Source organism: Bos indicus, chromosome X (genome assembly GCF_029378745.1).
Source record: "Bos indicus isolate NIAB-ARS_2022 breed Sahiwal x Tharparkar chromosome X, NIAB-ARS_B.indTharparkar_mat_pri_1.0, whole genome shotgun sequence".
In the NCBI taxonomy this organism is placed as follows: Eukaryota; Metazoa; Chordata; class Mammalia; order Artiodactyla; family Bovidae; genus Bos; species Bos indicus.
The window spans coordinates 3,669,978-3,814,156 of record NC_091789.1 but is presented as its reverse complement, the minus strand read 5'-3'; the positions used below and the strand labels follow the sequence as shown (position 1 = coordinate 3,814,156).

Sequence of the window (144,179 nt, the reverse complement as noted above, 5' to 3'; positions counted from 1 at the left end):
CCCTCTGCTTGAAATCCCATTTTTCTATCAGGACTGCTGACATCACCTCACGAAGCCTTCCATAACTGCCTCAGACAGATTTGGTGCTGCCACCTCTGTGTTCCTGTCAGCCTGTTCACTTTCCTCCATCTAAGAACTTACCTCTGTGGTTATAATTTTCCTCACTAAACTTAAATTCTTTTAAGAATTCAATTAGTCAGTATTTATTGCAGTACTGTGCTCAGCTCTGGGAATAGAGTGTGAGACAGACAGGCATGGTCTCTGCTGATCTCTGATCTCATGGATCTTACAGTCTAGTGGGACGACAAAAAACTAAAGTAATTATGATTATGGAAAGTCATACGAATGAAACAAAGGGCTCATCCAGGATCACATGAGAACCTCTTCAAAAAGGTGTTCAGGGAAGGCTGTTATAACTAGGTGGTATTTGAACTGACACCAAAAAAGATGAGAATGCAACAGGTGAGAAGTGCATTCCAGGCAGAGAGAAGAGTGAGTGTGAAAGATCAGACATGGGAAAGCACTTGTTTATTCCAAGAACAGAGGAAGGCTGGTGTGGAGAGGTCACAGTGAGCGGGGAGGAAAGTAGGAGATGCGGCCGGGCCGGATTCTCTGCCCAGCCAGTGCCTAGAAGGCCACGGTGAGGAGTTTGTGTTTTGTTCTAGCTGTCCTGGGAAGCCACTCTTGACTCTCTTTGGAGAATGATTAAGAATGAGATAGTAATGGAAGCAGGTTCTAGAATAAGTGCTCAGAATTTTTATTTTTATGAACTTAGAGTGGTGAAGTCCTAACGAAGTATCATATACACGATTGATTTGATCACACAAAAGTCTAAAATTTCCACGTGGGGGGAAAAGTCAAAGACAGATGTCCAGCTGGAGAAGAAATATTTGCAAGAACCCTTAACATTTGCAAGTTTCCTTAATATAAAATAAAGAGATGGACTTCCCTGGTGGTCCAGTGGTTAAGACTCCACGGTTCCACTGTAGGGGGCGCAGGTTTGATCCCTGGTGGGGAAATAAAATCCCACGTGCTGCACAGCTCCGTCAAAACACAACACAAAACAATAAGAATAAAATAGAATAAAATGACAACTCAGTAGGTCAAAAATAGACTGACTGTTCATCAAAAAAAAAAGAAAATACAAATGTCTATTAAATATATGAAAAGATGCCTAACTTCACTCTTTAAAAAAAAAAAGAAATGCAAATTTTGAGATCTCATATTTCACATGCCAGATTGGTCGTCATATATTTTAATAACATACTGTGTTGGTAAGACTGTAGGGAAACGGGAAGTCTCACGTTGGTGGTGGGGTATACAGTGGTTCAGCTTCTGTGCAGAGTAATTTGGCTGTTATCTATCAGAATCTGAAGTGGATACACTCGGAGGATTTACCCATCAGGTAAGACATTTTGGTTCATTCATACAAATAGATAGAATGGAGTCCTTATAAACAATGAGGCAATTCTTTTTCAACTGATTGGGAAGGATCACATATTTTTTTAACCAAGATACATTTTTAAGTGAACAGAGAGGCTGTTTCACTGTAAGTGAACAGGTGGGCTACATTTGTCTAAAAAGGAAGAGAAAACTTTGCTGTGTTATCAACTCTGGGAGGAAGGGAGGAACAGTATTTGCCAGTAACAGTATTTGCCTCTGGGGCTGGGGGAGGTAACCGGGCGCGTGGAAGATGAGTGGAGAGGATATTTACCTTTCACTTTATACTCTTTTCTATACCATCTGCACATACTGCTAATCTAAAAAGTTGAAACAGGAAGGGGAAGGGAGGAGACTGGGGGGTAGCTGGGACAATAATCTGGGGAAGAGATACTAGTGGACTGGGCTGAGATGGTGGCAGGAGGGTGGAGAAAAGTAAGTTCAAGACCTTTTTTGGAGCTAAAATCCACAGGATTTGTGGATGAAGTAGATTGTGGGAGATGAGGGAAAGAGAAGACAAAGATGAGTCCCAGGTTTCTATGAAGCAACTGGATGAATGGAAGAGCCTTTACCTCCCAGTTGATTATCTAAGGCAATGTTGTGTGGGCTGTTGATCTTGACCACCTTAGTTCAACCTAGGGCTTGAGTTCAACCTATTCTACTTCCTAGCTCTGTGACCTTGGGCAAACTGTGTAACTGCTTTGTGCTTCTTCACCCTCATCTGTAGAATGGGAATGATAACGTGACCTACCTCATAGGGTGGTTGTAAGGATTAAAGAGTTTAATACACGTACACTTTAGAGCAGCTCCTGGTACATAATAAAAGCTATACAAGTGATTACCACTGTTGTTATTGTTGGTGTTATTGTTACTGTGAACCCAACTGCTTCTGTGACTGTAACTACTACCACACTGCCTCGTCTGTCAGGAGGGTGCCTGTGGATGGAAGAAGTGCTTTAAAATAAATACATGTGTAAATCAACAGCTGATCTAGGAAAGGAAAGCTTTTGAAAAGCCATTTTAACATTTGAGGAAATGGCAAGTGAGGTTGGTAGATTATGAGATTTGTTCGTATCTTTTTTAACTTCCATTTTCTGTGCAGACCTGAAGGCATTGAACGACAGTACAGGAAAAAATGTGCAAAGTAAGTATTAACAGTGTGGGTTTCCGCGAGCATAAGAAAGTGGAGGTAATGATGTGTTAGGAAAAGCATCATTTGGAGACAATTCTCTGTTATATCTTTATCCTTATAATTGTAACCTGCCTTCAGACTTCAGTTATGCAGGTAGGCTTCTTGAAGAGCTGCAGTTGGCCAAATTACATCTCTGACCAACTGGCTATAAAAAATGGGTTTTGAAACATAGTATTATTTTTTAATTGAGGTGTAACTTATATATAATAAAATTTGCCTTCTTAAGTGGACAGTTTGATGAGTATTGACAAAAGCATACAGCCACATAACATCACCCCTCCTGTGACATAGTACATTTCCAGGGCTCCTTTGCAGTCAGTCCCCCTTCCCCTGGCTAGCACTGGCCTACCTTCTGCTGCTGTGGTTTTACCTATTCTAAAATGTGACATAAACTCTGCAGTGTGTGTTCTGCTACATACAATGTGTATCTCTTTCATGTGGTTTCTTTCATGTAGCATGATCCTTTGGAGGTTCATCCAAGTTATGTGTAACGGTAATTTGTTCCTCTTTATCACTGAGTAGTATTCCATCGCACCACAGTTCATTTAACCATTGACCCATTGAAGGTCATTTGAGTTGTTAATGGCTTTGGCTATTACAAATAAAGCTGCTATGAACATTCCAGTATAAATCTTGTGGGAACATGTATTTTCTCTTGGAGTGGAGTTGCTCAGTCTAACATTGTGTAGTGTAATCCAAACCTGTCTATAAAGTCTATTACAGGACCACAGACCCAAGAACTTTAGAGAGTATTATTTAAAGATACATATGATTTCCAGCTTTAGGTTGTCAGCAGTGAGAATATTAAACTTTAACAAGTTTAATCTCGTTGATGTAATTACAGTTCACTCTTGGATCACCGACTCAATGGACATGGGTTTGGGTGAACTCCGGGAGTTGGTGATGGACAGGGAGGCCTGGTGTGCTGTGGTTCATGGGGTTGCAAAGAGTCGGACACGACTGAGTGACTGAACTGAACTGAACTTGGCTCTCAGAAGACTCAGACTAGGAGAATTAAAGCAGGGAACTGGCTAAGAGGACGTTTTAGTTTACAGCCACATTAGATTTGTTGGATGAATTTAATCATATCTTATGGGTGTGGGTCTACTTCATTTAGCTGAAAAAGTATAGTAGAAGTGAGCAAGCACAGAAAATATGCTGTGAACTTAGTTCTGATTGCTCAGAATTTAGTTGGTGGACCAGCCACAGTGGAGCCTTTGTGCTGCTTTTTGACCCTGCTAAAACAGAACAAGACAGAACCCACACTAGTTCCCCAGACTTCTGGGAAGAATGGCAGCAGTTTTGACTGGAAAGCAATCAGCAGCAAGAGCCAGTGTTTGCCACTAGTGTTTCTAATGATCAGAACTGCATGGGATGCTAAAAGACATTTGCGGGCCTCAGCCCCCAGAGTGGCTCAGTCAGGATCCCCTGGGGGCGGGACCTCGGAATGTGATTGGCAGTTGTAACAAGTGCCCTCTGTGATTCTTATCAAGTAGTTTTTGGGGGAACATCGGCAAGAGCTGATCATTAGTTGATGCCACAAACACATGTAGTTGCAGAGTCTGAGCCCACTTTACGAAGCAGTGTTTTGGGGGTTTGGATCCTGAGGCCTGCCTGAGATTCACTCTGCTATTTGTAGGTGTGGGCTGCCGCTCTTCTACCAGTCCCAGCCCAAGAATGCTCCTGTGACCTTCATTGTGGATGGAGCAGTGGTCAAGTTTGGCCAGGGTTTTGGGAAAACGAACATATACACTCAGAAACAAGAGCCTCCTAAGAAGGTAATTATCACTGAAGGAGACAGATGGGTTAATGGAGCTACAGATGCAGTCCTAAAACTGTAGATTATGGTGCATGAGTATGCTCTCTTTATTAAGAGGATGCCATTTTTGTATAAGCAGATGTTAGAAAATTTTAACACCTATCGTGTGTTCTTTTTTCTTTCCTACAGTCTGCTTTATGAGTAAAGTTGGAAATTGTATGGCTTTTATTCACATGTACTTCCTTTGAAATTTCTTCTTTTTCCAATGTGAGCAATTAGAGATGGAATGCAGAAAGTTAATCTTTAAGTATATTTTGAAAACCCTTGATGTCAAATATTAAAAAATGATAGGGCAGATTAAAAGATGGGCACTTTTAGATAGGCCAGCCTGTCCCAAAGAGGTGGATATTTCCCCAACAATCCCTCTCCTTCCCCCAACACCCAGGCTTGGGCACTTGCACACTCACACTCATACACACTCGAGCACACATGGCTCAGAGAGGTGAACTAGACTGGTTCCTCTTCCTGCACCTCCAGGTGATGATGACCAAGCGGACTAAAGACATGGGCAAGTTCAGCTCTGTGACTGTGTCTACTATTGATGAAGAAGAAGAAGAGATTGAGGCTGTAAGTGCTTTTGCCCTCAAGGGAGTTGGATGGGAGGGGATGAAGGGGGACTCTCAAACTAGATCATTGAATAGCAGAACAGTTAGAAACTTCCCTTGTAGATCTCGCTCTAGCTACTAAGGAACACTGTGACAGCAGCTAGTTACTGCTTCCCTGGATTTCAGGGAAATCTGCTTCAGGGACATCTGTAGGATGAGGCACAGGGAGTTGGACTAAATCAGTCATTTTCTTCATACTGTTTTTTGAGAGGCCTTAGGGGGCGCATCCCTCTTCAGTTGAAAAACTACTGGGCTCAGGGATTTCCAGTCCCTTTCAGTCCAGATCGGACAGTATGGGCATCTGTCCTTAGCAGGAGAAGCAATTCCCTTTATGGTACTTCAGTATAATGATGTTTACACAGAAATGTTATCTGTTATTTAAACATGGTTTCAGTTGAAACCTGACTCCCCGAGATTACTGAAAAGCTGAAGAGTGGAAAGGGAGCCGAATTCGGCCACTTCGGTAGTGATTTTGTAACCCGAGGAGTATAAACTTCTCCTGAGGTCTCTGTTACTCCTCTTGGGTGAGACTGCTGGCCTGAGGATGCTCCATTCTTCCCTCAGAGAGAAGTTGCTGACTCGTATGCACAGAATGCCAAGGTGATTGAAAAGCAGCTGGAGCGCAAAGGCATGAGCAAGAGGCGCCTGCAGGAGCTGGTGAGTGGCAGGGGGCAGGCACTGACCTGAACTGTTCAGTTCCTCCATCTGAAAGACCCTCGGGTGGGCGGGGGAACCCTTTAGGAAGTCTTTCAGGGATATGGTGGAGCTGGCTGCCAGGTGTCTAACCCTGCATGTGGCTATCCGTACATACCCTGCTCTGTGATAGTGAGCAGGATCCCAACCCCCAATAATAGTTCTGGTTAGCCAGCCCCAACCAGAGTGATCATTTAATCTGCTACTTGTGGCCCAAGGTCAGGAGTCCAAGATCAGGGTGCACGGGCACTCCCCCAGGATGGGAGGTGTACAGTGAGGCTACGCTTGGGGGCCAGGATTGGGACTTTTCACTGCTGCTTAAAGCACTGCTCCCACCACCACTGTCTGGGCTCTTTGTTGAGCACGCCCGTCTTTGTGTGATGGAGCCTACATTTCTGTTTTCCTGATGATAATATACGTCTGATGTTTTTTTTAAAATAAGACATCCTGGCGTTGATGTCTCTGTAGAGGATATTTTTGGTGACACAGGTAGTGGGTCTTGAGAGCCGCTTGGCCTTGCCATAGTGATCTAGAGAGAGCCATGCGTATAGATTTTCTGAAGTGAAGGGCCAGTGCATCTTCCTTTTAAAAAATTTGTCAAGAGCAGGTTTTTAATTTATAAAATGTCATAAAAAGGAATTTGCCTTAGTTCTTTTTATGAAATTATTTTATTACTCTGTCCAATTGCTATGCGGGTGTACATGCTAAGTCGCTTCAGTCATGTCTGACTCTCTGCGACCCTATGGACCTTAGCCTGCCAGGCTCCTCTATCTATGGGATTCTCCAGGCAACAATCCTGGAGTAGGTTGTCATGCCCTCCTGCAGGGGATCTTCATGACCCAGGGATCAAACCCGTGTCTCCTGCATTGGCAGGCAGATTCTTTACCACTAGCGCCACTTGGGAAGTCAAATTGCTACAAAAGTTTCTAAATGCTTACTGCCAATTATTGTTTGTATCTTTGTGGACTGATAATAAACAGTTTATGGACTTTGTAACTTTTAAGTAGCACTGTTATGGAACAGGGTTATTCCTCCTGTTCTGCTAAGAACAGGATACTGGTATGTCATAATACTGATTCCCCCAGCTCTTCAGGGATCCTGGAGCTGTGTAATGCTTACACTGATTGCCTTTGACCACAGCCCTGTGTGTTTACCCCATTTTACCATACAGATGTTATCATCATCTATGTGTATCATAACATCAGAAAGATTGGAAAACAGTTGCTATTCATCACATTTTTTTTTTATTTAAAAAAAATACTCATTTATTTGGCTGCACTGGGTCTTAGCTGTGGCATGTGGGATCTAGTTTTTTCCCCAATCAGGGATGGAACCCAGGCCCTCTGCATTGGGAGTGTGGAGTTTTAGCCACTGGACCTCCAGAGAAGTCCATCATGATTTTAGATACATGGTTCTAGTTTGTATACTAAATGAGCATGAGGGGATAGTGTTGGGGAAGTTAGAATAAGGCAGGAAAGTCAGAATTTCACGTCATGTATCCGGACATAAACTTTTTTCCTTTCCAGGCTGAACTGGAAGCCAAGAAAGCAAAAATGAAGGGAACCTTGATTGACAACCAGTTCAAATAATCAGGACGTTTCTGTGGACCCAGGCTGGAGGCAAGCATTTAAGATCAGGATGAAGAAGAGTGTTTTCTTGACTCCATGGACTTATGCTACCTTTATGCTCCAGCAGAAAGCTTTACGTGGCTTCCCAGTGATTATCCTACATTCAGTGAGGTCTTTGAGTCCATCTGACCTGATTTCTAGAGACAGATTTTTCTGTCTTTCTGTATTTATGTCTTCTGTTCTATTTTTTGTTCATTTGATGTAAACTTCTTCATCTGTGTAGAAGAAGCTCTATGAATAGATCAATGCTTGTGTGTCTCTAGTTTCTAAAGGAGCTGTTCTTATTCCTTCTTCAAAGTTAATAAAATGTTTAAAGATTTTTGAAAAAAAAATTGTGATGTGTCATAGAAAAAAGCTGCATGAGGTGTATTTAAAGTTACAGCAGGCCAGATCCTTTTACGTGGCTCTGTCTCTGTTCTTAGACTGGCAGGTATTGGCTAGGGTTTGAATCTCTCCACTGTCTGAGAAAATCCATAACAAGCCAGAATCTGCATTAAGTTCCCTTTACCTCAAATATTAAAACTACAGGCAAACCAACCCTCATCAGACATTGTACTAACAGAGGGAAAAGTCAGATTTCAGTAAGGGGGCAAGATACCTCTGATCTGAATGAAAATGGGATCTGGGTATGCAACCCAAGGGAGCTACCATCCTGTCAAGTAGCTGAGAATGTTGCTTCCTTGTGTGGACATGTGGGAGGGAGACGTGATAGAGTAAGAAATGATAACTGAGATAAATAAAAGTTATCTGTTGACTCTTTTATTTCACATTTGCTGTTTGTGAAGGAGCATTGTATACATAAATATTTAATGTCACGCTGCTTCAGTGACACCAGGATGTAGTGTTTGCATCATGTTTTTCTCTGTTCATCTGTATTGCAAGGTGTTGAGGCAAGAAGAGTATTTTCAGTTCAGTTCAGTCACTCGGTCGTGTCTGACTCTTTGTGACCCCATGAACTACAGCACACCAGGCCTCCCTGTCCATCACCAACCAAGAGTTTACCCAAACTCATGGCCTCCTTCTATTACTCACATGGCTTGTACTTAGCATAAGGCATGCAGTGAGAAGCCGATGGGAAATAGTAGGCATTTTTCTTTGCGATTTCCCTCCTGATTTCCGAATTTGGAAGGAGAAGTAGTTTAGAGTGAGGGTAGATGTGAGCTAGCGAGAACTGGGAGGAAAGAGGGGTGGGAGTCCTGGGAAAGCCTGGGATTGCGCTGTGTGACCAGGATCTCACACTGCATTTAGCTTTCACGTCTCTTCAGTCTCCTCTGATCTATGACAGTTTTTCAGTGGTATCTCCTACTTGTAATTTGCATTTCCCTAATGACAGATGATGGTGAACATATTTTTCTTTTTTTTATTGTGGTAAAAAACATGTAACATAAAATTTACTGTCTTAACCATTTTGAAATGCACAGTGTTGTGCAACAGATCTCTGGAACTTTTTCATGTTATAAATCTATGTGTATACCTGTTAATAACTCTCCCTTTCCCCTCTCCCTAGTTCCTCGAACCTCCATTCTACTTTCTATCTCTATGGATTTTACTACTTTAGAAACCTCATGAGTGGAATCATCCCAGTAGTTGTCTTTTTGTGACTGGCTTATATTTTGCATTGAATAATGTCCTCAAGTTTCATCCATATTGTACAATATGATAGAATTATGCATAGACCGTATTTTGTTTACACATTCATTCATCAATGGCCATTCACATCGCTTCCCCCTCTTGGCTGTTATGACTAGTGCTGCTGTAAAAACACTGGCTACAAATATCTCTTCAAGACCCTGCTTTCAGTTCGCTTGATTATATACCCAGAAGTGGGATTGCTGGGACATATGGTCGTTGTTGTTCAGTTGCTCAGTCATGTCCGACTCTTTGTGACCCCATGGACTGCAGCACGCCAGGCTTTCCTGTTTATCATCAACTCCCAGAGCTTGCTCAAACTCATGTCCACTGAGTTGGTGATGCCATGCAACCATCTCGTCCTCTGTTGTCCCTTTCTCCCCCTGCCTTCAATCTTTCCCAGTGTCAGGGTCTTTTCCAATGAGTCAGCTCTTCGCATCAGGTGGCCAAAGTATTGGAGCTTCAGCTTCAACATCAGTCCTTCCAATGAATATTCAGGGTTGATTTCCTTTAGGATGGACTGGTTTGATCTCCTTGCAGTCCAAGGGACTCTCAAGAGTCTTCTCTAATACCGTAGTTTGAAAGCATCAGTTCTTTGGCACTCAGCCTTTTTATCATCCAACTGTCACATCTGTACATGACTATTGGAAAAACCATAGCTTTGACTGTACAGACCTTTGTCAGCAAAGTAATGTCTCTGCTTTTTAATATGCTGTCTTATGTTGGTCATAGCTTTTCTTCCAAGGAATAAGAGTCTTAATTTCATGACTGTAGTCACAATGGAAACAGTGACAGACTTTATTTTCTTGGGCTCCAGAATCACTGTGGATGGTGACTGCAGCCATGAAATTAAAAGACACTTGGTCCTTGGATCATATGGTAATCCTGTTTACTTTTTTGAGAATCCTCCATACTATTTCCTGCAGTGACTGTACCATTTTTCATTCCCATCAATAATATACAGGGCTCCAATTTCTCCACATCCTCACCAACACTTATTTTCTATTTTTTTTTTTTTTTGTCTGTTTCTCTCAGCTTGTAGGATCTTAGTTCCCTGCCAGGGATTGAACCTGGGCCCTTGGAGGTGAAAGCATGGAGTTCTAACCACTGGACAGTCAGGAAATTGCCTTTTTTTTTGATAGCAGCCATCCTAACAGCAATGATATATCATGGTTTTGACTTGCATTTCTTCAGTGATTAATGATGTTGAGCAATTTTTCATGTGTTTTTTGGCCATTTGTATATTTGGAGAAATGTCTATTTGAGTCCTTTGCCCAGTTATTAAATTGGATTATTTGATTTTTTTTCATTGTGAGCATATTTTTACTTGCTAATTTTCCATCTATGTATCTTCTTTGGTGAAGCATATGCTCAGATCTTTTACTTATTCTTAAGCTGGGTTTGTTTTTGCATTGTTGAGTTTTAAGAGCTCTTTATATAGTCTGGATAGAAATCTTTGATCAGGTATGTGATTTGCAATATTTCCCAGTCCTTTTCTTTCTCTTAATAGTGTAGTGCCTTTCTGCATGACCCAGGATCATGCAGATTTTTTTTCTATATTCTAAAAGGTTTATATTTACATTTAGATCTATGATCCATTTTGAATTAATTGTTGTATAATGTATGAGGCATGTGTTAAGGTTTTTTTTCTTTCATAAACATGTCCAGTTATTCCAGCACCATTTGTTGAAAAGACGTTCCTTTCACCTTTCAGTACCCTTTGTGCCTTTGTCAAAAATCTGGGAATTCCTTGGTGGTCCAATGGTTAGAACTCAGAGCTTTCACTGCCATGGGCCTGGGTTTGATTCCCGGTTGGGGAACTAAGATCATGCAAGCCGTATGGCACAGCACAGCCAGAAAAAAAAAATATCAGTTGACTATATTTTTGGACTTTGTCTTCTGTCTATTGTCTGTCTATTCTTGCATCAATACCACACTATTTTGATTTGAGTATTACAGCTTTATATATATCTTGAAATTGGGTAGTATGATGCTTCTTTGTTCTTTTTTAGAATTGTTTTACTTACTCTAGGTATGATATGTCCAGGATTCTTGCTGGGGTTTTGATTGGAACTGTGTAAAATCTGAAGATCAGGTTGGAGGACTTCCCTGGTGGTCCAGTGGTTAAGACTGTGTCTTGCAGTGCAGGGAACGCAGATTTGGCCCCTGGTTAGGGAACTAAGATCGCACATGCCATGGAGAAAGTAAGCCTGCGAGCTGCAACTGCTGGGCCTGTGCTCCACAACTAGAGAGCCCAGGCGCCGCAATGAAAGATTGTGCATGATGCAATGAAGATCCCACGAGCTACAACTAAGACCTTAAGGTAAGGTAAGGTAAGGTAAGGTGAAGTCACTCAGTCGTGTCAGACTCTTTGCGACCCCATGGACTGTAGCCTACCAGGCTCTTCCATCCATGGGATTTTCCAGGCAAGAGTACTGGAGTGGGCTGCCATTGCCTTCTCCAGAGGATCTTCCCAACCCAGGGATCGAACCCAGGTCTCCCACATCGTAAGCAGACGGTTTACCGTCTGAGCCACCAGGGAAGTCTCTAACTAAGACCTTATGCAGCTAAATAAATAAATATGATCAAAAAAAAAAAAAAAGATCCAACTTGGGGAGAATTGACTTCTTAATAATATTGCATCTTCCAACCCATGAACATGGTCTATCTCTCCATTTATTTAGATCTTTGATTTCTTTTGTCAGTGTTTTATAGTTTTTCATGTATAGATACTGCCAATATTTGGTTCAAATGTATACCTTCATTTCTTCTGATGCTATTGTAAACCTTGTTGTTGTTGTTCAGTCACTAAGTCGTGTCTGACTCTTTGCGACCCCATGGACTGCAGCACGCCAGGCCTCCCTGTCCCTCACTATCTCCCAGAGTTTGCTCAAGTTCATGTCCATTGAGTTGGTGATACCATCCAACCATCTCATCCTCTGCTGCCCTCTTCTCCTTTTGCCTTCAATTGTAAACCTTACCTTCTTTCAAACAAGGGAAATCATCTCAGTATATATTTCCAAGCTCACTAGGCTTATTCTTACATAAACTCAGGCCATAATTTCCATTTATCTCCTGACCCCAGGCCCTGAGTCCTCAGTGTGACTTGTCTTATGGTGGTGTTCTGAGTCCCCAGAACCAGTGCCTGAGTATTGCCCTTTTCTAGTTGACAGTAACTCTGATCATTGCTTTTGGGGAAAGCCATACAAAAACTTCATATTACATACTTGTGGCAAGGTCAAGGGGGATGCTTCAACTCTTGGTTCAGAGGTCTCTGGGTCAACCAGTCTGGAATGGCAACAGGCCTGGGAAGTGGGCAGTAACATTTCATTATAGGTGTACACAGGCGAGACCTATAGTTCTTTATTTTTTCAAAAAAAAATTACAAAAATCTGTAGGGTAACAATCTTCTGCCCAAATATTTTAAGCCACTGCCAATGAGTCCTAATTATCAAACATTTTGGCTAAAGCTTTGAACTTGATTTCTATTATGGCAGCCATGCTTAGCTGAAAAAATAGATACATCTTACCTTCTTTGAATATTGTAACATCTACCCTGCAAGCTCCCAATTTAGAGTCAATCTTACAACCTGCTTTCTCTGATCTTTTACCCAAATAGATGAATGTTCACATCTTATAAATTAGTGGAGTTTGACATTGTAAATTTATGTTTCCCATATCAGATGGGTTCTCACCATAGCTGGTTAATCCTACTATATGTTTTGGGTCAGCCACTCTCCTGTTCCCCTCAGGGACAATTTAGAGCCTCCACCACTTTTCCCAAACTTCTCTGCCTATGCAGCTTCTCTCTCTGCAGATGATTTTCCTCCCCAAAGCACCAAGAACATAGGGGCACACTTGGTTGCATCTGCTCCCATCCTTTTCTCTCTTTAGTCTCAGAGGAAGAGGTGGCCCTCTTCCTGCTCAAGGCTCATCCACCTTTTATTCAATCAACTAATATATATATTAAGTATTTATTATTTGATAGATACTGCACTAGAAGCTGGGGATATAGTGGAGAACAAAGCAGTTCACATTCTGGGGGCAGGGGTGACCAACAAGTGAACAAGAAAATTCTCAGGGGCTTCCCTGGTGGCTCAGTGGTAAAAAAATCTGCCTGCCAATGCAGGAAGACACGGGTTCAGTCCCTAGTCTGGAAGATTCCACGTGCCATGGAGCAACTAAGCCGTGTGCCACAACTATTGAGCCTGTGCTTTAGAGCCTGGGAGCCACAAGTACTGAGCCCACATACCAGAACTGCTGAAGCCCAAGTGCCCTAGAGCCCGTGCTCCCCAACAAGGGAAGTCACTGCGATGAGAAGCCCACACGCTGCAACTAGAGGGTAGTCCCCACTCGCTGCAACTAGAGAAAGCCTGCTGCAGCAGTGAAGAGCCAGCACAGCCAAAACTAAGTAAAAATAGAGAAGGAGTTCACGAGCTGGTCAACTCAGGAGAAACATATCTTTTAAAATTGCCCTGAGACTCTGCTTTATTGTTATTAGTCACTCAGTCAGGTCTGACTCTTTGTCACCCCGTGGACTGTAGCCCACCAGGCTCCATGGTCCATGGAATTCTCCAGGCAAGAATACTGGAGTGGGTTGCTGTTTCCTTCTCCAGCGACTCTGCTTGGAATGAAATAAGCAATACATATATATTTAAAAAAGAGAAAATTATCAGTTAAAATAGCATGATGTGATAGAGAGTGACAGTGGTCAGGATGGACTCTAAGGAGAGGCCGTTTGAGCCATATAAGACCTGAAAGATGAGAATACAAAGTCAGCCAGGTAAGGACCAGGGAGAAAGCATTCCAGATGATGGCAATGGAAAATATAAAGGCCCTATGGAGAGAGACGGAGAAGGCGATGGCACCCCACTCCATTATTCTTGTCTGGAAAATCCCATGGGCGGAGGAGCCTGGTGGGCTGCAGTCCATGGGGTCGCTAAGAGTCGGACACAACTGAGCGACTTCACTTTCACTTTTCACTTTCATGCATTAGAGAAGGAAATGGAAGCCCACTCCAGTGTTCTTGGCTGGAGAATCCCAGGGACGGTGGGGCCTGGTGGGCTGCCATCTGTGGGGTCGCACAGAGTCAGACACGACTGAAGCGACTTAGCAGCAGCAGCAGCGTGGAGAGAGAAGCTTAGCATGTTGAAGGAACAGAAAGAAGGCCAATGTGACTAGATTGTAATGAGTAACAGAGAATGAACAAACAAGAGGTGAGGTCAGAGGAGTGCGCAGAAGCCAGGCCATGTGTGGCCTTACAGGCCCAAATAAGGATTTGGGGTCTCAAAAGTACAGGGGGAAATGACTAGACTCTCAAGCAGGGGAGTAACATGATTTATGTTTTAAAATCATTCTGGCTGCTACATGGAGAATGGTTTGTTGTTGGGAGGCAAGAGGAGAAGCAGGGAGACCAAGGAGGAGACTAGTGTAGTAGCCGAGGTGAGAGATGAGAGTGGTTGGACCAGGGTAGTAGAGAAAAATAAAAAGTGAATGGAGTGGTGTTCTGGAGGTTTTGTTCTCAGTACTAGCTGACAGACTGTGAGAAGTGAGGCGAAGAGGGAAATCAAGGACAACTTCTTGACTTGTGGTCAAATAACTTGGATGAATTGAAGTGCAATTTATTGAGATGAGGAGGAACCCCATTCAGAAGATAGCCATGTGCTCTGTTTTGGACATGTGTTGTTTGAAATGCCTATTGGCTATTGAAGTGGAGATGTCAGCTAGGCAGTTGAGTATGTAGTCAGGCGGGGAGGTCCAGCTAGAGATAGAAATTTGGGAGTTTTCAGCACATTGGTGTTATTTAAATACATGTTATCCATGAGATAGGCTGAGACTCCCAAAGATGTAAGTGTAAATAGCAAAGAAAATAGGTCCAGAGATTGAATCCTGGTGCACTCCATCTTTAAATGGTCAAGAGATGAGGAGAAATCAGCATGGAAGATTGAATAGAAATGGCTAGTCAAGTCGAAGAAAAACAGAAATATCCTGACAGCTAAGAGAAGTAGGTGTGTTATATCAGACAGGGGCCAGTTAGAAAACAGAAGCCACACTCAGAATTGTAAACAGGAAAATTTAACATGAGGAATTGCTTACTTAGGTGAGACCTATTCTTCCTGGGAAGAGCTGAGAAGCCAAGGAGGTAATGGTTAATTAACCCAGAAATTTAGCAACAGCAGAAAGCTGCTTCTCCTCTCAGTTCAGTTCCATTCAGTCGCTCAGTCATGTCCGACTCTTTGCAACCCCAGGGACTGCTCAGACTCATGTCCATTGAGTCAGTGATGCCATCCGACTTCACCTCTACTGGAGGTAAAAGTGATGTCGCTCAAGCCCAAGATCGGGGACCACACAGCAGAAGCAGGAAGGCTAGCCCTGAAGGAGTTTTGCCCCATGGGGGGAGGGCCTATCCAGGGGAACCACAGAGGATGTACAGTCACCGCTAGAGATGACACTCCAAACAGAGGGAAAGGAAGGGGAATACCCTCACCTGTCCACTTCTGCTCTTTCATCTTAAGCCATTGATTCTCACTGGCCAAATGTATCAGGAAGTCGGAGGGACAGGGTGGCTGGGAAATGTTGTCTTTTCTACGCAGCAGAGCAGGAGAAGAGGGAATGGCTCTGAGAGCAAACAGGCAAATGACCACCACATGTAAGTAAGATGACGATTTGGAAATGGCTATGGCCTTTAGCGATATGGAGATCGTTGGAGACCTTGAAGAGCAGTTCAGTGGAGTGGTATGAGCAAAAGCCTGGCGGAGTGAGTTCCAGAGAGAATAAAAGAGGAATTGGAAGCCATGAATACAGGCAACTGTTTTTAGTGTTGCTATAAAAGGAAAAGAAAGAATTGGGAATATATGAAGTGGGAAATAAGGTTGACAGTCGGTCTTTTTGAGATGGGAGAAATAACAGCATATTTGAATGGTGATGAGGAAAAAGCCAAGACAGAAATAAAAGTTGATAATGTAGGAAAGAGAAGAATTACTGGAGTGATATATTTGAGTAGGCAGGAGGGGATAAGATCCAGTGCAGAAGTGGCATAAAAATAGGATTTGGAGAAAGTCATTCATAAATTTAGAACAGGCCTTAAACATCACGTGCTCTAATGTCCCACAAACAGGGATTCAGACACATATTGGTCCAGGCTTTGCTTGAAAGTCTCCAGTGAGGGTAAACTTACAATTTCCCGAAGCAGCCATTACCATTTTAAGACAAATATAGTTGTTAGAAAAATATTCCCCTTTCAAAACAATCAGATTCAATTAATGCCTTGTTCTGAATTGGGTTTTGGTTTGGACAAACCAGCTATAAGGGTCATTTGGGGGGTCAATTGGGAGAATGTAAATATGTGGTATTAGATGAGATGAAAATTTATTAAAATGGTGGAGATTGTTGGCTGAAAAGAAGTTTGCAGAACAGTGTGGAGAGTGAACTTATTTGGTGTATTATATATTTATTCATGTGTACTCACATACATATGCACATAAACAGATCTGAAAGTGTATGTATGCACTAAGATATAAGTGGTGATCTTGGGTAATGAGTATATGTCACTGAGTTCCAGTAGAACATAAGTAAATAGATCTTACACCGTTTTAGGGAATATAAAAAGATAACTTTTCCCAATTTTTGATATGAAATAGGATAACTGATACCAAACCTGACAGTGATATAGGAGAAAGAAATATATGGACCAATCTCACCTGCAAACAGATATAAAAATCCTGAGTATGGTTCTAAAAGTTCTAAATAAAATATTAACAGATACGATCCAGGTGAAAATCTAGAGGCAATTTCATTAATGTCAGGAACAAGACTAGCATGCTTGCCATCACTGCTATTACTCAATATTATTCTGGAAGTTCTACCTCACTGAATAAAATCAGAAAATTGAGAGAGGGGCTTCCCTGGTGGCACAGTGGATAGGAATCTGCCTGCCAGCCAGGGGACATGGCTTCCATTTCTGGCCTGGAAAGATTCCACATGCCACAGAGCAACTAAACTCGTGTGCCACAACTACTGAGCCCAGGCACCTAGAGCCTGTGCTCCAAAACAAGAGAGAAGTCACTGCAATGAGAAGCCCTCATACTGAAAGGAAGAGAAGCCTCTGCTTGCTGCAACTAGAGAAAGCCCTTGTACATCAGTGAAGACCCACCACAGCCAAAATAAATAAATCTTAAAAATACAAACAAAACCCCCCCCAGAAAATTGAGAGATATAAATATTTAGAAGAAAGTGTCAAAATTATTATTGTTTTAATTAGGCTTTTTAGGGTGTTACAATTGATATTCAAATTATCATAAATGACAAGAATTTATTGTAAGGATATACATGAGAATAAGGAATCATGAATAGAAGATATTTCTTAGTTATGATAAAAGGTATCTGTAAAAAAAAATCTTACACCAAGTATCATACTTAAAATCTTGCCTCCTAAAAGGAAATGAGGGATTCCCCATATTACCATTGTGTTGGAAATCCTAGGCAGTGCAATAAGAGAAGTAAAAAAAAAAAAAAAAAAAAAACTTTAAAGACTTGGAAAGAAACAACACTGTAATTGTTAACAGAAACAGGATTGTGTACATAGAATATTCAAAAGATTGAAGGATAAGCATTTGAATTGATAAATGAATTTAGAAAGGTTACTGAACATGTGGACAACGATGAAAATCAATTGTATTTCTGTATATGATCAACAAACAGTTGGAAACTTCCAAAATATAATGTTAAGTCATTGCAATAGCACAAAAAGTACCCGGGGATAAATCTAGAAAAACACATGCAAGGCCTTGACATAGAAAACTACAACAGATTATTGAGAAAAAGGAAAACCTAAATCAATGGAGTGAGATACTGCGTTCACAAACTGGAAGATGCAATATGTTTAAGGTGTCAATTCTCTGCAAACTGATTTATAGATTCAATGAAACCCCATTCAGAAATCCCAGCATTTGTATATGAGTGTATAAGTGCGGGAGAACTGACAAGCTAATTTAAATTATATGGAAATAAAAAGGTCCAAGAATAGCCAGAGCACTCTTGAAGAACTAGTGGGAACACTTATTCTAGTAGATATTATCTTATTATATAGTGAAAATAATTAAAAGAGCAAATAGGCAGTGATAGGCAAATAGATCAATGAAACGGAATAGAATGTCCAGAAACACCTGGACATATCCTGCACAGATCTAACAGGTATATAACAAAGGTGCCACTGGGAAAGGATTAAAAACAACTTGGCTGGAACAACTGTCTATCCATATGGCAAAAATAAGAGTTGACCACCCCCTTATATCATCCACAGAAATCAATTCTAGGTAAATCATAGATCCAAGTATGAAGTAAAATATAAAACTTCTAGAAAATAATACAGCAAAATATTTTCATTGTCTTTGGGAAATGAAGGACCTTCTAAAACACAAAAATACTAATCATAAAAGAAAAGATGGTTACATTTGATGACATTAAAATTAAAAGAGTTTGTGTTATTAACAGTGAAAAAGCAAGCCACAGAATAGTGTTAGTCTCTCAGTTGTGTCTGACTGTTTGCGATCCCACAGACTGTAGCCCACCAGGCTCCTCTGTCCATGGGATTTTTCAGGCAAGAATAGTGGAGTGGATTGCCATTTCCTTCTCCAGGGGATCTTCCTGACCTAGGGATCGAACCAGGTCTCCTGCATTGTGGGCGGATTCTTTACCGTCTGAGCCAGTGGGAAGTAATACAGAAAAGTATATACAGAAGTAATACAAGAAGTGATACAGAAAAGTATATATAGAAACTCATAGCCAAAATATCTGTTGCTGCTGCTGCTAAGTCGCTTCAGTCGTGTCCGACTCTGTGTGACCCCATAGACGGCAGCCCACCAGGCTCCCCCGTCCCTGGGATTCTCCAGGCAAGAACACTGGAGTGGGTTGCCATTTCCTTCTCCAGTGCATGAAAGTGAAAAGTGAAAGTGAAGTTGCTCAGTCGTGTCCGACTCCCAGTGGCTCCATGGACTGCAGCCTACCAGGCTCCTCTGTCCATGGGATTTTTCAGGCAAGAGTACTGGAGTGGGGTGCCATTGCCTTCTCTAAGCCAAAATATCTAAAGAACTACAAATCATCTTTTAGATAATAGAGGGTTTTACTTTTGACTCTTTGGGCACCAGTGCAGTCCCCAGATCCCCAGAGGAAGGCAAAGCCACTTATTCTTTTTTTTTTTTTTTTTTTTTTGGCCTTGAGGCTTGCAGGTTCTTAGTTCCAGACCTGAGGTGGAACCTGTGCCCCCTGCAGTGTAAGCTCAGGGTCCTAGTCACTGGAGTACCAAGGAAGTCCCAAGGCCACTTATTCTTTTTGCCTCTGAAAGCAGAGCCAGAGTCAGGGAGAGAGGTGGGAAAGTGGGATTTTGAAAGAGAATGTGCTGTCTAAAGACCCTAATTGAAAAGATTTCTTTTCTCAGAAGGACTAGAGGGAATAGGTGTCCACATCCCATCATGCCCTTCATCATAGCATCTCAAGGGACAAGTGAGTGGAGTACTTTCTGAAGGTAGAAGGGTGGACTGCATCAACTCTAAAGGTCAATTCTTTTTTTAATATTTATTTTTGTTTATGTGGTTTTTTTTCCTTTGGTTGTACTGGGTCTTAGTTGCAGCATGCAGTCTCTCTCTCTCTCTTTTTTCTTGAGGAACCTCCATACTGTTTTCAATAGTGGCTGCACCAACTTATATTCCCACCAACAGTGTAGGAGGGTTTCCTTTTCTCCAGACCCTCTCCAGAATTTGTAGACTTTCTTTTCCACTTTATTTTTTAATTGAAGGATAATTGCTTTACAGAATTTTGTTCTTTTCTGTCAAACATTAACAAGAATCGGCTAGTTCTTGTTCAGATTCTTGTTCATGCGATCTATTAGTTGTGGCAGATGTTATCTAGGTCCCTGACCAGGGATCGAATCCAGGCCCCCTGCACTGGGAGTATGGAGTCTTAGCCACTGGGCCATCAGGGAAGTCCCTAAAGGTCAATTCTTTTTTGGGGGGGGTGATTTTATTTTATTTATTTATTTATTTTAATTGGAGGCTAATTCCTTTACAATATTGTGGTGGTTTTTGCCATACACTGACATGAATCAGCCACGGGTGTACGTGTGTCCCCTGGTCATGAACCCCCCCTCCCTCCTCCCTCCCCAACCCAAAGGTCAGTTCTTAATTTCAGCTTGCTCCTGCTGGCTCGGCCCTAATTCCAGACTGAGGAGGCGGAGGAGTTTCAAGGAAGCCCCCGTCTATCCTCCCAGGCCTCGAGGTTGGGGGTGGTGTGGGGAATCCAGGCCTGAGAATCCAGTGAGGCCTTTGGAATGGAGCTGGAGAGAGAGGGAGTTATTAATAGGCATTCCTGTGGGACCTCCCCTGCCTCCCCTGTGAATCCCAGCAGGGTTAGGAAGGCTGCCACTCCCGCAGCTGGTTTGGCTCTCCCACTCCTAGGCACAGGACACAATCTTCACTCCTTGTTCATTCGTTCTGACCTCAGCTCCTGCTATGGCCCCCCTCAGCTCACCCCCTTCAGCCCTGGTGGTCTTCTCCCTGACGCTCAGACATGTCAGACACATTCCTCCCTGAGACCTTTGCATTTGCCGTTCCCTGGCCTTGAACACTTTTCCTTCAGGTATCTGTATGGCCCATCCCCTGCCCTGTTTCAGGTCTTGACTTAGATGTCATTTTCTCAGAGAGGTCTTTGCTGCCCATTCTATCTAAAATTTCATTACCCGCCCCCCAATACTTCCTATCTTCCTTCCTTGATTTCCTTTTCCCTTAAGACTCTGTGTATTTTATTTACTTAATTTTTTATTTTTGGCTGTGCTGGGTCTTTGTTACTATGTGGGCTACTCTCCAGTTACAGTGTACGGGCTTCTCATTGCAATGGCTTCTCTTGTTGCCGAGCACAGGCTCTAGGGCCTGTGGGCTCAGTAGTTGTGGCACATGGGCTTGGTTGCTCCTTGGCAAGTGGGATCTTCCTGGACCAGGGATTGAATCCATTTCTCCTGCATTGGCAGGCAGGTTCTTCACCACTGAGCCACTGGGGAAGCCCTCCTGTGTACTTTTGTTGCTCATTTTGTTTACTGTCTGGCACTCCCACAGTGAGGACAGGGATGTTTTTTTGGGGGGTCACTGTTGTATCTCAGAGCCTAGTAGTTCCTGGTAATGTAGGAGATGTTCAATAAATACTGGTTGAATAAATGAATCAGCGCTTATTGAGTGCTGACTAGGTCCCCGCCTGTGCTGGGTGCTGAGGGTATGATTGAGAAAGATGCAGGCCTTGGCTCCTCAGGGAGTTTGCTGTCTCTTCAAGGAGAGAGCAACAAGGAAGCAGGTCTGTTGGGAGCCCCCACTATGAGACTCCAACACGAGGAAGAACCCTTGCTTGGTTCCTGTACTCCTGCAGTTCCTGATGGGAGCCCCACTCACAGTGGTTTGGTTTCCAGGCTTCAGAGTGGGGGCCGAACAGGAGACTGCACCACCAGAAATGGGTCCCTGACTTTTGTTTGGCTTCTTTGAAGCTGGGCCTGAGAAAGGAGTCCCTGTAACCTGTTGGCTGCTGCACTGGAGCCCCGCCACTGGGCCCTCTGAAGCACTGTCACAGCATCCCCACCCTGACTGAGGGACTCGTCACCATGTGCTGTAATCACCCATCGACCGCCCTGGGGCCACGCTAGAAGGTAAGCACAGGGCAGGGGCAGGGGCCGAGTCTGTACGGCTCTAACCTCTCTCGCCGTCTACTAGCCCAGGCCCTGGACTACACACGCCAAGGAGCATGGGCACTGTGGGCCAGAGTGCCCGAGTTTGAATCCCAGCTCTGCCACTTACTACCTGTATAATCTGGGGCAAGTCACTAAATATTGCTTGTGCTTCAGATTTTCCATCTGGAAAATGGAGACAATAGCAATACCCCTCTCGTGGGGTTATGAGAATGAAGTGGGTTAATATTGCAAAGTGCTTAGAACAGCACCTGGCACATGGTAAGTGCCTGATAAATAGACATGCTAAATACTAGCTATTGCTTGAATGACTGAACTGCAGTGATGGTCACCCCCACCTGTGCTGAGCTTAAATGTGAATCCCACGTGTCTCTAGCTCTGGGACAGCTCAAATCAACTGAATTTCTGGTAATGGTGTTAGGGAAATTTTTAAAAAAAAATAGTCTTGTTTAGGCTTCAGAGACAAAGCAGAGCAGGCTTCTGACCTTGCTTCTAACCTGCTTGGACACTGCCCTGATTGGGAGTGACTGCCTGCTTTGAGTACAAGACTCACAGCACTATAGATAAGATGGGGGAGACATCTTGAGATTGTTGAGCCCCTGGAGGGGGCCTGGCCAACCAAGCCCCAGGCTTAGCTGCATTCCAAGTTTTACAAAACAAAACAAACAGCATTAACAGGAAACCAGGCTTGCAATTTGGTCACAGATTGATGATGATATCAGTTTGCGTCTGTCCAGGGATTATAAGCAGGAACTCTGAACTGCGATTTTTGAAGTCTTACTCATTGAGCACACACGCTGCCTGGGACCCTTTCCCCAATCTGGACTCCAGATGTGCTGTGACATGGGACTTTAAGTATGGGTGTTGGTCAAAACCCAATTTGGTGATGTATTCTCTGCTCTTTCTATTTCTCTTTTCTTTTAATGTTAGTATGTTGAATGTAAGCTAGATAATTCTCTAATAAATATCTGTATTATTTATTTGTATATAACGAGTCACTTATTTTGTTAACAAATCCTTTGAACCTGAGACGCAAGTGAAAACTTTCGGCAAAACCACAGCACCCAGGCTGGCCACCCTCAGAGCAGGTTTCTGTCTGTGTCCTCTTGTATCCTTTCCTGGCTTGATCTCCATTTCCGCCCTGTAACAGTGCTTGTGGCACCCTTGGGGTCCCTAGTTTTCATCTGCTCTGCCAGGGAGCTTCATTTCCCTCCATCTCTGGTTTTGCATTGGGGGCATGGTGCCCTGATCCCTTTCTGAAAAAGCTTAGCACTTTCTTATTGTCTGCAGGCCAGGGCTGGGTTATCCCACCAGAAACCTCATCCTGGTGCAGGAGATAGCCCTGGGCATGGTAGCGGGGATATGTGAGGTTGCAAGGTCAGGTTACAGAGCCAGAGCATCCTGAACTTCAGCCATGAGAGAACCCTTGAAGTTTGGGACACGTGCACTCTCTCCCAGAGGAATCTGGGCGCCTGCTGAGCCAGGTGAGGGTCTGGGCCAAGTTGCTTCCTTGGAGTGGACTAGCCTACCGCAGAGGTTCTTAACCTGGGCTCCACAGAGTTCAGGCTGAACTTCAGAGAGTCCTTGAACCCTTTGAAAGAAATATGTTGTGTGTATATGTAAGCAGGTGGGCATTTTTCTGTGGAGAGAATTCATTAGTTTCACTAGGTTTTCAAAGAGGCCCAAGAAGACACAACAGTTAAAAATCACTGGTCTAGGGGGCTTCCCTGGTGGTCCAGTGGCTAAGACTCCACGCTCACAATGCAGGGGGCCCAGGTTCCATCTCTGGTCAGTGAACTAGGTTTCTCATGCTACTGAACCGGAGCAGGACCCTATGGTCCTTGCCCCACCCCCACCATGTCCTCTGCCTGCCTTTTGTCTTTGGAAAACTTTCGTCAAAAAATAAGTTTAATCAGAGAAGTGAGAAATGCTGAAACAAAGGAAAACAGTCAAAGGAGACTAAATAATAGTAATGTAGTCATTGAGCATATTCAACGACCTTTAGCTCTTTCTCAAAGGCTCTAGGGAGAAGGCAATGGCACCCCACTCCAGTACTCTTGCCTGGAAAATCCCATGGATGGAGGAGCCTGGTAGGCTGCAGTCCATGGGGTCACCAAGAGTCGGACACAACTGAGCGGCTTCACTTTCGCTTTTCACTTTCATGCACTGGAGCAGGAAATGGCAACCCACTCCAGTGTTCTTGCCTGGAGAATCCCAGGGACAGGGGAGCCTTGTGGGCTGCCATCTATGGGGCTGCACAGAGTTGGACACGACTGAAGTGACTTAGCAGCAGCAGCAGCAGCAAGGGTTATAGATAATATTCTGAGCCATATCCTGCAAGCTGTCTTATAGATATTGAAACACCAGGTGGGGAAGTTAAGTACATGATGACCAGACTGTACCCAGGACATGAGCTGCCACAATTCTGAAAACTGACCTCAAAGAAATAGGAACAAATGTATCCTGAAACTGAAGATTAACTGTACCTAAAACAACCAAGATGATGCTAATCAGACCACTGATGACCAATTTGAAGATGACTGTTAGAGATGATTACGCAGTTTCCGCATGTAGCCCCCCACTCTGTCTATAAAAGCTCTCACCCCCTGCTTGTCGGGAGTGGGGGCGGTGTTGGCTTTTGGATAGATGTCTGCCACCCTCTCTCCCCAGTGGCTGCCATCTGAAATAAAGCAAACTCCTTTTCACCAATTTGGCCTGTTTATTGCCTTTTGAACAGTGAGCAGCCAGAACCCATGTACATATCTTTCTGTAACACTATAAGAAAGATCAAAGACCCACGTGCTGCAACTAAGACCCAGTTCAGTTTGTTCACTCAGTTGTATCCAGCTCTTTGCAACCCCACGGACTTCAGCATGCCAGGCTTCCCTGTCCATCACCAACTCCCAGAACTTGCTCAAACTCATGTCCATCGAAACGGTGATGCCATCCAACCATCTCATCCTCTGTCGTCCCCTTCTCCTCCTGCCTTCAGTCTTTCCCAGCATCAGGGTCTTTTCCAATGCGTCAGCTCTTTGCATCAGGTGGCCAAAGTATTGGAGTTTCAGCTTCAGCAACAGTCCTTCCAATGAATATTCAGGACTGACTTCCTTTAGGATGGACTGGTTAGATCTCCTTGCAGTCCAAGGGACTCTCAAGAGTCTTCTTCAACACCACAGTTCAAAAGCATCAATTCTTTGGTGCTCAGCTTTCTTTATGGCCCAACTCTCACATCCATACATGACTACTGGAAAAACCATAGCTTTGACTAAATGAACCTTTGTTGGCAAAGTAATGTCTCTGCTTTTTAATATTCTGTCTATGTTGGTCATAGCTTTTCTTCCAAGGAGCAAGCGTCTTTTAATTTCATGGCTGCAATCACCATCTGCAGTGATTTTGGAGTCCAAGAAAATAAAATCTGTCACTTTTTTCTTTGTTTTCCCTTCTATTTGCCATGAACTGATAGGACCACATGCCATGATCTTAGTTTTTTGAATGTTGAGTTTTAAGCCAGCTTTTTCACTCTCCTCTTTCACTTTCATCAAGAGGCTCTTTAGTTTCTCTTCACTTTGTGCCATAAAGGTGGTGTCATCTGCATATCAGAGGTTATTGATATTTCTCCCGGCAATCTTGATTTCAGCTTGTGCTTCATCCAGCCCAGCATTTTGCATGATGTACTCTGCATATAAGTTAAATAAACAGGATGACAATATACAGCCTTGACATACTCCTTTCCCAATTTGGAACCAGTCCGTTGTTCCATGTCCGGTTCTAACTGTTGCTTCTTGAACTGTATACAGATTTCTTAGGAAGCAAGTCAGGTGGTCTGGTATTCCCATCTCTTGAAGAATTTTCCACAGTTTGTTGTGATCCACACAGTCAAAAGCTTTAATGTAGTCAATGAAGCAGAAGTTTTTCTGGAATTCTCTTGCTTTTTCTATGATCCAGTGGACATTAGCAATTTGAGTTCTGGTTCCTCTGCCTTTTCTATATCCAGCTTGAACATCTGGAAGTTCTTAGCTCACATACTATTGAAGCCTAGCTTGGAGAATTTTGAACATTACTTTGCTAACGTGTGAGAGGAGTACAATTGTGTGGTAGTCTGAACATTCTTTGGCATTGCCTTTTTTTGGAATTGGAATGAAAACTGACCTTTTCCAGTCCTGTGACCACTGCTGAGTTTTCCAAATTTGCTGGCATATTGAATGCAGCACTTTCACAGCATCATCTTTCAGGATTTGAAAAAGCTCAGCTGGAACTTCATCACCTCCACTAGCTTTGTTCGTGGTGATGCTTCCTAAGGCCCACTTGACTTCACATTCCAGGATGTCTGGCTCTAGGTGCATGATCACACGACTGTCATTATCTGGGTCATTAAGATCTTTTTTGTATAGTTCTTCTGTGTATTCTTGCCATCTCTTCTTAATATCTTCTGCTTCAGTTAGGCCATACCATTTCTGTCCTTTATCAAGCCCATCTTTGCATGAAATGTTCCCTTGGTAGCTCTAATTTTCTTGAGATCTCTAGTCTTTCCCATTCTATTGTTTTCCTCTCTTTCTTTGCATTGATCACTTAGGAAGGCTTTCTTATCTCTCCTTGCTATTCTTTGAAACTCTGCATTCAGATGCTTATATCTTTCCTTTTCTCCTTTGCCTTTCACTTCTCTGATGCTGGGAGGGATTGGGGGCAATTGGAGAAGGGGACGACAGAGGATGAGATGGCTGGATGGCATCACTGACTCGATGGACGTGAGTCTCAGTGAACTCCGGGAGTTGGTGATGGACAGGGAGGCCTGGCGTGCTGCGATTCATGGGGTTGCAAAGAGTCGGACACGACTGAGCGACTGATCTGATCTCTGATCTCTTCTTTTCTCACCTATTTGTAAAGCCTCCTCAGACAAACATTATGCCTTTTTGCATTTCTTTTTCTTGGGGATGGTTTTGATCACCATCTCCTGTAAAATGTCACAAACTTCTGTCCATAGTTCTACAGGCCCTCTGTCTATCAAATCTAATCCCTTAAATCTATTTGTCACTTCCACTGTATAATTGTAAGGGATTTGATTTAGGTCATACCTGAATGGTCTAGTGGTTTTCCCTACTTTCTTCAAGTCTGAATTTTGAAATAAAGAGTTCATGATCTGAGCCACAGTCAGCTCCCAGTCTTGTTTTTGGTGACTGTATAGAGGTTCTCTACCTTTGGCTGCAAAGAATGTAATCAATCTGATTTCGGTATTGACCATCTGGTGATACCCATGTGTAGAGTCCTCTCTTGTGTTATTGGAAGATGGTGTCTGCTATGACCAGTGCGTTCTCTTGGCAAAACTCTGTTAACCTTTGCTTTGCTTCATTTTGTACTCCAAGGCCAAACAAGGCCCAGTATCTCTTGACTTCCTACTTTTGCATTCCAATCCCCTATGATGAAAAGGACATTTTTTTGGTGTTAGTCCTAGAAAGTCTTGTAGGTCATCATAGAACTGTTCAGCTTCTTCGGCATTAGTGGTTGGGGCATAGACTTGGGTTACTGTGATATTGAATGGTTTGCCTTGGAAATGAACAGAAATTATTTTGTCATTTTTGAGATTGTGCCCAAGTACTGCATTTTATACTCTTTTGTTGACTATGAGGGCTACTCCACTTCTTCTAAGGGATTCTTGCCCATAGTAGTAGATATAATGGTCATCTGAATTAAATTTGCCCATTCCAGTCTATTTTAGTTCACTGATTCCTAAAATGTCAGGGTTCACTCTTGGCATCTCCTGCTTGACCACTTCCAATTTACCTCGATTCATGGACCTAACATTCCAGGTTCCTATGCAATATTGTTCTTTACAGCCTTGGACTTTACTTCCATCACCAGTCACATCCACAACTGGGTGTTGTTTTTGCTTTGGCTCCATCTCTTCATTCTTTCTGGAGCTATTTCTCCATTCTTCTCCAGTAGCATATTGGGCATCTACTGACCTGGGAAGTTCCTCTTTCAGTATCATATCTTTTTGCCTTTTCATACTGTTCATGGGTTCTCAAGGCAAGATTACTGAAGTGGTTTGCCATTCCCTTCTCCAGTGGACCATGCTTTGTCAGAACTCTCCACCATGACCCCTCCATCTCGGGTGGCCCTGCATGGCATGGCTCATAGTTTCACTGAGTTAGACAAGGCTGTGATCCATGTGATCAGTTTGGTTAGTTTTCTGTGATTGTGGTGGGTTGCCATTTTTTACTCCAGGGGATCTTCCTGACCCAGGGATTGAACTAAGACCCAGTGCAGTCAAATAAGTAGATTAGTTAATTAAAAAAAAAATCACTGGTGTAGTCCTCAGAATGTGAGAGGTATCATAGCCCTCCTGGGAAATGTAAAACCTTGCCATCAGATTGTTTGGGTGCTATCATGTACTGCCTGTGACCTTGAGTAAGTCCCTTTACCTCTTAATGTGTCAATGTCCTCATCTAGAAAGTGAAGATAATAGTACAGTCACACCTTGGAGATACTGTGGGTTTGGTTCCATACCACTGTGATAAAGCAAATATTGCAATGAAGTGAGCCATATGAATTTTTTAGTTTACAAGTGCATATAAAAGTTATTTTTACACTTATACTATAGTCCCTTAAGTGTGCAATAGCATTATGTCTAAAATAAAAAAAAATGTAAAAGACTTTTAAAAAATTAAAAAGACTTTATTTCTAAAAATACTAACCAGCATCTGAGCTTCCATCAAGTCATAATCTTTTTGCAGTAGTAACATCAAGATCACTGATGATGGATCACAGTGACACATATAATAATGAAAAATATGAAATATTTCAAGAATTATCAAAATGTGACACAGAAACATGAAGTGAGCAATTTGCTCTTAGAAAAATGGCCCCAATAGACTTGCTCAATGCATGCTCAGTGGCTCAGTCGTGTCCCACTATCTGAGATCCCATGGACTATAACCCACCAGTGTCCTCTGTCCATGGAATTTTCCAGGCAAGAATCCTGGAGTGGGTTGCCATTTCTTACTCCAGGGGATCTTCCTGACCCAGAGACTGAACTTGAGTCTCTTCCGTCTCCTGCATTGGCAGGTGGATTCTTTATGACTGAGCCACTGGGGAAGCCCTTGCTCAATGAAGGGTGGTCACAAACCTTCAACCTGCAAAAAAAACACGGTGTCTGCAGGATTTCCCTGGTGGTTCAGTCGTTAAGACTCCACACTTTCATTGCAGGGCCTATGGTTTCAATCCCTGGTTGGGGGACTAAGATCCTACATGCAGAGCCACCAAAAAAAAAAGAAAAAAACAAACAATAACCTCTCCACCTAGTATTTGCAAAGTGCAGTAAAGAGAAGCACAATAAAACAAGGTCTGGTTTTTTCCAGATATATGCCCCAGTGTTCATTGCAATACAAGGAAGCAACATAGATGTCCACTGGCAGAGGAATGGGTACAGAAGATGTGGTACATGCACACAACGGGGTATCGTTCAGCCAATGAAATAGTGCCGTTTGCAGCAACGTGGATGGACCTAGAGATGGTCATACTGAGTGAAGCACGTAAGGCAAAGAAAGACAAATACCATATGACATCACTTATATGTGGGATCTTAAAAAGGCTACCAATGAAGTTATCTACAAAACATACACAGAGTTACAAATGTAGAAAATAAACACAGTTACTAGGTGGTAGGGGAGAGGAGGGATAAATTAGAAGATTGGGACTGAGACATACACACTAGTATATATAAAATAGACAACTAATACGGACCAACTGTATACACAGGGAACTTGACTTTATAATGGCCTATATGGGAAAAGAATCTAAAAATGAGTGGGTGTATATATATATGTAACTGATTCACTTGGTATACATCTGAAACTAACACAACATTGTAAATCAACTATACCCCAATTTTTAACTGAAAAATTAAAAAAAAAGCAAAGTCTGCCTGTACCTGCTGTATAGAGTTCTTCAGAGAAAAAAAACATGGCATCATAAAGGCACACCCCTGGGGCTTCGCTGGTGGCTCAGTGGTAAAGAAGTTGCCTGCCAATGCAGGAGACACAGGTTTGCTCCCTAATCTGGGAAGATCCCACATACTGAGGGGCAACTCAGCCCATGCACCACAATTACTGAGCCTGTGCTCTAGAGCCTGGGAGTCACAACCACTGAGACCACGTGTCCCAGCTACTGAAGCCTGCAAGCCCTAGAGCCTGTGCTCCACAACCAGAGAAACCACTGCAATGAGAAGCCTGCGCACCAACTAGAGAGTAGCCCCTCACTGCAACCAGAGAAAAGCTTACACAGCAATGAAAACCCAGCACAGCCCAAAATAAACAAGTCATAGTTTTTTACAAAAGCAAAGCCCTTAATAGACTGTGTGGAGCATGATCAAGTAGGCGTTATCATTATACTCTGTGCGTGTGTGTTTCTGAGACTAGAGGCAGAAGGATGGCGGACGGTGGTTGGAGCTCTTGGAACTCTTGCCTAGATCTGACAGGCTGCTGGAAGGAGCTGTAGGAGCTATCCAGCACTGGAGGCTGTGGGCAGCCCCATCGTATTTCTAAGGTACAGTTGGAAGCGAGATCAACTCCCCTTGTATCTAGAATGGTTTTAGGGCGCAGCAAGGCAATGTTACTCTATTGGTCTGCCATTCTCTGTGTCCTAAAATTTCTACAATTAGAGTTGCTGATAGCTTGGGCAAAAAACTTGTGCTCAGTAGCAAGTCTGTGCGGGGAAGCAGGGTGAGGCCCCATCACAAATGTTGACTTTGTTCTGTATTTGGCTGTGTCGTTATTTCCTAGGAGTCATATTGCTACTGCCAGTTACACAAGTTGTTGCTACTCACTCGCAGTTACTCATGGATGACAAGCTGGTTTCCTGTGAGAGGCACAGTAGGCAGTGTAGCCCACACTCTCAGCTGAGTGAGTTCTCATTCTAACCACTCCCTATTGTGTGGGGACCCTCTCTTCTCTGAAAAGCAAAGCATCATTTTTTAATAACTCTCCACACACTTCCTGTATGGATTTTAAAAGCCCATTTAATTGAGCCGTGTACTTGTTTTTTCTCACTCTAGTACCCGACAAGCTACCTGTTCTGATTTCATCATCACAGCAATGGCTTTGCTCTTGTGACTTCCTAATTAATTTTCCTTTGAATTTTCCTACATTTTGGATTTGCCTACTAATTAGATTTAATCTTGACTCCTATAATTTTCATTCATCTGCTCATAGACGTGTTTATTTTCTTTATTGTCAACTCTGAAAGAGTTTTCTGATTGGTTTGCAATGTTTAATATCCACACTGTTTTATTTCCGGTTAGCCAGATTGTTGCCATTAGCATAATTAACTATTATCATAACAAAAATGAGTTAGATACCAGCATTCTTGAATTTAGGTCTTGTTTAGGTGGATTCTTTACCAGCTGAGCCACCAGGGAAGCCCAAGAATACTGGAGTTGGTAGCCTATCCCTTCTCCAGCGGATCTCCTCAACCCAGGAATGGAACTGGGGTCTTCTGCATTGCAGATGGATTCTTTACCAGCTGAGCTACTAGGGAAGCCCTTGTTTAGAAAATAGTTGAGGTAAAAAGTTTCTGAATTTAGGAACATGGTGCAACATAATATTCTTCTCTAAACGATACATAGACGTTTCCTGGTACAAACTAATTAAATCCAAGGGAGGACAGAGCCATATAGCTGAGGATGAGGGACCTTGAAACCTGAATGCTATTTGAGCCTGCCAAAATGATCCCTTCTCTAGTTTCACAGACCCCAACGCCACCTGGTGATCCAGCCCTATGTCCCTGGGCAGCTCCTCTTCCGGGTCCCGAAGCAGCCATCCCACCACCATTCATTCCACTTGCCTCCATCCCATAACCCCCGCCAGCATCCCCTTTCAGCAGAACGACCTGTTTCCATTTTCATGGAGCAAAATTCAGGCCAACAGTGGAAACTTCAGCCTCAACCTGACTGGCCCACAGATTCAACTCAAGTGCGATGGCGCCCCCTTCCTCTCTGTGGCGGGCATTGTATGTACTTCCCCGGACCGTCTTCATGATGGAAGGACTCAGTGCCTAAGCCCACAGCCCTCAGCTGTCAGACCCCTCTGGGGACTGCCTCCACGGAAGAGAGCTGCTTTGCCCAAAGGCCAGCCAACTTCCTGGGGCAGCCTGTATCCAGTGAATGACTGATGAGGGGGTGTAAAGGCCCAGCCCCTGGTTTCAGCTCCTAGCTTCAGAGCTTCCCAATGGGGTTGGCTGAGGCCTTTGTCCAACCTGCTTCTGCAGCCCAATCCTGCTTCCATTCCTTCCCATCCTCGGGTGGCGATCCCAGGAGAACTCCCTCATAGCCCTACGCTGAGCCCCTCGTCCTGCCCACAGCCTCTCCCTGGGCCCTGCTCCTTCACTTATGTCATCTCTCTTCCCTGTAGCTTTAAGCTCTCCCTCTCTCTCCATCTCTCCCCCTCAACATGGAGATTTGAATAAATACCTTCAACAAAAACCTCCTTTGACACAGAGCTCCCTTGCAGCTTCGGTCGTTTCTTGCCCTTCAGTCTCAGCTGCTGGATTCAGCCCTCTGCAGTGTGGCTTCTGCCTCCATCACTCTGCTGAAATGTCTCCTTGTGTCCCTGCTCTCTTTTCTGGTACATCTGGCTCTGACAGCTATTCTCTCCTCCCTTCATTGCTAGGACACTTGGCTCTCTCTCATTTCCTTTGTGTGTTTTAAGTGCATGTGCACTAGCTCTAGAGTTCCATCCTTAGCCCTCTTCTCTTCTTATTTATAATTCTATCCCTCATCTCATTCATGACTATGGCTTCAGCTCCCCTTACATACTTGTGCATGCATGCTAAGTTGCTTTGGTCATGTCTGACTCTGTGCGACCCCATGGACTGTAGCCCGCCAGGCTCCTCTGTCCATGGGATTCTCCAGGCAAGAATATTGAAGTGGGTTGCCATGTCCTCCTCCAGGGGATGTTCCCAACCCAGGGAACGAACCCACGTCTCTTATGTCTTATGCAGGCATTGGCACCACGTGGGAAGCCCTCTTTTGTCATGATCTCTCCCTTATCACCTACTTTTGTATACCCACCACATTCTGTTGATTCTGCTTATTTCAGGGCTCTTGAATCCCTCCTTTATACCCTCCCTGACAACGTCGTCATTCAGGCTTTGAACCCACAGAATCTAGACAACTGCAGCGGCCTCCTCAGCATGCCCTTCACAGCCTGCCCGTCTCTCTGCTTCCAGAACCATGTTGCTTAATAGTGCCTTGGATCACAGTGCTCCCCTATTCAGAATGCTCCAGTGATCCACCCCCATTGCCTTCAGAATGAAGTAAAAACTCCTATCAGGGGCTTCCATGGTGGCCCAGTGGTTAAGACTACACAATCCCAACGTAGGGGGCATGGGTTCAATCCCTGGTCGGGAAACTGAGATACCATGTGCTGCATGGTGTGGCCAAAATATTAAAAAATAAAATAAGAATAATAAAAATAAGTTTTAAAAAACTCCTTTCACTGGCATCTCTCTGATCTGGCTGCTGCCAGCCTGGCTTCATCACCCTACCCCCACTCCCACCTAGCACTTTATATTCTAGCACAACTGGACTCCTTGACGTGCTTTGAACATGCCTCACTCTCCCCATCTCAAAGCTTCCTTTGTACATGTCCTTCTCTCTGGAAAACTGCCTCATTACTCCCCAGTTACTCTTCCTTCCCCCATCCCCATTTATTCTTTGAGTGTCATTGCAAACTTTCCTGACTCCCTGAGGCTCTCTTAGGCCCTCCTGCACCTTCCCTCCTCTTTATAGACATTCCCTATTCAGTGCCCCTCTTTCCATGTCTTTCTTTCTACCTGGCTGAGTTGCTGGAAGCCAACAGTCCCAGCCTGTGGTCCCAGTACTTGACATGGTATTTGGCAGTTGGCTGCCCCTCATTAAGGACTTCAGGGATGAACGAGTCAGCAAGGCCTGAGTGTAGCAGGAAGAGGGAAGAGAAGAGCTTGTGGGGTGGCAGACAGCAGATGCCCTGGTCCCACGATTCTGCTCTGAGCAGATACCATGTCTTTGGTCTCTGCTCCACGCACATTATCCCCAGATGCAATCTGCATTGGCCCAGAGGTCTGTGGGGTGGCTGTGATCTTGTTGCCTCTGTGCCTCAGAAAAGGAGCCCAAGTAAAGCCAAGTCTACAGAGCTCTGCCTGGGGGCCAAGGCAGGCATAGAAGACCCTTTCCTGCTGCTCAGCGGCCATTCCCATCTGCACCTATGGTCACTGAAGGGCCACTCACCAAACCCTTGGCTGACTCTCTTCATGTGGAAAGAAGGGAATTCGAATCCTGACAAGGCTCACCACTGCTTTTGCGACAACTTTTGTATACAGCAGACGGCGCTTGCCACCCAGGTGCTGCAAAAGGATTCCAGCAATGCTGAGATGTTGGTGCTCTCAGCCTGGTTGGTGCTGGGCTGCTCTCAGTTGGTGCTGGGCGGAGCCTGAGACAGCTCTTTTCATCCAAGGGTGCTAGACAAAAGTTCTCTGTGTGCTGCGACATGAAAAAGGTTGCTTCGCATTGTTATTAATAAATCATATCTAATCCTTCTGGTCAAGTACCAAGAATTTCACGAGTGCCCCCCTGGGGCCTTGGCATCTTGAATTAACCCATCCATCTTCCCCCCAGTTAAAGTTTTGTCTCAGGTTTTCAGGTACCGTGGAGGGGACTTTGTTTATCCCTGTTTCACAGATGAAGAAACTGAGGCATAGCGAGGTTGAGACCTACCCACTGCAGTACTGGCATAGATGAATCAACCTGGTAGGGGTAGCTGGCTTCCCCACACCAGAAGATGTGAGAGCACAGCCTGGCTGAGAGCCAAGCCCTCTAAGGCTGCCCAGCCAGAGCAGTACCTTTACACTCTGCCCCCCAGAGGCCAGTAGGGTCTGTAGGAGCAGAGGGGGTACCTGAAGGCGGCTCCATGGCAGTGGCAGGTGGAGCTCTTCTCCATAATAACAGCCTTGGCCACATGGGAGCTCCCTAAAAGGAAATCCTGCTACACAGCATTTCCGGGATGTGCCCCCTCCCCAGACAGATCAGAGGTTGTGCCAGGCCAGGGGTGTGCCTCTCCTGGGAAGGCTGTGGAACTTTCCAGGGGCAGCCGCCTTCTTGTATGGCCAATCCTCAGGACATGATGAGCCAGTTGTGGCAGATAGTGCCTGTAGGTGTGGGCTTCCCAGATGGCTCAGAGGTAAAGAACCCACCTGCCAATGCAGGAGACGTGGGTTCTATCCCTGGGTCAGGAAGATCCTATGGAGAAGGACATGGCAACCCACTCCAGTATTCTTGCCTGGGAAATCCCATGGACAGAGAAGCCTGGTGGGCTACAGTCCATAGGGTTTCAGAGCCAGACACGACTGAGCCACTAAACAACTGCCTGTAGGTGCGGCACCTATCCTCCGTGCCCTGTGTCTGGAAGGCTGCAGTCATCTCCACAGGAATAACTGAAACCAAAAATGTCACAAGGTTGTGTCCGCTGGGCCAGAACCTTCCTGGGTGAGGGATGCTGAAGGTGGGGGAGACTTGAAGAGCCATCTATATAAACATCCCCAGGATTTAGAATCAGGACCTGGGTTTGAATCCTGACATGTTCTCTTATTAATCATGACTTTGGGCAAGTTCCTTCACCCCCCTAAGCCTCACTCTCATAATTAGTATCATGGGGAATAATAATACCTGCTTTTCAGGGTTGTCCTGACCACTTACTCATCCCCATTTGACAAATAGTGGAGGTCCTAGCAAGTCCTATCCTAGACTTGCTATCAGAATCAGGGCACATGATGCTTAGATTTAATACCCGGCACACTGTAAGTGCCGAATTAATGTTAACTTCTCTTTGAATGTCAGGCCATGAATTGGGACTCAAGGGAGCAGGCAGTTGGAGGCATCCTGAACAGAAGAGTAGCAGGAGAAAAACACTATTAGGGAAGGTTGCAGTGCAGAGGCAGGATTGAAAAAGGTCAGCCTTATCATTTCCACAGGGTTATTATGAACATCATAAAGCACAGGCAGAACAAGAGGCTAAGGGCTGGCTCATCAGGACTTGAGCCCAGACTGCAGTTGGGGACCGGAAGTAGCAAGAGGGAGGAGGGGCTGGGAGGAATCCTCCTCTCTGCACCCTGGAAGCTGCTGGGCTTCATTTTCAGATCACCTTGCCTGTCTTTGGGGCAGTGGTTTCAGGATGTGGGGAAAGGTGTGGGTATGTCTGTACTGCAGCAAGGACGTGAGCCAGGGTGTTTGAAGGACATGAGAACACAAGGGTATAAAAATGCCACCCTGTGGGTGAGACCCCATTCCTCTAACCCAGATGAGGGCATCATGGGATGCAAAGACCCCACCATGGTCCTTGAGTCCTTCAGTAAACTGTCAGCCATGAGTTTACCCAAGTCTTTCAGAAACTTGTCTTTTTCAGCCTCTCTCACCAACTGGGATGTTTTCCGCATGTTTGTTTCCTTCTAAAGAAATTCTTTTCTTAAAAACACACCTCTAAGGACTTCTCTTGTTGTCCTGTGGTTAAGACTCGATGCTCCCAATGCAGAGGGGTTCCATCCCCAGTTGGGGAATTAGGGTCCCACGTGCTGTGTGGCACGGCCATCCTCCCTTCCAAAAAACCAAAGCCAAACAAACAAAAAACCCACACCTCTCCCAAACTTCACATGGTGCCCTTTTTCTAGGGCATCAGCCTTCCCCTTTGCCCACCAGATTGCAGGTGTGTGTGTCAGCAGTACACAGCACGGCTGGAGGAAGCCAAGGAGATCTTCTAGAAGAGCCCCTTTAGATAATTTTCTAAAAGCTGGTTTAAAACTCAACATTCAAAAAACTAAGATCATGGCATCCAGTACCATCACTTCATGGCAAATAGATGGGGAAACAATGGAAACAGTGACAGACTTTATTTTCTTGGACTCCAAAATCACTGCAGATGGTGACTGCAGCCATGAAATTAAAAGACGCTTGCTCCTTGGAAGAAAAGCTATGACCAACCTAAACAGCATATTATAAAAAGCAGAGACATTACTTTGCCAACAAAGGTCCATTTAGTCAAAGCTATGGTTTCTCCAGTAGTCATGTATAGATGTGAGAGTTGGACCATAAAGAAAGCTGAGCACTGATGAATTGGTGCTTTTGAGCTGTGGTGTTGGAGAAGACTCTTGAGAGTCCCTTGGACTGCAAGGAGATCCAACCAGTCAATTGTAAAGGAACTCAGTCCTGAATATTCAGTGGAAGGACTGATGCTGAAGCTGAAGCTCCAATACTTTGGCCACCTGATGTGAAGAACTGATTCATTGGAAAATACCCTGATGCTGGGAAAGACTGAAGGCAGGAGGAGAAGGGGACGACAGAGGATGAGATGGTTGGATGGTATCACCGACTCTATGGACAGGAGTTTGAGCAAGCTCTGGGAGTTGATGATAAAGAGGAAAGCCTGGCGTGCTGCAGTCTATGGGGTCACAAAGAGTCGGACATGACTCTGCAGCTGAACTGAGACTGACAATCAGAGACGTGAAGTGACTTGTTTAAGGTATCACAGCTAATAAGCTAAGCTAAGCTAATCTAAGTCACTTCAGTCGTGTCTGACTCTGTGTGACCCCGTATATGGCAGCCCACCAGGCTCCCCCGTCCCTGGGATTCTCCAGGCAAGAACACTGGAGTGGGTTGCCATTTCCTTCTCCAATGCAGGAAAGTGAAAAGTGAAAGTGAAGTCACGACCCTATGGACTGCAGCCTACCAGGCTCCTCCATCCATGGGATTTTCCAGGTGGTAGGTAAAACCGGAAATTTCCATAGATGTCCAGTCGGAAAACTGACCTGTACTTTTCTTCCCAAGCCAAATGGTTTCCCATTTAGGTTGTATTTTTCTGGACTTCCCTCATTGCCTCTATTCTTTCCACCCCACCCCTCTTTTCATTCTGTCTACTTGTCGGGTGTAGGTGCCAAAGTAGCCTAGGCCAATCAGGAGAGCCAGCAGGCAGGAAGCAGAGCAATGGACCCTGGAGGAGGGCATAGCAACCCACTCCAGTATTCTTGCCAGGAGAATCCCATGGACAGAGGAGCCTGGTGGGCTATGTCAGACATGACGGAAGCGACTTAGCATGCATGCAGGTGTTCTGTAACCGGGAAGTTCAGATACCAATTGTTGTTCTTCCAACCTAGGAGAAAAGTCACCTCTGCCACCATCCCCTGCACCCCTCCCCAGCCCCCACTCCATCCCATGCCCTCCGAAGCCAGAAGAAGTGCTAACTTGGAGCCATCTGCTCGGGACATCAGCCTGAGAACATCCTGGGCAGCTGAGAACGTGGTGCTGCCCTCCTGTGGTATAGGGGATGGGAACCGGCAAGGGTGACGATGCAGACACAAGGGCTCAATAGACTCTGAAAGGGGAGGGTTCAAACAGATTTACAAAAGTCCCACTCCCGGCCGGGCCCCCATGTCCCACCCAAACTACCCCCACCCCAACACATCTTCCAGCCGGTGCCTTCTGACCACACCATTCATGGGGGTTTGGAAAAGAGGAGAGGCCTGCTGTGTAGTTTGCACAGAGGCATGACTCTCTGGACTCCCACGTCTCTGGGTCACTAGTACCATTGTCCTGATGGCTCCACACAACTATTAAGGAGACATTGTAAAACCATGCCTTCTTCTATCAGCAGGCCTTGGGCTGAATGACCTGGGGAGTGTACCAAGTTGGAAGTTCTGGTGTGTGTGTCTGGGTTAAAATATTAAAACTTTTTGTTTCCAGGCCAAACTTTGCTCCTGTGCTCCAGACCACACACTGTGGCCTCAATTCAAGCACCTCCTGGCCAGCCCCGCTTGGCTGTCCCAGAGGCAACTCAAATTTGACAGCCCCAACCACACTAAAATCCTTTCTCTTCCCCTCAGACCCACAGTCTGTCCCTCCCAATGAGCCCTCTCTTGATAAAGTCACTGATGCTCACTTATGTGGCTGAGCAGGAAACCTGGGCACTCCTCTCATCCCACTTGTCCACATGTCTGGGCACCAAGTCAGGCCTCTTCCATTCTGCATGTTTTCACTTCATCAACCTAGCCCTGCACACCCTGGCGAGACTTGAGGTCAGGCCACCATCACCTGGACGTGCAGTCTCGGCCTCTTGATGTGTTTTCCTGCCTCCAGGTCCCCCATCATCCCTACCCACCCACCTCTATTCTCCACCCTGTCCATAACCAGTACTGAATGATGCGCCCAAGGCAACAGGAAGAAGGCCCTGCCTGACTGAATTGGTTTTTATCTCGGAGTCTCAGGTACCCGAAGTTCCAGTCAATTCTGGAGACAGACGCTGACTTCACAGCTAGCTCACGCTTGACCACAACTCAGTTTATATGATTTATCCTACTGACATCAGATTTTCCTGGACAGTAAGGACAGAACATGAGTGGAAAGGAAGTTCTGACACCAGTGAGGAAGTCGGGAGCATACCCAGAATAGGGTGATGCACCTGTCCGCAGAACCAGAGGGCATTTCTGGGATTCGGGGAAGTGGCTTCCAGAAAAGGGGTGGCCTGGGTCCTGCAGGGACCACCGGGAAGGAAGACTACCCTGGCAACGGAGAGGTCTCAGGTGGGCAGCTCCCGCAGTGACTGGGGAGCTACAGGTCTTTCTGGGGTGGAGTCACTGAAGATTTCCCAGAGGGAAGGTGCTCAGATCTTCCAGAATGTGGTCTGGGGTTTCCTTTCAGAAGAGAGGGAAGAATCGGGGAGAGGAAATTGAGGGTGAGGCTGGAAAAGCAGTTCCCATTCTCCCCATGAGACTTCTGACCTGAGGAGGTGAGCCCCACGTTTCTGCTCTGGGTGGGTGGGGCCTGATTCTCAGAGTCTGAAGGAGGCGTCTCGCCTTTCTTTCCTGGCAAGTCTTCACAAAACACAAGGCTCTCTTCCCAACACCCATCCTCTAGGTCTGCGGGAGAGACAGCCCCCTACAGCAACAGCCCCGCCAGCCCCCTACTATAGTCCTGCAAGACCAGGTTGAAGCCCAAGCCCTCCTTGGCTGCTCAGACAGATCCAGGACACCACCCTGCCAGTCCTCCAGCAAGATGACACCACTGGACTTCTCGGGAAGGGACCAGCATGCTCATCTTTGTACCTCTAGGGTGAAGTGTCCCCTAAACACAACAGGCGCTAAGAAAATTAGCCCTATGCCTCCCTCTGCTCAGCCTACAGCATGCTGCTTTTTTCTCTCCATCCTCGAGCATCCTCTGAAGCCAAGCCCCTTCCCTGACCTCTGTTGAGATTATATATTTTTTTTAAAAAAAAAAGAAAAAAAATTTTTGGCTGCACTGCATGGCACATGGGATCCTAGTTCCCTGACTAGGGATCGAACCTGTGTCCCCCTGCAGTGGAAGCATGGAGACTTAACCAGTAGAGTACCGGGAAAGTCTCAAGAATATACCTTTTTACCTTCCCTCTCAGCCCTGTTATACAGTGTATGTGACAATGATTCCAAATCTGTAAACTACCAAAACCTACAAATTAGAAATCCAAACATGAATCAACATTGTGGTGCAAGGTCTTTTTTAAAAAGTATTTCTGTTGTGTGTATCTCATTGTCCTCCAGATAAAGCCCAGATTCCCACTGTGGCACTTAAGTCAGTTCAAGATTTGGCTGCTGCCAAATTGGGAGATGTTGGTCAAAGGGCATGAATTTCCAGGTATGAGTCAGTTCTGGGGATCTAATATACTGCCTGCTGACTATGGCTAATCATAGTGCATTATAAACTTGAAAATTGTTAGGAAAATAGATCTTAAATGTTCTCAGCACAAAAACGAAATGGTAATTATGTGACATGATGGAAGCGTTAGCTCTCACTAGTGATGGTAATCACTTTGCAATACGAAAGTGTACCAAACCATCATGTCCTATACCATGGCCCTCTGTCTGTGACACCTGATCATAATTGCTTTATTATTTGGAAATAATTTCAAATTTTAAAATGTTGTGCAAATAAAAATAGCACTAGGAACACTTGTATACCCTTTACCTAGATTCACCTATTGTTAAAATTTTATCCTGTTTCCATTATCATTTGGCTTTTCTCTCCACACACACACTCTGTATGTACAGTTGACCCTTGAAAAACATAGGGTTAGGGGCGCTGACCATCTGAGCAGTCAAAAAATCTGAAAATCCATGTATAACTTAGAGTATCTGTATAACTTATACATATATGTGTTTCCTCTGTGTCTGCAGTTCTACACCCAAGAATTGTGTAGTACAGTAGAATTTACTGTTGAAAAAAATCCCCATATAAATGAAACCATGCAGTTCAAACATATGTTGTTCATAGGCCAACTGTACATCTTCAAGGGCTGTCTCTGTTTCTGTCTCTATTTTTCTCTATCCATATATGCACACTTAATTATGTACATATAGTATATGGTCACACACCATACACATGTATACGTATTTGTATATCCATCTTTTACACACTCATACACACTTTTTCTGAGCCATTTGAGAGTAAGGAGTACACATCACGACCTTTACGCCTCCACTTCAGTTTGTATCTCCCAAGCCCAGAGGCATCCTCTGCCATAGCCATGGCCCAGCTCTCAGTTCAGGAAATGAACACGGTCATAATACTTGCCTCTACTGTCCATATTCTTCCTTTGTCAGGTGACACACTGATGTCCTTCAGGACATTCCTCCCTGTCTAGTACCAGAGTTACTCTAGGGTCAGGTATCGAAAGGAGTTGCTCCTTCTTTAGCTTTCATTAAACTGGCACATTCCACAGCATTTTGGGGGACTTTTATGACCTGGTGATTTCTGAAGACTACAGTTCCTTCTCCTGCGAGCACTTTTAACAGAATGAATGCTCCTTGTGTTGTTTCCTCATGAGTCAACCGGGGTCGTGCCTCTCTGCTGGCACGCTGCTGTGGAGCTAATACGCTTTCTAATGTGGAGGTACTCAGTGTACATCTGTCTCTCATTGGTGATGGTAATTTTGATCACCAGTTCAAGGTGGTGCCCGATTTCTCTACTCTATTGTTTAGTCGCTCAGTCACGTCCGACTCTTTGCGACCTCATGGACTGCAGCACACTGGGCTTCCCAGTCCATTACCAACTCCCGGAGTTTGCTCAAACTCATGTCCATTGAGTCAGTGACACTTGACTTTATAGCTACTCTTCAATCTCTCCCTTGCCCATAATAAGCAGCCTGTGGGGAGACACTTTAAGATTATGCAAATATCCTGTTTCTCATTAAAATCTCCACTAAATTTAGCACCTATGGATGGTTTTTGTCCAATCTAATCTTTATAACGATTGCCGTAAAATGATGCATTTCTAGCTTCCATACTCCCTCCATCCACATTTACCAGGGTCAACTGTATTTTAAAACGTGTGTGTGGAGAGAGAACCTAAATGATAAAGGAAATAGGACAAAATTTTAATTTTCAAATTTACCACTCTAGGGGACTTGACTGGCGGTCCAGTGGTTAAGACGCTGTGCTTCCACTCAGGGGGCACCAGTTCAATCCCTGATCAGGGAACTAAGATCCCCACCATGCCACAGTTTGGCAAAAAAATACAAAATAAATTAATTTAAAAATAAAATAAAATTTACCACCCTAACCATTTTGAACCACTTTTGGTTCACCATACCTGCTAAGGGCTTCCCTGATAGCTCAGTTGGTAACACATCCACCTGCAATGCAGGAGACCCAGGTTCGATTCCTGGGTTGGAAAGATCCCCTGGAGAAGGGATAGGCTACCCACTGCAGTATTCTGGCCTGGAGAATTCCATGGACTCTATAGTCTATGAGGGCACAAAGGGTCGGACACAACTGAGTGACTTTCACTTTCACATCTGCTAAGGGCTCTTGGCTAATTCCTATTCACCCTTCAGTCTGGGCTACCATAAATGGTGGTGTGCAACTCCAGGGGGCACCCTTTACATTGTAGCCATGCCCAGTGGCAGCCGTGGGTCTTGGTTTCTTGGAACTTCCTGTTGGAAGCTTTCCCAGATTCCCCAAGTGTCAGTTAGGCAATCCTGCTCTTTGCTTCCAATGCTCTGTCTGCTGACCCCATCAGCATGCTTGTCACGTTATATTATCATTGTCTTCTTCTCTGCTTCCCTCATTGGGATACGAACTTGTCAAGGGTAGAACTTTCTCTTTCTCCTTCTCTGCTGTGCCCTGCCCAGAACATATATCCAGCAAATGTCAAAGCAGTTAAAGAGTTGGGTCTCGTATTACAGCTAGTTACTTATATGGCTGGCTTCTCCGGTAGAGGACAAAGTCTTTAAGGGCAAGGACCACACTTAATTCATCTCTGTATCTTCTGCCCCTCCCCTTAGTACTTGGCACAAGGCCTCGTTTGTAACAGGCGCGGAAAGAACCTTTGCTGAATGAGTCCTCATGTGTATACTGGTTGTTAAGGAAACGTGTTTATTCCCTTTCCACAGAACTGCACTGAACTCTGTGGTCAACGCCTGTGAACCACATGCTGTGCCCTTTGTACCCCCGCTCTTCTAGCCCAGCTGGGCCCAGCCCTGCCTGGTTACAAGGCACAGGGAATGCAGGGGCCTGTGGTGGGGATCACCAGGGTTCTTGTTACTGAGTGCGACTCTGAGAGTGACCAAGGGCTGTCAGGGACCCATCCTGAGGCCTGAAGCCTTCCTAGATGACAGTCCCTGGCTCCTCCCAGGTACCCTTCCCAGGAGCTCCTGGCTGAACTATACACAGTTGGCAAGCTGATCTTGGATGCCTTTCTGGTGCTAGATCATTTGGAAGGCACGCTGCTCTGTGGTTGGGTTGATGCAGAAGCAGGAGAGACATGGCGAGACAGCCTAGGAGAAGCTGGGCTGACCACCCTACCATTTTGTCTGGAGCTTAGCCTGCCACTCGGGCAGAATGACCTCTGATGACTGCCCAGATCTGGACCTGGATTCCAGGCTTTCATCTTGCTTGGCAGCCCCTCAGAGTGGAGGCCCGTTGCCATAGCAGCACCTACATCTTTGGGGACGCTGAGCCATGCCCCCAGCTTGGCAACTAGAGCAACTCTTCCCAGAAGGCACTGGCTGGGGAAGCTCTGGAGAATGCTCAGCTCAGCCCCCTAGAGGCAGAAAGGAGCCTCAAGAGCAGCGCCAGGCAGGAGTCAGCGTAGTGAGACAACTCCACCTTTATGCTGAAATTTTAGCCTAGATACCGGCTGTTCTTTAGGTTTTCCTCTCTATGTAAGACAGCACTCAGTTTTTTCCCAGTAGGAAAAAAAATGCACCCAGGAGCCCAAGATCAGTTAAGTGAAACTCTTGAAACTTACAGCTAGGGAATGGCTAAATTCAGGAAAATAGATATAACACGGAACCGGTAACATTAAAAGTTTTATTTCAAAAGCACTTATATAGCATTTACAGTATGCCAGGGACTGTTTTAAATGCTTCACAATCTAATAACTCATTACATTCTCAAGACAATCTTTAAAAGTAAGTACAGTTATCATCCCCATTTTTATAGTTGAAGAAAACCGGGGCACAGAGAGGTTACATAACTTGCCTAAGGTCACAGAGCTGATCAATGGCACAGTCAGGACTCCAGCCCAGGTAGTATGACCCCAGACCCTGTTCTCTTTACCCTTCTGTCCTGCTGCCCCCCTGGGTTTGCAAACCTTGTGAGAACAGAACAGGACAAGGAGTGGGCCTTCTCCCTCAGCACTCTCCTTTCTTCCTTGGGCACTTTCATTATAGATCAAGTGGAGTCCAGCCTGTCCGCTAGTCACCTGAGGAGGAGTGAGCGAGAGAGCAAGAGTGTGTAAGAGAGAGGGAGAATGCGAATGAAGGCACTCTCTGAATGCTTGGATGCTTCTGGAAAAGCCAGCTCTAGCAGGGGCTGAGACATACCACCATGGTTCCGAAACTCCTGTATTTTATTTCCTGAGCCAAAATTCTGAGCTGAATGTGCTTAGAGACTCCCCAGAGATGAGCATGGCATCTCTTTAACCCTAGCTTCAGGCAACAACCACAACCAAAGAGCAGCCAGAGCTAAGCTTTGGCTTGACACTAAACAGCAGGGAAGAAAGTGAGTGCACCAGGATGGTGTTTCTGAGCTCGGATGTGAAAGGTGACCTGCTGTTTACAGTCAGCAAGACCCCAGTGACCTCTTCATAAAGCTCAGTCCTGAGAAAGCACAGTCAGAGCCCAAATGGGTAACATGTTGGTATGCCTGTGGGAACCTCAACTAGACAGAATGGACTCCCAGGGCATGGGTGAGGGCAACAAACTTCAGAGCAAACAATCCTACAGCCAACATACTTTTGTGGCAACCCTCTTCTGGGCACCGGGAATACAAACATGAGTAAGAATGCTACCATTTGTGCTGACCTCTTGCATGCTCATGTCTACAAAGATGATCCCTGGTGGGGGGGGGGGGGGTACCGGTGGGATCTGGGGACAGAGATCACTTGGGGGTAATTAGGGACCCGTGGTGGGAGGGCGACCATGTTGCCACTGCAAACCCTTTCTGCCTTGTGAGTTTTGTCTCAGAGGCACATGTTACCTGTATATGACCTCTGCAAAAAATAAATAACATAAGAGGGAGAGAGAAACATGAAGATGAGAAAATAGGAAAGTCAACAGCAGGATAAGGGTTCACAAGGACATGTTCAAAGAGCTGTGGGTTGTGGGTAATGGAAGAACCAGGACAGAAAGACTGAATTTACCAATTTGTCTTCCTCGCTTAGGACATAGGCCAGGCTTTAGCCATGCCAGTTATTTTCAAGAGGTTTTCTTATGATGTCCTCACTAGAGAAAAAAAAAAAGTGTGTTTTCTAGTCTTTTTCCCCCCCCACACAGTCCCATGAAGAAACTACTAACCTGACAAGAAAGCAGAGGCAGGTGAGGCCTGCCCAAGGCAGAGGGGATTTTGTCCTTCCACAGCTTCAGCCTCCTCCTCCCTGCTTCATGGACAAAGGTGACTGCATGGTAAGAACCATTCACCCAGCAAACACACACGGCTCCCCAGCCAGGCCTGCCCCAGGCACAGAGAAGTGTTTCTCAACAGGCTGGGTGTCTGGCTGGTCGTTGGCCAATGCTGCCTGCTCACGGAGCCTCACCGGGCTGAGGAGCTGGCCCAAGCCTGAGAACAAGGGTCAAGAAAGCAGGTTCTGGTGGTTTTCAGGATAACAAATGGACACCGTCAATTTTCTAGTGTGGAGTACGTCTTTTCTGGATTGTATGCTCATAGTCTTCAATTCTGGTCTGACTTTCCCTCACATGCCCCTCACTACCTGCCAGCTTCCTTTCTCACTATGCTCACTACCCTTACGGAATGCTTCTGTGGGCCAGGCTCAGGCTAAGTGCTTTACATGTATTGTATTTCACGCAGTCCTCACAAACAGCCAGTGAGGAAGGGACTGTGGCCCTCTTGGCTTTATAGATAAAGAGACTCAGACTCAGGGAGACAAACAGCTAGTAAGTGGTGGTGACCAGACAGGGGTTACAAGCCCATAACCAGTGCGCTAATTAAGGCTTTTAAGTACTCTGCGGTACTGCCTCTCATAAAGCTAATTTTAATATTAGCCTAATCCAACCCTATTTAGGAAGGGAAGTGTGCTGCCAAAAAATCACTTCTGATATCCTAAAGTTAAATATAAAAGTTTTTCTGTGATTTCTTGTTTGGGGCTATTTAGGCCAAGGCTTTCCTCCAAGGGCCTAGGTACCCAAGGGTTATACGGGCGCACACCATTTGGGTAGACAGGAAATGAGCCTAGCTCAGCTGGCCCTGAATCAGGGCCTGAAAAAAGATCTCTTTATAAGATCAGCATGGACACGAAAGCCTTTAGACCAGGCCCCAGGGACTAAAAAATGCCAAGAGCATCTTTCCAGTTTATTGCCCCTGGGGTGGGGTGGGGAGGGTTCTGCCTGGGGATGAGCATTTTGTAGCTGATAGCTGAAGCTTTCGTGGGGGAGAAGCCAACTTCTAGGTCCCATTGGGTCATCACCTTGGAATTATAGATGTGCATTTAGGATTCAGAACAAATAAACTTTCTGACTCCCTTATTCTGTATTCTTGGTTTAGTCCTACAGTCAGACAGTCCCTGGGACTCTTCTCCTTCTTAGCTTGTTGTCCTGGTGGTTAATTCTGTGTAGACTAGGCTGAGGGATAGCTAGTGAAACATTGTTTCTGGAAGTGTCTGTTTGGGTGTCTCTGAAAGAGATTAGCATTTGAATCAATTGTAGAAGTAAAGAAGGCAACCCTCCCCAGTGTAGGCGGGTATTATGCAATCTGTTGAAGGTATCCCACCCTCCCCCCAAAAAGGACAAAAGGCAGAAAAAAAAGTCAAATTTGCTCCCTTTGATTTGTCCATCTTCTACTGGGCTCAGACATGGGTACTCCTGGTTCTTGGGCTTTTACACTCGGACCTAGACTTATGCCATTGGCCACCTGGCTCTCAGGTCTTAAGACTCGAACTGAGTTATATCACCAGTTTGCAGATGGAAAGTCTTGGGACTTGTTTGCCTCCATAATCACATGAAGGTAAAAAAGTGTTAGTCGCTCAGTCGTGTCCAACTCTTGGTGACCTCATGGACTGTAGCACGCCAGGCTTCTCTCTGTATGGAATTCTCCAGGCAAGAATACTGGAGTGGGTAGCCATTCCTTCCTCCAGGGGAATCTTCCCTATTCAGGGATTGAACCTGGGTCTCCTGCATTGCAGGCAGATTCTTTACCATGTGAGTCACCAGGGATCACATGAGCCAATGTCTATTATAATATATACACACATTCTGTTTCTCTGGAGAACGCAGACTAATAGAATTACTCTCATGGATTTGCATTCATCTTCTAACATGCTGAGGCTGGACACCAAGAGACTTTTCTAGCAATAGTCACTGGAGACACTCTTTCCCTCATCTCTCTTCCCTGGCTGAGGTAAGGACTCAACTGCCTCCCTGGCCGGCCCAAGGGTCTTGCTGCACCAACCCCAGGGCAGCAGCCCTGCCCTTGCCAGCACAGACACAGTGGGCTGATCTGTGAACTCACCCATGAAGTCTGAGGACGTTCACTCTCTCCCTCTTCCTGGAATGCCCTCCCCACTCTGCTCTCCCCACTCCTGCCTCTTCACCTTCAATGACTCAGGGTAAAACCTACCTCGTACGCACCTGCCATTGTATCTTCCAAGTTTTTTCTGTATTCAATATGTAGCCCATTGCTTTATGATTACTATTAACAATAACAAGGTCTTCAGGGGAATTCCCTAGTGGTCCAGTGGTTAAGAATCCATACTTCTACTGCAGGGGACATGGGTTTGATCCCTGGTCCAAGAACTAAGATTTCACATGCTATGTGATGCAGTCAAAAAGAACCAACCAGACAAAAACAAAAGAAAACAACACAAAAATCCCAAGGACTTCAGCTAACATTCATTGAGCGCTGTTGTTAGACTTTCTCTCACTTACACATTATCTCATTGAAATCCCACAGCCACACTATAAGACAGGTGCAATAACAATTACTCTCCCCATTTTCCAGATGAGGAAACTAAGACTCAGGGAAATTAAATGTCTTGTCCTAGGACATAGAGCTAATAAGTGGTAGAGCTGGATCTGAACCTAGGTCTCTCTGATCCCAGAGGCATTCTTTGAACTAATGTGAGTTTACCTATTTTCTTCCAGTAGATTCAGTTCGTTAAGGGAGTCTTTTGTTTCTTCTGGATTTTTCCTCCAAACACCCAGTCCTGGGCTCTGCTTGGAGTAGGCAGTTGCCCGATTGATCTCAGTTTGCAGGAGCTCTGCTCTCACCATCACACCCCACTGGGCATCAGACTCTGCTTCTATTCAGCTAAGAGAGGGAGATGCAAACAGCAAGGCAGCCAGGAGCTCGAAGCAGGAGGCAGCGTCAAGTGTGAGCAATGACCAATGACCCCCCTGAAGTCAGGCAATGGCTCTGTGGCTTCCTGCTGTTCACCGCGTGGCCATATCACACTTGCACACCTCTGGCAGTGCAGCTAATGAGGCAGGGAAAATAAATGACACCGACATCCTGTTCGTGCTTGTGCTTGTTTGGACAGCTGGGGTATCTATGCGGGAAGATCACCTTTTAATATCACTACATTTCAACAGCAACCAGACTCTGGCAGACATCATCTGCCCCCTTGTGGACTGTGCTTCTCTGACACTTGCGGAGAAGAAGAGAGGAAAATAGACGCAGTCTCTAAAATTCCTGGAAAAATACCATTGTCTGAAAATCTTGCAGGGTCTGAGAACTGGTGATTTTCATTGACCAGGGACAACAGAAGCCCTTGTGAGCCTTCTGGGTTCTTCTACTCTGATTGGGGTTCCCGACAGCACCTGGCTCCTTGCACTTTGCAGTTAAACCCACTTAGCAGGTCTCTGCATCTTTCTGAGCTCATACCTGTCTACCCTTTTAGTCTGCAGCCAGCTCTCAGCAGTCTCCTTTCAAAAATAAGAAGTCCCCTTCCTGCTTCTTTTCCCATCATCCATTTCCTTTCATCTCCACTGCCCCCGCCCTAGCTTGTCCTAATCCCCAGCCAGTTAGAGCAGCCTCCAAGCCTGCACCTCCTTCCCTCCCGCCCTGCAACCCTCGCCTCACCCCACTTTGCATAGGAGATTCACGCTGCCCACAGGGTTCAAGTTCAAAATCCCCAACCTTCCTCTTCGTCTTACTGACTGATGGCCTATTGTATACAAAGCACTCCTCAGAAATCTGTTCCAGCCTAAGGGCTGGGACCACAATGGCTACCAACAGGCAATTTATACACATTCTGGCCTTGAATATTCAGGACAATTCTTCAAGGTATTATCACCAGAATGGACAATGAGTCTCACAGTTGTTAGACAAGTCTGTGTTCCTCTAATCTCCATCTCTTTGTTCTGATTTGTGAGGTGTGGGAAGGTTTGGTCTCAACTTGGCCAATTCATTCATCTCCCTCCCTTTTCTCCCCTCCCTTCCACCCCTTCTTCTTTCCTCCCTCCCTTCCTCCACACTTATCAAGATCTTACTACACTAAGTCCTGCCAAGGACTGTGCTAGTCACTGGGGATACAATAGTGAGCAAAAAACTACCCTCTGGCACTTGCAGTTTGCAGCCATTCATTCTTTCCTGCCTCACCCCTCTACTCAGGCCATTCCTCTGTCTAGATGGTCTTCATTGTCTTTCTTTACCAAAATCCAATCCAGTCCTCAAAGCTGATCTCGAGTCTGAGTCTCGTGTCTGCCGGGGAGCCTTGCCTCACCATCCACCCATAGTGATTGCTGGTGTCATTCAACACTTACCATCTGAACAAGTCACTTGACACATGCAAGACCTTCTTGTATCCTTAACTTCCACATTTAAGCATGGATCTTGTAACCCTGACTTTGTTGCAGGCAGCAAGCCAATTCTGACTCCATGTTGGAACTGTTTCTTTGACTTGCTTTTCATTGCTAATCACACAGAATGGTTAGCCTCAGAGAATCCCGCCCCTCTGCATAACTGTTAAACTAAAGTGCCTGTGTTCGGAACCCTGTGTACCTGGCAGGAAGGAAGAAATTAACACATCCCCTGCCTGAGGCTTGCCATTCTAGGAGATGTTTGCAAAATTAATGGCCTTTTTACTTTGCTTCCTCCCCTACCCTCACCTCTGATCTATCAAAGAACCTGGCATCCAGACCCCAATAAGATGGTTATTTTGAGGCCCTAGCCTGCCATCCTCTCAGTCTGCCGGCTCCCCCATTAAAGTATCTTCCTTGCCTCAACACCTCATCTCTTGGATTCATTGGCCTGTTGTGTGGCGAGTTGAGTGAGCTTGGACTCTATAACAACTTGACTGTTCATCTCAAAATGGGAAACATTTTCACTCCTCAAGAAGCATTTATCCGAGCACCTACTATGTATTTTTGGCAGTGCAGAAAGTGACAAACCTTTGTGGAGCCTCTTTGAATTAACAAAAAGTTTTCATAAATAATTTATCATTTGATTGTCACAAAACACTACCACTTCCACTTTATTTTTTGACTTAGAAATGGTAATTTAGATTACTTAATAAATATATTCTCCTCATGAAAGTGGAAATACTATACGTCTGGCTACCATACTCGTTGACCACCCCTATGCCTTCCCATTCCAGATTCTCTTAGAGATACAGATGAAGACACAGGCTCAGAGAAGTGACCAAAGTCACAGAGCGAGTGGGTGGCAATTTTCTGACTCTAAATCTCTTGTTTCCGTTTTTCCACGCTGCATCCCGTGAGGAAAAGGACCCTGTTTACATATCTGTGTCCTGGGTGCTGTGCACAGGGCTCTGCACTGAAGCTGGGACTCAGCAGATATTTCCATTATCAGTGGGCTTTTCCACACACCGGTTTCCCCTGCACAAGGTACTCACTGCCTCTGGAGGAGGGCTATACCGGTCCCACCCGGTTAGTGAAGGCTCAGGTGTCAACTGAGGACACACAGGCATCCTGCTAGGCGCCCCTTCTGCCATCTCTGTGCTCTGACATCGAGGACCCCGACACTCCCCTGGGGAGTCATTACAGTGGGACTTCATGGAGGTGAGTCAAGTGTTCTCTGGGCACTTGCTCTGCGGCTACCAGCGTGCCAGGGGCCCCGTGTAGTGGTGAGGAGGGCTGATATTTCAACCCTTCTGATATTGTTGTGGAGTCAAGACTTCCCAGTACACCAGACACACTTAGCGAGCCAGCTGGCACATATCCGAGTTCTAAATTATGCAAGTGTGGATGATGCTTTAGGGGATCAGAGGAGGAAGAGTATGGCCACAGTGGTCAGAGCAGGATACTTGGAGGAAGTGAGGTGGCCCAAGCTGGGTGGAGAGCAGCTGGCGTGGAGGGCGCCGCAACCCGCCGGAGCCCCCACCCAGGCAGCAGTGCCGGGTAGAGCAGAGACGTAGCGGGCCCTCTGCAGGCAGCTGCGAGGAGGCTACTTAGCCCGGAGAGGCGAGTTAGCCATTGGTCGCGGAGGCGGCTGCGCGGCAGGTCTCCCAGCCTGTATCTGCCAGCCAGCCTAGCATTTCCAGCAGCTTTCAGTCGCCAGGCCCACGGCAGCCTCGTTTTCCCCACAGGGCGTGCCCGGCCCTCCTGTCTCTTAGTTGCCTGCAGTCGCCTCCGTGGCAGGAGGGGACATCTCCCTCTGCTACTCCCTCCACTTCCCATCCGCCGCAAAGACTATTGGCGCCAACACCCCGAGAGCGCCCACTACAATGTTTCCCTTGAAAAATCCGGCACCTAAACGGACGATGCTGGCGGTCTCCAGAGAACCCCCTGGTCATTTCACATCTAAGCACAAATTCTGTGCCCAGCTCAGTTCCAGGAGGCTCGCAAGTACTAACTCATTTAATCCGCACAGTAGTGCTGTTCTTGACCCTAGTTTACTGCTGAGCAAGCTAAGGCACTGAGAACTTAGTACCTTGTCCACCTCCTGGCCTCACTCCTGGAAAGAGGCAGAGCCCTCCTCTAACCACTACACCAAAGCGTCTCCTGACGCTGCAGACATCGGGTCCTTCCCCACCCAGGCGGATGGTTCCCTACACACCACTCTCCTTCCTCGGGTCTCCCTGGTCATTTTCCAGGAACCACAGCATCTCCTGGCCCTCACTTACGTGGGGGGTGAGGGGGGGGCGGAGCTCTGCTTTCAGAGTTTTTAGCTGCAGGTGCTGTTTATAAACATATATGACTTGCCTCAGTTATCCTCATCTGGAAAATGGTAATCACAGCACCTGCATCAAAAAGCAGCTGAAAGGATTAAATAAGAGAACCCATACACCACTGGAAGAGTGTCTGGCCCACAATAAAAAGCTCAAGAAATGACAATGGGTGAGCAATAAGAGACCGAATCCCTGGGGGGTTCCCACCCACTTTCAAAACAGGGAGCAAACCCACTTGCCTTCAGAGTAGATCAGAGGGTCACCTTCACTCTAGGGTTCTCTTCGGCTTTCTGTGGCCGGGGCTGTCTTGGAAGCGGGGAACATCAGGCCCAGGCACAGGAGTATGTCTGGTCTAATCAGCCCTAATATATCACGTGGGTGTGCAGTCGGTACAGCTCTGGTGGCAGCGTCCTCAGGTGCCCCAGTAACATGCCTATTCCTCTCCCCTTGGAGTGGCCTGAGTCATGTTGTGTGACAGTCAGTGTTCAGCACTGTCACCATCACAACCAGATATCCATCAAGTATTTACTTGATGGAGGGATCTGTGTTTGGGGTTCATGATTGAATAGGCAGCATATATTCCCAGGAAGCTAGGGGCCCTTGCTGTGGAGTCATATCTATTTTGCACATAAAATGGGGGAAGGGGGGTTTCCAAGACCGTGGCTCTAGCATGGACCACATAGCAGCAATACAGGAACATGGTGATTCCCCAACCTCCTGCTGTATCCAGAGCCTCCCTCTAAGCCCAGGAGCTGGGCAAACAATAGATGCCAGTCAAGAAGGCCCAGTGCAACATATTACTGCAGAGTTGTTCACAGGGTGCAAGAGGCTGGATCCAGTCAAAATTTACTCCTGCAGATCAATAACCAAGGAGCAAAGTTCACACGTTCATTCATTTCTTCCTCCAATGGACATTTACCACACAAAGTTTTCTGCTCCATGTTAGGAATGTAAAGAGGAACAAGACACAGCCCCTAATGGGGCCAGACACTTAGTCATTATACAATGACACAAACATTAGAGTTCATTCACTTAATTATTTCTTGAATACCTACTATGTGCCAGGCACTGTTCCAGGCACTGGGGATACAACCATGAACTGAGCATAAATAGACTACTTTAGCAGTTCAGAGGAAAGGGCAGCAAGCACTGACTAGTGGAGTCTGGGAAGACTCGTGGAAAAAGGGCTGATCTCAACTGGGTCTTGAAGGACTGTGCCTTGGCAGAGAGGTAGGAAACAGCAGCTTGTGGGTGGGGCTGGAGGGGGGGGAGTAACTGGACAAAACTGCTCTCCATTTCAGTAAACAAAGAATGTTGCCTGCCATCAAGCCATCAGCAACTGCCTTAACATGGTGTGCCCTGAGGGGGAATTCAGAATGGCTAAAAAGAAGATACCAACCCTAGATGCATATCTGAGGAATAATTTCAATGAGCCCAGATTCTTGCATCTTCTATACATACAAAAGTGCTACAGTCATTAACTTGAGATGTTTGTATTTTTGTAATTAGCAGTAATCTTCTGATGTTTGACTATTTATTTTTTTCCAGCAAAAACTCCATTGTATCCTGGCTCCTCCTTTGCCTTTCTAGAACATTTCCTAGGAGCTATATGAGAGGCCATCTCCTCGAGTATGGTCCTCAAAAAGGTCCCTGAATAAAACATACCTCACACCTTTTAGCTTGTGGTTTTTCTGCAGTCATAGTACATCAAAGCTTAGAAATATGAGCATGAACACCTGGTAAGGGAATGGCAGCGGTTTGGTTTGGGACTTTGGAGCATGCATGGATGTAGCAGAACAAAAGGCACAAGTTACTGTCTCTCCATAGACGGTTCGATCAGCTAAAATAGACCAGCGCCCTGGTGTCAACATTTTTCTGAGACCTGCACCCCACCCTTGACAAGAGGTGAGGGGGCGCCAAACACCACCTGGTCATGTGGTTGTGTTAGTTTGGTTGAGCCTTACCCAATGGTCCAATAACACCAGAGCCCCGCCGCAGGCAAGTAGCCTTAGTAGGCGGCTCAGCATTCCCTGCTAAGAGCCTTCTTTTAAAAGGAGGGTCTGTCCTGAAAAAGTTAAGGAAATTTGAATAAATCAAATGTAGCTTTAGGTTAAAGTAATTATTCTTGAACAATAATTCTTAAATTGGCTGGAACAGTAAATAATTCATATTCTAAAATTGAACTCTGTCAACAGTGCTTTGGTTATTACAATTTCTATTTAATATTTGTCAAGTGGTTGTCTGTGGTTGAAACTAGTCAGTTTTCATATTTTAATATATCATGACTCAAAATAAATAGTTGGACAGGCTCACCTTAAAGTTCTCTTTGAAAGTCAAGGACAGCTCAGAGTGCGTTACCTCACCTCTTAAAGCCTCAGTTTCATCAGCTGTAAAATGGAGCTTATAATAATACGTACCTCTCAGGACTATTGAGAGAATCAGGAGAGTTAATCCAGGCAAAGTGAATAGCACAACATTAGCATATAGGAGGTCAAAATAATTAGTCATGATCGTGATTCTGTGGTTTTAGAGAAATCATAGTATTTGGTTCTTTGATTGTTTAATCAGCAGAAGCAGGCTTAACAATCCAATTTGTCTAGCTCTAGAAATTCTGAAAAGAGTCACAGCACTTGGTAGAAGATTTAAGAAATGATATTGCAGCTGATACTGTTAAAACACACACACACACACACAAACACATACGTGTGTGTATAACTGAATCACTTTACTGTACATGTGAAACTAACACAACATGGTAAATCAGCTATATTTCAACAAAAAAAAAATTTTAATGGGGACTTTCCTGGTTATCCAGTGGTTAAGAATCCATCTGCCAATGCAGGGAACACAGGTTTGATCCGTGGTCGGGGAAGATCCTACATGCTGTGGGGCAACAAAGCCTGTGTGCCCCAACTACTGAAACCAGTGCACCCTAGAACCCATGCTCCACAACGAGAAAAGCCATCACAATGAGAAGCCTGTGCACTGCAACCAGAGAGTAGCCCCTGCATGCCGCAACTAGAGAAAGTCCATGCACAGCAACAGAGATCCAGCCAAAAACAAGTAAATAAATGAAAGTGATATTGTAACCCAAACAAGAAAAGTTGATCTCCAATTTTCCTGGTAGACAGACTGAGGGACTAATCCATGATGAGCTCTGATGTGACCTAACAGAGACAGGGAAGCAGGGAGCTGAAGTGGGATTACAATTTCAGTAACCAAACTCCCAGCTTTCTATCCTAACTGGCAAGCAGCACGCTTTTACCCAGAAGTCCAAGCCCCCAGCCTCCGACCTTCACTTCTAGGGTCAGCCCACTACAAGGCTCAGTTTTTATTTAATAAAGGGACTCAAGTCCTGAACTGAATTGCAAAAGTGAAAGGAGATCTTTTGCTTCCAAAGGTCTCAGTGTGGCCTCTCCCCAGCAGCTTCTTTCCCTAGGGAGTCACATCATAGACTTGGGTAATCAGGCAGGGACCTTGTGGATTCCTCGAAATACTGTAAGAACAAAGGGAACCCTGGTGATCACATAGTGCTCCTGGGCCAGCAGGGCAGTGGGGGTCTGGGTGTGAGGCAGGATGGATTTTTTTGGCCTCTGCTCCCTTAAATAACCAGAATTGTAAAATAAGTGCTCTAACTTGAGAGTTCAGGATTACCACCATAGCCACACACTCCTATTCAGTGCATTCCAAGTGTTTTTTTTTTTTTCTTTCGTTACAACCTTTTCTTTCTTTGTGTGTGGGTGTGTGTGTGTGTGTGTGTGTGTGTGAGAGAGAGAGAGAGAGAGATTCACTTTCTATGGGACATGTGGCATTTTCGTGACTGTTTTAGAAATCTGTAGGTCAGGGATAAGTCCATTACATCAGTCTCCCATGGATGAAACAAAACTCATTTAAGGCATCCAATAAAACAGTAACAGTCGTTGTTGTTTAGTTGCTAAGGTGTGTCCGACTGTTTGTGACCCCATGGACTGTAGCCCACCAGGCTTCTCTGTCCATGGGATTTCTCAGGGAAGAATACTGGAGTGAGTTGCCATTTCCTTCTCCAGGGGATCTACCCAGAGATCAAACCCATGTCTTCTGCATTGGCAGGCAGATTCTTTACCACTGAGCTACCAGGGAAGCCCAGTAACAGTCAGCAAAATTGTGTAAAGCAGGTGTCCACATTGTTCTAAGCACTTTACACATATTAACCCTGTTAATTTTCATGGGGTAGTGTTGTTATCTGTGTATGATAGGTGGGGAAACTGAGGCAGAAAGCAGTTAGGTGAAAATTGGAGAGCTGTCAAGTGAGAAAGTTTGGTCTTTGAAAATGAGGCCTCAGCAGAAACTAACACAACATGTTAAAGCAACAGTGTGTGTTGTGTGTGTGTTAGTTGCTTAGCTGTGTCTGACTCTTTGCGACCCCACGGAGTGTAGCTCTCCAGGCTCCTCTGTCCATGGAATTCTCCAGGCAAGAATACTGGGGTGGGTTGCCATTTCCTTCTCCAGGGGATCTTCCCCACCCAGGAATCGAACTTGGGTCTCCCGCATTGCAGGCAGATTTTTTATCATCTGAGCCACCGAGGAAGCCCTCAAAGCAACTATACTTGAATTAAAAAAAAAAAAAGAAAAGAAAAGAAAAAAAGAAAACGAGACCTCCAGTCCAGAAGAGTCTTATGAGCAAGTCCTGGGCAAGAAGATGGGGAGCAGTGAGGAGACCAGGTGACAAGGAAGTCCCAGGCCTGGGTAATGCCTCTGCCTTCATGTACAGGGCTGCCTCCAAATTCCTTCATCTATTCCAGCTCCACCAGCAGGCTTAGATGCAGGTTTTGTGGGGATATCAGTTTATATAATTATATTATTTGGGTACTCCCTTTTAAAAAACACAAATATATCTTTTGAACATTTTACAAAACCCAATGACCAAATGAATATATTGCTGTGGCACCTCTCAGGGCTGGGAAGGGGCCCATGCAATGGGTGGCTTCAAGGCTGAAGCATCGTTAGGTTCTTGGCACGTCTCTCTCCATCAGGAGAGAGTACATTTGCTCCTCACCCAGCAGGGCATTGGAAACTCATTTAGACAGAAGCGTTTCCCTTTGCACTCCTAAACACGAAGCCCTAGGAAGCTGATCTGTCAATAGCGGTCTAGCAAAGACTTTGCCCTGGTTATGTGTTAATGGCCACAACCATCTCCATTGTGGGAGTGAAAACATTAGAGAGGGTGAAACGTGTCTTGTGATTAGATCCCAGAAGTTCCCTTAAATCTCAACAGTGTTAAATTTCCTCCCCTCATTACAAAAGTCACCCAAGGAGATGAAATCCCAGGATGGGGACCTCTCTTCAACTGACAGTCATGGATTATTTAGCCTGTAACTCAGTTGTGTCTCTGAAGAGGGTATAGTGAAAATACTGCCCAATCTGTCAGTTGAACGTTGTTTATATTTGTTGCCGGGATACCAAAGGCTCTTTTAAGCCTTTGGCTAAGAAGAATACCATGCATCTGAACTTGTGCACCTGCATTTAAACCAAATAAATGGCTGAAATGATGGGAAAGCTCCTCCAAAAATTTTGAGTAGAACACAAGGTACTTTTTTGTGTCCAGAAATTGTAGCATCCCGTATTTGTTGTTCAAATATATGGCCATTCGCATACCAAAGTGCATATTACAGATAATAAGATGAGGCTTTGAAAAGATGGATATTAACTATTTTGAGGTAAATCAAACCTCCTTTGACCCAAACTCCAAGCTGTAATTTTGTTGCTCAGCTTCTTGGTCTCAAAATTAATGTAAATCTTTACATTTGTAATTTTACTTGCCAACACCAACCCACCCACACAGTCTGCAAATGACTGTTCTGAGTCAGAGACTATTCACTTTCAACTGTGTTAAATAGTTTAAAATGTTCTCGGGGAGGATTAAATCACCTAATCCCAGTCCTTTCACTGATTCTGCTTTATGTAAAAATGATGGAGCCAGAGAACATCTCAACTGGAAGGAACTTTAAAGGAGAAATTAAGGTTCTGATGTGAAAAGTGACTTGCCCCCAGGTCACTCAGCAACCAAAGCTAAAACCGCAAAGGAAAATACTGGCTTCCTTTTAAGGTTTTAATAAAGAATCACATTTAGAAATCCTTGCTCAGAATCCAGAAACTACCCGTTCCCCACCCTCCTGCCTCTGACAGCATCTGTAAGTCCTGGTCCCCAGAGTCTGACACTGGTCTAAAAGAATCATGCCATTTTGAATCCAAGCCGTCAGAATAGGATTCAGATAAAAAACAAATCAGCTACTCTCACAACAATAAGCATTACAAATTTTTTTTTGTTTGAATAGACAAGAAACTGTTCATAATGGTTACTTTTGAAGACGGGGGTTAGGGATGGGACAGAGGAAATGCTTACTTTTCATTTTATATCTTTAATGTTCAACTTTGAGGACCATGTACAGATACTAACTGTGTTAAAAACCCCCAATACAAATTAGAAATACTATGCTTACAAACCTCCTAGGAAAAAGGAAATGTACCACAGGAACATGGACCCGTGAAAATCTAGCAGCCGGCACGGTAGTACTTTAAAATTTTTTTGTACCTTAGTATCTGTAATGGCAGAGGAGGCTGAAAGGGTTCCCCCTGGGGTCTGAGGGCAGTGCCAGAACTCTTTCTACAGCTTTAAAATGCATTCAAATTGTGCAATAGACTCACTAACATATCCACATCTCTTTTAATACAAAATAATGGCTTAAATGACTTACCATCCACAACTGCCCCTGTGGGAAGACACCCCTGGTTTCTTTATCCAGCGGTGGTGGTCGGAGCACCCGGAGCACTGCCTCCAGTGACTGAGCCGAGTGGCCCCTGGAATGGAGAGCGAGGCTGTGTGCAAGCTGACCTGTATACTGGCTCTCTCACCTGGAATTGGGCTTCACAGATTCTGTTAGGCTTTGAATAGTAACAAAACAATGGCATAAATTAGGGGGTTGCTAAGATTGTGTACTATCAATGTTCGCATGAGCATAATGGACATAATGAATTCTATAGCACTATCCTGCACAGCTTGGAGAGATTAAAACCACTTTGTCTTTAAATTAAATTTCAGAAATCATTGAACAACAAGAATAGAAAGAGGGAAAAAAAAAAAAAACACACCTCATCTATGTCAGCCACCCAATTGTAGGAAGCACCACTTCTTTCTTTCTGATCATTAACGCTTGGTCCTAGGTTTATTTTAATAGCTGCCAGCTCAGTGAGTCCACATCTATTGTAATAACCATAAAGGGGGCTTGGGTTCTCTTGTATTATGGTTTGCAGCCCTAAGTGAAGAGCCTCTTATCCCCTTTCAGGATCAAATTCTCTGAAAAAAGACCCAATCTGAAGTTTATTTTACATAAATCCTACACAAAATAGTATATCTAGGCTGTTACAGAGAAAAGAGAAGTGAGTTTGAGTTCATTCTTAAGTAGTTCTCTGCTTAGGCAGATCTTCATTCCACAAAATGGATGTCTAATTAGGAAAAACTCACATCAGAGAGCTTGCTAGATGCCGGGCACTACACTGATTGCTTTACATGCTTTATGTTACTTAACTCTCACTCCCTAGACCCCAAGGAAATATGGCTAGCACTGTTATATCCCCATTTTACAGATGAGGAAACTGAGACCCAGGATAAGTGACTTGCCCAAGGCCATACAGTTAAGTAAGCAGCAGAGCTGGGATTCAAATCCAGGTACTTCTGATTTTGGAGCCCCTGAAATCTTAACTGTCTCTTAATAATTATCATAGTTACCACTTACAACGTTATGTATGTTCTATGGTAGATGTGATGGTAGTGTTAATCAGTCGTATACAACTCTTTGTGACCCCATGGACTGTAGCCCGCCAGGCTCCTCAGTCCATGGAATTCTCCAGGCAAGAATACTGGAGTGGGTTGCCATTTCCTTCTCCAGGGAATCTTCCTGACCCAGGGAACGAAATGGAATCTCCTTCTTTAATCCTTGAAACAACTCTCAAAGGCAGGCATTATCAATATCCTCATTTTATAGATGAGGAAAACTGAGGCTTGAAATTAACTTCCCCAACAGCACAGTTGTGGCAGAATCCAGGCTTGATACCAGTAGTTTTGTGGATTTTTTTTTTTTTAAGCAACTTTAGTAAGATACTTTTTATTGTCAGTATCACTGAAGGTCAGGGATAAATCCATTATATAAAAACATTGTGTATATTTAAGGTATATAACTTGACATGTGTACCTGTGTTGACTCAGGTGCTTGGCCAGGTGGCACGTAACAACAAGCACTAGGAACCTGTGGGCAGTAACGCCTGCCGTGCAGACCCTATCTACGAGTGGCAGGTAAACATGCTAGTGTATGTCGCCTTCCTCAGGAACTTTCACCTGTGCAGGTGGATTACCTATCATTTTCTACTTTGAATGTTGTGGTTTGCCGGCCATGGTGCTTCCTACAAACCTCATGTTCCAGGTAAAATCCCTGGATTTCTGAGGCTACAAGAGCTGCAGAAATTGCAAACACATTCTCATGTGGATCCCAAGGAAGGACTTTTCCAAAAGAAACATGCATCCTCCATTAACTGGCCTGATTAAAATGCCAACCAAAATGTAGATGTGGTTTCCTTTTTGAAAAGTGAGATTTGAGTTCTTGGCAGCTCTCTCCATAATCTTTAACAGTACTGCCATCTCAGCACTGCCTAACTATGCCAGTTCTAATCCTCTGCTTTGAACAGGATTAGATTGACTTGAGACAGGTGAAGATGGAGGAGGGAAGGCAATTGGACAAAAATTGCTGTTACCACCTTATGGGCTTCCCTGGTGGCTGACAGTAAAGAATCCACCTGCAATACAGGTCTGGGTTTGATCCCTGGGTCAGGAAGATCCCCTGAAGGGAATGGCTACCCACTCCAGTATTCTTGCCTGGAGAATTCCATGGACAGAGGAGCCTGGTGGGCTACAGTCCATGTGGTCATAGAGTTGGACATGACTGAGGGACTAACACTGCTGCTGCTGCTGCTAAGTCACTTCAATGGTGTCCGACTCTGTGTGACCCCAGAGACGGCAGCCCACCAGGCTCCCCCGTCCCTGGGATTCTCCAGGCAAGAACACTGGAGTGGGTTGCCGTTTCCTTCTCCAATGCAGAAAAGTGAAAAGTTAAAGTGAGATCGCTCAGTCGTGTCTGACTCTTAGCGACCCCATGGACTGCAGCCCACCAGGGTCCTCCGCCCCTGGGATTTTCCAGGCAAGAGTACTGGAGTGGGGTGCCATCGCCTTCTCCAGGGACTAACACTAGCACCACTTTATAACACTTTTGTTTAAATGAGATAAAACTCATGGAAGAATGAATTTCATCATGAAATGAGATGAAATTCAAGTGTAAAATTCAGCTAGTATTTCTTCATTAATAAGCACAAGATAGGAAAGGTGGGTCCAGAGTGCTTTTTAGAGAAAGCTCATCAGCTGTGACTGTCCACAGGCAATGGACCAACAGTTTTCGGTTGCTCTGGGTCTGCAACGTCGATGGGTCACACAGACAAGCTATTCTTTGCTAAGTGGATGGCTGAAGATTGGTTTTAGAAAAAAGCTCATCACCTCAGGATATACTGCAGCATTTATTAAACAGGTAGCATTTACTCAAATGTAGCCCTTACTAAATTATCTAATGTACTTTTAAATGAAAATAAACCACAAACAAAACTATTCCAGGTATTTTTTATTTCTTCAAATTTGTTATTTGCCAGGAGTGACTGAAATAAAAAAATTGGGTCCCATCGTCATCATGGAAATGGCTTTAAGAGAAAACTGGTCATGTGAATATTATTGCTTCCCATTTTCAACCAGTAAATAGTTGCCATTGATAAATAGACAGTTAACAGTCTGTCAGGAATGCTCAAGATATGTTATATAATACAACATGCCTAGTCACAGGAGAAAAACTAGGAAATAACTTAGGTGAACTTCTTGATTTCATCATACAGGACAAGCACAAACGCCCCGCCCATGCCTCTGAGAACATTGGACCACGCGCCTTTGAAAAAGGCTTTGGCTCCTTCGTCACGAGCAATCTTCCTCCAGCAGTCAAGCGTGCCTGTGTACATGATATCAGCTGCAAAGGACAAAGACAAAGGGTTGGTGACCCGAGGCTGAGGTGAAAAGTCCTTAAGTTTAACTAGACTAATCCAGAGCCCCACCTCTAAGAGCTATCGTCAGTTTTTCAAAATCCAACATTTACACATTAGTGTGGCCAATACTGCAATCTTAACATGGTGACTCAAGGACAACAGGGAGGTGCAGACAACCTACTGGCCTTAACCTCTAACACCAGGCAAGCCCCCTTAGGCACAGGCACCAAAGGGCCCGCTGAAAGGAGTCTGTGCAGTGGCCACAGACCCATCAACCCCACCTGGGATCTCAACAGACTGCCATTTTTAAAGGCAGGCATGGGTGCCCATGTGCCATGCCCACATCTGTATCTTCTGCTCCAGTGGAACTTACTTCCTTTGCGCCCTGACTGCATCATCATGCGGCGACGCACAGTGTCAAATGGATAGGAAGTCAACCCAGCAACTGCCGTGACTGATTGTGCGATCATCCAGCTGATGAAGATATGAGTGTTCTTGGGATCTGGAAGCATTCCTGAGAATAGGAGAGAGACACTTTCACCAGTAAGCAGACTCTTCCTCACTTGTTTTGCACATCCCCACCCCCAACATCTCTGCACACAAAGGGCTGTACGGGGTGACCCTGGCTGCCTTCAGACAACCCTTTAAACATTCTCACATGGACAGTTCTGAAGCCCACGGGCAAACTTACCCTTGGCAGTGTCATAGATACCGAAGTAGGCAGCTCGGTAGATGATAATACCCTGCACAGACACGTTAAAGCCTTGGTACAGGCCTCTAATCCCGTCAGATTTGTAGATCTTAACCAGACAGTCGCCGAGGCCTCTGAATTCCCTTTCAGCTCCAGCTTTGCCCACGTCGGCTGCTAGACGGGTACGCGCAAAGTCGAGAGGGTACACGAAACACAGGGAAGTGGCCCCGGCGGCACCACCTGATGCCAGATTCCCTGCAAAGTAGCGCCAAAACTGGGTCCTCTTGTCCACACCACCCAGGAAGATCTGCTTGTATTTATCTTTGAAGGCAAAGTTGAGAGCCTGGGTGGGGAAGTATCTGATCACATTGGCCAGGTTACCACGCCAGAAGGACAGGACTCCCTGCTCCTTGGGGATACGAACCACGCAGTCTATGATGCCCTTGTACTGCTTATCTGCAGTGATTTGCTTGCTGGCATGCTGCACCTGACAGAAAGATGATAATCACGAGAAGTGAAGAGAAGACAGCATCTCAACGGACACCCTTAAAGGTTAGTTGGCTCCCGCCTGCCTCAAGTCTGGTCTTCTGGGTCCCACAGGTGGGACCCTCCTAACCTTCTGCCACCATCACAGCTAGAAGCATTAAACCTCCACCCCTTTGGGTGAGGAGGTACCACCCTCAAGCGGAGCCGTGACCTTTAGACCTGGGAGAAAGGTCATTATCTCAGACCCTGGTTCAGAGACATGAGGGCGAGTCCCACGTCAGGCGCGGTCACCCTGGTGACTGTGGTCCTCGCCTAAGGTCCCTGGGAGCAGCTTCCCTCCCGCTCGGGTGCCCCGCTCCTGGAGGTGACCCGAGGGCCACCACCCGTCAGCCTGTGCGGGCGCGCCCTCTAGAGCCGGAGTAGCAGAGCGCGCCACCAGGCCGCGGGAACGCGCCAGCGGCTGCGCGGGGGCAGAAGCACAAGGGACACGCGCTTCCCGGCACCGGTTTCCGGCCCGGCCGGTCTGAGCGCGGCTGCCGGCTGCGAGGCCGCTCCACCGGCCGCGTGGCCTCCCCCAGGCTGTTATCTCCTTGCCACGACCCTGACGTGCTCGGTACGGGCAGGTGTCCCCCTTTTCAGCGCCTTCGCCCTTGACCCCAAGGCCCGGGAGTCAGTCACTCCCGGGCTGCCCCATCCGAGTTCGCTGGCTCTGGGATGCCCAGGCCCTGGTCTTCCTCCGCCCACCCTCCGCCCCCGACCCTTTCCGAGATCCTGAACTTCAGATCACTAAAACACCTCTCTCAAGTCTGGCTTTTGGTCCTACCCCGCGGCCCCCCCTGCTCCCACGCTGCCACTTCCCTGGGCAGATCACGAGGGCTGGTTCCCCCCAGGCCTTGGACCACCGCTTCCCGCGCGGCCCCTCCCCCCACTTCCTGGTCAGGCTCTCGGATCCCGAGACGTACCTGCAGCAGCAGCTTCACCCGCTCGATGGGCGCGACTGCGGTCTTGGAGATGGCCGCTGCCACTCCACCTGCCAGGAAGTCCTTGGCGAAGGACACGGCGGCATCTGTCATCTTGGAAGGAAAGAGTAAGCGGACGACTAAAAGATCGGCGAGGAACCGGCTTGGACTCCGGGGCTCTGGGGCGGAGCGAAGCAAATGGCTGATTTATATAGGGGGAGCCGGCGCCCGGGCGGCCGGCGTCGGGGGCGGGCGCTGAGCCTCTGCGCGCGGGGCGGCGGGGCCGCTGAGTGGCTGAGCGCGCAGAGGGAGGAGCCGAGGAGTGCGGCAGGGGCCGCCCTCCGCGCTGCCAGGGCTCGCCCGTAGCACCTGACCCGGCCCGAGTAGGCGGCGGCCCCAGAGTACCTGACCAGGACGCGGGACCCCAGGGGAGGCCCCGGGGCGCGGAGGGGAGAGGTCACGGTGTGCCTGGACCTGGGTGAGGCGCGGTATTTAAGGGGACCCCAAAGAACCAACAAACAACACCCCCCCCTACCCAAATTTGGTTGTCAAGAGAAATAATATTGAATGCAATATTTTAAAAACTCATATAGATAAACTGTGGCGCGCTGGTTGGTCGCCTGTTTTTGTAAATCAAGTTTATTTGGAGCCCCAGGGCTAGGGTGAGGGTGAGGCAAGTGAGGCAGAGCCCTACCAGTGCAAGAAGGGAGCCTGTCTTTATTCAGAAATTTGAAATGTTGTTCATCAAGGATTTTTGCATTCCTTTAGATTTTTTAAATGGTGCATTAAAAAGAATAATTCATTTTGATTCCTGAGTTGTTTGGTGTCCGCTAACATTTGGCGCCCGGGCAAGTGCCTCACTCTCCTCACCCTACGTCTGGCCCTGGCCTGGAACTTTGCCAGTGTTCTGTTCAGTTCAGTCACTCAGTCATGTCCGACTCTTTGCAACCCCATGAACCGCAGCATGCCAGGCCTCCCTGTCCATCACCAACTTCCGGAGTCCACCCAAACTCATGTCCATCGAGTCGGTGATGCCATCCAACCATCTCATCCTCTGTCGTCCCCTTCTCCTGCCCTCAATCTTTCCAAGCATCAGGGTCTTTTCCAATGAGGCAACTCTTCGCATGAGGTGGCCAAAGTATTGGAGTTTCAGCTTCAACATCAGTCCTTCCAATGACACCCAGGACTGATCTCCTTTAGGATGAACTGATTGGATCTCCTTGCAGTCCAAGGAACTCTCAAGAGTCTTCTCCAGCACCACAGTTCAAGAGCATCAATTCTTCAGTGCTCAGCTTTCTTTATAGTCCAACTCTCACATCCATACATGACCACTGGAAAAACCATAGCCTTGACTAGACGGACCTTTGTTGGCAAAGTGATGTCTCTGCTTTTTAATATGCTTTCTAAGTTGGTCATAACTTTCCTTCCAAGTAGTAAGCGTCTTTTAATTTCATGGCTGCAATCACCATCTGCAGTGATTTTGGAGCCCAGAAAAATAAAATCAGCCACTGTTTCCACTGTTTCCCCATCTATTTGCCATGAAGTGATGGGACCGCTGGTGAAGCCAGAGGAAATTGGAGGAGCAGCAGAGCTGGGACACTGTCCGCGTGCCCCAGACCCCTGTTTGCAAAAGCAGTTTAGCAAAGATCTTGCTGGGAATTGGCAGAGGAACGTTCAAAAGGACTGGGCTGGAGGGTTTTATTTGAGCCAGAAGCCAAAGCATAGAGGGTATATCGTTAAGGTTAAGAGGTTGTGTGAACTAGATTGGTATTTGGGTCTCTGGGCCCAGGTAAAGTACTCTTGCATTGAATGGATTGCTAATCTCCAGAAAAGTTTAGAGGAATCGACAGAACTAGATTGACACCCATTGTTGTCAAGAGACAAGGGCTTGTTGACTCCCTTAATCTCTGCACTGGGAAAACATTTGCCACACATGTCCTTACAAACCTACTTGTTAGCTTGAATGCCCTTCCTCAGATTCAGAACAGAAGCTGAAGGTGCCCTCACAAATCCTATGTTTAAATCATCACAGCCATGTTTACAAAAATAACTGTTGAAAACACCCACTGTAGCTGAGCCCTAGGTACCCAGCACACTGAAAACATAGATGGCATGCCACTCAATTTCTTGCCCTCTCCCACCTTCTCCAGATCTGCCTGTTAAAGGACCCAACTCTAAGATTCCTCTGGGCATGTCAGGTTCTTCCTCTAAGTATACTTTGCAATTCGTTAGTCTTTCCATGAACCCGAGCAATCCAAAGTGATGAGCACACACAGCACATGTTCAGAGAAGAGCAATTTTCACTCCAGCTTTGTTGATCCTGGGGGCTATCTTTGACCAGTGTTCTGGAGAGGCCACTTGGTTCTCATTAGTTGATTATAATAGAAATGCAGCTGGATACAGAAATGACCTTGCTGTGCAGTTTCAATGATAGAGTGTGTTCTCTGAGAGTGATAGCCAGTCTACCTCTACTGGTGAGAGAATGAACAGTGAAAACAAAACATCAACAGCATTTTGTTTAGAGGTAGGTGGTTTTAGAATGCATTTCACTATACAATTCAAAACCTTTCTAGTCTGAACTCTTGACATTCTGATGAATGCATTTTCATTCAAATATTAATTACTCTGACCCAGCTCGCTATCACTTATGTACCCTTTTCTTTTTTAACCTTTCCTTGGCCACATCTGCTACTTCCATTGAGCATGATGTGTCTGCCATATTCTACTCCAAAGCTCTTTTACTGTTTCAAGGATCTCCACATTTACTGTTCTGTTCTATTTCACTCTCCACAAAAAGATGATCAAATAATTACGTAAAATTTGCCCCTTCTCAGTCTTTGGGTCGGAGAAAGCAATGGCACCCCACTCCAGTACTCTTGCTTGGAAAATCCCATGGGCAGAGGAGCCTGGTGGGCTGCAGTCCATGGGGTCGCTAAGAGTTGGACACGACTGAGTGACTTCACTTTCACTTTTCACTTTCATGCATTGAAGAAGGAAATGGCAACCCACTCCAGTGTTCTTGCCTGGAGAATCCCAGGGAAGGGGGAGCCTGGTGGGCTGCCATCTCTGGGGTCGCACAGAGTCAGACATGACTGAAGTGACTTAGCAGCAGCAGCAGCAGCAGCAGCAGTCGTCTTTGGGTGCTTAAGTGTAGTTTTACTAAAGGTGAAATACTTTTAAGAGTGACTCCATGCCATGACTTGGTATTTTGCTGAATCCACTGTGAGCTGGAGCTCTCCTGGTTGCCTATGACCAGGTGTACTTAAAGGAGTTGGATGTTCTCAAAAGTGTCAAGGTCATGAAAGAAAAAGAAAGACTAAGGAACTGTCACAGATTAAAGGAGACTAAGAAGAAAGACAGATTAATACAATGTGTGATCCTGGATTGGATCCTGATCAGAAAAAGGACATGGTGGTACTATTGGTGAGATTTGGATACATAATCTGTAGATTAGTTAATAATATTCTACCAACTATTTTTAGTTACAATGGTTATGTAAAATGTTACCATTTGAAGAAGCTGAGTGCAGGATACATGGAAATTCTTTATACTGTTTTTTGTGTGTGTGTGTGGGCAACATTTTTATTTCTGAAAGTTAAAAAAATTAAAAAGTCAAAAGAAAAAAAAAAAAAGAGGAAAAAGAAAAGAAACCAGGAGCAAGAGTCCAGGGAAACAGGGACTAATGTCAATGATAATGATGATGAGGTTGATAATGATATAGACTAGTCAATTCATTAAAAAGAAATGCCTTCATTGAAACATAGCGGAAGCTCTTAGTAACTACTATGTTTCTGGAAGTTGTGTAGTATACACATAGAATTAAGGAAGAGAAAACAGAGCTAAGGCAGTGCCTACTCTCTCAGAAAAAAACAAGGAAGAAGGTCAGAAATGATACTTAATGCCTCAGTTATCTGTGTACTCACACACCCGCCATATGAGTAATAAAGTGAATGCAAAATGTTAATACAAGCAAGAAAAGACAATTTTTTAGGTATTGTTCAAACTTGGTAGAATGGGACTTCTGACTGGCATCAGTAAAAAGAAGGGTAAACCTGGTTCAGAGAGATACCATGTAGGAAGCAGAGTAGTAATATATCAAGAAAGTATAGCCAGTAATTCATTGGTAGGAGGGTGAAAAGCATTCCATGAAAATGAAAGGGAGAAATGAAAGTGATTGTCATTGTGAAAGCATACAAGAGACTGCCCATATAGATAAAAGCTATGAATAGTACTTCATGAAGTCATCATCTTGGGGAGAAATGTTGATCAGAGACAAAAACCATCTGAGTATCTGCTACAGGTTTCATTATTCTGATAGCAACACACTGATAAATACTTGACTCTCTTGCTGATAATTATAGTTCTCAGAAAACTGAAGAAGCAATGAGGTAAATTGCTAAACTAGGCTTACTCCTGATAATAAGTAAGGAAGATCTCATTGTAAAGTGAAAGCGACAAGAATCATAAGGAAACAGACCAAGACTGACTGATCTGGATCTGTTAAACAAAGGAATGCTGGGCATAGTCAGATAGGGTAACTAACCTGTGTGTGTGTGTGTGTGAGCGAGAGAGACAGAGAGAGAGAGAGAGAGAGAGAGAGAGTTTTAAAAGTCAAAAGGATCAAAGAAAAGATAAATATGATCTCTTGTTCAAACTCCAAATAGAAAGATAGCTCAGGAGGGTGAAAGATTCCAAAGATAAAATTCAGATCCATACAATTTGCAAAAATTCCAATGAGAAATGAAAAAAGGAGAGATATCTAGTAAATTAAGCTGTCCTTCCAGATTCTTCTCTGATGGGCTCAAATTTTTAAAGTACATATATAGATGACAGAATGAAGGCTAGACTTCCAAGGACAAAGACTAAAGAGTATCACAAATCTCTAGGAACTGAGTCAGAAGGGCTAAAGTCCAGAATAAACAGAGGCTTATAAAATGGGAGGGACCACAATAAAGGTTTCTAATGTTCTGTTTAGTGCAGGACATTTAAGGATAAGGAGCTAGAGCATGTGTGAAAAAGAACTGAGGGTTTTAGTTGACTGTAAGTTGGCAATGCCAAAAAATGCTAATGAGTCTTGAGATGGGTCAAGATGATGGTCATGAACAAATCAGGGGACTTTCAGTCCCATTTGGGGCTCTTCTGTTGGCCCATAGAGCTTTGTGCTCACTTCTGGATGCCATTTTAAGAGGACATTAACAAATTGGGACATGTTTAAAAAAGACAGTTAGGAAAGTGAAGTGCCTTCAAATCATGTCATATGAGAAATGGCTGAATGAATAAGAGATATTTAACGGGGAAAGGGCTTTGGGTGAAGGAAGGCCATCATGACTTTCTTCCTAATTGAAGGACTGTCAGATGGAAGAGAATTAGACATCCTGTGTGGAATCAATGGCAGCTGGTAGAAGTATCATGAAGGTAGACTCCAACTGAACAAAAAAACGACTTTCTAAAACATGAGCCACTTGGGAATTCCCTGGCAGAAGTCTGACTGCCAAGGCCCCAGTTTCAGTCCCTGGTCGGGGAACTAATATCCTGTAAGCCTGAAGCTGAAACAAACAAACAAACAAACAACAAAAAACCAAACCGCCCAACCAGTGTGATAGTGAAGGAGAAAATAGTTCTCCTCATTTGCTGGCCAGTCTTCCTGTCTTTAATCTCTCATTTCTATTTCAGCTTCTCGAACAATCTTATTCACATCCAGTTTTCATCACATCACCTATGTTGCTCAAGAAACCAGTGACTCTCTTCTGCTTAGTGGATCAATCCTGAACTCCGCAGCTTAGCATTTGAAGCCCCTCCACCTCACCCAAGGGCTTTGTTTTGGGCCCCTTTGAGCAGACTTAGAAAGTGTTTGATATATTCCAGCCTTGGATAACTGCTTTAGATAAAACAAAATATCAGTCTTATTGAGGTATAATTATATACAATGAAACTTACATATTTAAAACTTTTAACATACATAAACACCTATGAAATTATCACTGCAGGTAAGATGGTGAACCTATCCATCACCACAGTTTTTCTAGAACCTCATTGTAATCCCTCCCCAAGCAACCACTAATCTTTCTATCACTATAGATCAGTTTGCATTTCCTAGAATTTCATATGAATGGAATCATATAGTATGATACCATTCTTTTGGGGATGGGGGCATCTGGCTTCTCTCACTTTATATATATATGTATATATATGTGTGTGTGTGTGTATCTATATATATATATATATGTATATATACACCCTGAGATTCACCCATGTGTTTTGTGTGTGTGTCAATAGTCAATTCCTTTATATTGCTAAGTAGCTCCATTGTATGTCTATATAACATTTTGTTTAGCCATTCATCAGTTGATAGACATTTGGGTCATTTCCACTTTTTGTCTTTTTTGAATGATACTGCTATAAACATTCCTGTACAAGTTTTTGTGTGGACATATGTTTTCGTTTCTCTGGGGTAGATACCTAGGAGTGGAATTGCTAGGTCATATGGTTAACTCCATGTTAAACCAGTTGAGGAATTTCCAGACTATTTTCAAAATGATTGTACCAATAGCAGAATACAAGAGTTCCAGCTCCTCTACATCTCGAGGCCTTTCCTTAGCTAACATCTCAATGTCATTTCTTGTTGCTTCCCTCTCCCCCAGGGCTTCCCAGGTGGTGCTAGTGGTAATTAACTTGCCTGCCAGTGCAGGAGACTTAAGAGTTGTGGGTTCGGTCCCTGGGTCAGGAAGATCCCCTGGAGGAGGGCATGGCAACCTACTCCAGTATTCTTGCCTGGAGAATCCTATGGATAGAGGAGCCTGGTGGGCTATAGTCCATGGGGTCGCAAAAAGTGGGACACGACTGGAGTGACTTAGCACACACACCTCCTCCCCCAGGAGTTTCTTCCCATCTCCTCCTTTGGTTGTCTCATTCAGTCTCTTGGCTTTACATGCCATCTATCTGCTGACCACACCCAAATTTCTACTTCCAGCCACCACTCCCTCCTGAGCTCCAGACTTGTCCTGTTTGGCCAGGACAGCCCAGGTTTGCTTTGTATCCTGACATAATTATCAATAATGTTCTGGTATATTAGTTTTCTGTTTCAAGAAAGGTTCGTCTAGTCAAGGCTATGGTTTTTCCTGTGGTCATGTATGGATGTGAGAGTTAGACTGTGAAGAAGGCTGAGCGCCGAAGAATTGATGCTTTTGAACTGTGGTGTTGGAGAAGACTCTTGAGAGTCCCTTGGACTGCAAGGAGATCCAACCAGTCCATTCTGAAGGAGATCAACCCTGGGATTTCTTTGGGAGGAATGATGCTAAAGCTGAAACTCCAGTACTTTGGCCACCTCATGCGAAGAGTTGACTCATTGGAAAAGACTCTGATGCTGGGAGGGATTGGGGGCAGGAGGAGAAGGGGACGACAGAGGATGAGATGGCTGGATGGCATCACTGACTCGATGGACGTGAGTCTGGGTGAACTCCGGGAGTTGGTGATGCACAGGGAGGCCTGGCGTGCTGTGATTCCTGGGGTCGCAAAGAGTCGGACACGACTGAGTGACCGAACTGAACTGAACTGATTGCTGCTGTAACAAATTACTGCAAAGTCAGTGGCTTAAGCAACACAAATTTATCATCTTAACTGTTATAGAGGTCAGAAGTCTCACACAGGTCTTACTTGGCTTAAATCAAGGTGTCTGGCAAGATTGCATTGCTTTCTGAAGGCCCTGGGGAAAAGTCCATTTCCTGGCTCATTCAGGTTGTTGGCTGAATTCAATTCCTTGTGGTTGTACGACTGAAATCTCCATTTCCTGGCTCTTGGGCATCTTTGTATTCAAAGTCAGCCAAGTCCTTCTTGTTCCCCCATTTCTTCTGCCTTATTTTGCAACCTCGAGTCTGTCTTCCACCTTCTTCTTCCACTTTATCTGGGCCTACCAAGATGCTAAGTGCTAAGTTGCTTCAGTCATGTTTGACTTTTTGTGACCCCATGGTAGCCCACCAGGCTCCTCTGTCCACGGGATTTTCCAGGCAAGAATACTGGAGTGGGTTGCCATTTCCTTCTCTAGGGGATCATGCAGTTTTTTTTGTTTTTTTTTTTTTACCACTAGCACCACCTGGGAAGCCCCGATAAACTATAATAGTTTTTCCATCTGAGTATCCTTATCCTTAATCATGTAAGTCCCTTTTGCCGTGTAAGGTAAATATTTACAGGTTCTTACGTATTAGGGTGTGGACACCCTTGATGGGGGGTTCATTGTTCTGTCTACCACAACTGGTTTGGACAATTAAATGAACAGCCTATGGTCCAGCCAACTGCCTACTTGGATGTCTCATGGGCATTTCAAATTTAACATGTCCAAAACAGAACTTTTAATTCCTTTTCCACCAAAACTTGGGCCCCCACCAGTCTTCTCCACCTTAGCAAATGGCAACATTATCTACCTTTTTAATAAGTCAAAAGTGAAAAACCTAGGTGCCATCCTTGATTTCTTTCTTTTATTCCCTACATTCAATTGCTCAGCACATCCTGCTGATCCCAAACTGAAAAATCTATTTTGAACCTATTCACTCCTCTCATCCTTATTGCCACCTTTCTAGTCCAAGCCATCGCTTAAATTTTTTTTTAATTTTTTAATTTTTTGGCTATGTCACTTGCAGGATCTTAGTTCCTGGACCACGGATTGAACCTGGGCCCATGGCAGTGAAAGCACCAAGTCTTAACTACTGGACTTCCAGGGAATTCCCCATAAGTCATCATTTCTTACTTGGGCTTTGTAGTAGCCTCTTAACTGGTTTTCCTACTCACAGCCTTGCTTCCTTCCCATCTGTTATCCACATAGCAACCAGAGGGATATTTCAAAAATGAAAATCAGATTATATAGCATCTCTGCATAAAAGCCTTCAATGACTCCCTGCTGCACTTAGAATTAAACTAATTTTACTCATTTATTTTAGAATTGAACATTTTACTATGGCCCCAGTGGCCGCATATGACCTGGACCTCTGTCCAGCCACATCTCATCCGTTCTCACTCACCACACTGGCTGTGCTCACCTCTTTGTCGTTCATCCAGCCTTTCCCACTACCAGTACCACTGTTGCACCTTCCGTTCTCCCTAGTTCCTTATGTGGTTGATTCATTTTTATTTTTCAGGTCTCATTTCAAATATCACCTCTCATAGTGGCCTTCTCTGGCTCCTTGATTAAAAATACTTCCCTTACCTCCCATGTAATTCTCTAATAGAGCACCCTGTTTATTCCCCTCATAACATTACAATCTATACCTCACTTGTTGATTAGGTTTTTGACTGCCCCCCTCACTAGAACGTGGGCAAGGACCTGAGCTGCCTGGTGTATCATGATGCCCAGAGTGCAAGCTATCATTGAACGAATGCATGAAGCCAGTCTTCGCACTCTTTTGCTTCCTTCCACCTCTGTGGTACCACATACACTACCTTCAGCCTGCAACATATTCTCCCCTCAACCTATTCTTCACCAACTATTATCCTTTCACTTCCTTCAAAATGTAATATAAGACTCATTCCTTCCCAGGACTTCCCTGGTGGTCTAGTGGCTAAGACTCTGAGCTCCCAATGCAGGGGGCTCAGGTTTGATCCTTGGTCAGGGAACTAGATCCCATATGATGCAACTAAGCGTTTGCCTGCAGCAACTAAAGATGCCACATGCCGCAACAAAGATCAAAGATCCCACGTACCACAGCTAAGACCTGGAGCAGCCAAATAAATAATAACTATTGCAGGAGACTTGGGTTAGATCCCTGGGTCAGGAAGATCCCCTGGAGAAGGAAATGGCAACCCACTCCAGTACTCTTGCCTGGGAAATCACAGGGACAGAGGAGCCTGGCAGGCTACAGTTCATTGGGTCACAAAGAATCAGACACAACTTAGTGACTAAACCACCACCACCATATAAAAAAAGACTTGTTTTTTTCGATTATACTTTAAATCTCTGATTCACTGAGTGAATCAATTATGGAGCTCCTTGGTAATCTTGTTAACGGTTGCTGCTATATTATCATGCCCTTGCTTGTATTTGCTTTGTAATTATAGTTATTTCATATGTGTAGGTATGTTTTGTTCCTGAAGACTAGAAGTTACTCCTGGCTCAATATTGCATCACATATCTTTATAATCCTCCCAAAGTACTTAGCCCAGTTTGGTGGAGCCCATTGCAAACCATAAAGCAGAAAAGCAGAACACTTCCTTCATACCTCTGGGAAAATACAAGAAGTTGGAAATTTGTTTTAGGAACAGTACTAGAGTTTTAAAAATATTTTTTTACAGCTTTCAGAATTTTTTAAAAAGTTGTTCACCTCAAGGAAAATCAAGAGTAACTAACATGAACTATTCACTCTGGGTTAAGAATCTGTTAAACTCACCTGTCACCTCTAAACTCACCTGATGCAAAGAACTGATTTCTTGGAAAAGACCCTGATGCTGGGAGATTGAAGGCAGGAGAAGGGGATGACGGAGGATGAGATGGTTGGATGGCATCACTGACTCAATGGACATGAGTTTGAGCAAGCTCTGGAAGTTGGTGATGGACAGGGAAGCCTGGAGTGCTGCAATCCATGGAGTTGCAGTCAACTGAGTCAGACATGACTGAGTGACTGAACTGAACTGAAACGAAACTGTAACTGATTGGGCTACAGATGAGATTTTCTTGTGTGTATCAACTTCTCTTTTCCATAAAACACAGTCTGCCCCAGTGGCTGAAAAAATGAGTTATTTTGATATATTTCAATAGGACAAGTTTCTGAGAGTTTAAAGATTTTGGCCAGTATGTATATAGCAATAATTTTCTAACTCAAATTAATAATAAATGACCAACACATAATTTTTCTTTGGAAAATAAATTTAATAGGGAAAAATACTTCCAACATACTGAAAGTCTCTTTCTGTGTGTGTATAAATTAACAACTTAATATTAGATATTGCTTTTTAATGCATAGATAGGCTATTCAAAAGGTACAATTACATAAACTTGACATAGAATCCCCAAGGTAGAATAAACCCAAAATTTGATTTAAAAAAAATCTAGTAGACATGATTAGCCCAAAGTGCTTTTGTAGTTACATTGTGGGTCTGTGTGTGTGTCAAATGTTCTATTTGATCCTCTCTAGGCAACTGGGACATGCTGTAAGAATAAGTTGGCTAAATAATTTATTTTCTGGGTAGGCTTGCAAAGCAAACTAAAAAGGCAGAGAATTCAGGCCATTTGAACTATACAATGACTAACTGAAAGAAGGTTTTCTGGGGCATAACGAAGCAGTTATGCTACAAACTACCTTCTAGAAACACAAGAAGGCTTCAAACTTAAATAAAGAAGGCTGGATCTACTATGACGGTGGTAACTTTTAAATGTTAAATGCTTTTCATTTAGTTTCTGGTAAGGCATAATTTACATCATGGTGCGTGCACTCCAAAGTCAGCCAGGATTGTGAGTTCTATAATGACTGGATCGGGAAGTCTCTAGTGAATCTGGGTGAAACTAGGCTGCTGTGGGTTAGTGAGCCTGTGAGCCTGTGAGCCTGTGGCAGAGCTCCAGCATGCTGTCTGCCCAGTCACTTCAAAAGCACGTTGCTCTGAGGGGTCATGGGCAGGCCCTTTCTTTGGTGTTTTGTACACTGCCTATTTGATGCTTTTCAACTATTTGATGCTTTTGAACTGTGGTGTTGGAGAAGACTCTTGAGAGTCCCTTGGATTGCAAGGAGATCAAACCAGTCAATCCTAAAGAGAATGAATCCTGAATATTAACTGGAAGGACTGATGTTGAAGCTGAAGCTCCAATACTTTGGCCACCTGATTCAAAGAACTGACTCATTGGGAAAGACCCTGATGCTGGAAAAGATTGAAGGCAAGAGGAGAAGGGGAGGACAGAGGATGAGATGGTTGGATGGCATCACCAACTTGATGGCCATGAGTTTGAACAAGCTCTGGGAGTTGGTGATGGACAGGGAAGCCTGGTGTGCTGCAGTCCATGGGGTCGCAAAGAGTTGGACATGACTGAGTGACTGAACTGACTGACTGACATTGCCTATTTATATGCAGAGTGTAAACTGTACATTTCATTACTGCTAGGTTTTGTTATAAAATCACGGTGGTGCAGGTGTTCACAGGGCCATCACTCTGGAGCTCAGGTATGGCCGAATCTTCTCATTTCCAAGAGCAGCAGACAGGAGCACCCTCTCGTTACTCCATGCGTGCACAATTCTGAGGCTACATTCCTCTCTGATTGCAACACGCCTTCAATCAATGCACCTCTAGTTCCATTCAGTTTTAAAGAGTTGGTTTTTTAGACTTTAGTTGTCCAGTTTTGAAGAACTTATTTAATTCCCGTAACTCCTGGGGCTTCAAACTCTGATCCACCCCTGGGGTCAATTTATAGCTCAGAGGAGACATGATGTAACCATTTTGGTAAAGACAGATTCTCTTGCAGAACTCAAAGGTGCCAAACATAACTCCAAAATATGGAACTATCTGTAGAGAAAGAAAATGAAAATCATGTGAAAATCTTAAAACATTAATGCATCTGCAATCAACTTGGATCAGGGTAAACTGAGATAAAGGCTATGGACAATACAACATGGTCATTATTTTGGAATCAGGGAAGATGGAAAAATGCAAGCCGGCCCAGTGAGGGTTGGGGAGAGGAGTGGCAGAGCCATTGAAGGGCCTGCCCTGGGGAAGCTTGGGTGTGGGTTGATATGCATGTAGACAATCTAACACTGCTTGTCAATATACACTTGCCTTTTTTTGGCCATGCCATGCATGGTTTGTGGGATCTTAGTTCCCTGACCAAGGATTGAACTCAGTAGTGAAAATGCTCAGTCCTAACCACTGGACAGCTGGGCAATTCCTAATATAATCTTGTCTTGATTGGAATCATTTCTGTGCCAACTAGTGCAAGGTTAGTCCACAGTTCTTGACCTTTTTTTTTTTAAAGTCATGGAGTTCTTTTGGAAAATGATAAAAGTTATGGATCCTTTCCCCAGAGAGATGCACATACGCCCATATGGACACATTTTTTCATACAATTTTAGGATAGGGGGTTATAGTCCTTTTAGGAGTCTACGAACCTCCATTTTGGGAACCTTGACACTAAATGCTTAGCTCCTCTGGGATGGGGTATCAGATGTCCCAACACTGCACAGGGTCCCCACTCTTTAGGGCCAACATCCAGCCTGCATTCACAGGCTCTGTGCTAGAGGAGGTGTTTGCAGGCAAACTGCAGAGGGAGTGGCAAAGGTATAGAACAGGGTGGCAGTGGTGAGGCGGACAAGTAGGAGACTGACCACTTCTCTCACCTTCAGCAGGTTGGCTGCCAATCCATTCCAGAGCCCCAGGACCCCTTGGGCTTTCACTATCTGCCGGAAGCAGTCCATTGCTCCTGAGAAATGGACATCCACCCCTCCACCATGGGGAAGGTAGGGGCTCTGAGCCTGGTAGGAAAGAGAAGAGGGGATGAGGTGATTTAGTCACTGGGAAATAATGGTTTTGTCAAGCAGCCAAGGTCTCAAGATTCAATGTCCTGGCCAAGATGATGATGAAATGGCCGCCACAGGACTCTATCTTTTCTGTAGGCTTAGAATGAGTATTAGTGGGCAGGAAAGCCATGACACCCGATTCACATGTTTGGGGCTATTGTTCTTAGAAGGAAGCAGCTATTCTGGACAGACTCCACTTCACACTTACCACTGCCTCTCAATCTATACCCTCTGGACATGGTAGACACCTCTCAGGCCTTTAATCTTTTTTTTTCATTTTCATTTGTCTTCTTTATTAGCTATAAGGATTTAACACATATACTATACTCACAAACAGCTGCAAGCTGCCAAGGATACTGTTTTACATTAAACAGGTTGTAACAGAGACTTTAATCTTTTTTAAGTGCCTTCTGTTTCCTTGTCTTAAATGATCCCTCCTCTATGAAGCCCTCAAATAGGGGCTGCTCATTTCCCCACCTCACAGATGTCCTGGAATGGGCAGCAGAGGGAAGGGCATTCTTCCAGCTCCCGCTTTCTGTTCCCAGACCCTGGCCACTCTCATGTCAAAAGCTCTCAGCTGGGGCTGGTGGCACTAAACCACACCCGTTGCTGTTTTCAGTTACTGGCCTCCTGGCCACTCTTCTACACTCACTGAGGCCTGTGACACCTAGTAGCTCCCCCTCTTCCACAGTCACCACCGTCATAGGGAACTTTAGCATCTATAGTCATTCCATCTCATACCTTGTTTCTAGACATAGGCATCCATGATCCTCACCTTGACACCCCTTTGACCACCCACTCCTTTGGTTACCCCATGCATTTCATCACCACTCCCAGTACCATTCTGGCTGACCACCAAAATGCCCCATCTCTGAAAGTAATTTTTTGTCCTTTGACAAAATAATTTTATGATCAAATGAAAGAACTTTTCAATATACCATCTACAGGCAGAATTGACAACACTCATCCAGTGTGAGGGGGACAGCCCCTTATAGGTGGCTTTCAGAAATGCAGACACATTGACATCAAGCTATACATCTACTTAGGTTCGTTTCTGAGATGTCTAGTTGAGGTCAATATAGCATTTTATTATGATGGAATCAAGCTTTTCCATATGGGAGAAGCAATAGAGTATATTAGTCAGAGAAGCATAAACCCTGGAGTGAAACAGGTTGGGTTCTAGTCCATGGCTGCTCCACTTACTGGTCATGTGACCCTGGGTAACTCATCTAATCTTTTCGAGCCTCAGTTTCCTTATTTAGAAAACAGGAATAGTATCTGCTGTGAGAATGAATGAGATGTGCATGCAAAGTACTGGTGTCAGGCACATGGAAAGGATCAATAAATATGAGCTGAAAGTGAAAGTGTTAGTTGCTCAGTCGTGTCGGACTCTCTACAACCGTATGGACTGTAGCCCGCTGGGCTCCTCTGTCCATGGAATTCTCCAGGTAAAAGTACTGGAGTGGGTTGCCATTTCCTTTTCCAGGGGATTTTCCTAACCCAGTGATTGAACACATGTCTCATGCACTGCAGGCAGATTATTTACCATATGAACCACTGGGGAAGTCCTGCTATGACTATTCTGTATAAAGTATTCTAAATGTCAGTCAAACCCCTAACCTGACATATGAGTCCTCTGTCTCCACTTCAGAACTGCTTGGACCAGTGTCCTCATCCATCCAGCTCCCCTGCTCCCTGATGCCTATTAACCATAATCATTTGGATCACTAACTGATCTAGTCACATGCCCTCTCCCTTGTCTCCCATGCTATTAGTTCCCTGTTGGCTTCATGGTCCTCCTTTTCTTGACCTCCCAGCCCTTCTTTTTGTTCCTGGTCTTAAAATCCTTGCCCTTTGTCCTTCAGCTGATCTCCATCCCCCCTCCCCACCAACCTCTTCTCTGCACCAAGCTGTTGAACATGAGTCCACAAAGGGACAGGTCGGCACCACTGAAGCTTTGAGGTCTCTAGCCTCCGCTGGACCATCATACTGCAGGGTGACTCTGGAAGCATCGTTTCCCATTCCTCCCAGTGGCTCTTCCCAACCTCACCATACACAACGCCCTGCACATCACAGTGTCCTCTGTCCCAGATGGAGTTTGTGTTGTGTTGCACAGTTTGTGGGGAAGACAGATCATCTTTCCTTCCCACTGGTGCCCTGGATCTCACACCTTTGAATTCCTCTTGGCCACCTTTCCCAAGAGACCTGATTTCCTCCCTTAGTAAATGAATAAACTCAAGTCCCTCCCATATGAAAAAACAACTCCTTCCTCCAATCTTTGTCTTTTAGACTCTGCCCAATCTCGTGTTCCCGAAGTAACATACAGTAAAATTACCTTGCTTGGGCGTAGTTACATGAGTATAGACACATGTATAGATGGGCTTCCCTGGTGGCTCAGTGATAAAGAATCCACGTGTCAGTGCAGCAGACGCAGGTTCAATCCCTGAGTCAGATCCCCTGGAGGAGGAAATGGCAACCCACTCCAATATTCTTGCCTGGTAAATTCCATGGAGAGAGGAGCCTGGCAGGCTACAGTCCATGGGGTTGCAAGAGTCAGACACGACTGAGGACTGAGCATACATGCACACACATGTATAGATCTGTGTGACCACCCCTGTAATCAGGATATAGAACTGCTCCATTAGCCCCCAGAATTTTCCTGCTCCTTTATAATCACAGTCACCCCCCACCCTAGGCCAGGGCAACCACTGGTCTGTTCTGTTCCTGTAGTTTTGCTCCCTGAGAATGTCATATAAATGGAAACATAGAGCTTGTAACTGTTTTGAGATGGGTTTCTTTCACTCAGCATGATGCCTCTGAGAGTCATCCATGCTGTGTTCATCAACAGGTTTTTTTTACTGCTGAGTCGTATTCCATTGTGCAGACGTATCATAATTTGCTTATCCATCTAGCTGTGGATGGACATGTCTCTCCCTTTCCATCTGTACTTCTTGAAATAGCTGTCTACTCTGGCTGACTCCACTTCCTCTCTTCCCACCTCCCCACTCTACCCACTCAGTTTAACATCTGTCTCCATTACCCTGCTGAACTGATTGTGGCCAGGCCTATCTCCTTTCCTTGCTCTTTCATAGTTGGTATAATTACTTATTTTCTTTATTGGTTGCTCCTACCCCCCAACTAGAATTTCAGCTCTGTAGGAAAGGGATTTCTGTTCTCCATCAAGGCAAAGGGTGAACTTTGGGGTTAGGCCTTCCCCTTGAGGTATAATAACAACCAAGCACAGACAGAGTATGAGAAAAGGAATGTGAAACGAACAAGCTGAGTCTCCAGCCTAGAGTTACAGGAGCCAAAAATGGTCAGGGGTCTTTGGCGAATGTCTTTAAAGTGTTCATCTTAGCACTGTTCTGACATGGCCTCTTTTCCTTCCTATCCCATTGAGAAAGAACTGCTGTCAAAGAGATATTAAGCTTCCTTTCCCTTAGAAAGAATCAGCCTAATTGCAAGGTTTGAAGTGCATCTTGCTACTGGAAGATTGAAATATTAAAAAGAGGAGATTGTGCTCATGCAGGAAATTAACTGTCTTATTCTGTTATGAGATAATATTATTGATCTATCTTCTGCTGGTTTCCAGTAAAATAGCAAAAAGCCCCCAGTCATGAGTTAAGGTAATAATTTTGCAACCTGGGATCCCCTACCACCACTAAAACAAAAAACACTAACCAAGTTACATGAATTATATAACAGGTTCAGTTATAGTCAGTTTGTGATGAATCAGGATCTATGGTCAATCTTGGGACCCTAACAATCTTTCAGATGTCTTTCCTTCACTCCGCCTTCAGTGTTCACATGGACCATTGTAGCAGCATCCTTAGTAGTCTGTTTGGGACAGAAAAAGTTTGAGACTTCTTGCCTTCTGTCTCTATAGAGCAGCCAGAGTGATTTAAAAAAAATCAAATCTTTTTACTCACCTGCTTAAAATATTTTAATGACTTTATTAAAGCCACTGAGAATAAATATAAAATTTTCACTGCTGTCTGTAAGCTGTAGTGGTAATATTGTAGTAAATATTTAACAACTGGTTCTGTGGGTGGAGGAAGCCCTGAGTTGTAGAATTTCTTTATTTCAATGTTGTAAATACTCCTACCATGGCAGATTGCAGGCTACCAACTGTGAGGTTAACCAGCACCCAAATTTGCTGCAATTTAATAATCAGCTCTCTTGAGCTGGTAGGAACTGGCTGAACACATGACGCGAAGGCTCAGGCCCTGCGTGACCTGCGCCAGGACATATTTTCAGTTTCATCTTGCGCCACTACACTTCAATTGCACTGGCCTTCTTCCTGTTCTCCTCTGGCCCCCTCTCTCCTTTGAGCCAGAGGATCATGTAACCAACTATCGACTTGACATCTCTCCACTTAAAAGTCTAATAAACACCACAAACTGTATATGTATTTTGACCTCTTTGCTCAGGCCCCAAATAGGAGTTCCCTTAAGTCCTCTTCACCCCTTGTGTATACCACTCAAAACTCATCAGATACTGTCATTGCTTTGCTTTGAAACCTTCACCAATCCCCAGTTTTCCAAAGGAAAACTTCCAGAAGGAGTGTTTTCCAAAGAAAACTTAATAGAATTCAAAACTCTCTACAATTTGGCCCCCACCTATCTTCCCAGCATCATTTCCCAATATCACCCCATGATGGGCTAGTTTCATGTGTCAACTTGGCTAGGCCATGGTCAGTACCCAGATATTTGGTTAAATACCAGTTGGGATGTTACTGTAAAGGTATTTTGTAGCTGTGATTAACATTTAAGTCACTAGACTTTGTTAATTTGATAAATTAGGAGTTTGGGATTAATATATACACACTACTGTATATAAAATAAACAACAAAGACCTACTGCATAGCACAGAGAACTATACTCAATATTTTGTAATAACCCATAATAAAAAAGAATCTGAAAAAGAATATAAATATATATATATATAACTGAATCACTTTGCTGTTCACCTGAAACTAACACAACATTTAAATCAACTATAGTTCAATTTTTAAAAAGTCACTAGGCTTTTGAGTAAAGCAAATTACCCTTCATAATGTGGGTTGGTCTCATCTAATTAGTTGAAGGCCTTTAGAGGGAAAAAGACCGACTGAGGTGCCATGAGAAACGGAATTCTGCCTGCAGCCCACCTTTGGACTTGAACCGAAACATCTCCAGTCTTTTCTTTTCCTGTGTTGTGCTCCCTGAGGTACTGGTTAGACCTCTGCCATGGGCCAGGGTACCTGGTATAAGTTATCTGGATGCAATCTCTGGGCTGGCAGCCTGCAAGCTCATGGCAGCAGACACTAGGCAGTCCTCACTGTCCCAGCTCTTCAGGGTCTAATACCCTTCATTGTACATACCAGGCACTCGTCAAATGTCAAACAAAATTCCCCTCAATATCAGTGTCGCTAGTAGCTTTCCCCAGTACAACTGTTTACCTGTGACCGGGCTCAAATAAGCCTCATGTATGGCCAGGAAATAAAATGGCCAATATTTACAGAGTTATAGGTGTCAGGCATTACACTGAGCACTTGACATGGACTAGCTCATTTAATCCTCACAGGAGCCTCATGAAATAGGCAGTATTATCTTACTAGCCCAGTTTTATGGATGGCAAAATAGAGCCCGACAAAAGAGAAATTTTCAAAATCACAGACTGCTTGAAAAAAGCATCAACTTGAATCTGGGTCAGATTGAAGCTCTATCCCACTAAGCTACACTATTTCCAGTGAGATTACTACCTCAGCCCTCTGTAAACCTGTTACCACATAGCAACCTCGAATGTGGGTGCCACAGCACACACTGAATGGATTCTTTATGCTAGGACTGGAGCTCATGGTGGTGGTGTTGAGTCGCTCCGTCGTGTCCGGCTCTTTGTGACCCCGTGGACTGCAGTGTGCCAGGCTTCCCTGTCCTTCTCTATCTCCTGGAGTTTGCTCAAAGTCATGAGTTTGCTCATGGTATGGTATGAATAAATGCCTCTACAAGGGTCACACTAAACAGATATCCAGAAAATGGATAGCCAACAAGGTCCTATTGTATAGTATATGGAACTCTGCTCAATATTATGTGGCAGCCTTGATGGGAGAGGAGTCTGGGGGAGAATGCATACATGTACATGTATGGCTGAGTCCCTTTGCTGTGCACCTGAAACTATCACAATATCATTAATCAGCTGTACTCCAATACAAAATACAAACTTTATTTAATAAAAAAAAAAAAAAAACAAATAGACACCCAGATTGCAAAGGCAAAATCATATTGCTGGTTGCCCCCTGGACTGACTGTCTGTGTGTCCCCAAAGTTCATATGTTGGATCCCTAATCCCTACTGTGATGGTATTTGGAGGTGGCAGGTGATTAGGTTATGAGGGTGGAGCCCTCATCAATGGGATTAGTGCTCTTATAAGGAGACACACAAGAGAAATAATGTCTCTCACTCCACCATGGGAGAAGACAGCAAGAAAATGGCTATTTGCAAACCAGGGAGTGGCTTCTCACCAGATACCAAACCTGCTGGCACCTTGATCTTGGACTTCCCAGTCTCTAGAACCGTGAGGCGTAAGTGCTTGTCAAGTCACCTAATCTATAGTATTTCTGTTATAGCAGCTCGGATTAAGATATCCTCAAAGAAAGAAAGACTGGTATGGCTATATAGCCATGCTTCTCAACCTTTAGCTACATATTAGAGTAAACATGGAAGCTTTTCAAAACCATCAATGATTGGAATCAGCCCTGGAGACTGTGATTTAACTGACTTGGGGTGAGGTCTGGACGTCAGCAGTTTTGGCAAGCTCCCCACATGAGTCTGATAGGCAGACAGGTTGAGTTTCGCTGGCGTGGGCCTTTCATAGCACACAGCAGCTAAGGCTAAGACCTGAGCCCACCCCCCAGCTGCTGACAGTGAGAGCACCTGGGCAGTGAGAGCACATGGGCACTGAGGCCAGACTGCTTAGATTGAGACCTCAGTTTGCCACTCACTAACCTTGGGACTTTGAGCAAATGCCTTGACCTACCCGAGCCTCAATTTCCTCATCTGTAAAATGGGATAATAATAATAATAATGCATGTTTTATAGGATTGTTGTCAAGATTAAATGAAATACATGTAAAGTGCTTAGAACAGCATTTGACAAATAGTAACCACCATTATCATTACTATAGAGTGTTTCAGCTTGGAGAAGAGGGAATTCCCTGGCAGTCCAGTGGTTAGGACTCTGTGCTTTCACTGCCAAGAGCTCAGGTTCGGTCCCTGGCTGGGGAACTAAGATAAGTTGTGCAGCATGGTCAAAACAGAAAACCCCCCAAACCTAAAAACTCCCCAAAATACCCAAACAACAACAGCAACAACAACAAAAAAACCCCCAAAACCTCCCAAAGCTTGGAGAAGAGACAAGTATACTGAAGACTAAACCAACCCAGGAGCCTAGAATGCTAGACTGCCATTTGCCCAAACTGTATCTTACTAGTAAAGAGACACAAAGCGTATCAGGTTACTAACCACAAGGCCCTGAACTTAAATCCTCCCTCCATACAAACCCAGGTGACTATCCTGTGGTGTCAAGTTCAGATCTGCCAGAATGGACGCAGTGTTCTACAGCAGACGTCACCTGAGAAAGCTGAGTCCTAGATCTGGTTCTGCCACCATTTGCCTCACCTTGACCAAGTCCTTGAATTCCTTGAACCTTCCTTTCCTCACACATCAGATTAAGGAGGCTGAAACTAAATGACCTTGAAGGCTCTTTCTTGCTCCTCTAATCCACGCTGCTGGTCCTACTCCACAACTCCTTCCTGCCCCTAGGACTTCAAATCTGTGCTTCCCTTTGCCTAGCTAAGTCTTTCTTACCGATGAGACTAAACATTACTTCTGCAGGGAAGTCTTCCCAGATCTCCAGCCTAAGTCAGGAGCCCAGTACACACTTTTGGTCACCCCGTACTTCTCTTTCATGGCGTGTGATACAGTTTGTAATGATCTAGTGGATAGTGCTTCCCTGGTGGCTCAGACGGTAAAGAATCTGCCTGTAATGTGGGAGACCTGGGTCCGATCCCTGAGTTGGGAAGATCCCTTGGAGAATGAAATGGCAACCCATTCCAGTATTCTTGCCTGGAGAATCCAACAGACAGAGGAGCCTGGAGAGCTACAGTTCATGGGGTTGCAAAGAGTTAGACATGACTGAGCAACTAACATTTTCACTTTCAGTGTATAATTATTTCATGTCTCTCTACCCCCCATACCTCACAGACTAAATACCATGAGGGCAGTGACTATGTCTATCTTGTTTATGGTTTTGTTCCCAAAGGCTACCAATATGCTCAGCACCCAGAACGTGCTTAATACATATTGAAGGAAAGAAGGATCAGATTTGCAGTCAGTGGAAATGATAGGTAAGCACTTCAAAGCAATGTGCTTGATTGTTTCTGTGATAAACTCCCCAGAGGTCTTCTACCAGAGGCAATGTTTTAGGTTTTTTTTATTCTTTCCATGAGTACTGAAATAATTAAATAATACTTGTGAAGATGTAAACTCATATTCCCTTGATTAGAGCAATCCTAATTCTAGGAATCTATCCTACAGATACATTTGCCCATGTGGGAAATGATGTATGTTACAAGGATTTTTGTTGCAGCATTGTTGATAAGAGCAGCAAACTGGAAATAATCTGAATGTCTATCAAAGAGATAGTATGTCATACTATGGAACACGATGTCACCATTTAAAAGTATGTGGCAGTTAAATCTGGACTGATAAGGTGCCATCTCCAAGATACATTTTAGGTGGAAAAGAAAACAGCGTAGAAGAGATATATGCATGCTGCTGATTTTCTAAAAACAAAAAGAATATAAATATGCATGTTTATGTATATCTTTGGATAGACCATGTGTGGAATGACTAGGTAAAAAACTGGAAACAATAGGGTTTTCTCTACAGAGAACTGGAGGGGCCGAGGGACAAAGGTTGGGGAAAACTAGCTTTTTAATGGACATTATTTGTACCTCTTGGATTTTGTTTCAAATGCATATGTTCCCTAGGCAAAAGGTAGAATGTTAATTGTAAAAAAGCATGAATGAAGACAATAAGAAGACAAACCACAGGCTAGGAGAAAATATCGGCAAAAGTCATATCTGATAAGCAACCATAGAGAGAACTCTTAAAACTCAACAATAAGAAACAACCAAATTACCACTCCACATCAACTAGAATGGGCACAATCCGGAACACCAAGGGCAACAGATACTGGTGAGGATGTGGGACAACAGGGACTCTCCTTCATTACTCGTGGGCATGGACAACGGTACAGTCACTCTGGAAGACAGTTTGGTGGTTTCTTACAAAACTAAATATACTCATACCATAGGAGCCAGCGATTGTGCTGATTAGATATTGGTATTTACCTAAAGGAGGTTAAAAATTTATGCCCTCACAGAAACCTGCACATAGTTGTTTAAGGCAGCTTTATTCTTCACTTCCAAAGCTTAGAAGCAACAAGATGTCCTTCAGTGTGTGAATGGATAAATGAACCAGTATCAGACAATGAAATACTAAACTGAGAAAGGTATGAGTTATCAAGCCATGAAGAGAGAGGATACTTAAGACGTCATTATACATTAGCATAAATCCATGGAATGGACAACACCAAGAGTGAACCCTAAGGTAAACTTTGGACTTGGGGTGATTATGTTGTGTCACGGTAGGTTCATCAGTGGTAACAAGTGTACCACTCTGGTGGGGGATGTTGATACTGGGGGAGGCTGTGCATGTGTGGAAGCCGAGGGTCTATAGAAAATCTCTGTATCTTCCTCTCCATTTTGCTGTAAACCTAAAACTGCTCTAAAAAACCCAAAGTCTTCATTGAAAAAAAGAGTAAAAGGAGAGACAAAAGAAAGAATACACAAAAAAGAAGAAAAGAGTCTGCTAGTTGGAGCCAACAGGAGCTCATAACCTCTTACTTGTTATTTGGAAACAACTTCTAACTTCTGCAGTAACATAGGACACAAACTGAAGACCACACCATCCAGTTTCCAAGCCGTCTGAGAATGTATATTCGTGGAAGGCAGTTGGCAAATCCCGAGGAGTCAGACAAGTCAAAAAAAAAAAAAAAATCCAATGGTATTAAAGTAAAAGGGGCTTTATGTCTTGTGAGCCACACGGCTCAAGTTTCTCTTGGCAGAGCTAGGTCCCCCCAAATTGTCCTCATACAGCTGAGAAACACCCTGGCTCCTTGGGGGCGGGGGATGTCCATGCAAGCGGGTATAGGCAGCTGCTCCCGGCTTGGCAGGCCTACAAGCCATCCCCCATAATGACCCACTCGGAAAGCCTGCAGTGACGTGGGGGCAGCGAGGAAACGGACAGCAGGCTAGTATTTTGCTTGGGAAGAGAAGAGAAATAGTTTCCACGTACCAGCTGGGGGTGGAGGTGGGGAAATCAAAAGTGCAGCTGGACCAGACTCAAGAAAGCAATTGAGATGCAGGCACGGGAGCAGCCGAGGGAGGCCGTGGCAGTGTGTGCAGGGCACAGCCAACTTTTAGTGTTACCTTCTAAAATTTTGTTTTGATCTTTTGGCCACACCCCACAGCTTGCGGAATCTTAATTTCCTGACCAGGGATTGAACCTGGGCCCTTGGCAGTGAAAGCACCAAGTCCTAACCACTGGACCATCAGGGGTGTCCCTAGTGTCATCTTGACAAGGAATGAGACTGCGTAGGAAGCTTGCGGGAAAAGATTTGGCACATGCCAATTTTCAGCAGGCTGGGAATACACAGACATATGCAGTAGCTGCACCCAGTGGCCTCTGGGTCAACACCTGTTAAATTAACCCAACCAATGAATGACCCACTCCACTACCATCCCTTCTCACCATTATCTATAGAGATGGAAGATCTTTTGAGGTCTTTCGATGCTAGCTCATTTGTGTGTTTATAGTGATCATAGAAAACACATAAACACACCTGGCCTGGCTTTTGTAGCTCTAATCAGGCCTCTAATCATGCCTGAGTAGATTCTGAAGAGATGCTTCATGAATAAAAATAGTACCTTAGCTTTATTGAGTATTTATCATGTGTCTGGCTCTGTGTCTGCATTAACCCCATTCAGTCTTCTCCACAGGAATATGAACCAGGCACTTCTCCCCTTGTTTTACAGAGGAGGAAAGGTGAGGTTCAGAGAGGCAACGTGGTTTACCCAAGTTCACACACAGAGTAAGGGGCAGGGCTGGCATCTAAAGCCCACACTCTGGACCACAGAGCTAGTCTGCCAATTAAAGCTTTAAGATAAACACAGCTATCAAAAGCAAATGAGCAGGGGATCTTCCCTGGTGGCTCAGTGGTAAAGAATCCATCTGCCAATGCAGGCGGAGAAGGCAATGGCACCCCACTCCAGTACTCTTGCCTGGAAAATGCATGGACGGAGGAGCCTGGTAGGCTGCAGTCCATGGGGTTGCTAAGAGTCGGACACGACTGAAGCGACTTGGCAGCAGCAGCAGCAGCCAATGCAGGAGACACAGGTTTGATCCAAGAGGATCCCACATGCCGCGGGGCAACTAAGCCTGTGTGCCTCCAACTATTGAGTCTGTGCTCTGGAGCCTGTGACTTGCAACTAAAGAAAAAAAGCCCATGCAACAATGAAGACCCAGCACAGCCAAAAACAAGTAAATAAATTATTAAAAAACAAACAACCACCTCCCTTAACAAATGAACAGGGACTTCCCTGGTGTTCCAATGGTTAAAACTCCAAGCTCCCAATACAGGAGGCACAGTTTCAATCCCTGGTCGGGGAACTAAGATCCCATATGCCACATGGCGTGGCCAAAAACAAACAAACAAACAAAAAAGAGACAAACAAATCTCCAAAACAAATGAATAACATCTATGTGAGGGAAAGGAGGTAAAAACTGGTGCTGCATTTCTAAAGCTGGCTTGATGCCAGCAGAGGGATTCACAAACCCCAGTGTGCATCTCCTCCTGACAGCAGGGCCTACAGATGAGTGCTCACAGCTGTGGCCCTTTCCTGGGACTTCCCTCCCTTCCCCGCTCTTCACCCCAACCCTGGAGGCAGGGGGAAGGGGAGCTCCCATTTTAGCTGCTGTTATTGTCCAGCTGGACCTCAAAGAAGTCTGCTTAACAGAGGTTGGCCATTTTGATTCCCAGACTTTATCTCTTGGAAAGAATGAGACAGTGCAAGTCAGGAGGAAAGGGCAGAGTGATTTTACAATGAATGGAATTAGGAAGGCTCCTCCCTGTGGCCCTGGGCCCACCCCCCAGCCCTCTGCCCCGCCCCGTGCCTGCCCTCTAGGGAATGGTCTTGTTTCCATGATCAACAACTGCCATCCCTAAAGTATTTAGGACACTCTACACCTTTGGAACAAAGGGGAGACTTCTTTCCTTAAACCTTAATGATGATACTCAAACAAAGCCACCTGGCCTGAGGGATGTCCAGACCTCTACCTGGATCCGAAAAATGTCCTTTTTTTCCCCCCTCAGAATGCCAAGGCAATGCTACTGACTGAGGCAGAAGCTGCCAGTTCCCAAAGGGCCCGGCCACCAAAGCAAAATGATGGCAAGGACTTAGAGATGCAGTGAACTCAAGGCAACGTTCCCACCCTCTCCCATGACCCTGAGAGCCGAGAACCCAGCGGTGTTTGTATTTGTGGACCAGCGGGCGAGTTGGCTGTGCTGGGGAAACAGAACTCTAGTCCTCCTGAGACTAGATGCCATGTCAACCAAGAAATGCTGAACTAGGCAGCACACCTGAAACGCATGTAGTGCTTCCTGGCAGGTGTGCTGAGAATAATCTACACTTTCTCATGCTGGGGCTTTGCACCTGCTCTGCCATGGGCTCGGCGAGCTGCTGGGGCTTTCTTCCCAGTCTGTCCGAGCGGCATGGCCAGTCTGAGGCGGCCAAAGGTCCACGGCTGCTGAATGTTCTCTGCTCCTCATTTCAATCTGCAGGCTTCAAGCTTTCCGTTGTCAGGCTGCCAGTAACCAAAGAAAGCCAGGGCGCCCAACAGCCTGGTTTTCTAAAGATTTTTTTTTTCCCCTTCCAACTGAGTTAACCATTCCTTGGCCAAAGCCACTCTCGTGCCCGTTTCTGAGCTAGCGTGCTACTGGTTTTTTTTTTTTTTTTTTTCAACTGAGGCCCAGCGTTCCCAAATCTCAAGATTAGGTTTCATTCTCTGTCATCCTGAACTGAAAAAAAAAAAAAAAACAAAAAAACCCTAACTGATTACCTAGCATCTAGGAACAAGCTCGGGAGAAGGCAATGGCAACCCACTCCAGTGTTCTTGCCTGGAGAATCCCAGGGATGGTGGAGCCTAGTGGGCTGCCATCTATGGGGTTGCACAGAGTCGGATACGACTGAAGCGACTTAGCAGCAGCAGCAGGAACAAGCCCCGGGAGCCCTGGTGGATAAAGCATGGGCCTGAAGGAAAGACCTGATTTCCTAGCCCTCGAGCCACTTGGTAGCTAAGTGAATGCTGGGCAGGTAACTTACCCTCTCTGTGCCTCATGCCTCATTTCTTCACCTAGAAACTAGGGATACTAACTATACTTACTTAATAGGGTGGATGAAGAGGATGGAATGGGATGATACACAGCCTGGTTCACATTACATGATGAATAAATGGTAGTTATTATCACATTATTGTCATTTCTTATTTCCGGGGGAAGACTTCCCTGTGGTTACCTCCTCCAGACATATCCCCATCCTTATGCCAGATCTAGATCTGTTCCTTCATATCACGTTTACTGAAATCAACATGCAAGTGCAAACACTGTGATGCTGATTCATCAAGCACAAAGTGTTGGGAGGCTGTTGTGAAGAGGGGGTGTCCATCAAGACTGTTTTTCTCTGTCCTTTTAGCGTATTTACTTATCTTGAAATGGTAACAGGTGTTGGAGCTGAGATACACAGAACAGGAGAGCTAAGGCGGGGGGTTGGAGATAGTGCGTTATCAGAGCAAGGATTGCAGGCAGTATGAGGCAGGGGACAAAGCCGAGGTTTCCCTAGGTCAGCAGGCAGGAAAAGGCAGGCTGTTTTTACCTTCAGCACAGGGCAGGGATGAGCACACAGGCTTGGGGCTCATCCAGTGGCAGCTAAGGTTCAATTCTGTACTCACAAGGCAGTGGGAACTCAGAAGCCAGCCCTGAACTTTATTCATTTTAAAACAAGTATCAAGTGCCTGCTATATGAGGTTATGTGCTGTGGGGACAAACATGTAAGACACACGTCCCAAAGGCAAGGAGCTCAGTCTGGAAGGAATCATGAACACAGAAGATTATGACACAAGGAAGCATGTGACATGGGCCTGCAAGCTATAGAGAGGGAGCTATGGGCGTTCAGAGCCGGGAACCTCTTTCCTCTTGAGAAGATGAGAGAAGGTTTCCGGAGGGAAGGGTGGAGGCGTGCAGCAATGGTGGAGAGATGGTAGGAGGTAGGGCACGTGGAGAAACGCTATGGAAACTAAACTAGCTGGACCAGAGTGTACACACAGGCTAAGTGTATCATTTAAAAGGGGTTGAAAAGTGAAAATGAAAGTGTTAGTTGCTCGGTTGTGTCTGATTCTTTGCGACCTCGTGGATGGTAGCTCATCAGGCTCCTCTGTCCATGGGATTCTCCAGGCAAGAACACTGGGGTGGGTTGCCATTTTCTTCTCCAGGGGATCTTCCCCACCCAGCAATTGAACCCAGGTCTCCTGCATTCCCTAGTGGCTCAGACGGTAAAGCATCTACCTGCAATGCTGGAGACCTGGGTATGATTCCTGGGTTGGGAAGATCCCCTGGAGAAGGAAATGGCAATCCACTCCAGCACTCTTGCCTGGAAAATCCCATGGACGGAGGAGCCTGATAGACTACAGTCCATGGGGTTGCAAAGAGTTGGACACGACTGAGCGACTTCACTCCTGCATTGGCAGGCAGATTCTTTACCATCTGAGCCACCAGGGAAGCCCTAAGAATGCTGGAGTGGGGAGCCATTTCCTTCTCCAGGAGATCTTGCCAGCCCAGGGATTGAACCTGGGTATCCCCTATCACAGGCAGATTTTTTTTGTTTTACTATCTGAGCCACCAGGGAAGCACCTAAAAGGAGCTGTTCAACCACAAAGCTTTTGGAACAAAATATGCCCTTGGGGGTGGGGGTAGTGACAGTGAAGACAGCATCTATAGTTATTGACAGAGCACACTTTAAGTAACTTGGATTCTCCTACCCCCAAATGCCCTCTCAAGTGGTTTGGAACGCCCTCATTTGTGGTTTTACAGAGGCAAAACACAAGATGGATGTCTTGATCCATCACAATAGGACCACTGTTTAAGGGGTAGGAAAAGTGAACTCATTTATCAAATGAAATCAACAGATATGTGCTGTTGTAAGTCAAAAGAGTGCTTCCCAGGTGACTCAGCAGTAAAGAATCTGCCTGCCAATGCAGGAGATGCAGATTTGATCCCTGGGTTGGGAATATCACCTGGAGTAGGAAATGGCAACCCACTCTAGTATTCTTGCCTGGAAAATCCCAAGGACAGAAGAACCTGGTGGGCTACAGCCCATAGGGTCACAAAAGAGTTGGACATGAATTAGCTAAACAACAACTTGCTAAGAGCCAGCCACCACGAGGCACATCTCAGGTGAGATGGAGGTGGATGCTTCAGGCAGAGGTGACAGGAATGTGAAATACACTTATTCTTCAGGGGGATGGAGGAGAGGGGCTAAGGAGATAATTTTGATTGAACTGGAGGCTGGAACAGGCAGAGGTTTAAAAATCCTGTTTTGTTTAGCTCAGGCAGAATCTGACAACTTGTATTTGCCAACGTTGAAAGATTGGGGGATCTCACAGGAAAATCTGGATTTTAGGCTCCCTTGAAAAATGGGCCCACATTTCTAAATGGCATCTACTGTTCGGAGAAGGGGAACTCACTGCAGCCTCCCCTGGCCACTTTGTTCCACGCTGCAATTCGTATTTAGATGCTGATCACATTTTGTAAGCACAGTGCAGTTAGCTCTCCAGAATGCTTCTGAAAGCCAGGATGGCTCAGAGTGCATTTGCAAGCTTATTCTTTAGGAGGTGAGTGTTAGTTATATTATCCGGGTTTCCCTACTTTCTCTTCTTTCCACTACTTCCAAGTTCCTGCCAGCATCTGATTGTGCAACTCCTGATAGAGGGGGCCTCAGTGCAACAAGGGTGGCAAAGTTGGTAAGGGCAGCCTGCGGGGCCAAGGGGCCCAGCCCTCATTCTCTCAGGGCAATAAAGGACACGACACAGGCAGATCTTAAGAAAATTCATCTGGCAGAAGCCCATAGGCTGGGCTGGAGGAGGCAGAAATGAATATTGACCCTGGTGATGCAAGTTACTCAGTTACTGAGTGTGTGGACTTGGGTGGGCTATGGAACCTCTTAGTGTCTCACTTTTCTCCTCTGTAAAATGGGCTGGATAAGAACAGTACCAATCTGGTAGGTCTGTTGCCAGGATTAAAATGAGATAATAAGCATACAGCATGTAGCACAGTGCCTGGTTGGTACATCAGTGCCCAATGCTTATGCTAATTTTTAGAATGAATCCTGAGATCAGTTGGAAGATGACTGCAGTAGTCGACGTATGAGCTGATAAGGTCCTAGAGGAGGGGAGAGACAGTGACAAGACCAACATGGGAGTGTGAGGAATGACGACCCAACTGGGTTCAAGGCTGACTGGGGGAGGGGGAAGAGAGACAACTTCTGGGTCTGCAGCCTGGGTAAGTGGGGAATGACCACAACGAAATGGAGAACCCTGGGAAGACAGTTTCAGCGGAGGGAGAAGTCAGCTTGATACATACTTCGAGGTGACCCTGGAGAGGCGGAGGCCAAACAGCAGTGTCCAGCAACCGATGAGAAGTGCGGGAGCGGGGCTGGAGAAATATGGCTCAGGGTTGAGGAAATATGGCTCAGGGCTGAGGATGTGGGTTATGAACATGAGGAACCCAGAGAGGGGAGAGGCACCCTGGAGGGAATGGATGAAGCTCTGTGCCCAGTTCAGCATCTCAGTTTGAACAGCTGGGGATTCTCTTGACCCAGAGACTGTGCATATTCTGCTCAGTCAGCTGTGCCACTTGGATACCACCTTTGTCCTTCTTCATCTTATGTGCTTTTAGTTCAAATGCTGACCGGGCCTAATCCTGCTTGCCTTGTGAGCCCTGATGAGGTCAAAGTCCCCTGTGTAGAAAGCGACAGGCTAACACTTGGTTTTATGTTTGATGAAACGGAGACACCTAATACGGACTGCAGGGACAGGGGGAGGTCAGGCAGAATTGTCGGGGACCCAGCTTTTGGCTGGAGCCTTCCTCCTGATCCTCTCAGAAGGCCCACTGTGTTCCAAAGCTCCACCTTCTCAGCTGCTCCCTAGATTTTCCCGGCAGCTTCTCTCTCTCTTTTTTTCCACATGAACTGTTCAGAGAACCATTTGCTCAGGACTCCCTGGTCCTCATGGAGGCAAATCAATCTCCATCTACTTGTTTCCTTTCTACTTGTTCTCTCAATACACCAAGTGCTGCCAGCCTCTTCAGTCCCAAGCTCTGGGTTAGGTGTGGGAGAGACAAAGGGGGCAAGGGTGGGTGTACCTGGAAGAGCTTGAGTTGAAATGTGCTGAAGTGTGGCCAAGGGCATTTCAGGCATGGTGGTCTTGGGGGCCACGAGGGCACACGAGGTGCACAGGGCTGACTCACCCCCTTCCCACCAGCAGCCATCCCATCAGAACATGCACATGCATAATTTTATTTACCTCTCCAGTCTCTAGCATGCCAGCCAGGAGCCAGGGTAAGAGAAAGAAAAAGGAATAAAATGAGTGTAAGCACAGTGAAGGAAGGGCTCAGCTGGTTAAACAAGACTTCTGATTACTGTCATTAGTGCTCAAAAGAGTTCCAACCCGAAGTGGCATTAAATGGACAGATTGTGTGTGTATGTGTGTGTCTGGATAAAGCATATATATTAGAAGAACGAGACCTTCAGACAAAGTGGCCAGTCAGTGTTGGGGTGAGGAAATTTCCTGTCCAGCTGGTTACCTAATGGACACCTGATGTTGATTTGCTTCCTGATGGGCAGTGTAAGGAGGAAAGCCAATGGAAATGAAATGTTACCATTAAGTGTGCTCAGGTCAGAGGAGCCTGGCTGCCCTGCAAAGCTCTCTCCTTATACATTCAGCTGGCAAACCTTGCCTGCTCCCCAGGAGGATGTGGAGGGAGACTTAGAACGCTCTCTTTTCTTGAAGAAGTTGGATTGAGTACTTTGCAGGAACAAACAACCGCAATAGAATTTAGGGCTAGCCTGTTGTTTCTAGGTTCCTTATCCTCCAAACTTAAGATGTATTTTGAGCTGGGATCAGGAGGTTGTAAACTGGACAGTGATCACCAACTGCAAGGCTTCCATACCCTCACGTAGTGCTCAGATACGCTCTGTTACTGCAGCGACATCTAATGGCCAGAGAAAGCAATGCATATTTGCATTTAAAAGCAGCCTGTGGTTCTGCCTTGGGAGGTTAATTTTCTTTTTTTAAGTAGGTTGTCATATATGGAATTTAGAAAGATGGTAATGATAACTCTATACACGAGACAGCAAAAGAGACACAGATATAAAGAACAGAATGGATTGTGTGGGAGAATGTGAGGGTGGGATGATTTGAGAGAATAGCATTGAAACATATATATTACCATATATGAAATAGATTGCCAGTCCAGGTTCAATGCATCAGACAGGGCGCTCAGGGCCGGTGCACTGGGAGGACCCTGAGGGATGGGATTGGGGGGAAGGTGGGAGAGGGGTTCAGGATGGGGGACACATGTACACCCATGGCTGATTCATGTCAATGTATGCAGAAACCACTACAATATTGTAAAGTAATTAGCTTCCAGTTAAAATAAATAGATTAATTTAAAAAATAATGTAGGTTGGACAGGGTACTATTGTTTATTGTTGTTGTTAGTTAGTCGCTAAGTCGTGTCAGACTCTTTTACAATCCCATGGACTGTAGCCCACCAGGCTCCCCTGTCCATGGGATTTTCCAGGCAAGAATACTAGAGTGGATTATTTCCTTCTACAGGGGATCTTCCAGATCCAGGAATTGAATCCGTGTCTCCTGCACTGCAGGCAGTCAGGGAAGCCCCATTATTGCTTATTAACTCCTGTAAAATAACATTTTGACTGCAACCCTAAGAATTCACTTCCTGAATCTTTGGATGACATTCATTCATAACTGGATGTTAATCATTTTTTATGAAAACCAAGCAATTGCCTCTTTGAATTTTTTTCTTACAACTATCATGACTTTGCACTATTTTAAAGCTTCTTGTTGGAGCTCTGTGTATGTATGCATTATGAAGAAGGTTTCTATCGAAGGAAAAAGATGATTAAATTTTCCTCCAAACACCCACTTCTCAGCTTCCCTAGTGGCTCATGGTAAAGGATCCACCTGACAATACAGGACATGATGGTTCAATCCCTGGGTTGGGAAGATCCCCTGGAGAAGGAAATGGCAAACCACTTCTTGCCTGGAAAATCCCATGGACAGAGGAGCCTGGCGGGCTACAGTACATGGGGTCGCAAAGAGTCAGACATGACTTAGGGACTAAATGACAACAACCCGCTTCCACTATACAGTAAATTGTTGTGGTAAATATATATTCTAGAGTAGAATGGTGGTGGTAGCTGGATTTCCCCATAAGAGGTCACTATTCTAGCTCTTGCGTGAAGAAAGGAATGCTAAAAGTTTACAGAGAAGATTGAAACCTCTATTCCCATATTTAGATGCCACTGAATTTCATCTGAAACCCTTTGCGATACTGTGACTTATAATAAATATATACTTGATCTCTGTCCCCATTTCTGGCACAGAGCGCCTATAATATTAACTTGACATTTCCTAAGTGATGAGAGCAATAAAGGTACCTTGGTATTCATAACAAACCCTTTTCAGTCACATCTGAGTTTATGTTAATACAGTGATTTTGGAAAGTGTCGAAATGGATGGAGTCTGGTTGCCAGTAATCCAGTGAATAAACTAGTTTCCTGAGTTCTGTGAGCCACTCCAGCAAGTTAATCGGATTCAAGGCTGTGTGAACCTCTAATTTATACTTCAGAAGCTCGGGTGACAACCTAGACTGGAGATCGGCATCTGAAGTGGGGGGCAGTCTTGTGGGACTGAGCCCTTAACCCAAGGAATCTGATGCTGTCTCTGAGAGTGTCTGAATTGAGTGGAACTGTAGGACTCCCATATGCCATTGGAGGCTTGCTTGGTATGCGGGAAAAAACCCCACGCACTGGAGTTGGTCCTAGAATCTAACCCCTTTTCACTGACTATCCCAAACCCTGGGCTTCCCAGGTGGTACTAGTGGTAGAGAACCTGCATGCCAATGCAGGAGACATGAGAGATGTAGGTTCAATCCTTGGGTCAGGAAGATCTCCTGGAGAAGGGAATGGCACCCCACTCTAGTATTCTTGTCTGGATAATTCCATGGACAGAGAATCAGACACGACTGAGTGACTGAGCACACACATTCTAACCTCTAGGTCCTGGTTTTGGGAAGGCTTACTCTAGGGAGGAAGTGAGGTCATGAAACCTTGAACTCTGCATAAGGAACACTAAATTGTAAGAGGTTCCAGAAAGTGCTGGGTAGATGCCTCTGGCTTTACTATTTGAAAAAGTGGTCCTCAAAGCATGGAAGCCGGTGATATAAGTAGCCTTAGTCTCATCCATCTTTTGATGACCAACCAGCGAGAGCCCATTTTCACTCCTGACAGGAAAAGAAATTCTGAGGGCCAGGATATTAAAAAATGAATAAAAAGTTTGTAGTATATCACACTTCTTTCCCACTCAACTTCACTCTGGATTTTTTAAAGAAGCTATCTATTTTAGAAAGACCATACTTTGGCCACCTGATGTGAAGAACAGACTCATTGGAAAAGACCCCGATGCTGGGAAAGATTGAAGGCAGGAGGAGAAGGGAACAGAGGATGAGATGTTGGATGGCATCACTGACTCAAGGACATGAGTTTGAGCGAGCTCCAGGAGTTGGTGATGGACAGGGAAGCCTGGTGTGCTGCTGTTCATGGGGTTGCAAAGAGTCAGACACAACTGAGAGACTGAACTGAACTGAATAATTATCATATGAAGAAATCAACTTTTCTAAGAATTGACCATATGAAGTTGCCCTTTGGGAATGTCAAAAAAAGGCTGTTGGCAGTGTCATACGGTTCAGTGTAAAAAAAGAAGACTGAAACTAAAGGGGAGATATACTGTATTCCTCAATAAAGACAGAATATTTTACGTAAATTATTCCAAGTATATAAGTTTAACATCAGTCCAGTCATAATCACAAGGTAGTTCTAAAGTTCATCAGAAACAACAAATGACTGAGAATAATCAAGGGAAGATTGAAGAGTGTTGAGGGGGTAGATGCCTTGCCAGACATTAAAGGCTCTTATAAAGCTTTAGGAATTGAAATAGTGTGGCACTGGCACGAGGACAGGCTGACAAATCTACAGTTCAGGATACACAGCCCTGAGACAGACCCTATAACATATATACATCTAGGATGGGCTAAAAGTGATAGAACAAAGTAGTGGGGAAAAGAGATTATTTCAAAAATGGTGCTTAAACAATTGGTAAATTATTTTTGTTTTTAAAGTTAGGTGATTACCTCATATCACACCACAGGTAAATTCTAAATACATTAAAGTGATAAGTGTAACAATTACAATAAAATATTTAAAGAAATATATCAGTGAATAGTCATAGGATTGTGGGATGGGGTAGGTCTTTTACACAGAAGAGCAAAGTTAAAAACCCCAGAATAGTAACATGTATATATAATTGCACAATAACAGCATAAATGGCATTAGAAGCCAAATGTCAAATGGATGCAGTAAATGGCAAAGGGTTAATACCTTTAACATATAAAGACTTCTTACCGATTAGTGAAAAAAAAAAAGCTAAATAGTCTAGAAAAATAGGCAATGGGTACAGACGGAAAATTTACAAAGAAGTACTAATGACAAATTGACATATGAAAAACATGCAATTTGCTTGTAATCAGTGAAATTCAAATTAAAGCAACATGACAACATTTTTCAGCTATTAGGTTCAAAAGGATTCAGAAAGTGAAACCACCTTACTCACTGCTGTTGCACGTGTCAACTAACAGCCTTTCATTAAGACCTTAGACTTATTTTTATTCTGTGGCCTGTATTTCTAGGAATACAGCTAAACAGTGTCATTATAGATGTGAAAAAAATACAAGGACTTTCACTGCAGTATTATTGTACTGAAGAATTAGAAACAGCCTAAACATTGAAACATGGAGAAATTGTTATTTATGGTACGATGGAAGCAGAGATTGAAATTATACTGCCACAAACCAAGGAACACTTAGGGCTACCAGAAGCTGAGAGAAAGGAAGATTCCTCTCCTAGAGCCTTCGAAAGGGGCATGGCCCTGCCAACATCTTGGTAGTAAACTTCTAGGCTCCAAAACTTTGAGAGAATAAATCTGTTTTTTAAAAAATTATGGCACACCCAAAAGAAGTTGTACTACACACACACACACAATGGAATATTACTTAGTCATAAAAAGGAATGAATTTGAGTCAGTGGTAGTGAGATGGATGAACCTAGAGCTTGTCCTACAGAGTGAAGTAAGTCAAAAAGGGAAAAACAAATATTGTATATTAAAGCATATATATGGACTCTAGAAAAATGGTACTGATGAACCCAACTGCAGGGAAGGAATGAAGACACAGATGTAGAGAGCAGACTTGTGGACGCAGCAGGGGAAGGAGAGGGCGGGACGAACTGAGAAAGTGGCACTGACACATATACACCATCATGTGGAAGATAGCTGGCTAGTGGGAAGCTGCTGTGTATATAACACAGGGAGCCCAGCCTGGCGCTCTGTGATGACTTAAAAGGTGCAGGACGTGGGGGAGGCTTGACGGAGGGGATATACATATATATAAATATATATATATATTTATGATTCATTCATGATATTGTACAGCAGAAACCAATACAACATTGTAAAGCAATTATCCTCTAGTTAAAAAAATATTAAAATGGAAAATAATTATGGCATATCCAAATGGTAGAATATTATGTGATAATTAGAAAAGATGTTCTTAATACTTGATGGCCTGAGGCAATATCCATTAAATAATAACTGATAAAAGCAGATAATTTTTCATTTATTATATAATTTTTACATACAGTAGGAATGCAATTTTATGAAAAAATAACTTTCCATATACATATATATTTATGCATACACATCTGCATACACATATGAACACACAGAAGTAAAACTTAAGCACTATAACACATAGCTATTGGGCTTATAGGTAATTCTTTTCTTTGTCATGCTTTTCTGTATTTCCCAAGTTTTCTATAATCTATGTGCATTCCTTTTTTTTTTATCGTGGTAAAACACACATAACAGAAAACGTGACCATTTTAACCATTTTGAAGTGTATGTATTATTCTTAAAATGAGGGATAACAGTTTTTATCAATAAGCATACACTAGGCAGGCTCTCAGCTTGCATCGACATGACAATTGCAATGTGACAATTTCAAAAATTTGTTTGGACAAAGGACAGGAAAGGAACACAATCCAGAGAGATGAAAAGTTTGATGGACTGGAGCCGCAGAATTGGGTGTAACTGTGATGTGTGTTGTCCTGAAGGCAGCTTTTCTTTATAGGTTGAGATAAATACTTGCAGGCTTTTTGGTGCTGAGGAAAGTGAGGCCTGGCTCAGCCAAAAAAGGCACATGGGGAAGCCGGGGGCCACTGAGACAATAGAGGAAGAAGTTACAGACATGAGGAAAAACAAACTCAGCCAGGGCTGATCATTTAAAATTGGATTCAACTGGCCCCAAATGAATATCCGAGCAGCTCTTCAGGATACATCAACTGTATAAAGCCAGATTTGCCCAGAAAAGTCCAGGAAGGCAGGTAAGCCTTCTGATGTGGAATCTGAGGGGAGGCTAGCAGAGAAGGAGCATGGTTCAGGGCAGATGCGAAGCCCCATTTGGTTTTGAGTTCACCCCCCAACTGTGTGAACCTGCCTGTAATCCTCATCCTTGGACCATTCTGATTTTTCTTCGATCAGAATTGGCTGATTCTAGGCTCAGTTCCTCATAGACCTTGGGTATCAGGCTTTTGCCTTTGTGGTCTGTAGAGAAACTGAGTTTTCCTAGGTCACAATTAGGAAAATACAGGGCCAAGCCCAGTAAGACACTGACTCATTTCAAATGCAGTTACTTCCTCAACAGGGGAATCAGGGACTACTGGCCCCTTGTTAGTGACAGTTCCTGGCTTAGTTTGCTTCTTTCCAGGCTGTTTCACTGAAGGACAGGCTGTTAAGGCCAGAGTGACCTGTCCTCACTGTGGAAGCCACCTTGATGTAACAGGCAGTGCAGCTATGAAGTGAGGGAAGAAAAGTGGGCCTCACCTGTAGGTCTACTTCTCTGTAGACCTAAGAGAGCAGAGGGTGGGAATGGGGAGGCAGCATAGACTCATGCCCATTGCCCTGAAGTTACAGCAGAAATGCCACGGAGTGGGGCTTTGCAGAGGGTTTGTATGAGCAGTCATGAGCATTTTGGATCCTGGTCTCGCTCAGACTCTGTGTTCTTTGCTGTTGTTACCCACCCACATACAAGGCAAGGTCCCCCCAAACACATCTCCTCACCTGCATCTTCCTCTTCACCGTGTCAAAGGGGAAGGAGAGGGTCTGGGTCACTGCAGCAGCCAGGCAGACATTGGCAAAGTTCTGGAAGAGAGAGAACCGATCCCGGGGTCCATTCCAGATTTTCTCCAGGTTCATGTAAACTAGAAGGGAGCCAGCAGAGAAAGGGAGAGCACCTGAAAAACAAGGCCAGGGAGGCTGTGATGGCTCAGGAGACACTGGTTTGAGAACATAAATGCCAGTAGGAAACCCTGGGGAAAGCAACAGGACCAGCTCTGGGCTTGTGAAAAGTCACTCCAACAGAAGCAGCATGCACTTTCTTGGGTAATGGTAACGTGGTATATTTTGATTGGGTTTGTGTCATTGATCACAATGCATCCAATGATTCCCTGCAGGTTTGTGTATTCTATGTCCATTTCACTTTTAAAAGAATCATAAACAAATATCGAACTCTAGTTAGTAATATGCACGCTGAAAGGTTGAGGGGTGAAGTGTATTGATGTTTGCAATTTACATGAAAATCATCAAAAAATACATGACTGATGAATGGCTAGAGGGATGGATAGATAAATGATAAACCAAAACATTCATTGAAGGATCTGGTATATGCTAGGTATATGGGTATTTCCAATTCTTTTTTAAAAAAATTTATTTTACTTATGTATAGATGATTTATAATGTTGTGTTAGCTTCAGCACAGTAAAATGATGTACAGCAAAGTGATTCAGTTGCAGTCTTTTTCATATTTATTTCAATTATTGCTTATTACAGGGTATTGAATATAGTTTCCTGTGCTATACAGTAGGACCTTGTTTATCCAGGGTATTTCCAATTCTCTTAACATTTTGGGGTGTTTGAAATAAAAAAAGAGTGTTGGGGAAAAAAATCACTCTTAAATAAAAAGTTAGTGGGAGGTACTTAATCAAGCTTTGGAGTTTAGTGGATACTGATCTTCAGCTGAGAAGGTAACATTCTGTGAAAACTGAAGAGTGAGATCATAGTGGTGAGGGAGGGAGGTTACTTGACCTTGCTTCTGGGAATGACGCGGCCATATCAGGGCCCAGTGGGCACCCTGCACTGTGTGGCAGCCTCACCTTTCTTTTTTTAAAAAAATTTTATATTGGAGTAGAGTTGATTTACAATGTTGTGTTAGCTTCTGCCGTACAGCAAAGTAAATCAGTTATACATATACATATATTCACTCTCTCTTTTTCCATATAGGACATTACAGAGTACTGAGTAGCGTTCCCTGTGCTATCCAGTAGGTCCTTATTAGTTATCTTTTCTTTTTAACTTTTTATTTTGTATTGGGGTATAGCTAATTAACGATGTGGTAATTTCAGGTGATCCATGAAGGGACTCAACCATACATATACATGTGTCCATTCTCCACCAAACTCCCCTCCCACCCAGCAGCCTCACCTTTCTAGGAAAAGGTGGTAAGCAAGTACTGCGGTGGTTGGCACTTTGAAGCTTCCAAAGTTTTTGGACCAATCTGAAGTTTACACAGGGACTAAATATCTCCCTTAAGATGAGATTTAAAAGAAGGGCTAACACTAGTTGTGTTGCTCATCTTTAGAAAAATGTAGTATTTATTTAATAAAAACAAAAATGACATACCAACGCTGTATTTTCATTCAGAAAACATTTGTGGAGCTAATGCTATGTGATGGGCCCTTTGCCAGGTGCCAGGAATACAAAGAGGAGTGAGCAGGCTAATTCCTGGAGATACTCACCATCTAGTGGGAGAGACAGACAGATAACGAGTCATAGTAGTGGGGCTAGGAAGGCTATGCAAAGTGCTTTAGGTACACAAGGATCAGAGGGATCCACTTTGCCTGAGGGAATCAAGAAGGACTTCACAGAAGAGAGAACTTTTTAACTGGGTCTTCAGGAATGAGCAGGAGTTCATCAGACACTGACGGAGCAAGCAGAGGGAACAACATATACAGAGAGTGGTATTTCCAAGAAATGCCAGTATTTCTGGATGGCCAACACAGGAGTGCAGGTAGAGCATGGTAGGAGATGAGGTAGGGATTGGCCGGCAGGGCCAGGTCTGAAGGTGCTAGTATGCCAGAAGGAATTTGGGTTTTTCCCTGTAGCTCACAGGAGTCAGTGAAGGCTTTTAAGGAGGGCAGTGGGAAGAGGCTGATGAAATGATTAACTTGCACTTAGAAAGCTCACCACACCCTGGGAGCAAGGTACAGGGTGGACCAGGGCAGGAGAGACCCAGGACCGGGACCAGGTAGGAGCCGCTCACCACACCCTGGGAGCAAGGTACAGGGTGGACTGGGGCAGGAGAGACCCAGGACCGGGACCAGGTAGGAGCCTCTCGTGTCTGCAGAAAGATGATGAGAGTGTGACCTGGGGCAGAGAAGATGCGGATGGAGAAGGGGCAGACTTGAGAGCTTTAAAAGGTGAAATTGACAGCACTTGCGGCTGAAGTAGGCATGCAGTGAGAGGAGGAGTCAAAGTTGAGGAGATAATAGGTTTCTTCTGGCTTAGGCCACTGTGTGAAAGAAAGGCAGTCTTGTTCACAGGGACACAGGAAGGGAGCAGGCATGCAACTAATGAGGACATCAGGTTTAGTCCTGACTAAATACTGATACATCCCTTGATGTATCAAGGGAATATCAGGTGGGGTTGTCCAATTGCAGGCATTCATACTACCACTGAGAGTTGGTGGTAGTCAGTGGCTAAGAGAGAAGGCTCTGCGGTTGTATTGCTAGATCTTCTGTTTTCTATCTATGTGGTCTTGGGCAAGTTGCTTAGCTTCCCTAAGCATCTATTTCACCTGTAAAATGTGGCTTAAATGAGGAGCCGTATGCAAAACGTTTAGGACAGTGCCTGGCACATAATAAAGAGCAATAGATGTTAGTCATTGTTATTATAGAGATGAAATTGGGAGTCATTAGAGTATTACAATGTTTGTTTAAGCCACTAACTTAGATGAGGCCACCCAGGGAGGGAATGAAGAGTGAGAAGAAAACTCAGAAAGGAACCTGGGGAATAGCGACAGGTAGAGGGCTGGCAGCATCAGATGAGCCACACAAGAAAGAGCTGAAGAGAGGTGGGAAAAGAAATGTAGATACAGTGGCATCCTGGAAGACAGGTTTCTAGAATAAAGGGTGATGGATCTCATCAAATACTGCAAAAAAGGTCAGATAAAAGGCAAGTCTACTCAATTGGCAATTGGGGGTCCTGGTGACTTGTGCAGGTGTAGTCCTGGCAAAGGTTCTGAAGATCACAGAAGCTACAGTTGCTACCCTGGTTGTGCTCATACATGTATGGACATTCTCGGAGACTCCTTCCTGCGGTCATATGGGGAGTGTGTGGGACTGTTTGCCTGTCCACTTGTGCTGAGCCACCTGCAGGCTGTCCTTCTCCCTCCCAGGCCAAAGTTAGGAGTGGGGTGTATGGCTATGGAATAGAACAAAGCTAATCAACTCTATATTGAATCCATATGACCTTGAACTCAGAGATCATTCTGTCATTTTTGAAGCAGAAGATATTAAGAAGAGGTGGCAAGAATACACAGAAGAACTATACAAAAAAGATCTTTATGACCCAGATAATCACAATGGTGTGATCACTCACCTAGAGCCAGACATCCTGGAATGTGAGGTCAAGTGGGCCTTAGGAATCATCACTACAAACAAAGCTAGTGGAGGTGATGGAATTCCAGTTGAGCTATTTCAAATCCTGAAAGATAATGCTCTGAAAGTGCTATACTCAATATGCCAGCAAATTTGGGAAATGCAGCAGTGGCCACAGGACTGGAAAAGGTCAGTTTTTATTCCAATCCCTAAGAAAGGCAATGCCAAAGAATGCTCAAACTACCACACAATTGCACTCATCTCACACACTAGTAAAGTAATGCTCAAAATTCTCCAAGTCGGGCTTCAACAGTACGTGAACCCTGAACTTCCCGATGTTCAAGCTCGTTTTAGAAAAGGTAGAGGAACCAGAGATCAAATTGCCAACATCCGTTGGATTACGGAAAAAGCAAGTGAGTCCCAGAAAAACATCTATTTCTGCTTTATTGACTATGCCAAAGCCTTTGACTGTGTGGATCACAACAAATTGTGGAAAAATCTGAAAGAGAAGGGAATACCAGACTACCTGACCTGCCTCTTGAGAAATCTGTATGCAGGTCAGGAAGCAACTGTTAGAACTGGACATGGAACAACAGACTGGTTCCAAATAGGAAAAGGAGTACGTCAAGGCTGTATATTGTCACCCTGCTTATTTAACTTATATGCAGAGTACATCATGAGAAATGCTAGGCTGGATGAAGCACAAGCTGGAATCAAGATTTCCAGGAGAAATATCAATAACCTCAGATATGCAGATGATACCATCCTTAAGACAGAAAGCGAAGAAGAACTAAAGAGCCTCTTGATGAAAGTTAAAGAGGAGAGTAAAAAAGTTGGCTTAAAGCTCAACATCCAGAAAACTAAGATCATGGCATCTGGTCCCATCACTTCGTGGCAAATAGATGGGGAAACAGTGGAAACAGTGACAGACTTTATTTTTTTGGACTCCAAAATCACTGCAGATGGTGACTGCAGCCATGAAATTAAAAGACGCTTGCTCCTTGGAAGAAAATTATGACCAACTTAGACAGCATATTAAACAGCAGAGACATTACTTTGGTGACAAAGGTCCATCTAGTCAAAGCTATGTTTTTTTTCCAGTAATCATGGATGGATGTGAGAGTTGGACCATAAAGAAAGCTGAGCACTGAAGAATTGATGCTTTTGAACTGTGGTGTTGGAGAACACTCTTGAGAGTCCCTTGGACTGCAAGGAGATCCAACCAGTCCATCCTAAAGGAAATCACTCCTGAATATTCATTGGAAGGACTGATGTTGAAGCTGAAACTCCAATACTTTGACCATCTGATGCGAAGAACTGACTCATTGGAAAAGACCCTGATGCTGGGAAAGATTGAAGGTGGGAGGAGAAGGGGACGACAGAGGATGAGATGGTTGGATGGCATCACCGGCTCAATGGACATGAGTTTGAATAGACTCAGGGAGTTGGTGATGGACAGGGAGGCCTGGCGTCCTGCAGTCCATGGGGTTGCAAAGAGTCAGACACAACTGAGTGAGTAAACTGAACTGAACGGACCTTGAACTCAGTTAAATGAATTTAATGGGTTACAAAGATATACAATACATTCATATATATCCCTTGAACTCAGTAAAGTGGATTTCACTGGTTACCAACAAAGATATAAAAATCATTTGTATAGATCCAAGAACACAGCCTTTTCTTGGACAAGGTGACAAGTTCCATCTTACCTAAAACAGTAAGGGAAACCCCTCGATAAAGGGCCAGGAACCCTTCCTGTTGATAAATAGTAGAAAATGCATGGAGGATCCCCCTGTAGGATGGTTCCAGCATGTTCTGCACAATTAACCGAGTTTTGATGAGGTCTGTAGGATATGTCACAATGGTGGAAACCATCCCTGCGAGACTCCCAGCCATGATGGAGCTCCACTGGGAAATATGGCCCAGGTCATCCATGAACAGCACGACAAACCTGGGAGAAAACAGGGAGAAAGGCCCAAGGGAATCAGCTATGGATTGTTTTGGAGTGTTCAGTGCTACTGATTGCAACATTTCCCCACGTTTGGAAATGCTTTATGAAGCAAAAATTACTATACTAATGTATTAAGATAAATGAGTAAACACATTCAATTCTACTATATTTATGTAATTCTACTTAGCTCTAAGGAAGAGATATCTAACCTTATTTACATCTACCCTAAGTCCATCCACTTCCTCTTAAGCATTTTCCCCTTTTATTTGCATAACTGTCAACCCTGGCTTGCCTGTGGGGTGTAAATGAACAGAAGTACTCGATAAATACTGAATTGGAATGTGCTCCTTTGATTCGGTTGCAACTTCAATGAAATTGCTTGAAACAATGACTTTAAGCATTCCCAGTAATTGAGGTTTTTTGTTTTTGGCTGCCTCAGGCAGCATGTGGGAAATTAGTTCTTCAACCAAGGGTTGACCTGAGCCCCCTGCATTGGAAGCTCAGAATCTTAACCACTGGACCACCAGGGAAGTCCCTTGAGTTTTTAAAATATATTGGTTTAATAATTGTAAGAGAAGATGCACGACCCCACCAACTGTCAGAGAAATAACAAATAAAAATAGTAACAAGATACCATTTCTCACCCAGCAGACTGGCAAAGATGAAAAAGTCTGATAACACCAAGTGATGGTGAGAAAGTATGGAAACAGGAATGCTCATCCACTGCTGGGAGAGGTGTACATTGGCAGGTCACTTTGTAGTATCTAGTAAAATTGGAAGAAAGCCTACTTTCATCCCAGCAATTCCATTTCTCAGTGCATATCCTAGAGAAACTCTTGTATAAAGACACAAGATGTACTTGGAGACTCCTTCCTGCAGTCAGATGGGGAGTGTGTGGAACTGTCTTCCTGTCAGCTGGGTGAGAAATGGCATCTTGTTACTGTTTTTATTTGTTATTTCTCTGACAGTTGGTGGGGTCATGCATCTTCTCTTACAATTATTAAACCAATATATTTTAAAAACTCAAGGGATTTCCCTGGTGGTCCAGTGGTTAAGATTCTGAGCTTCCAGTGCAGAGGGGTGCAGGTTCAACCCCTGGCTGGGGACACTTATTATTAATACATTGTTTGTAAGTGAAATTGAATAGTCTAAAAATCCATTGGTAGAGGAGTGGATAAATTGTGGAAGTCATATAATGATACCATAAATGAATGCACTTAGAACTGTGTATTTACATGGATAAATCATAAAAGCATAAAGTTAAGTGAAAAAAGCAAGTTGCAGAATGACCTATAGTGTATGGTAACTATGGTCATTTCTCTGTATCCACAGGTTTCAGAAACCCCAACAGATACCAACATCTGTGGATGCTCAAGTCCCTCATAGAAAATGGTGTATTATTTGCCCTCTAGTATACTTTAAGTCAGGGGCTTCCCTACTGGCTCAAACAATAAAGACTGCCTGCAATACAGGAGACCCGGGTTTGATCCCTGGGTCAGGAAGATACCCTGGAGAAGGGAATGGCAACCCACTCCAGTATCCTTGACTGGGGAATCCCATGGACAGAGGAGCCTGGCGGGCTACAGTCCATGGGGTCACAAAGAGTTGGACACAACTGAAGCAACTTATCAGGTACATATGCATACTTTAAATCATCTCTAGAGTACTTATAATACTGAATACAGTGTAAATGCTATATAAAAAGTTCCTGGGGCATGGCAAATTCAAGTTTTGCTTTTTGGAACTTTCTGGAATTGTATTACACAATACTGAATACAGTATTTCCAACCTGTGGTTGGTTGAATCAGTGGATACAGAATCTAAAGATACAGAGGGCTGAATACATTTAAATCAAGAAATACATCTACAAAACCGTATCTTAAAGTAATTATGGATATAGACATGTAAAAAAAGTATAAAATAGACCCCCAAGAAGGTGGAGAGCAGATGGGACTGGAAAAGAGAATGAAGGGGACTTTACCATTATCTGTAATATTTTATTTCTTGTACTAAGTCTTCCCTGGTGGCTCAATTGGTAAAGAGTCTGCCCATAATGCAGGAGACCCAGGTTCAATCCTTGGGTCGGGAAGATACCCTGGAGAAGGAAATGGCAACCCACTCCAGTATTCTTGCCTGGAGAATCCCATGGACAGAAGAGCCTGGTGGGCTACAGTCCATGGGGTCACAATTAGCTTAAAAGATACTTCAACTATCTTTTTTATTTCTTGTATCTTTTAAGCTAATTCTCTTGTATGCTGTCAATCCTGCACTGTGGGTATATGAGTGTTTGCTAGACCATTCTTTGTGTTTCACTGCAGTTTCACAATTTAGTCCCAAATGTTTTGGGTGGACTTTTCTATTGGCAAACTAGAAAGCCACTCTGTTACAATCCCTCTTTCTGGAAGCAGTACATCCCCAGTCATGAGAGCCTACGTTGGCAGAAATTGTTCTAAGAGGACTTTTACATGGTGCACGTTCCCGGGCCAGGAAGCAAAGGAATTTTATTCATGCTTGGGAAATGTGGAGAAAATAAAAGAGGGCTTGGAAACCAGGAAAAATAAGATTTTCTGTCAGAGAGTGGGTAGGAGGAGCGGGAGAGGTATAACAAGGATCTGAATAAAAGGAAGGTGAACAGAGCTAGCTAATAGTATTTTATCTTTTTTAAAATGAGAGCATCCTGAATACTTTGGCTTCCAAAGCTCTAGCGAAGATGTGTATTTCCTGCTTTTTCAGTTTGGCAGCAGGCCAGGGCCCCCTGACTGACAAATAAGTGTTCAGGTGAAACCACTGAGAGAGTTCTAGATTGGCTCCTTTGCTCCCAAGTAAACACTTATCTATTAAAAACATCTCCTTCAAGCTGTAGGAAAGTCTGGGCTTCATTTTGTCAGCCTCACTTAATAGTCATTTGAGTGAACCAGCGCGACCTTTTAAAGATATGGGTAAACCAAGCTGGTTCTCCCTAGTGGGCCGTCTGCCTTGGTTTCACTGCCTGCACCCTTCCTGAGTCCTTCCTCCCTCCTCTCTCCCCGAGCCAGTCCAGTCGAGTGGGAGGGGAACCTTAGCAGAGGGAGGGGAGACAGAGGAAGTGGAAATGCTTGGCTAGAGGGGTGGTCTGCAGCATGCTGGAATAATCTAGAAGAAGGAGGAGTTTGAAGAAACACCATTCATTCTCATTCAGTTCAGTTCAGTTCAGTCGCTCAGCCGTGTCTGACTCTTTGCGACCCCATGAATTGCAGCACGCCAGGCCTCCCTGTCCATCACCAACTCCTGGAGTTCACTCAGACTCACGTCCATCGAGTCAATGATGCCATCCAGCCATCTCATCCTCTGTCGTCCCCTTCTCCTCCTGCCCCCAATCCCTCCCAGCATCAGTCTTTTCCAATGAGTCAACTCTTCGCATGAGGTGGCCAAAATACTGGAGTTTCAGCTTTAGCATCATTACTTCCAAAGAAATCCCAGGGGTGATCTCCTTCAGAATGGACTGCCTCCTGCTTACTCGCCATCCCAGGGCACTCGTGCATTCCCCAGTCACTGAATATATACACTGTGTGAGCTTTCAGCATAAGATCATGAGAGTTCAACGGACCTACCAGAGAGATGTCTGATAGGGGCGGCCCAAGAGAAATTAGGGTCTCTGAATGACTTGATGAACTAGGAAGAACCCTGTCTTCTATCAGTTTGCTTTATAAAGAGGGTTTTGCCATATTTGACAAATATACAAAATCGAAAAGAAGAACCAAGGAAAGCCCTTTTTCTCAGACTCTTACTATACAGAGGCGAAGACACAGATCGTTCCTCTTACAATCAGAGTCAAAGCAGGGCAACCCTGATAGGCCATCAATGACATCATCTGAATCCCCACATCTTAAGTGCTTGTCTGATTGGCTGGGGCAGCAGTGTTCCCCTTTCTGCTCTTCCTTGCATTCCCACACACTGCACAGAAGCTTTTCCAGCAAGACTAGATAAGCTGATGAACGGCAGTAACCCCTTCATTTCAGGCACACGGAGATTACACACACCCTTGATGTATGTAGTTAGAACTGCCAACACTTCAACCTAACACAAGTTGGCAGCCAAACACAAGCTAGTGAATTGGTTACACAATAAGGAAATGGTGTTGGTGATGAACAATTTCAGAGTTTCAGGAACCCAAAACAATGCTTATACAGCTAGACAAACAGTTGTAGCATAAAGTTGGGTAAAGGTCTACATCCGATAGCCACCCATTGTGTTAGATTTTATTTGTTTAGTACAAGGACCTAGCTCCTCCCAGACTCTACTGAGCGCATTCTTTTCATTGTAAATCCAAGTAGGGAGATATGTCATCATCACAACGTTAAGCTGAGCACTGGACTAAGCAGAAGACCTGGTTTCAAGCTCCAGCTGTGCCATTAATTGTGTTTGTGAGCAAGTCACTGAACTACTGCTTTTTTAAAAAAAAAATTTTATTTATTTATTTTTGACTGTGCTGGGTCTTTGTTGCTGTGTGGGCTTTTCCCGAGTTGCAGCGAGTGGGGGCTACTCTCTAGCTGTGGTGCATGGGCTTCTCATTTCGGTAGCTTCTCATTGCAGAGCACAGGCTCTAGAACTCCCAGGCTCTAGAGCACAGGTTCAATAGTTGTGGTATGTGGGACCTTCCTGGACTAGGGATCAAACCTGTATTGGCAGGTGGATTCTTTACAACTGAGCCACCAGGGAAGCCCTGAACCACTGCATTTTCTGAACATTCTGTATGTTTATGCTTTTTTATTCAAACCCACAATCACAGGCTGTACCATTACCCACAACTAACTGTTCTGCAAATTCATGGATCTGCAAATTCAGTATAATGATGGATCCAAGGTATCGTCTTAATGTAGGAAGTCTGGCATCATGATTGATCCACAACTTGGCTGCCTATCACTGAAATATTTCCTTTTAATTTTCAGAAAGAAACTAACGTTTCAGGAAAACATTATTAGCAAACCTAGCCTGAGTAGCTATGTGTTCTTCCTCTCCCACACATCTCCTTTTCTCCATTCCCACGGTCATCAGCCCATTTCAGATGCTCTCAGCCACCACAGGGACTAGTGCAACTGGTTCCTAACTGGTCCCGCCGCCCCCAGCCTTCTTCCTCTTTAGATGTCCTCTGCAGCTACCAGGTGACAATTCCTGTTGAATTGCTTTAATCACAGCACTCCCCCATCAAAAATCCACCCCAGTTACCCTTGCATTCCAAGTAAAGTCCAAACTCCCTAATCTGCCCCTCCAAGATCTCATTCCAACCTGCTTTTCTGGCTGTATTTTCCATTACAGCCAGAGACACACCTTATGCTCCAGTCATGCCGCATGCCTTCCCACTGCTGTGCCTTTGCTTATGGCATTACCTGCAGTATCTTTCTCCCCATCTTTGCCAGAAAACTCCTACTCATTTTCCCAAGACCAAACTTGGATGGTTTTTCTCTGCTGCGACATCTTTATATCTCCTCCCTCATCAGAGGTGTGAATTTCTATAGCACTTTAAACTTGGCAGTCACATGCTATGGACATACTATAGTTTTATTTTATTGCTCTGGAAGTTCCGGGACACAGGGACCATGCCCCTTTCATCCTTGCATCGTCCCCAGCATCATGCATACAGTGGGCACTTAATGAATGCAGACAGAAAGCAGTATGAAGTAATAGGGCACGGGTATTAGAGTCAGAAGGCCTGGTGGAGTTCAGCTCTGTCACTGATGAGTGGTGTGGCCAATCTGAGCCCAACAGTGCATCTGTAAACTGGGCATAAGCTTCCTGTCCTGTGGACGGTACAGGGAAGGAGACAGGTGTTGTAAATATCCAACAATTTACACACACATACACACACACACATACGAAATGGTAACTAGATAGAGGTAATGGATGTTAATTAGCTTGATTGTGGCAATCGTTTCACAAGGTATACATATATCAAAGCATCAACTTGTACACCTTAAACATAGATAATTTTTCATGTCAATGGTATCTCAAAAGCTTAAAAATCCAATGACATGCAGTCATCCCTCTGTGTCCATGGGTTCCAGAACTAACTGCAGATTGAAAATATTCAGAAAAAAATTCCAGAAAGTTCCAAAAAAGCAAACCTTGAAGTTGCTGCACAGTAGCAACAATTTACATAGCATTTACATTATATTTACAACTTTTCCCATAGTATTTACATTGTATCAAGTAGTATAACCAACCTAGAGATGATTTAAAGTATCCAGGAGGATTGTGCAGGTTACATGCAAATACTACTCCATTTCATAGAAGAGACTTGAGCATGTGGAGTGGGGGTGGGGGAGTGGTGGGGTGGAGGTTGTCCTGAAACCAATCCCCTCCCGGATATGGAGGGATGTCTGTATATATTGGAGAGGGTAAGCAGCAGAGCCACAGTACTTAAACCAGCCTTTGAAGTTCTGCTTCCCTCTCCTTGGTACACATTCCAAAGGAGGAGTTCCATACTTCGTGGACAATACAGTAAAGTGGGGAGAAATTGAGTCATTATAACTCAGAGGAGAAATGTTTACAGACTGAAGGCCAGATGTTGCTGAGAGCAAGGGGCCTGGGGAGGAAAGAGAGCGTTGACAGAGATGCCCCACCATCTCACTACCCTCCTTTCCCAGAGTAAGAGAGGCAACGCAATTTCCAGGCATAAGTGAAATGAGCGCTGGCCTCGAGGAATCAGTGATAAGGAAGATTCCACTGGGCTTGTCAGTTGTCGGATGAGAATTCCAGCTCCAGCCTCCCTGAGCCAAAGGCAAAATCCTTCGACTGTCAGTCTGCAAGGCAGACCTACAGTGGCCAAGACTGTGGATTGTGTTTCTCTAATTCTGAGCTGAGGCCAGGCTTCAGAGGTGGCTGCTGTTCCCAGCGAATGGGGACCCCGGGACCATCCCCCCAACTACAGAAACATCTCTACCTAAAACCCCATCCCTATCACTTCATTCTTTTAGGCTGTGTTTCCAGTTAAAATGCAAATATCTCTGAGTTCTTGAGGAAGTTTTAAGACTCATCAGGCTAATTTACATATTCAGAAGTTTTTCTAAAAAGCAGCTGTTTTTGTGGGAGGTGTTAAAAGGAGGCCAGTGAGCAGTGAGGGTGGGGCAGCCTCTGTAGGACCCCAAAGGCCAGCTTCTTGGGGGAGAGGGCAGGGAGCCGAACTCCGCGGCCTTTTGGTGGCAGTAGATTGGGCCCTCTGTCCCTAGCAAGCACTGTCTTCTGAGGGTTCTGGTCACACAGACCCTCTTCCATACATGTATCTTCAGAGGTCTCTCTCCCAAGCCAGCCAAAGCAAAATTTCCAAGTTGGTGGACAGTGGGAGGGGGGTTGGGAGCCATCTATCCGGAGATTTCTTCACTCCTTCCCCCCAAATCTCCTTTCACCCTCTTCCGCCTCCTCTCCCGTCCAGCCCCGTCAGCCTCTCTGGGCCAGAGCTGCGTCGCCCTCAAAATGCAGAAATCCCCAGAAAAGGTGAAGAAGAAAAGGAGGGGACTACACTTTGGGGGCCGAAGAGGTCGCCTTCTGGCCCAAGGGGCTCCCACGAGATCCGGAAGCAGGCGGGGGCGCACCGCCGGCCCGATCCCCAGCACCCGGGCGGCGTCGGGCCGCGGGCTACCCGGCGGCGGCCTCCCGGGCCCTGGCCCCGCCCACGCCCGGCTCTTACTTGCGGTAGGCGGCTAGCTGGACGGCGCTGCAGGGGAAGAGGCGCAGGCAGGCCACCGCGTTCCCCTTCCACAGGGCGCGGGGCCCCTCGGTCCGCCACACGCGGAGCCCCGCGGCCCACGGCCCCCGGGCGCGGCCGCGCACGACGCCGACCTGGGCCAGTACGGTGGCTAGCTCCAGCGGCGCGGTGAGGCTGAGGCTGAGCGCCCCCGCCAGCCCGGCGCATAGCAGCCGCTGGCTGCCCGTCAGCCGGCCGTCCCGCCGCCAAGTCGCCATCGCGCGTCCGCGGCCCGAGCCCCGGGCGGCCGGCCGATCGCGTGGCTCGGACCTGGGGCTCCCGGGCTCCGGCGCAGGGGGCGGGCCAGGCTCCGCCCGGCGTAGGGCGGACCCGCGGACCGGACGGGAAGCCGGTCCGCGGCCGGGCCGGAGCTGGCCTGGGGCCGGGGCGGGGTTGAGGAGGCTGGTCCGGGGTTGAGGCCGTGGCCGTGCCGGTTTAGTGTCTGATTTTCGGCCAAGACGTTTCTGTTTGCGGTTGAGAAACACTCACCGCGTTCTTTCAAGGCCTAGGCCGCTCTATTTGTGTTCTAAATATTCAGCCCCCGCCACCCCGCCTTATTTATACCCTTTCTCCCTTTCCAAGTTCCACCTTGCCCCCTTCCTTCCCTTGCCTCTGTTCTCATCCCTGCGACCTTTTTTCTGCCCCTAGGAAACGCTTTACAGATTTCTCAGGGCAGAAGGAAAAAACCTTCTGTAACATACACACGATATCCAACACTTGACAAGTATCAGGCTTTTCGTACATTGTCTTATTTAATCTTCAAAACAGTCCTTAGTGGGTGTGTCCCCATTTATTACTCTCAATTCGAGAGGCCGTAGGTACGGTGCTTAGAGCTTCGACTCCAACCTGTGTTAGCATCTGAGCCCTGCGGTTTACCAGCTGTGTGACCTTGAGGAAGTCACTCAACCTCTCTATGCCTCACTCGCTTCATCTACAGTTTTTTTTTTTTCTCCTCTAGGGGTTGTTGTAAGTAGTAAATGAAAAATGATACAGGTAAGCACTACAGATGTGTTAGCTATGATTAGATGTTTTTACAGAAGAGGAAACAGAGAGATTGACTTTTCTAGGCACACAGCGGCTAGACGCCATCTGGATTCAGGTCTGTTTTGTAACAACATTCCCTAACAGCTACACTAAACGTCCCCTGGGACAGCAGAGTAGAGACAGTTTCGGTGGTTTTGTGAGCTAAGGGGACCACAGGGGCAAAGAAGGCTTAGCAGTCAGTGACTTGGCCAGAGTCTAAGAAGGATTTTGATAAGTTTTTTAAAAAATTAAAAATTTCTCCCTGTTTTCTCTTCTTATAAAGCCGTTTCAGTAATAATAATGGAAAGGTAGTCCAGCAGTCTGTTAATATAAGACATCCTAGTTGCTTTTAGGCTTGTATTGTTATTTTCTACATTTACTAACACACATGATGATATAAAGATCCTTTTCTAAAAGGTGTCGCAGGGTTTTGATCAGGGGAACTTGTTCTACCTATTTATTAAACAGTGACAGACTCAAAGACAGAATAGACTGGTTGCCCAGGGGTATAGGGAGTGGGGGAGGGATGGCTTGGGAGTTTGGGATGGGCTCATGCAAACTATCATATAGAAAATGGATCAACAAGGTCCCACTGTAGAGTACAAGGAAGTATATTCAATATCCTGTGATAAACAATCATGGAACAGAGTGTGAAAAAGAATGCATATGTATGTAACTGAATCCCTTTGCTGTACAATAAAAATAAACACAACATTCTGAATCAACTATACTTCAATTTAGAAAAAGGAAATGGAAAAAGAGGACTTGTTCTAGTTATAGAAACCTTGCTCTGCTCTCAACCATTTGGGATGCTTATTTTTCTTGTTTTGTGAATTCTCCTGTCTTGCTGTAAGCTAATTTAATGGCCGTGGGAGGTTGAGAAAGTAGGTTTATGACTCTGAAGACCAGAGGACATGAATTTCACAGGGTTTGAATTGGAATTTGGGGACTACAGTAAGGAAACCAGTTACTAGTCCTGTCCTAAAGCACTCTGTTGGACAACAGGACTAGGTTCTAAAGGTCCTTTAGGGAGCTCTGCCCTGGGAATGGAACAGTTGATGGAATCACCACATTGTGTGGAGTGTGGCTTGACTGGGTTGTACTGGTTTTGTTTGGTTTTAAGGCAACTTACATGAGCATTTCAACTGCACCTACCTCGGGAACCAGGTATCCTTTTTTCTTGAGCACTGCTGTTCTTTTTGTCTTCAGCAGGAATACGATGTTCTAGTGAGCCAGAGGCAAGAAGAATCCTTTTAGTCTTCCCAGCTGTGGGCCAGGACAGATTGTGAGTTGGTGGTCTATTTTAACCTCAAAAGTAAATTTTCACAGTAGGTACCTTGCACAGTAAAATGGGTAAGCGCAGAATATTTGCTGCCTTCTGTCTTTTCATGGCCATGTGCAAACAGAACAAGGTTTGCTCCTATTTTACTCAGCTAGAGTCCCATTCATTTGCTAAACCTTGGGAATATTATGTAGATTAATCTTAAACATAAATCAGTCCTTGAGGGTGTCATATATTTGGATTGCCACTTATAGACTTGTTAACCTCAGTGCCTCTTCATATTTATTGAAAAGCCTGTGAAGAATATAGTAAGTTAAGGATCTCCAACTTTGGAAAAGGCACACAATATGAAACTGGGGTGCTGTGTTAAAAATAAATGTATGATAACTTAAAAAAAAAAAAGGAGAAATGAGGCGGCAAGTGAAATAATCTTAGACGTAGCATTGTAACTTGAGGAAAAAGGGTGGCTAGCTGATTCAGGCCAGCAGGCAGCCTCCTGTCCTCAGCAGACGTTGGGAGATGCTCATGGTTTTGGATTCTTCAGCACTCACTTTTTGTTTCTCTCACAGAGTGAAATCTTCTCTCAGTACATTACCTTAGTTCAGCTTGCTGATGTTTCTAAGATTATAATTGATCTTGCTATATTATTATATATTGATTATATAATATATAATGTTTTATATTATATATACTATATTGATTATATAATATTATAATTATATATTATATAATAATATTTATATAATAATATATAATCATAATTATATATATGATTATAATTGATCTTGCCAATGTTGGTGGATTCCTGCTCTCTTAATTTGTATTTTATTCTTTAACCTTATGGGATTTTGTAAATTGCAAATGTCGAATATACCTGTCATACCAAGAAAAACAGTACAGAAGTGTATTAAAAAAAACTGTCTCCCTGAATATCCTCTGAGGTAACATTAGAGAAGCCAACATTAAGAGCTTGATGTGTGTATGCGTGCACATACACACACACTTTTTCTGCAGTCAAATGCTCTACCACTGAGCTATACCCTCTCTGCTGGGTGTATCTTTCCTCATCTTTTTTTTTTAATGTTCAAACAAATATTCATTTGTATGAGTATTTCCCCTCTCTCCCTCTCTCCCTTCCTTCTAAACAAAAAAATGAGATAAAACCACTGGAAGTATGTAAAAAACCCTGACAATCAGATTATGTCTAGGGAAGAAAACTGGGAATGGTGGGAACAGAGGTGGAAGGGAGATCGACTTTTGACTATGTGCCCTTTTGTACTGCTTTCTTTTTCCCCCTCTTTTCATTTTATCTTGGGCATGTCTTATCCCTTAAAATAAAATCTCTCCACCATCATCAGTTTTCCCTGAAGCCTTTCCCATTAGGTTCAGTTTTTCTCATTAGGTGACGTTTGCCTTGCCTTCCCGGAGGTGTTGGCTTTGAAATGTTGAACAACTCTTGGTGAAGTTCTGAATGAAATAGAATACAATCTGCTTTCTATTTACATGGTAATTGCATTCCTAGGAAGTTCCATGTGCATAAACACTGTGCTAAAAATGTTTTGTCTTTATGAGTTAAGCAGAGTTAAGTTTTCAACTCTGATAATGAGAAACAGCTTTTCCACTTATATGGGTGCCTGGTGGGATCTTCGAAAGTCATGAAGGATGCAGGACAGTCTGGTGCATTGCAGCTCTGCAGCATCCCTGCCCTGCCCATTAAATGCCAATGGAGTCCTGCAGTCCCTGTGGGCTCACTCCCCCCAAACTTCCAAAATGGCCTCTAGGAAGCAGCGCCATTCCTTCTGAGAACCACGACTCAAGCTGCTCCCTCTGCTTGGAAAGTCCTTTCCTCACATATTAGCAGAGCTGATTCCTTGTCATTCTGAGCTCAGCTTAAATGTTATCTCCTGTTAGAAGGCTGACCAGCCCACCCCGTCTGCACACGCTCATTCACTCTGCCACATCGCCCCATTTCAATCCTCTGTGTGGCGTTTTTCCCTATTTGCTATTTTTCTTTCTTGGTTTATCGTCTGTTTCAAGTTACCAGAATGTAAGTTCCATAAGGGAAGGGATCTTGTCTCTTGTTCACAACTGTGTTCCCTGTGCCTGGAATACTGGCTGGTGCATAGTTAGTGCTCAGTAAACATTAGATCAATGAAGGATGGAAGGAAGGAAGAAAGGAAGGAATTTCTTTCTTCAGTTTTCCAAGTCGGAAAAGATTAGCAGAACATAATGTCTTTACAAAATTACTTATTTAGATCTAACCCATGGTAAAAACTCAAAAGATGAGCTAGATTCACAAGCTTAGTAGAATTTATCAATTCCCAGTAAATACTGTCATTTTGTCAGAAATTGGATGTTTGCCGTTGTAAATTTCCAGCCACATCTGTAATTCTAAAGTGAACTGTGATATCTGATAGAGACTCTTTGTACCCAGTCATCATTTTCACCATGTCTTGAGCAGAAGTTTTGGCAACTGTGTCAACAATGACTTCAGTAGCCCTGACCTTTGTGGTTAAATAGAACACTATAAAGTGTGGCTTCCACAGCTTTTTCATTTTTCTCCCTTGGCACACTGTATTTTAGCTTTAAGTGATGTTTGAATATCCTTCCATTCTGCTTCAAACTTTTTGATGATGTTGAAGACGCAGGGTTTCATATCAAAATGTGTAAGCCTTCTTTCATTTTCTCACTCCTTTGTTCATTCCACAAATGTTTGCTGAACTGTTACTCTGTATCAGGAACTAGGATGGGGATACATTTTTCACATAGGGCAATTTAATTTACTCCCATTACCAAGCCATGGTATTCCAAATTTCAATGTGTGTGTGGTTTTTTTTTATGGTAGTCACATAATACTTTTAGTTTCTTTGTTGCTGGTTTGTTTAGTTTCTTTGTTTCTTTGTTATTTTTATAACACTAAGAGATGGTCCTGGAAAAGGCAATGGCACCCCACTCCAGTACTTTGCCTGGAAAATCCCATGGATGGAGGAGCCTGGTAGGCTGCAGTCCATGGGGTCACTAAGAGTCGGGCACGACTGAGCGACTTCACTTTCACTTTTCACTTTCATGCATTGGAGAAGGAAATGGCAACCCACTCGAGTGTTCTTGCCTGGAGAATCCCAGGGACGGGGGAGCCTGGTGGCTGCCGTCTATGGGGTCACACAGACTTGGACATGACTGAAGTGACTTAGCAGCAGCAGCAGCAGCAGCAAGAGATGGTCCAGGTGATGAAATGATATATCTTTAATATATGTCTGAAGACCTAGGACTAAAGGAGGAAATAGAACAGGCTCCATCTTGAAAGCAGGACTCCATCTTGGGCTGGACTGTGGACTTTGAGCTATATGCCCAGTATCTATGGAAACGACATACCAACTGGAAAACCAGACCCCCCGGATGGAAGAACCCCAGGGCTCATACCTAGACTCTCCATTGCCTAAAAGAATTCCCTAATTATCTGTGTAACCAAATAGAATCATTAATTCTATTATGCTTATTGGGGTATGACCACAGGCCTATTGATAATTGTCCACCATTAACTACCTAGGCTTAAGGCATATGAATCACAGGTTAACTTTGATTGTATCTTTCTCTTCCTTTGTTCAGACTAGTTTCACGGCATTTGGGGAGGTGGATTTGGGCACGTACACTTAGGGTATATAAGGTTTTCACAAATGCTGGTCAGGGTCCTTGGCTAAGAGGAGACTCTGCCTTGGGCCCGCCGGTGTAATAAACTGCACTCCACTCTCTGCACCATCTTTCTGAGTGAGTTTGGCCTGCTGTGTGGCGTGTGGGATCTTAGTTCCCTGACCAGGGTTCAAACCCGTGCCTCCTGCAGTGGAAACATAGAACCCTCAGCACTGGACCACTGGGGAAGTCCCTAAACTCATCACATTTTGATCACCAACTCCACCTCTACACTTTTTGTCATTTATGTACATTTATGTATAATTATGTAAAATTACCTTATTTTGATATAGAATTTGTTATATGCGTACTAACACATGTATAGATCTGTGTAATTAGCCCCAATCAGAATACAGAACTGATCCATCAGCGCCCAGAATTCTCCTGTGCTGTCTGTCTGCAGTCAAAGCCTCCCTGACTCTCAACTCTGACAAGCACTGCTATGTTCTTATAGTTTTGCCCTTTGGGAATGTCATATACATGAAAACATGGTTCTATAGGGGCTTCCAGGTGGCACTAGTGGTGAAGAACCCAGTTGCCAATGCAGGAGACATAAGAGACATGGGTTTGCACCCTGGATCACAAAGATCCCCTGGAGGAGGGCATGGCAAAGTGACTTAGCATGCATGCACATGGTTGTATAACCTTTTGAGACCATCTTCTTTTACTTAGCATGATGCCTTTGAAATTCAACCATGTTGTTATGTTCATCAGTAGTTTCTTCCTTTTTATTGCTAAGTCATATTCCATTGTGTGGATGTAACATAATTTGGTCAGCCATTCATAGACATTTATGGTGATTCCAGTTTTTGGCTATTATGAGTAGAGTGGCTACAAAACATTAGTATACAGGTGCTTGTATGAAAATATCTCCTTTTGTTACATAAAAGGTGACTTTCTATAGATATAACATTGGTACTTGCTTTTTTCATTGTATACTATGTCTTAGGTGTTACTCCAACTCAGTTTATAGATATCATTCTCGCTCTTATTTACAGCCACAAAATATTTATTATTTATTTATTTTTTTATTTAGATAAAAAATATTTATTTACAGTTGCATGGAGGTACCACAGTTTATTTAGCCACACTCCTAGGAATGAGTGTTCAGGTGGTTTCCAGTATTTTGCAATTATAAAAGATATTGCAATGACTAACCGTGTGCATGTGTATTTTTGTATTATTGGGGGTTTATTTTTATCTACTGTTAAACTTTAAAGTCCCATTTGTAATCACTGATCCATGGTGAGTTCTATGGAAAGCAAAACTGAAAAGAATGAAGCACAGGCCTAATTCCTAGTAAAAAAAAAATTGTATATACTTTTACATATATCCTGTATTAAAGATTTGTCAGCCTCTGGAAATCATGTGTTGATGTGTAAATGAAAAGAATGCATGGACCTTCAGGATACAGGGCCCCATACTGCTGCCCTGGATTGTGAAGTGGCAGTGGTCCCTGGCAATGGGCAGATAAGGAAACAAGAAACCAGGGTGCTGGGTGGTTGACCATGTGAATGTTGAAGTGACTGAGAATGATGGGAGAAGTTGGGACAAAGAGGACAGATAGTTAAGAACTAAAGCCTATATGGGGTTCTCAAGGCAAGAATACTGAAGTGGTTTGCATTCCCTTCTCCAGTGGACCACATTTTGTCAGAACTCTCCACCATGACCCATCTGTCTTGGGTGGCCCTACATGGCATGGCTCATAGTTACATTGAGTTAGACAAGGCTGTGGTCCATGTGATCTTAGCAAAGTAATGCTCAAAATTTTCCAAGCCAGGCTTCAACAATATGTGAACCATGAACTTCCAGATGTTCAAGCTGGATTTAGAAAAGGCAGAGAAACCAGAGATCAAATTGCCAACATCTGTTGGATCATCAAAAAAGAAAGAGAGCTCCAGAAAAACATCTACTTATGCTTTATTGATTACACCAAAGCCTTTGACTGTGTGGATCACAACAAACTGTGGAAAATTATTCAAGAGATGGGAATACCAGACCACCTGACCTGCCTCCTGAGAAATCTGTATGCAGGTCAAGAAGCAATAGTTAGAACTGGACATGGAACAACAGACTGGTTCCAAATTGGGAAAGGAGTATGCCAAGGCTGTATATTGTCACCCTGCTTATTTAACTTAGATGCAGAGTACATCATGAGAAATGCCAGGCTGGATGAAGCACAAGCTGGAATCAAGATTGCTGGGAGAAATATCAATAACCTCAGATATGCAGATGACACCACCCTTATGGCAGAAAGCAAAGAACAACTAAAGAGCCTCTTGATGAAAGTGAAAGAGGAGACTGAAAAAGTTGGCTTAAAACTCAACATTCAGAAAACTAAGATCATGGCAACTGGTCCCATCACTCATGGCAAATAGATGGGGAAACAATGGAAACAGTGAGAGACTTTATTTGGCGGGGGGCTCCAAAATCACTGCAGATGGTGACTGCAGCCATGAAATTAAAATATCCTTGATCTTTGGAAGAAAAGTTATGACCAACCTAGACAGCTTATTAAGAAGCAGAGACATTACTATGCCAACAAAGGTCCATCTAGTCAATGCTATGGTTTTTCCAGTAGTAATGTATGGATGTGAGAGTTGGACTATAAAGAAAGCTGAGTGCTGGAGAATTGATGCTTTTGAACTGTGGTGTTGGAGAAGACTCTTGAGAGTCCCTTGGACTGCAAGGAGATCCAACCAGTCCATCCTAAAGGAAATCAGTCCTGAATATTCATTGGAAAGACTGATGTTGAAGCTGAAACTTAATACTTTGGCCTCCTGGTGCAAAGAACTGACTCATTGGAAAAGACCCTGATGCTGGGAAAGATTGAAGGTGGGAGTAAAAGGGGATGACAGAGGATGAGATGGTTGGATGGCATCACTGACTCGATGGACATGAGTTTGAGCAAGCTCTGACAGTTGGTGATGGACAGGGAAGCCTGGCGTGCTGCAATCCATGGGGTCACAAAGAGTCAGACATGACTGAGTGGCTGAACTGAACTGAACTGAAAGCCTATATGAATGAGGGCAATCACCAGGAAGGTGACAGAAGACTACCACCAGGGTGAGGAGAGGGTGAAATAACAGGAAGGTGTGAAAGTAGGACGAGCCAGAGACTTCTCAAGAGTGGGAGGAACAAAAATCAGAAAGTGGCCTTGGGGCGCAAGGAGAGTTCCAGCTCTATCACTTGGCACTCTCTAAGGAATTTAGCTATGGGGAGATGAGAGAATAAACAGCCTGTGCTTTAGAGGTGTCATCAGACAGTGAAAAATTCAATTACAGTAGGATGTGGAGGGAACGTCCTGAGGAGAGGTTCAAGGCTATTGGGACCTGTTGTTGTTTAGTCACTGAGTCATGTCTGAATCTGTGCGACCCCATGGACTGTGGTCTGCCAGGCTCCTCTGTCCATGGGATTCTCCAGGTAAGAATACTGGAGTGGGTTGCCATTTCCTCCTCCAGGGGATCTTCCCCACCCAGGGATCAAACTTGCATCTCCTGCATTGGCAGGCAGGTTCTTTGCCACTGAGCCACCAGGGAAGCCCCTCCTTGGACTTGGCCCATCACAGACTGGAAGTTCTAACCTTAATCCAATCCTCACACCCACTTAACCCTCATCTCACCCTGCTGGTGAGATTCAGCTGTTGTCATGGAGTGTGTTCCTTTACTTCTAGACTGCTGGATTGCTTCTTGGCCTTTTGGCTAAGATCAAGTGTAGATCAGCTGGTGCTGGCAACAGCAATGAAAATAGCAGCAACTGGCTACAATAAGGGGTGTAGCCCTTTGCCCTTAGGGCACTGGTAGTGGTTTTCAGTGTAGAACATCTCTCTGGATGTTCTTCAAGATTGAGCCTGAAGGCCTGGTTGGAGGGTCACAGGGCTCAGCTCCTCCTGCAAGTTTGGCAGGCACAGTTCTGGTGTTTAGTGTCCCCAACCAGAGTCTAGCTACATCTCCCCAATATTGCCATGCTACTGCTATTTTGCATGTAATTTGCATGAGGTTTGTTGCATTTCAAAGATGTCAAAGGGAAAAACTGACTGACTAATCAGCCAGATTTCACAGGACAGTAGTACCTTGGTAGGGGTCCCTGCTATCTATTTCTTAGCTTTGTGGATCCAGAAATTCGGTGTTATCAGTGTACCCTGTGGTAAGCTCATTCTGAGGGCTGACTCTTTTTAAAAAATTATTTATTTTTGGTTGCACTGGGTCTTTGTTGCCGTGTGCAGGCTTTTCTCTAGTTGCAGCGAGCAGGAGTTACTCTCTAGTTGGGATGCGAAGGCTTCTCATTGTGGTGGCTTCTCTTGTTGCAGAGCAGGGACTCTAGGGCAGGCAGACTCGGTAGTTGTGGAGTGCATGCTCAGCAGTTGCAGCTCATGGGCTCCAAAGCTCAGGCTCAATAGTTATAACACAGGCTTAGTTGCCCCGAGGCATGTGGAATTTCCCTGGACCAGGGATTGAACCCTCATTTTCTGCATTGGCAGGTGGCTTCTTAACCACTGGACCACCAGGGAAGTCCCTGGGAGCTGACTCTTGATAACTACTGGTCACTCCTCCAACTCCTTTGCTGGTTCTTCCTCATCTCCACAATCTCTAAATATTGGAGTGCTCTAGGCTCAGTCCTTGAGTCTCTTCTCTGTTTAAACTAATTTCCATGGTGATTCATCTAGTCTTGTGGCTTTAAATACTATCTCTGTCCTGATGACTCTCAAATAGGTATCTCCAGCTTGGAATGCCCCCTTGAACTCTAGATTCTCATAGCCCAATGCCTCTTTAATAGCTCTGCTTGGACATCTAATGGGCATCTCAAGCCTGCTGCTGCTGCTAAGTCGCTTCAATCGTGTCCGACTCTGGTGCGACCCCATAGACGGCAGCCCACCAGGCTCCCCCATCCCTGGGATTCTCCAGGCAAGAACACTGGAGTGGGTTGCCATTTCCTTCTCCAATGCATGAAAGTGAAAAGTGAAAGTGAAGCCACTCAGTCGTGTCCAACTCCTAGCGACCCCATGGACTCCAGCCTACCAGGCTCCTCCGTCCATGGGATTCTCCAGGCAAGAGTACTGGAGTGGGGTGCCATTGCCTTCTCCATCTCAAGCCTAATGTACTTCAAACTAAACCTTTGGTCTTCCACACCAAATCCTTTCCTCCCCTTGTTGTCCCCATGTCAGTAAATGAAAACTTTTTTGTTGTTGTTGTTTTATTTTGTAACTCAGGCCAAAAATCTTATAACTGACACTCATTTTTCTCTTTAAAATTTATTCTCTCTCCCTTCCATTATTGGAATTTCCTCCTAATAGGCCCACCACTGTCCCCTTCCCTGCTTTCTTTTTGTCTATAGAGTTTATCACTATCTGACATACTGTGTATTTTCCTTAAAAACCTGTCTTCCTTTAGCCCACTAGAATGTAAACTCCATGAGGGCAGGAGTTTTGTTTATTTTGTATACTTTTATATTTGTGGCACTTAAAACAGTGTGGCACAGAGTAGGTTAGTAAGCACTCATTAAATGTTTGTTGAATATATGAATGAATGAACCAACTCATAAGATACTGATCTATCTGATATATACTGATGTATCAGTATCAGCAGAATGTCTGTCTCTTAATTGGCTGTGAGAAGTATGACTGCTAAGCAGATCTGAATACTCACATTAGATATTCAGGGTACCCTCTTCCCTTTAGCGGAGTCTTAATGGGCTATCACACTACAGTGAGAAGTTAGGGAAATATTAGGATACTTTTTACAGGTTCAGTTCAGTTCAGTTTAGTCACTCAGTCATGTCTGACTCTTTGTGACACCATGAACCACAGCACGCCAGGCCTCCTTGTCCATCACCAACTCCCGGAGTTTACCCAAACTCATGTCCATTGAGTCGGTGATGCCATCTAACCATCTCATCCTCTGTTGTCCCCTTCTCCTCCTGCCTTCAATCTTTCCCAGCATCAGGGTCTTTTCAAATGAGTCAGCTCCATGCTCCCCTGTCATGGATGCCTGTCTTGATTGATCTCACCTAATTGCTTTATGATGACTTATTCAGCAAGAGACAGAAGGAGAAGGGGGGGGGGTGTCTTGAATTGAATTTTGAAGGACAAGTGGGCATTGCAAGTCTAAGATAGATAAAGCACGTTTCAGATAGGGAACTTATATGTGAATTATGGGGTATAGACAATTCTTCAAGTTTATGTTTTTTCCAGAAGGTTGTTATGTAGTGCATCACAATTTGTTGAACAAACTTTCTTCTCCCAGTGTCAAATGACACCTTCTACCTTTATCATATTCTTAATGTGTATGTGTGTCCATTTGGGCTGCTGTAACAAAATACCAGGCACAGAGGGGCCCGTGAACAACAGAAATTTACTTCTCACAGTTCTGAAGGCTAGAGGTACAAGATCAGGTACCAGTATGGCCAGATGAAGGCTCTTTTCTGAGTGCAGACTTCTCTCCTATAGAAAGTCTTCTGCATATGAATGAGTTCCATATTGAAAGTGCGCTTGTAAGCCCAATTTGTACGTAAGTCCAAAAAAGTTTGCCTTAGTACCCAACTAACAGAATTGGCTATATAATACTGCTTTTACACTTGCTTTGGGACATCCTGGGCTAGAAATAAAAAGACTGTACTAATGTACTCTATACAGTACAGTACACAAAAGCACCACTTGTAGAGGAGGCATGCATGTGACAATGTCCACCAGACACATGAACTAAATTGCGTGATTGGACGTGGGAATGCAAGTTCTAAGCTTTGAAAGTTTGCAATTTGAAGATTCCTATGTAAGGGACTTACTGTATTCTGACATGGCAAAAGGAGCTAGGGAGCTCTGTGAGTTCTCATTGTAAGAGCATTAATCCTCATTCTTGAGGGCTCCACCCTCATGATCTAATTATCTCCCAAAGGCCCACCTTCTAATATCATCACACTGGACATTAGGTTTTCAACATGAATTTGGGGGGAAACACATTCAGACAAAAGCTCTGTGTGTATGTGTGTGTGTGTAGTTGAGTTGATTTCTGTATTCTCTTCTTACCTAGTGAACGCTGTCTAACCATGTACCAGTACTAGTCATGTACCAGTACTTCTCTATGTAACTGTGTAGTCTTAACCATATGCTTTAAAAGCTAGTAAGGACTGCCTTCCATGCTCATTAGTCTTCTTTTTCAGAAATGTCCTGCCTCTTGTTACATGTTTGTTTTTCCACATACATTTTAGTATTAGCTTATTTCCTACACCGATCATATTAGTATTTTTGTTGAGATCTTATCACAATTATAGAATAATTTGAGGAAAATTGATATCTGTATAAAATTTTTCATACCCCCCCAAATAGATATCTTTCCATTTTGTCAGGCATTACATTGTGTTTTTCAGTAGCATTTCAGAATTTTCTTAAAATAGCTATTGCATATTTCTTTTAAAATATATTCTTAGGTAATTATCTGTTTGTAGCTATTATAAATGGTGTCTTCCATTATTAATGTAATTGGTTGTTAGTGTATAGGAACACTGTTTTATATATTATTATTTTTATCCAGCCATCTAGCTCACTTCCCTTAAGGTACAGCTGGCCCTTGATATCTGTGGGAGATTGGTTCTAGGACACCACCGCCAACCATCAGACACCCAAATCCATGGATGATCAAGTCCCTGATAAAAAGTAGTGTAGCATTTTAGTGTTTACATATAAACTACACACATCTTCCCATATCTTTAAATCATCTCTAGATTACTTATAATACCTAATACAATGTAAATGATTCATAAATAGTTGTAAATACAATGTAAATGCTATGTAAGTAGTTGCCAGCACATGGTAAATTTAAATGTTGCTTTTTGGAACTTTCTGGAGTTTTTTAAATAAATATTTTAAATCCAGAATTAGTTGAATCCTTGGGTGTGAAACCCATGGATAGGAAAGGCTGGCTGTATATAGTACTTTTCTCTTGGAGTCTCCAGATATACAATTATGTCATCAGCAAATAATGTTAATGTTGCCTTTATTGCTCTATGTTTTAAAGATAAACTTTAAAAAATCTTAGAACAATTTCAGATTTACAAAAAAGCAAAGGTAGTTTCCATATATCAGAAAGTTCCCAAATATCACACATATTGTTATTAACTAGAGTGCTTACTGTATTTCTAAGGTTTTTTTCTACTAAGATTTTCTTTGTACCCAATGTTCTTTTTCTGTTCCAGGAACCCATCCCAGATCCCACATTGCATGTAGTAGCCATGTCTCTTGAGGCTCTTCTTGGATGTGACAATTTCTCAGACTTCCCTTATTTTTTATGACCTCGATAGTTTTGAGGAGTACTAGTCAAGTATTTTGGAGAAGGCAATGGCACCCCACTCCAGTACTCTTGCCTGGAAAATCCCATGGACGGAGGAGCCTGGTAGGCTGCAGTCCATTCTAAGGGTCGGACACAACTGAGCAACTTCACTTTCACTTTTCACTTTCATGCATTGGAGAAGGAAATGGCAACCCACTCCAGTGTTCTTGCCTGGAGAATCTCAGGGATGGGGAAGCCTGGTGAGCTGCCGTCTATGGGGTCTCACAAAGTCGGACACGACTGAAGTGACTTAGCAGTAGCAGTCAAGTATTTTATAAAATGTTCCTCAACTTGGATATGTCTGATGTTTTTCCTATTAGCCTGGGATAGATTTGGGGGGAGGAAGCCTGCAGAGGTTGAGTGTCCCTTTCATCATCTGATACTGTCAACATCGCCTTATCCCTGTTAATGCTGACGCTGACCACATGGCTGAAGTAGTGTTTGTCAGGTTATCCCACTGTCAAGTTACTCTTTTTCTCTCATTCCATATTGTTGTATTTTTTGGGAAGGAAGTCACTACGTGTAATTCACTCTTAAGGAATAGGGAGGTACAATCCACCTCCCTGAGAGCAAAATTACCTGTGTCACATATCTGAAATTCTTCTGCATGGGAAATTGGTCTATTCTCTCACATGTATTCAATTGTTTATTTATATCAGTTTTGACCCATAGATATTTATTTTATACTTTGGGGTATAGTACCAAAAGGTTACTTACTTAATTTATTACTTTGCTCATTTTGTTACAGCTTTGGCCATTGGGAGCTCATTCCTGTCTTCTTTGATGTAACCCCATTACCACGGGGCTTTTTTATTTTTTAGCACATCCTTTTGGACACAATAAGATCCTCCAGGCTCCTCTTCTATATTTCCTATTTGAGCCCTACAATCAGTAATTTCTCCAAGAAGCCTGGTTCCTTTATTGGAAAATAGTATTGGGAACCAAGATCTGTGCTTATTTCTATATTTGTTTATTTCAGATTTGGGGACTATCATTTCTCTTAGACCCTTTCAGCTAACAAGACAAAGAAGTATATGTATGTATACTCATGTGCCATTTATTTAACTGTTCAAGTCAAGCATACATGTATAAACGTATCAGGATTGTTAACCTATACCCATACAAGAAAGAACACTATCAACTAGATGACAGTGTTTTTATCTTTTGCTTTTAGTCTTGCAAACTAGATTTCTAAAGTTGTTTAAGTCAGGGAATCTTAGTGAGGGTGGTTTCATACAGTTGTGATATAATTGGATTGTTTAGTCAAATCTGCATTCCATTCTTGATGTCAAAATGTTTTTTTAACACGCATACATTGATTCACTTTTTGTGCTGTAAGGTTCTATGGGTTTTGACAAATATGTAGTGTCATGTATTTACCATAACATCATACAGAATAGTTTAACTGCCCTAAAACATCCCCTATGCCTGGAGAAGTATTCTTGCCTGGGAAATCCCAGGGACGGAGGAGCCTGGAGGGCTACAGTCCATGGGGTCTTAAAGAGTCAAACATGACTTAGTGACTGAGCACAGTCATTTTTAGGAACAGTGTAGACCACACAAAATATATCAGTGGCTCCTAGTTTGTGGCCTCTGGTTTAATATGTTTCTTTCCCACTTGGCTGTCTGCTCCACAGGGGCACATGCCCACATGCCCATGTCTGCTCTGCTCAGCACAGTATCTGGATTTAACAAATGGAAAAATAAAAATAGAAGACTGAACCACCCTCCCAGTAGAGCATCAGGTTCAGAAAGAATACACTGACAAGGAGATGGCATTCTGTCGCTCCCACCTCTTTTTTGATTGCCCGCTGGAAATATCACCATTTCCCTTTAAGCCCTACTCCCAGTTGACCCCTGTAAGCCTTCTTGTCCTCTGCCCTGAAGCCATCACAATGGCCATATGGGTTCTGGCTGGGGTGGGGCCCTCTATGACGTTACCAAGGGCCCAACCTTGCTTGGTCCTCACTCTCCAGGTGCCAGGGCAGACCAGCACACCAGGGGCCATTTCCTCTCGGCACATCGTGTGGTCCCTCAAATGGTTCCTGTGCTTATCTATGGGTGTTATCTGTGTTGTTTACTTCTCAGAGAAAGAAAGCCGAAGAACTCCAGGGGAAGGTGCTCTGTGGAGGACACTTTCTAATTTGGCAGAATCTACCAGAGTATGCCCAAGATTGGCTTGAGATCACGTTGCTCTGGCTTTTCTTCATTGTGCTGATGTATGTGACAGTGAAGTTGGCAGGACAGAGTGGCGAGAGTAATGTGCAGACTCCTCCTTCCCATCAGGGTGATTCATTTGGCTCTCCGGGAAAGAAAAAGAAAAAGGCTTCCCCCAAACAAAGACTATATGTTCGATACCTTAACCCTGCTCGAGATGGACCTTGTGAAATTTATGTCCAGGGTGCATAATCTGAAACTCACCATGGCAACCGGCGGTAACCTCAACCCTCCCAACGTTGAGGTTCCTGCAGACGCACACAGTAACATTACAGTATATGAGCTATGGGGCAATGAAGACCCCAATTGAGTGGATTCATGTGTCAAAGTAGGAGAGGAATTGTTGAGCGCTGACATACTGTATCCAAACTAATAAAACTATTCTGAAGCAAAAGAAAATAGTCTCTGATATTTTTTATTTGCTCTAAGTTTTACCTTTTCCAGAATGTTGTATAATTGGCATCATGCAGTGTATAACCTTTTCCAGACTAGCTTATTTACTTAATAACATTCATTCAGGTTTCATCCATTTCTTTTTGTGATCTGATAGCTCATTTCTTTTTATTCTTGAATAATATTCTGTTATATTGATGTACCATAATTTGTTTATCCATTCAGCTATTAAAGGACATTTCCTCCACCCAGCTCACATCCATAGGACAGAAACTCTACTCCAGACATAGTAAGCTGAGAATACTAGGCTTTAATAATCTTCAAACCAGGTTCCCTGTAGAGCTGAGATTCCATACTGGGAGAGACAAACCAAGAAGACCAGCAATGCCCCATCGCCTCCTGCCCCCCAGCCTAGAGTCTTGCTTATATGGGAATGGCATTGATATAATAAAAGTTCCTGTTCCATCTCAGGAGCAGTAGCACAGAGATTCTGCAGAGGGTGAGAGTCAGGCCATACGAACAGAGGTGCATAGCTGTCCTGAAGAGACTAACTTTATTTGGAATAGAGACTGAGGAAGTTCAAGATTAAGGATGCTGTAGAGAAGTGCAGGTTTTGCTGCTGAGCAAACAGTACAAAAAATGGAAGAGGAGATGGAACTGTATAGGAGTAACATTTCTATATCTCACTGTCATTGTTGTTGTTCAGTCACCCAGTCATCTCTGACTCTGCGACCACTTGGACTGCAGCACACAAGGCCTCCCTGTCCCTCACCATCTCCTGCAGTTTGCCCAAGTTCATGTCTGTGTTCATGGCATCACTGATGCCACCCAGCCATCTCATCCTCTGACACCCTCTTCTTCTTCTGCCCTCAATCTTTGCCAGCATCAGGGACTTTTCCAATGAGTCAGCTGTTTGCATCAGATTACCAAACTACTGGAGCTTCAGCGTCATCATCAGTCCTTCCAGTGAATATTCAGGGTTGATCTTCCTTAAGATTGACTGGTTTGATCTCCTTGTTGTCCAAGGGACTTTCAGAAGTCTTCTCCAGCACACAGTTGGAAGGCATCAACTCTTTGGCCTTCCTATAAGACCATAATATTCATGGAAGGTGCTCTGGAATCACCCATGCATTGGGCTCTTTGGCTCTCTTTTTTCTAGTTTCCATGTAGAGGAAACAAAGGTAACTTCTAAATTTTGGACTTATAAATGGATAGAGAGGCCTCCCTGGTGGCCCAGTGGTAAAGCACTGCATACCAAAGTGGGATATGCAGGAGACCTGGGTTCGATCCCTGGGTTGGGAAGATCCTCTGGAGTAGGAAATGGCAACCCACTCCAGTATTTTTGCCTGGAGAATTCCATGGACAGAGGAGTCTGGTGGGCTGCTTATAGTCCATGGGGTTGCAAAGAGTTGGACACGACTGAGCACACTTGCAAGGAAGGATGAAATGGGTAGATAGTGAGGCAATTAACAGAGATAGGGAAGGATATCATGAGAATAATTTAGACTAGAATTAATGTATAAGGATATAGTATGAAGGATGTTAAAGTGAGAAGGGAAAGTGTTAGTCGCTCAGTTGTGTCCAACTCTTTGCAACCCCATGGACTGTAGCCCACTAGGCTCCTCTGTCCAAGGAATTCTCCAGGCAAGAATACTGGAGTGGGTAGCCATTCCCTTCTCCAGGGGATTCCTGACCCAGGGATTGAACCTGGCCCTCCTGCGTTGCAGGCAGATTATTTACCCTCTGAGCCACCAGATGAAGAATGTTAAAACTGTAGTAAATCCAACTGGAGGGCCTGTTTCAAGTATTCAAACTGTTATACCAAAAGCAAAGTCTACTATGGCAGAGACTGTACACCAGTATTCATGTGCTCCTCTATATTTTCCTGTGGTTTTCCGTTTAGCCAAGTGGGGTCATGTGGTTTGATATGACCAAGTGGATGATGGGATTGATAACTGCCACTTCAGGCCTGGCCCATACAATAGCCCTCATAATTTTTCATGCTGACACTCTGATGTTGACGCATCTAGAAGCAAAGGAATTGAGATGGCATAGCATGATGCAAAAAACCTGGATCCCTGAGTTCACCACTTCAGTTCAGTCGCTCAATTGTGTCTGACTCTTTGCGAGCCCATGAACTGCAGCACGCCAGGCCTCCCTGTCCATCACCAACTCCCAGAGTTCACCCAAACTCTTGTCCATTGAGTCGGTGATGCCATCTAACCATCTCATCCTCTGTTGTCCCCTTCTCCTCCTGCCCTCAATCTTTCCCAGCATCAAGGTCTTTTCCAATGAGTCAGCTCTTCGCATCAGGTGGCCAAAGTATTGAAGTTTCAGCTTCAACATCAGTCCTTCCAATGAATACCCGGGACTGATCTCCTTTCATCACTTAGAGGAAACCTATCTAGAATAGTTGTTCAGACAGGAACCATCTCATAGGACTTTGTGTGAGTGAGAAAAAAATCTCTGTATTAAGCCAGTGAAATTTCAGGGTTTGTTTATTATTACAGCAGAGTCTAATCTACCCTGACAAACATGTCTCTCTACACACCATTATCCATAGGAAGGCTCTGTCCACTGGAGCTACACATGGAGATTCAAGAGAAGCACTTAATGCTTGTCAGTTAAGGATTTTTTTCCTCAGCTTTATGACTTTTGCTCAAGAAAGTCACTGACTTTCATAAGGAAAAGTAATCACTTGATTATTTGAGTTTCAAGAAAAATCTGTGTCTTTCTGGGGGGAAAAAAAAAAACCCTCAATTTGAATGATTATAAACATGGCTCGGATTGACTTTAAACAACCCAAATTTATGCTTTTATGATGAGCTTCATCATTATGGTACCATGCAAGAGAAACTGAATGCAGTGATGGGCAAAACTGTAGCTGTAGCACATAGGCTTTTGATGAAGATTGTGAGTTTGGGGTAGTAAATGATTTTCATTGTCTGAATTACCTAGCTGTGAAATAAACTGAGGAACTTGCTGAAAACATGTTGATTATAACGGAGAGACCCTTGAAATGCTTGATTAAGTGTCTCCTGCAGAATTTCTCTAAGTGGATGGCGGTGGTGAATGGTTAATTGCGTTAATTTGGGTCCTCTGGGAAGCAGATGCTAATATGGAATTAGGAATGCAAGATGTTAATTGGAGATAAAGCCTGTGAAAGATAAAAGGGCAGGGAACAAGACTAGGTTAACGGACCATGCTGCTGCTGCTGCTGTCACTTCAGTCGTGTCTGACTCTGTGTGACCCCACAGACGGCAGCCACCAGGCTCCCCCGTCCCTGGGATTCTCCAGGCAAGAACACTGGAGTGGGTTGCCATTTCCTTCTCCAATGCAGGAAAGTGAAAAGTGAAAGTGAAGTTGGTTAGTCATGTCCGACTCCTAGCGACCCCGTGGACTGCAGCCTACCAGGCTCCTCCATCCATGGGATTTTCCAGGCAAAGTACTGGAGTGGGGTGCCACTGCCTTCTCCGTAATGGATCATAATGTGGATCTAACACATGTGAAAGGGTCGAGGGAGGGAGGGAAATTGGGCAGAGATACCTTAGGCTGCAAGACAGATGTGACAAGGTCTTGGTCAACCCAGTGGAGAGTTCTGGAGGAAAGATTGCCTGTTAGAAGAGTCCGAATTTGGAGAGAAATGGCCAGGCCCTAGTATCACCGCTATTCCAGGTTGTTGGCTAGAATCTTCCAAGGGAAAGTATGGCTTTGTCAAGAATACTGCAGCTGATCTTGGAAGACGCTGCAGTTTGAGCCTGTCAGCTAACTTCACTCCTTACAGATACATGGGAAATTCTTTCTTGAAAGGTGATCTAAGCCATGCACTTCCATGCCTGCCCAGCCTTCCCTTTGCATTGCATTGATTCATTTCTCCAAACCTGCACAATGTTTCTGTGAGCCTCTATATCTGAGGGGAAACAGAGAAGAAGAGTCTAGACCAACCTTGCTGCAATTGTCTCAGGGCTTTTACTGGTTTTCATCTTCTCCCTTCTCCATTCATATTGATTTTCTGTCTTCTGGATCTATCAATTACTAACAAAAGGATGTTGAAGTCTCAAATTCTGATAGTTGGGTATATCTATTTTTCCTTTCAGTTTGTCAGGCTTTTTTTTGTTTGTTTGTTTTTGGCTGAAATCTTAGTTTCCTGACCAAGGATCGAACCCATGTCCCCTTCAGTAGAAACATGGAGTCCTAACCACTGAATCACCAGGGAAGTCCCTGGTTTTGTCCGTTTTTGTCTCACTTATTTTGATTCTGTGTTGTCAGGTTCATATACATTAAGGATTGTTATGTCTTCCTGAGAATTGACCACTTTATCATTATGTAATGCTCCTCTTTATTCTTGATAGTATTCATTGTTCTGAAGCCTCCTTTGTCTGATAAAAATGTAGCTACCCTAGCTTTCTTTTGGTTAGTGTTTTTTTGGTATATTTCTGTCTATCCTTTTTTTTTTTTTTTTTTTAACCTACCTGTCTTTATAATTGGGTCTATAATCCACTCTGACAATTTCTGTCTTCTAATTGGTGCATTTAGGCCATTTATGTTTAAAGTGATTATTGATATAGTTAGATTAATATCTATCACCTTTCTAACTGTTATCTATTTGTTGCATTTGTACTGTTTCCTCCTCAACCTCTTTTTCTCTCTTCTATGATTTTAATTGAGCTTTTTATATGATTCCATTTTATTTCCTTTCTTAGTATACGAATTCTTTCTTAGTATAACAGTTCTAATGTGTGTTTCTTCACCTTTTTACCCCTCTATTAGTATCATGAATATAATTGTTGCCCTAGAGTTATAATATACATTTTAAAGTAATATAAGTCCATCTTCAAATAATACCATACTGCCTTATGTGTCGGAGAAGGCAATGGCACCCCACTCCAGTACTCTTGCCTGGAAAATCCCGTGGATGGAGGAGCCTGGTAGGCTGCAGTCCATGGGGTCTCTAGGAGTCAGACACGACTGAGCAACTTCACTTTCACTTTTCACTTTCCTGCATTGGAGAAGGAAATGGCAACCCACTCCAGTGTTCTTGCCTGGAGAATCCCAGGGACGGGGGAGCCTGGTGGGCTGCCGTCTATGGGGTCACACAGAGTCGGACACGACTGATGCGACTTAGCAGCAGCAGCCTTATGTGTAATACAGGTGGTTATATGGATAACAGAGTATTTTTGATTCATATCTCCCATCCCTCTGGTGTCCAAAGGCATTGCTGGCAGCTTATAGTTCAACGGGACTCTTGCTATGCCCCTGGTCAGAAGTGTGCCCTCTGGGTACCAGTACCTCTTACACTGCAGAGCTCAAAGCTATGGGGGACTGAAAGCACAATGTCTCCCTGTGTGCGTGTGTGCTCAGCCACTTCAGTCATGTCCAACTCTTTGTAACCCCATGGACTGTATGTACCCTTCAAGGCTCCTCTGTCCATGGGATTCTCCAGGCAAAAACACTGGAGTGGGTTGCTGTACCCTTCTCCAGGGGATCTTCCCCAGGGATCGATTCCGCATCTGCCTGCATCTCTTGCATTGCAGGTGGATTCTTCACCCACTGAGCCACCTAGGAAGCCTAATGTCTCCCTACTAGTAGGTTATTGGGAATGACCGTGTATGTGGTCACTTCTGCTTCCCTTCCTTGGTTCCTTCACCCACGTATTTTTCCTCTGGGGGATATGGAGCCATATAAAGGTCTTGGATTTAGCATTTACATTGTATACTGGAGGATGGTACCTCATCCTTGTAGAGTATTGCTTCTGAGCTGGTGCTTCAGCTGCACCTTTAGCAGGCCATTCCATTGCTCTATGAGGTCAGCATCTTCTGAATGGTGTGGAAGGTAACATGCCAGGGGGTCCTGTGGTCACGGACACACTCCCACACTTTCCTTGAAGCAAGTCCTTGGTTAGTTGCTATTCCATGGTGTGAATGGTCAGGTACTCCTTAAGTCCCTGGATAAAATGGTGCTGGCTGAGGATCTATGGGCAGTTAAGGCAAAACCACACCCAGAGTAAATTTCCATTTCTCTGAGTGAATTTCTGGTCCTTCCTAAATGAAAGAGGCCCTGTTATCCCTTTTGCTAGTTATAAGCCCCGTTCTGGGTTTGCCCTGCCTACTGTTGGCCCTGGCCTGCAGAGGAGAGCCACATGAACTTCTGAAAGGTTGTTGCTGAGCCGTGAAAGATGCCAGGATTCTTGGCTTCCCGAGGAGAAGAATTCAATCTGGGGCCAGTGACGAGGCTTGATTGCTCAGAGCTTTTGTGTAATAAAGTTTTATTAAAGTATAAAAGAAATAGAGAAAGCTTCTGACATAGACATCAGAAGAGGGCAGAAAGAGTGCCCTCCTGCTAGTCTTTAGCAGGAAGTTATATACCTACTAGCAGGCTGCTAATTAGAGACAGGAAACATTTCAAAACTCAGAGAGTGACACCAAGCCCCTCACCCATAACATGCATTTTGAGATAACATTGGCACAAAGTGAGTCATCCCAGGCCATAAAACGATTGACATGAATCTTGAAGAAAGACAGGTTTCCAAGAAAATACATAGTCTCATTAACATAGCTTGAGAACATTTCCATAAGAAAAATACACTGGTTAGATCAAGGTTTGAGGAAAGTTAAGTTCAGGTGGAACCAGGTGTCGTCATGGCAATACAGAATTTTAAAATAAACATTTTTAATTTTGTATAGAGAAGGGGAAAAATCTGACACTTGTACTTTGTTTCCTCCTGCCGCTTCAGAGAGAGATAAAAAGAGTCTGACACTTGCAGCCTGTTTCCTCTGTTTGGGGACCCCTAGCCTTCCTGCCTCTTACCCTTTCACTTCTCAGTGATGCTGGTGCTCTCACCAGCACATTCCACATGTCCTTGATGAACAGTGTGTTCCCTGAGCTGTTCTGTGCAGTATAATCCTACAGTGGGTGTTCTGACCTCAGATAACACATCCATTCCAGCATGCCCACCTCCCTGAGCCTTCTCATCACTGTCTGTTGTGGCAACTGAGGCATTTTTAATTTATTAATTTCAGGCAAAGTTAATATCAACCAACATGTTTTCCATGCTTCTAGGATCCAACCTTCTATGTGTGTTTATATCATCTTTCAGGGTCCTTGCCAGGGTGTTAAATCCTGTATTCCAGAAGAAAACTCCTGTATTTATAAACTATCTTTTATCCAAATTTGTGTTCTGCCTCCCTATTTATTACCTGGAACCCCTTACTAGAGAGACACTTTAGGTCTCTGGGTATTAATGTCCAGTGATCTTCTAAATGTCTCCCCTTTCCCTAGTATAATGTCACCCAAGTCAATGGCCACACATCCCTTCAGGGAAGGACTGGAACTATTATTATGGTATGTAATTGCCATGGTGATGCATTGTTCTTCCTCCTGGAGGCCTAGCCATTTCTTCAGCCAGGGGGTTCTGGGTCTGAAAACTGACTCAGGTCCAGGAACTGGGTAGGGGATCATGGCTTTTTAGTGAGGTGTTAACTCCTGGCCTCTTTTCTATTGCTGCTTTTTAAAAATTGTATTATTAAACAACATCCTTATTGGCTGTCTGTTTGCATCTGTACATGCTAAGTCACTTCAGTTGTGTCCAACTCTTTGTGGCCCTATGGACTGTAGCACCCCTCCCCAACCCCGTTGGGGCTTCTCTGTTCATGAGATTCTCTAGGCAAGATTATTGGAGTGGGTTGCCATGCCCTCCTTCAGGGGATCTTCCCAACTCAGGGATCGAACCTGCATCTCTTACATCATCTGCATTGGCAGGTGGGTTCTTTACTGCTAGAGCCACCTGGGAAGCCCTGTCAGTCTGTTTATCCTTGGGCTATTCACTTAGTTTTCAGTTGTTAATTGCCCTCAGCAATTTTATTATTCCTCCATAGGGTTTCAAAGCAATTTATTAATAATAACAGCCAGCCAATTCCACTGTCCTTGTAAACAACATTATCCACATCTTTTCATTGCATCTGCCAGAGCATTTTCTCTCACCAGAGCATTCTGTCAACTCACTACTAGTGAAAATTTTAGCAATTGGGCCACCATCTTGTGCCAGGGACTATCCTAGGCCCACATACCAGCTGGGATGAGGTCCTCATTTCATTTCACGTAATAAATGATCCAGTCCCAAGCCCCACCTTACCTCTGCTTTCTCAGATCAATCCTAGTACCAGTTGTTGCCAGTTCAGGTCCTCTGGGAAGCAGATATGAGAGTTTGGAGTGCAAGAGGTTTATTGGGGGTACTAGCTGTGAAATATGAGAGGGGAAGAAACAGGATTGGGCAGGAAATGCCACAGACCATAATGCAGACCTGACACTTGTGAATAGAAAGAAGCTAAACAGGAAACTTGAGAAGGGTGAGTCTCAGATTACAAGGCAGATGTGACAAAATCTAATCTCAAAATGTGAGAATGCTCCGGGACTCAGTCCTTGGTCCAAGTCTTTTCTCCTGCTTCACTTACTCCCTTGATAAGCTCTTCTGTTCCCATGGCTTTAAATATCACCTCTACCCCACGTCCAAGGAGCCGTGGCTGCGTGTGCGCAGGAGTGCGGGGAGGAGGTACTCCACGTTCAAGGTCAGGAGGGGGCGACCTCGTCCAAGGTAAGGAGCAGCGGCTTTGCTATGCTGAAGCAGCCGTGAAGAGATAGCCATGTCCAAGGTAAGAGAAACCCAAGTAAGATGGTAGCTGTTGCGAGAGGGCATCAGAGGGCAGACACACTGAAACCAGAATCATAGAAAACTAGCCAATCTGATCACACGGACCACAGCCTTGTCTAAGTCAATGAAACTAAGCCATGCCATGTGGGGCCACCCAAGACGGATGGGTCATGGTGGAGAGGTCTGACAGTATGTGGTCCACTGGAGAAGGGAATGGCAAACCACTTCAGTATTCTTGCCTTGAGAACCCCATGAACAGTATGAAAAGGCAAAATGATAGGATACTGAAAGAGGAACTCCCCAGGTCAGTAGGTGCCCAATACGCTACAGGAGATCAGTGGAGAAATAACTCCAGAAAGAATGAAGGGATGGAGCCAAAGCAAAAACAATACCCAGTTGTGGATGTGACTGGTGATCCAAGCAAGGTCCGATGCTGTAAAGAGCAATATTGCATAGGAACCTGGAATGTCAGGTCCATGAATCAAGGCAAATAGGAAGTGGTCAAAGAGAAGATGACAAGAGTGAACATTGACATTCTAGGAATCAGCAAACTAAAATGGACTGGAATGGGTGGATTTAACTCAGATGACCATTATATCTACTACTGTGGGCAGGAATCCCTTAGAAGAAATGGAGTAGCCATCATGGTCAACAAGAGAGTCCAAAATGCAGTACTTGGATGCAATCTCAAAAACGACAGAATGATTTCTGTTCATTTCCAAGGCAAACCATTCAATATCACAGTAATCCAAGTCTATGCCCCAACCAGTAACACTGAAGAAGCTGAAGTTGAATGGTTCTATGAAGACCTACAAGACCTTTTAGAACTAACACCCAAAAAAGATGCCCTTTTCATTATAGGGGACTGTAATGCAAAAGTAAGAAGTCAAGAAACACCTGGAGTAACAGGCAAATTTGGCCTTGGAGTATGGAATGAAGCAGGGCAAAGGCTAATAGAGTTTTATCAAGAGAACACACTGGTCATAGCAAACACCCTCTTCCAACAACACAAGAGAAGACTCTACACATGGACATCACCAGATGGTCAACACCAAAATCAGATTGGTTATATTCTTTGCAGCCAAAGATGGAGAAGCTCTATACAGTCAGCAAAAACAAGACTGGGAGCTGACTGTGGCTCAGATCATGAACTCCTTATTGCCAAATTCAGACTTAAATTGAAGAAAGTAGGGAAAACAAGTAGACTATTCAGGTATGACCTAAATCAAATCCTTTATGATTATACAGTGGAAGTGAGAGACAGATTTAAGGGACTAGATCTGATAGACAGAGTACCTGATGAACTATGGATGGAGGCTCATGACATTGTACAGGAGACAGGGATCAAGACCATCCCCATGGAAAAGAAATGCAAAAAAAGCAAAATAGCTGTCTGGGGAGGCCTTACAAATAGCTGTGAAAAGAAGAGAAGTGAAAAGCAAAGGAGAAAAGGAAAGATATACCCATTTCAATGCCTAGTTCCAAAGAACAGCAAGGAGAGATAAGAAAGCCTTTCTCAGTGATCAATGCAAAGAAGTGGAGGAAAACAACAGAATAGAAAAGACTAGAGATCTCTTCAAGAAAATTAGAGATACCAAGGGAATATTTCATGCAAAGATGGGCTCGATAAAGGACAGAAATGGTATGGACCTAACAGAAGCAGAAGATATTAAGAAGAGGTGGCAAGAATACACAGAAGAACTGTACAAAAAAGATTTTCGAGACCCAGATAATCACGATGGTGTGATCACTGACCTAGAGCTAGACATCCTGGAATGTGAAGTCAAGTGGGTCTTAGGAAGCATCACTACTAACAAAGCTAGTGGAGGTGACAGAATTCCAGTTGAGCTATTTCAAACCCTGAAAGATGATGCTGTGAAAGTGCTGCACTCAATATGCCAGCAAATTTGGAAAACTCAGCAGTGGCCACAGGACTGGAAAAGGTCAGTTTTCATTCCAATCCCAAAGAAAGGCAATGCCAAAGAATGCTCAAACTACCGCACAATTGTACTCATCTCACATGCTAGTAAAGTAATGCTCAAAATTCTCCAAGCCAGGCTTCAGCAATACGTGAACTGTGAACTTCCAGATGTTCTAGCTGGTTTTAGAAAAGGCAGAGGAACCAGAGACCAAATTGCCAACATCCACTGGATCATTGAAGAAGCAAGGGAGTTCCAGAAAAACATCTATTTCTGCTTTATTGACTATGCCAAAGCCTTTGTGTGGATCACAATAAACTGTGGAAAATTCTATAAGAGATGGGAATACCAGACCACTTGACCTGCCTCTGCAGGTAAGGAAGCAACAGTTAGAACTGGACGTGGAACAACAGACTGGTTCCAAATAGGAAAAGGAGTACATCTAGGCTGTATATTGTCACCCTGCTTATTTAACTTATATGCAGAATATATCATGCGAAATGCTGGGCTGGATGAAGCACAAGCTGGAATCAAGATGGCCAGGAGAAATATCAATAACCTCAGATATGCAGATGACACCACCCTTATGGCAGAAAGTGAAGAGGAACTAAAAAGCCTCTTGATGAAAGTGAAAAAGGAGAGTGAAAAAGTTAGCTTAAAGC

The 144,179-nt window shown here is 44.4% G+C and overlaps 3 protein-coding genes and 1 non-coding gene across 5 annotated transcripts in view; 1 reads left to right on the top strand and 3 right to left on the bottom strand.

The window, feature by feature from the left end:
* The window catches only part of STEEP1 (STING1 ER exit protein 1), a 12,789-nt gene extending 4,657 nt beyond the window's left edge, over window positions 1–8,132 (top strand). Inside the window, exons 3-7 of one of the 2 annotated variants that reach the window (XM_070784965.1) lie at window positions 2,543–2,584; window positions 4,272–4,410; window positions 4,929–5,018; window positions 5,621–5,713; window positions 7,276–8,132. In XM_070784965.1, coding sequence (XP_070641066.1) covers window positions 2,543–2,584; window positions 4,272–4,410; window positions 4,929–5,018; window positions 5,621–5,713; window positions 7,276–7,338 — 427 coding nt within the window. In that variant the 3' untranslated portion in view covers window positions 7,339–8,132. The remainder of the gene's footprint in view (window positions 1–2,542; window positions 2,585–4,271; window positions 4,411–4,928; window positions 5,019–5,620; window positions 5,714–7,275) is intronic. The other variant, XM_070784966.1, reaches the window with a different exon arrangement.
* Window positions 8,133–62,032: 53,900 nt separating this feature from the next.
* Window positions 62,033–64,799, bottom strand: SLC25A5 (solute carrier family 25 member 5). Its single transcript, XM_070785308.1, has 4 exons — window positions 64,599–64,799; window positions 63,151–63,637; window positions 62,833–62,973; window positions 62,033–62,443 (listed from the first exon to the last, which is right to left on the bottom strand). Exons 1-4 carry the CDS (start codon window positions 64,707–64,709, stop codon window positions 62,286–62,288), a joined length of 897 nt encoding a protein of 298 aa, XP_070641409.1. The 5' UTR covers window positions 64,710–64,799; the 3' UTR covers window positions 62,033–62,285.
* Window positions 64,800–75,426: 10,627 nt separating this feature from the next.
* Window positions 75,427–116,326, bottom strand: SLC25A43 (solute carrier family 25 member 43). Its single transcript, XM_070784954.1, has 5 exons — window positions 115,972–116,326; window positions 108,067–108,308; window positions 102,765–102,937; window positions 77,897–78,031; window positions 75,427–77,069 (listed from the first exon to the last, which is right to left on the bottom strand). The coding sequence occupies exons 1-5, from the start codon at window positions 116,244–116,246 to the stop codon at window positions 76,869–76,871; spliced, it is 1,026 nt and encodes a 341-aa protein (XP_070641055.1). The 5' UTR covers window positions 116,247–116,326; the 3' UTR covers window positions 75,427–76,868.
* On the bottom strand, window positions 88,666–88,738 carry TRNAE-UUC (transfer RNA glutamic acid (anticodon UUC)). Its single transcript has one exon. It is a non-coding gene; the product is annotated as a tRNA-Glu (tRNA).
* Window positions 116,327–144,179: the final 27,853 nt, after the last annotated feature.

Excerpts from the sequence above, each read along its gene's own strand:
- SLC25A43 (XM_070784954.1), bottom strand. The coding sequence starts at position 116,246 with ATGGCGACTTGGCGGCGGGACGGCCGGCTGACGGGCAGCCAGCGGCTG. Across the intron at positions 102,938-108,066 it reads GGTTTCCCTTACTGTTTTAG|GTGCTCTCCCTTTCTCTGCT; the intron begins GTAAGATGGAAC and ends CTTGTTTTTCAG. Across the intron at positions 77,070-77,896 it reads TGGCAGCCAACCTGCTGAAG|ATAGTTCCATATTTTGGAGT; the intron begins GTGAGAGAAGTG and ends CTTTCTCTACAG.
- SLC25A5 (XM_070785308.1), bottom strand. The coding sequence starts at position 64,709 with ATGACAGATGCCGCCGTGTCCTTCGCCAAGGACTTCCTGGCAGGTGGA. Across the intron at positions 63,638-64,598 it reads GGGTGAAGCTGCTGCTGCAG|GTGCAGCATGCCAGCAAGCA; the intron begins GTACGTCTCGGG and ends TCTTTCTGTCAG. Across the intron at positions 62,444-62,832 it reads GCAGTCAGGGCGCAAAGGAA|CTGATATCATGTACACAGGC; the intron begins GTAAGTTCCACT and ends TGTCCTTTGCAG.